The 124,262-nt window shown below is 49.9% G+C and overlaps 3 protein-coding genes across 3 annotated transcripts; all 3 read right to left on the reverse strand.

Annotated features, from left to right (window-relative positions):
* Window positions 1-27,334: 27,334 nt before the first annotated feature.
* Window positions 27,335-34,211, reverse strand: LOC144950933 (protein POF1B-like). The gene is made up of 7 exons (XM_078881113.1): window positions 34,203-34,211; window positions 32,852-32,982; window positions 30,649-30,679; window positions 29,054-29,134; window positions 28,188-28,280; window positions 27,429-27,542; window positions 27,335-27,346 (listed from the first exon to the last, which is right to left on the reverse strand). Exons 1-7 carry the CDS (start codon window positions 34,209-34,211, stop codon window positions 27,335-27,337), a joined length of 471 nt encoding a protein of 156 aa, XP_078737239.1.
* Window positions 34,212-66,066: 31,855 nt separating this feature from the next.
* Window positions 66,067-91,915, reverse strand: NDC80 (NDC80 kinetochore complex component). The gene is made up of 18 exons (XM_078881262.1): window positions 91,712-91,915; window positions 89,122-89,235; window positions 88,672-88,746; window positions 86,362-86,476; window positions 85,342-85,514; window positions 84,655-84,757; window positions 82,438-82,527; window positions 80,516-80,609; window positions 78,592-78,698; window positions 76,822-76,966; window positions 75,183-75,276; window positions 73,066-73,177; window positions 72,601-72,756; window positions 71,843-71,932; window positions 70,668-70,760; window positions 69,779-69,909; window positions 69,227-69,329; window positions 66,067-67,091 (listed from the first exon to the last, which is right to left on the reverse strand). Exons 2-18 carry the CDS (start codon window positions 89,208-89,210, stop codon window positions 66,894-66,896), a joined length of 1,968 nt encoding a protein of 655 aa, XP_078737388.1. The 5' UTR covers window positions 89,211-89,235; window positions 91,712-91,915; the 3' UTR covers window positions 66,067-66,893.
* Window positions 91,916-100,565: 8,650 nt separating this feature from the next.
* Window positions 100,566-121,530, reverse strand: LOC144950992 (phosphoglycerate kinase-like). Its single transcript, XM_078881202.1, has 11 exons — window positions 121,227-121,530; window positions 113,878-113,928; window positions 112,587-112,742; window positions 111,155-111,299; window positions 109,229-109,332; window positions 108,089-108,208; window positions 107,294-107,408; window positions 105,668-105,847; window positions 104,313-104,490; window positions 103,719-103,817; window positions 100,566-101,262 (listed from the first exon to the last, which is right to left on the reverse strand). The coding sequence occupies exons 1-11, from the start codon at window positions 121,286-121,288 to the stop codon at window positions 101,222-101,224; spliced, it is 1,251 nt and encodes a 416-aa protein (XP_078737328.1). The 5' UTR covers window positions 121,289-121,530; the 3' UTR covers window positions 100,566-101,221.
* Between the last annotated feature and the right edge of the window lie 2,732 nt (window positions 121,531-124,262).

The following is a 124,262-nucleotide window of genomic DNA, read 5'->3' on the forward strand; positions in this document are numbered from 1 at the left end:
AATGTGTTCGTTGAAAGTGCGGCCAAAGACGATAACGTCGTCAAGATAGATGAGACATGAGTCCCACTGAAGCCCAGCGAGGTCCAGCTCCATGAGCCTCTGAAACGTCGCTGGGGCCGAGTGGAGACCCATGGGCAATCTATTAAACTCGAAAAGGCTCTGTGGTGTCCGAAAAGCAGTCTTTTGTTTTGACGCTTCGTCGAGGGGAAGTTGCCAAAACCCCGACAGAAGGTCTAAAGTGGAAAAATAACGCGCCCCTGCCAGAGCATCCAATGACTCATCCATACGTGGAAGAGGATAGGCGTCAGCCACGGAAATTTTATTTAGGCGCCGAAAATCAACACAGAATCGAAGACTGCCATCATGCTTATTGACCAGCACTATCGGAGCACCCCAGCGGCTGGTTGAAGGAGAAATGATATCAGCCGCCAGCATGTCGTCAACTGCCTATTTGACATGCTGTTTCTCTGCCGTGCTGAGCCGAAACGGGTTTTGGCAGATAGGGGCAGCGTCACCAGTATCAATGTGGTGACGCAGCAGCTTGGTGCAGCCAATATCAAATTGTGATTTGCTGAACACATCCGAGAATTCCCGCAAAAGAGCCTGCAATTTAATCTGCTGTGACCTGGATAAATCGCCGGCATCTGCGCAGAGAGCGTCAATCCATCCCTCGTCTAACTTAGGAGGAGGGCGAGGCTGCTGACTGTTAGATACATGTCCAACAACCTCGGTCCCTAGGGGCGCCACTGTCGCATGAGCGACCACTGTCCCCTGTGGAATGACGGTTTCGGACAGACCAACATTTAAAACTTGTAAAAATGGCTCCCTGTCGCCCGCTACGAGAGTCTGTGCGGCCACCAATGATAGGCTCTTAACTGCTGTGTTGGAGGGCCCCAACAGCATGCCATTTACTGAGGCGGTGGGAGCGAGCGGTTTCTTTAACCGCAAGGGTACAAGCATTTGTGCTCCTGCCGGAATGCGTACAGCGCAAGCCGTAAAAGCCTGCACGGAGGCATTTGCCGTCCGTGAGTGCGTGGCTGCGGGTAAAAATGCCATTCGGCGGCACGAAGGGAGTTCAATACATCCGTGGTCGATGAGGATTTTAATGGGCATTCTGGCAAGAAAATCAGTACCCAGGAGACACGGCATGGCAAGGGAGGAAGAGACAAAAACAGGGCTGGCCAATTTAATATCACCAATCGCAATTTGCGCCCGAATTTGCCCGAGAATCCCCATCGAACTTCCCTTTGCGGTAAAAAACGGAACAGAGACCTTTTCCAATGATCGACATCGTACCGGCAGTATGTTATAAATTAAATCGGAATTGATAGTGGCCGATGCACCCGTATCGAAAAGCACGCGCAACTCTACCCCCTCGATCAAACCAACAACCACCGAGGAACCCGCCGTCGCTGCGACCATCCTATGGGCCAGCTCTGACCACTGCCCAGGTAGGAGTGGCCGTGAAGAGTCGCCCGAACACCGCGCGTCATACGCCGAATCCCGAGTGAAGTCAACGGTGCGTTGTGGTGTGTAAGGTGTGAATGAGGGCCATGCGTGAGGGGTGCCACGACTCGCCTGTTTATGCCGTGCTGTGCTGGGAGCCCTGTGGTCCCGGTCTCGGGATCCAGAGGAACGCTGACGAGGCGCACGGCAGTCGGAAGAGACATGGCCTCGGCGGCCACAGTTGAAGCAAGTCACGTCGCTGCGGGGGAAGGCCCATCCCCGCTCCTGGTCGTCGCGGCGTCTGGTGCGATCAGGTGATCGCCGGCCTGTCGCCCTGGACGTTGAGAAGACCCGATTTGGAGAGCGACCGTTGTCCCTGCTGGCAGGCCCCGATGTGGTAGCCGATGCGGTGATGGGCTCGTCCTGGTCGAGCATCAAGTGAGCATGGATGCTCCGGGCAGCTCGCAATGAGCACGTCTTCATCATCCACGGCTTGGATGACAAGGCGCAGTCTCCGCGCCATCTCCACCAGCTTGTGTTGGACGAGATCGTCTATGGCTTCATCGTCCATGCGGGGGTAAGCCGCTCTTGCCATGGCGAGTAGCGCGGTGCGGAACGCCAATGGCGATTCTCTTGTCTTGCATCGTCTCTCGTAAAACTGGTGGCGTGTGGCGGAGGGAGGTCCGTAGACATCGGACAGCCGCCGAAGTGCTGCTTGTAGTGTCGCTCTTTGTCGCTTGGGAATGGAGATAAGCGCAGCGAGAGAGTCATCGTCCAAAGTGGCTGGTAGTGCACGAAGAGCCTGTGCATCTGACCAGCCCACCATCTCCTGGTGGCTGAGGAAGCGACGCTCAAATGCTGCCCAGTCGCCCCCTGTTGACGAGAATTCACGGAGGACGGGCAGGCGTTGCTGTAGAGCAGCTGTGTCGTCGTCTTCGTCCAGGTCGGACTCGGTCCCGAACGCGGCAATCGCCTGGTCCACGACATTTACTGTACGGCGTCGCAGCCGTGATGACGTGGCATTGCTGGAGGGTCCTGCAGAGGCAGCGTCTCGCTCTGATGACGCGGTGTGCCGTGATTGGCCGCTGAAGTTCCCAGCATGCACGTGGCTTCCGCTTCCGGCGGAACCACGTGACCCATCGGCGGGAAAGTTGACTTCTTCCGGGTTTGTGATGGCGGCAATGTCCGCCATCGGCCGCTCCGCTCCGCCCACAGCCCCCAAGGTAATCTCTTGGAGGATGGCTGCTGCAGCATGCAGTAGCTGGGCGAGACGGGCGTGAGCAGCCGGGATGCTGCCGCTCGTGGCGATCTGCTGCACCGCTGGTGGTGGGACAGCTGTCGGCACGCCGGCGTCTTCAGCGCCACCCTCAGCACCCACGGGTGAGTCGGAGCTTGCGTCGTCGGGACTTCGCGTGCGGTTCGTTCGTCTTGTTTCCATCTTCTGACACCAATGTAGTGTTGTAAGGATGGACTTCTGGACTTCTTTATGGCACACACTGTTTATTATCTTAATACACAGTCCCTATCACACTAAGGGGTATATGGTCCCCTCACCCGTTACCCTCAGAAGGGACCCTGCAGGTTATCTAATCTCCCTGCTCTCCCAGCGTCCTCTGGCTGGACCTAGGGGATCTCTCCCCAACCACTGGTTACTCTGAGCCCGAGCCCTTATAAGGGCTGGAGGGCTTTGTCCAGGGTCCTAGACGTCTTCGGCCGACTTGGGTCTTCGTGTAGCAGAACTCCTCCAGAGCTCTCAGCGCTCTGGCTTTTATACCTGTTCGTGGCCGGGTTGTCCAATCCCCGGCCAACTTGTGGGACCCTCTGATTTGTCCTTCCCAATCTGGGTTTGGATCCTACCTCATCCCATTTGACCCTGACCATTTGATTTAGCGGGAAAACCTTGTTTACGATCTGCTCTCACAGATCGTAAACAAGGTTAACACCACTACATCACTCCCCCCTTCGGAAGCCTCAGCCGTCCCGGCTGTTACAAATAGAAAAACCTTCCATCAATGAACCGATGTGTGTGCCAAAAAAAACAACAAGAACCACAAGAACAACAAGAACAACAAGAACCCCAATATAAATACCCCCCCAATAACGCAACATATGTACACGGTGAGAGACAATCACCAATCATGACATTCGCGACGCAACAACCCATGCAGCGTTCTGCTGCAGAAAAAAAACGATGGCCAATCATGAAAAGCGATGCAATTTAGCCTGCGTATATTTCGCGGGCCCATCGTAGGGGATGGGTGTACTCATCCGGGTTGCAGGCTGGTCCAGCAGCCTGGCAAAAATGTCGATAGGGACAGGGGGCCTCTCTGCGGAGACTCTTGGTGCAGACGGGTCAGGCAGCCTGGCAAACATGTTGGGTGGGTCAGGAGTACTCTCTGCGGAGCCTCTTGGTGAAGACGGGTCAGGCAGCCTGGCAAACATTTTGGGTGGGTCAAGAGGCCTCTCTGTGGAGACTCTAGGCGCAGGTGGGTGAGGCAGTCTGGCAAAAATGTCGGGCGGGTCAGGAAGCCTGACAAAAATGTTGGGTGGGTCCTGAGGCCTCTCTGCAGAGACTCGTGGTGCCCCCCGGTTCCCAGTGGCAGAACGCGACTCGCACGACTCCATCACTCCTGCATCATCTGTGGGAGGAATGACACGTCTGCACCGTGGAGTAGGTACAAACGGGGCAACATCCGGTTCGTCAGACACATCACACGCTCGGCCCTCGTGTTGTGAGTTTGACGCAGTGCCGCGCGGTGCAACAAATGGCTTCAAGCGAGAAGGGTGCACAAACCAACGACGCCGTCCGCAACGGATTTTAATACAATGTGGTCGCACAATCTCGACCACCTCAACCGGACCTCGCCATGGTTTAAGGAGCTTTGCCGATGTCGACACCGGCACCTGGGGGCAATGAAGCCATGCCTTATCACCTGAAGCCCACTGATGCATGGACGTGCGAGGGGCTTGCAACCTCGAATTGGCCCGCTGGTGGGAGGCGGAATTTTCAATCGCCGCATCACGTGCCTCAGACAGCTTCCGGAGATTGAAGTGTAAATGATCAGCGAGCTTCGATGACCGTGGAAGCTGCTCGATCTCAAGCCGAACGTCAACGGGGGGAATGGCCTCCCTGCCATACATTAGGAAAAACGGGGAGAACCCTGTCGCTGCATGTGGTGCCATGCGGTAAGCAGCGAGGACCCCCGAAATCTGCAAGTCCCAGTCTTGGTGGGATTCATCAACCTGATGGCATAACATAGAGGTGAGCGTCCTGTGCAGGCGCTCCACCATGCCGTCAGTTTGAGGGTGATAGGGCGAAGTGCGCACCTTTTTAGTACCCAACAAGCGGCATACCTCGCTCAACAGGGTACCTGAAAAATGTAATCCCCGATTGGTCAGCAGCCGTTCTGGAGTGACCTTGTCCAACACATAGCCTTGAACAAAGGCGTCCACAACGGCCGCCGCCGACTGGTTGGGGAGGGCCCAGGCCATAGGCCACCGTGGAAAATACTCAACCCCAACCAGAAGGTACTTATTACCACGAGGCGTAGTAGGGAAAGGCCCCAAAATGTCAAGAGCAACCAGCTCGTTCACACGGGATACCGAGATGGGCTGCAGTGGTGGGCATGCCGGCTTCGCTGGTGGTTTCCATTGCGCACATTAGGTGCAGCCCATTAAAATATCAGTCACGTCGCGAAGCATGCCCAGTCAGTAAAATTGCAATCTTAGCAACCCCATGGTTTTGTGCACACCCAGGTGCGACAATTGCATCAAACTCACAACACGAGGGCCGAGCATGTGATGTGTCCAACGAGCCCCATTGGTGCCTAATCTACAGCGCAGACGTGTCATTTCTTCTGCAGATGACGCAGGAATGATGGAGCCGTGCAGGCCACGATCAGCCACTGGGGACCATGGGTCGTCAGGGGTCTCCACGGAGAGGCCTCCTGACCCACCCGACATTCCCGTCATGCCGCCCGATCTGCCTGCACCATTGAAGGGGCTACTTGTCCCCTACAATGGCCTCGCGAAACACACACGTGCCAAATCCCGCCGGTTTTCATAAATAGCTACGTTACATTTGTAGTGTTGTAATGACGGACTTCTGGACTTCTTTATGGCAAACACTGTTTATTATCTTAATACACAGTCCCTATCACACTAATGGGTATATGGTCCCCTCACCCATTACCCTCAGAAGGTACAAGCCTCTGGACCCTGCAGGTTATCTAATTTCCCTGCTCTCCCAGCGTCCTCTGGCTGGACCTAGGGGATCTCTCCCCGACCACTGGTTACTCTGAGCCCGAGCCCTTATAAGGGCTGGAGGGCTTGGTTCAGGGTCCTAGACGTCTTCGGCCGACTTGGGTCTTCGTGTAGCAGAACTCCTCCAGAGCTCTCAGCGCTCTGGCTTTTATACCTGTTCGTGGCCGGGTTGTTGTCTGATTTGTCCTTCCCAATCTGGGTTTAGATTCTACCTCACCACCCAATTTGACCCTCACCGTTTGATTGAGCGGGAAAACCTTGTTTACGATCTGCTCTCACAGTTTGCGAACAGTGAGTAGTTAACACCACTACACAATGTACAACACGGTCCCGGTTGTCCATCGTTTTTTTGTGCAGCAAATTGCTGCCTGGGTCGTTGCATCGCGCATGTCGTTTAATTGATCATTGTTACTCATCTTGTACATATGTTGTGTTATTGAGGGGGGTATTTATATTGGGTATTTATTCTTGTTCTTCGATCTTGTTCTTGTTCACAAGGCACACACACTTCGTTTTTGCATTGTTGGGGTTTCCCATTGTTGCAGCCGGGACGGCTGAGGCTTCCGAAGGGGGGGGGGGGGGGTGATGTAGAGGTTCCAGACACACTCTATTCAGTAACCTGCGGGGCACTATGTAATCAGAGGGAAAATGCAGCGTTACCGCTCTGGGACCAACGGCCGGGGTCAGGGAAAGGTGGGAGCGGATCGTAAACACACTTTCCCGCCAGACCAACGGCCAAGGGTCAGTTAGGATAAAAAAGGATCGAAAACACAGATTCTAGAGAACCAATTAGAGGGTCCCACGAGGGAGCATGGGATTGGATAAGGACTGTTACAAACGGGTATAAAAGGGCGAGCGCGGGGAGCACCCGCCAGTTCTCCTCAGACGAAGACTCAATCCAGCTCAAGATGGCTAGGACCCTGGACCAAGCCGTCCAGCTCTTCTAAGAGCTAAGGCTCAGTGTTACCAGTGGTCAAGGGGTGAATAGGTCCTGGCAGGCAGGAACCTGGCTCCCCAGCCTTCCAGCTCTTGTAAGAACTAAGGCTCGGCGTGACCTGTGGTCAGGGGACCCACCGAGCCAGCGGTGGGTCAAGCTAGCCTCCCCGAGGTCCCAGCCGGAGGACGCTAGGGTAGCGGCTAGACGGAGAATAGTCCCCACCAGTTAGGAGGCTGTACCTCCCTAGGTTAGCAGCCAGACCCGTGTGTAGGTCCCACCAGGTACGGAGGCTGTACCTCCTTACGCTACGGGTGAGAGAACCGCATATCCCTCTGTGTGTGTATAGGGACCATGTTGGAAGAAAGACAATAAACCAGTGTGTGCTTTAATAAGTTTATTCATCTGTTATTTACAACACTACACACACATAACATTGAACGCAAAACATCGAAAGTGGAATGACTACACGTAATGCAAGAATCTCAAAGTCCAACAATTGTATTTTGAAACGGGTATTGACTATGCAGACGCTGGGGTGGCGACGGTGCATCGGCCTGCAGACGCCGGGGTGTCGGCGGTGGATCAGCCTGCAGACGCTGGGGTGTTGGCGGTGAATCAGCCTGCAGACCCAGCGGTGTCAGAGGTGGATTGGACTACAGTCGCTGGGGTGGTGGTGGTGGATCGGCTTGTAGACCCAGCGATGTCGTTTGTGGATCGGCCTGTAGACGCTGGGGTGGTGATGGTGGATCGGCCTGCAGACGCTGGGGTGGCGGAGATGGATCGGCCTGCAGATGCTGGGGTGGTGGTGGTGGATCGGCTGCAGACCTGGCGGTGTCGGTGGTGGATCGGCCTGCAAACGCTGGGGTGGCAGCGGTGGATCGGCCTGAAGACGCTGGGGTGGCGGCGGTGGATCGGCCTGCAGACGCTGGGGTGGTGGTGGTGGATCGGCCTGCAGGCCCAAGGATGGTGGTGGTGGATCGGCCTGCAGACGCTGGTGTGGCGGCCGTGGATCGGCCTGCAGGCCCAGGGATGGCGGTGGTGGATCGGCCTCCAGACGCTGGGGTGGTGGTGGTGGATCGGCCTGCAGGCCCAGGGATGGCAGTGGTGGATCGGCCTGCAGACGCTGGTGGGGCGGCCGTGGATCGGCCTGCAGGCCCAGGGATGGCAGTGGTGGATCGGCCTCCAGACGCTGGGGTGGTGGTGGTGGATCGGCCTGCATACGCTGGGGTGGCGGTGGTGGATCGGCCTGCAGACGTTGGGGTAGCGGTTCTGGATCGGCCTGCAGACGCACGGGTCGCGGCGGTGGATCGGCCTGCAGATGCTGGGGTGGCGGCGGTGGATCGGCCTGCAGACGCTGGGGTGGCGGCAGTGGATCGGCCTGCAGACGTTGGGGTGGCGGCAGTGGATCGGCCTGCAGACCCAGGGGTGGCAGCGGTGGATCTTCCAGTAGTAGCCGACCAGTGGAGTTCGTGAACGAAATTACGCAATTTGGTGATCCTGCTGGCTTTGGCACAGGCGGTGGTGTTGGCACCAATGTTGATGGTGGTGGTGGATATCCCGGCAGAAGCTGGTGAGGCAGTGGTGCATCTACCAGCATGAGCTGGGTTGGTGGTGGTGGTGAGGGAGCTGCCAGCAGTACCCGGGGTGGCAGCATTGGATGTCCCAGCAGTAGCTGGGGTAGTGGTGGCGGCGTTGGAGATGCCAGCAGCATCCGGGGTGGCAGCGCTATATCTGCCAACATCAGCCACCATGGCGGTGGGGGTGAATGATATGCCAGAAGCAGTCGGGGTTGGGGTGTCGATGCATCTCCCAGCAGCATCCCCGATGGTGGCGGCAGAACTGCATGTAGCTATCAGGGTGACGTTGGAGGCAGTGGTGGTGTTGGTGGAGACCATGGCCGTGGCTTTCCTTAGCTCCTTGAGTTGTCGACGCATCATCTCCGATTGCAGATTGAGCTCCGAATTTTCCCGTTTGTATCCTTGGGTGAAGGAAATCATAGACAGTTTGGTCAACATTAGCCCCTACACTAGCCTTCGAATAATCGCAACTCTTCAAACTATATCGCTTATATAATGTACATCCTTTCAGTCTCACCAAAAAAGACATATAACACATCAGGGCTGTGACAATTACGGCTTCGCAATAGCAATATCTTGCCTGTCCACAAGCCCATGAACTATATCTACGTACATAATTCACAAGTATAAAAAAAATAAGAATACGTTTTACTCTTTCTGGCAATAAAACAGGTGTTACGATGTTCGAACAACAAATAGAAACCTTTGTAAGGAATCAAATCTGCATTAACCACATACTTGTGGAGAACATGCAAACGAACATCCTCTGATAATATATTGTCTTTGACATTGATTGGCCTACACCAGAGACAGTCTTCTTTATGGCCTAGCCTCACCAGTATTAGCCCAGAGAACGCAAAAAGGCGAATAGTACAAAGACAATTCCCTATCAGAGCATTTATAGCACGGAGTGAGCAGCTATATCATGGGAACTTTTGCCAGTATCAAAGTATGAGAAATAGGAATAGGTTTACTATTTCTGGCAATAAAACAGGTGTTAAAATGCAAGAGTCGGTCATCTTATGGATCTCGCAAATGGAACGAGGGAGAAAAACGTACGGACAATTGTGTAAAATGCCTGGGAATATGTTATTGTATTAAATGAAGGTGCAGCTGAAACAGGCAAAATATGATCATGTCTGAGTCAATGCCTGCGCCCCCCTTCCCGCCTTGTGCTCAGTCTCAGTACGGTCCAGGTCCAGTTGGCTGGGCTCCACGACCCAGTCAGCGCAGCCTGGCTTGCTGGAGGAGCTCAATGATGGGACTGTGTCCAGATTTTTCAAAGGATCTGTGAGCTCGCACAATCCAGTCTCTCTCTACAACCGGCCAGCCTGAATGTATCAAACCAGGCCCAGATGTTCCTTTCGAGGGCTCCACGTTTCTCAAGAATAGAGGATGGAGGCTATAACTGTGGCCTAGAAGACCCGAAGCTTTGTATGGAGTCACAGGCTAGGTATCTTTCACACAGTGTTACACAGCTCATGGAAATATAATGCCGCTCAAATAATTCAGATTGAGACCTTGGCTGCCAAACTGAAGTTGGTTATTAGCACATTGCCCAAGTATAGAAACTTCAAACTCTCTCCACAACTGCCCCATCACACGTGCATACATACATACAGATAAACAGGCATGCACATAGACCCTTAGACTCACGAGACAAATAGATGTGCACCGAGACACTTAGACTTGCAGAGATCCATTGACTTAGAATGAGACCCATGTATGTGCATACAGTCCAATAAACACACTGAAATGAATATTCTCACCTACACGGAGAACCGCAAAAGCACATAGACACATAAACACGCTCTGATCACGCTGACACGCACAGAGACACATTGACACGGAAACAAAAAGACAAACATCCTCCATATAGCCTTAACAGCCTGTTGGGGCAAGTGCAGTTATCGAAAACCTATGCAGGCCGGCACGTGCATGAGGGGGTGGGTGGTGAACACCACGTCCGACCGCCTTTGTCTCCCCAGTGGCGATGTTTTTACACGCTGTACCAGGTACTCATTTGAGGTTAAGTCGACCTCAGGGAGGGCCAGGACTGGTTTAGATAATCATTACTGGTGTTAGCCATGAGCAAGAATCGAACTCGGGTCATCGCGTTTGTAACGCAGTGCGCTAACCGCTACCCCACCGTTCCCCACATAAACAGGCACACGGTCCCATGGACACACACATAGACCGATAGAATCTCTTGCACAGAGATTCACATGTGCACATAGACACACACTGAGACCTATAGATATGCACAGAGACACATAGAAGCGCACATATATACTTAGACACATAGAGCCACTGAGGTGCACAGAAACACACTCACACATAGCCCTTGAGACTCATGACTCACGTAGAGACCGATATACGCACTTACTGTAGCTATTGCGGACATAAAAGTAGAGCATGGCCCAGAACATCACGGACGATGCCATTAACGCCAAGATTGCAGCCATCACTGCGTCGATGCCCATGGAGTGGTTAGCTTTTGGGGGCAGCTCGCAAGGGCAGCTGTCGCAGGGATTCCCGAAGACATCTCCTTCTCCTCCTACAGTGCTGATCCAGTTGTACAACATTCGCCATAAGAGGTCAAGCAGCACCTCGGGATACTCCATCCTCGCTTGGGAGCTGCTGTGCGTGTCTGGCCGTTGTGACTGAGTGGCGTCGCAAGAGTGACGTCACGTCCACTATAGTGACGTCACCGCGACGTTCCAGTGGGGGCGTTCCCCTAGAGCACGGTCACGTGGGCTACTGCAGCCACGCTGCTTGTGACGTAACAGACCGGCGTTATGAACCTCACTCTCCACGTCTACTGGGGAACTCGATTGTTCAGGGTGCTGTGTGGACTTCTCTCTCGCGTGGTCGTTGCTGCTGCCGCTGCTTCTGCTGTTCACGCATGAATAAACTGACAGTGTGTGTTATTCACGACATGACAACTTTCATTCATTGGCTATGTCGGATGGAGGGGTGTACGAAACGAGGAGTGTGCGTGCCTAGACGAATCTGTGTTGGGCAGACACTTGTCTGCCCGTCTTTGTTGTTGTTTATATTTTCCTCAGGGACGCTTCTCTGTTTTGTATTATTATTTATGGGTTTTTTTTGTCGAAATTTAACTCATGTCTTTAACACAAGCGGCTCGCTTTCTTTGCAAATTAGTTGTAACATTTAATTGCGTTATATACTATGCAAATTTCAATAATAATAAAACGTGTATAACCGGCTCGCGCTCGCCTCTGAGGTAATTTTAAAAAACGCCACGCACGTGACCGCAGAGACACCGCCCCCACCACCCCTCCCCCGGTGGGGGGTCTCGCACCACTGCTCCCTGCCCATAAAAGGGCTTGAGCCGTCTCGACCCAAGCCCCTCCCGACTCTACGCACCTTGTTAGCGTCTCTGATTAGTGTGGTTGGCTATATACGGTGCAAAATAAATTCAACATACATACAAACGAGAGATGGTGGCTTACCATACGCCCTATCAAATCACAGCAGTACCTGCCTGGATAGTTTATGTCTTCCGGTACTCCCACCCCCTTCAACTCCGCATGATAGGGCAGTTAAGGAAAGAGTGTAAGCGTTCCCATACCTGGGCAGTTTCGTTATGACCAGCTCCGATTTGAGAGCGGAGGTCTTACTCTGAATCAGTCGAGTGGCATAACCTTTTTTTCTGCTGCATAATGCTGTAAAAAGGCTACAAGGCCTATCACTCCAAACAAAGCTCCGGTTTTTTTCTTCCACAGTTGTCCTCCCTCTCCCAGCAATGCTCTATAGAAAGCAAAATGTGGCAATTATTTCGGCGTTACAAACACAACATTGAAAGCAAAACATCGAAAGTGTAATGACGACACTTAACGGTCCAACAATTTATTTCTCGACGGGTTTAGAACATAACAAAATTAACATTTTGAACATCAGTTTAGATATCCTTGTGTGGGTTGTGCCTGCCGATTTTCAGTTAGTGGCTATTAAAATTAACAGCCAGGTCTAAGGAGTGAGGATTCCTGATCAGGAGGCAGTGGGCCTAAGGAATAAGGATTCCTGATCAGGAAGGACTGGGTCTATTGGAAGTAATTTACATATACGTTTATTGGGTCTTTTTGGGCTATTTTGTCACCAGTGGTGATCGAGGTCGATCGGATGGCGGTGGTGGCTGGCGCTTAGGTGGCGGGTGCTTAAGTGGCGTTGCCGGTGGTGGATCGGCCTGCAGACACGGGGGTGGTGGTGGATCATCCAGTGGTGGCTGACCAGTGAAGTTCCCAAACAAATTTATAGAGTTTGCCTTACTAAGTGGTTTTGGCACCAGCAGTGGTGGCGGTGGCACCGGTGTTGATGGTGGTGATGGATCTCCTGGCAGTGGTCCGCGATATTGTTTGAGTGTTCGAGGGGAAGATTAAGGACCCCTTTAGATTTGTGCGTAGGTTTTTGTGTAAATACCTCATTCTATGAAAGCCACGCATGTGCAATTGTAGGTATTCCTGAAGTTTAGCATGTATCTCTCAAGCTCAGAAGCTGTGACACAGAACCAATTAAAGCGATTCCTGACAAGGGTCACCTACCCTAGCCAGGGCACTGTCATGGTGCAATCATTAGCACTAGCGCAGTTCCTAATATGGAGGTCGACGGTTTGAATCGACCTCCCAGCATGGCAGTTGCAATCATGGTGCAAGTTTCTTAAATCCTACCTGCCTGTAGTTTATCCAGGGTGGGGGAAAGCTAAGTATTGTTGCGATTTAAAGCTTTCGTGACTGCAGGGATTCATCTTCTTGGTTCTTTCGGTAAAGTCACGTAGAAGGGAAGTAATAAAATAATAAAAATAAAACATAATAAAACAATTCTCACGACGTTTCGGCCACAATGCAAGCAGCCGTCCTCAGGCGAAGAATGAGACATTATCAAGCTAGGAGCTTATATAGGTGTAGCGAGGAGGAGCGCCTTAACAAAAGAATGTGCATATGAAGAGGAATTTTAGCATACCTGAAGAGATGCCGCGACTCTAAGGTAATACCAAACGCATTTACACTAACATCTGCTGCTGTAACTTCTTCTAATGCGAAACGAATTCTGTCTAGAACTAGCTTAGCTCTTATCTCAGAGAAAATTAGACTTACGCGCACCGAACTAGATCAGTTAGACAAGACACTCTACAAATCACACTTATCTTTGAGTGCAACAATGTCCACATCGGATTGGGAACACGTGGAAAAAATGACTGCCTCTTCAGCTGCCGCTATGTCGACTAAATGTAAGGACAACTTGATTTCCAAATTCAACCGCCTCTCAAACAAGAAACCGGACCCACACATTGAAAAGCTAGATGTTAACAAAGTCGTAATTAATCGCAGTAACAGTCCTATTTCTGAAGGTTTGAAATCCGTTTTAGCTAAAGGACTAAACTTTGCAGTCACACCTAGACACATACCAGTTAATGATATAATTGCTCGAGTAGATGTAGCTCTCAAGGGCTTGAGTCACATCGCTGCAGACGTAGCAAGATCTGAAATCTCTGTAACCCTCAAAAACGCTAAGATGCCAGCTAGCAACATCAGCAAAGATGAGCGTTTTGAATTAGCTCAATTAAAAAAGAGGGATGACATTGTCATCCTCTCAGCCGACAAAGGCAATGCCACTGTCATCATGGACAAAATAGAATACAACAACAAAATTCAAGAACTACTCAACGATGGCAGCTATACAAAAATAAAAAGAGACTCCACCAACAGCCTCGTCTCCAAAACCAACAACATCATTTCTGCTTCAACCGCATTAATTGATCAGACCAAACAGTTCTCGTTGAAACCTTCTGCAGCCAGGCCACCAAGATTGTACGGCTTGCCAAAGATACATAAAGAAGATACACCTCTTCGTCCCATTGTCTCTACTATCAACTCCCCCACTTACAAACTGGCTCGTTTTTTGTCCGAAATCCTACGGCCTTTCACTGGAAAAACCACCTCTGCAGTACTAAACTCTACTGACCTGGTATCGACAATCAAGGGGATTGCCCTGTCCCCAGACGACCTGCTTGTCAGTTTTGATGTGGTTTCCTTGTTCACCAAGGTGCCTGTGCCCGACACCATCGCAATCATTGAAGACTTGGTTCATCAAGGACTAAATGCTGGGGTACCCCCCCTGGTGAGACACTGCTTAACCAATACATACTTCACCTGGAATGGAACCTTCTACAAGCAAATTGAGGGCACCCCAATGGGCTCCCTCCTATCTCCGGTTGTAGCCAACATCTTCATGGAGAAATTTGAGACGGACGCCATCCAGACTGCCACTCTACGCCCGACTTTATGGAAGAGGTACGTAGACGACACTTTTGTCATCTGGCCACATGGCCGGCCTGCTCTAGACCAATTTCTCGACCACATCAATTCCATACACCCAGCCATCAGATTCACCATGGAAGTCGAAAATGATGGCAAGCTACCCTTTTTGGATGTCCTAATCAAAAGGAGACCTGATGGTTCAATGAGCCACTCTGTCTACAGGAAAGCCACCCACACGAATGCTTATCTAAAACCGGATTCCCACCACCATCCATCCCAGAAGAATTCCCTCATCAAGACTCTATATCATAGAGCCCAATGCATCTCCGACCATGAACACATTTCCAGTGAACTCAAACACGTACGCCAAGCTCTTAAGGCTAATGGTTACTCCGACTACACAATCCGCAAAGCCATCACTCCAACCATTAAGAAGGATCCTGTTGAGGAGCCTTTCAAGACCATCACCTTACCCTACATTGCTGGGGTCACAAAAAAGATCTCCAAAATCCTGATTAAACACAAGATCCAGGTCCGATTCAACACAGTACATAAAATCCGTGATCTGGTACCGTCTGTAAAAGATGTGATTCCAGACATACAGTACCCTGGCGTCTACAAACTAAGTTGCCTCTGTGGTAGCAGTTACATTGGGGAAACCAAACGACACGTCTCAGACCGCATTCGTGAACATAAAGCTGATCTAAAACACGGTAGGACAAACACCTCAGCCGTGGCAGACCACTGTTACAACTCAGTGGGCTCACATGACATTGACTTCTCCAAGACGGAGGTTCTCTGCAAGCCATCTGACTATCATGAGAGATTCGTTCATGAGGCGATCCACATATACAAACACAGAGACAATTTTAACCGAGAAGATGGATTCAGGCTTAGCAATCATTGGAAGGACGTAATAAACCATTTCGATACACATTAGGGTGAGTTGAATAATACATAGTGTTATATTAAAATGTATAAAGTATAGGGTTGTTTACAGCAATACAGTATATAATTTAATGTTGGGTTTATCTATGGCAGTATATAGTACTGTATATGCTAAGAGAATAAAGTTTAGATGGAAGTATATTATATACTTCTTACGACGTAGAATTGTAATTTATTATTTGTTGTTAGTAACTCAGCTTATTGTAGAGTATAGTAAGTATCAGTTTATATTTTAGTTTTTTTTTATGTAGTTTTTACTTTGGTTTTCTACGTGGTTGTTTGGTAAATGCAGCTACATATCATTAACATTCCTTTCCTTTATTAACGTTGTTCCTTGCGCCCCCCCGTGGTGCTGTTGATCCTGCATAATGCATGGGCATAATGGGACTTTGAAACCCCTCCGCCCCCCCTCCTACGCATTGCCCATTGGTATGCTGAAATTCCTCTTCATATGCACATTCTTTTGTTAAGGCGCTCCTCCTCGCTACACCTATATAAGCTCCTAGCTTGATAATGTCTCATTCTTCGCCTGAGGACGGCTGCTTGCGTTGTGGCCGAAACGTCGTGAGAATTGTTTTATTATGTTTTATTTTTATTATTTTATTACTTCCCTTCTACGTGACTTTACCGAAAGAACCAAGAAGATAAGTATTGTTGTTTAAGCTCATGGAGCCACATGGTGCATTAAGTTGGGACACAGACCTGGGCCTAGGTGCTGTGCTGGGCCAGTACTTTACTGGGCCGGCAGAGCCGGCTTTCCAATGGCAGTGGAAACCAGGCATAAGTAGACTGGCCACATCTTACTTAATCAGAATAACAAATAGCGACACTGCAACCTACTGGCAGACCAATTAATGCCCACTTGCAGGCCGGTGCTCTGTTCACTTTGTCTTGCAAAGGGACAGCTGCCATTAGATGGTCCCTTAGGCTAATAAATTCGCGTGATCAGACATGGGTACAATATGAATGCAAGTACTGTATTAAAATGATCTTGAGTTTCAGTCCATCATCCCTACAGGGTCCATAAAATAAGTACCACATTGTGGAAACGTCAACAACGGTTGTCCGACGATGGAGATACTCGCGTCTAGCATAGGAATGTGAAATTTCCATAAAAGGCTCATTGCTGTAAAACAGGAGATGATCGCTGTCTTGTCTCATTTGAGCAGGCAATGTCTTCACTTTTAGGTTGCCTCTAACCAAGTGGCAGCAGAAGCATAACTATCGTGGGGGGCAGGGGGTGCCTTGCCCCCCCCCTCGGTAGCCAAAGCTATGATTTGGGGGGGTGCCTTTGATAACAACCATGAGATTAATTTTCAACAGCATCAAAAAATAAAAACTTATTTAAAACATGGTTTAAATTAATTTTTATAAAAATGTATTTCATTTTTTTAGTTGAATATAATTCGAGCGGTAACATAATACTGCAAAGATGTTACTATGGAGCTGTAGTCGTGGTTTCATTTTGCGAAAGCTGAGCGCCCCTACAGCAATAAATGTTCGAGACCGTGAGTGTAACGACGACGTTATTAGTAGGCAAGAGGAGTCTGCGATATATAATAGCCTGGGTGCGACCGTGCGAGACAAATCAGATATTGGGGCCCCACCAGACTGATTACCGCACCCCCTGAGCTGATAATGTCGTTACTCCACCACTGATAATGTAGTCACTTCGCCACTTGGTGGCGACCCGAGTGAGTTGTATTCGTGCCATACCCGAGCACGCCTGGGAGGTCCGCTTGCCACGACGTGCTGCCACAGTGAAAGTGGAGCCAACTCCAGCACCTGCCGTGAGGCCACATAGTTCGGTGTGCCAAAGAGACGTCTTGGGAGCTGCAGCACATGGTATGAGCCCCCTGAGCCCACTTTAGTCGACTTGGATTCATGCTGAAGTTTCAATGGAACATCTTCCGCAGTCCTAACAGTTCCCAGTTCTCACTGTGCATACACAGGCCGCTGGTATTGGGAACTGTCGTGGTCAAGTAAATGAAGAGCAGGCTAATTAAAGATGCATGCAGACTTCTGTTTATTTTGGCCAAGTTACATGAACAGCGTGTTGACAATCGCTGCCAAATGGACGGAAAACACCCCGACACCTCCCTTACAAACTCGTCGAACCTCCACCTCGCCAGGCATGCAGCGTGCAAGTACTAAAGCGGAGCGTAACGAGCGCGCGCGTGTCCACATACTTAAACCATTTTCCTCACCACCCGTGTACAAAACCCAGTGTTAATTACCATACCCCTCTTTCCACTGGCGATATTAGTTGGCCGCCGTATTTGGATGGTTTTTCCACTAGCCATTTGCCGAGCAGAGCCAGAACTGAGCAGCGGTACGCGAGCCTCACGATACGTTCCTGGAGAACTTGATGCGATGGACGTGGCCCCTTCCAGTAGCTTGTTCGCCGCTTGTTGCAGAGGTTCGAGGTTCGAATCAACCAGCCGCCCCGATTGTTATAATGCCGGTGTAACAAACACAATAATACCATGCTCTCTGCTTAAATGGACATTGAGTATCCCCTGATGCGAGTAACAAGAGTGGCCCAACGTGTGTGGGCATTAGGGTCCAAATCTGCGAAATGCCAAAAAGTACCCGCAAATTACTCATTTAGGACGATGCAAAGGGATCATTGCTCCCTTTTGGCGGAATGATTCCCCCAGGTCACGGTTGCAAATGAGACTCATTCTGGCCTCTTGCTCTCACCGAGTTAAATACATGGCCAAACAGGGCCAGGGCAAATGATTTGTTCATCGTGTGTGACGTCAGTTAGTACGCCGTGAGGACAGTGTCACCGCGTCATCTACATGCGACTCAACATAGTCAATTCCGTGTGACGTCAACAGCACGGCTCGGATTCTGTCATGGAAAAAACAACAGCCTGGCTGGCTCTGCTCTGTCGAAGCTCAAGTCTACAGTGGAAAAGAGGTACAAGTAAGCAAATGCTGAATCGTGTTAAGACTTTATAGCTCGTCGTAGTGCGCTACTGCACAGAGGTGGGCAAACCACTTTGCTAAAAAGTAGCATGTACTAATTCTACAAATCGATTAAAATAATATTTTCTATCCTTGATTCTCTACCCATCAAACTCATATCTCAACGTGTCACCCCTTTCATTAACGGGGCTTCAATTCAGGCCACCGTCAATGCCTCCAGCATTTCTAATGCCCTCAAGACTGCTGCCGGTAGCTCCGATTCCTCAGTCTTTAAGGCTAGGCCCTGCCATTTTTGAAAATGTCAATTGCATCTCAAATCTATCTTGAAAAGTCCTCGAAAGGGTTACGAAGTCACAGCTCAAACACTGTCCTCGAAAGTAGTCTCCACAGCCACGTAAGCCTGGTTTTTGCCAAGGACAATCTGTATACAGACACCCCTCCTACGTGTGGTCAGTTATTGTCTCTCCCCTGATCATGGGTCTTTCGTCTAGTTTTCCCAGACTAGGTTATAGGCATTGTATAACCACCACCGCCTGGGATAATCTTGTGGGTGACTGAATGCCAGGTGTTGTAAGACTTGGGCTGTGAGGTGACCAGCAATGGCAGTACAAATTCTGGATTCTATCTGCGTGGGCCTTTGATTGCTACTCCCGTCTTGTGCGTTTTTTATTATGGGTAATCCTGTTTTCCATTCGACACGACCAACACTCCTTAATGTAATTGGCCAAATATTCCATTGCAGGGTCCTCCATGCCTTCTGCGATAAATGATTGACTGCATCATTACAATCGCATTCATTCAGTAAAGCGCTAAAACGCATGGATTTCATTACACTATTAAGAACGTAGACAATGTGGGTTTTAAAAATAACCTTTGAAAATTAACGAATGGGCCCGCGTTATTTATTAACGTATTTCTCAACACACGTTGGTCACGCCACACGCATCTCCACACCGCAGCCTGTGACACCTGTTTCATGCACGGCGGTCGCCCATCCTAGCGCTTGCCAGGCTTAACCTGCTTAGCTCCTGAGATCGCGCACCCATTCCGGGCCATTTGTCACGAGCTACGCTGAGTGTGTGCAGCCAGAGGTGTGGCGGCACAGCAGCATCAATCGCACCGCTACTATGCCCTCACGTCTATGCCTCCCCTGCCTTTAGACAACCCGCACGAACCAGCGTGGTAAAGTATGGTCAAATAGCCCCCCCCCCCCAACAATGAGTGCAGTGTAGGCATTGGCGTAATGCACGGGGAGCAGGACTCGTGGTTCGTGCCACTGGGTACTGTGCAGGCCGTGGGGGTGCGGAGTTCTCTCCGCGTCCGAATCCAGTGCCAACCCTCCACCCCCGAGGTTGGGATGAACGAGACGGTGTAGCTGGCGGGAGTGTAGAAGTGTATACCCACGTTGAGCTTCCATCGCGCCGTACGTAGCTAACTGAGATAATCCAAGTGCCATTGAATGCGTCGCCACTCACCTGACATTCAGTTTCCCCAAAATGATGTTATTCTTTGACTAATCTACTAATCAGTAACAAATAAAAAAAGGAATTATTTTTTTGTTAACACATTAAAGTGTACAAAAAGCTAAATAAAAAGAATAATTAAGAAAATTCAGAAACCCAAACCCAATTAACCTGCACCAAAAGCATTGCGGTGCTTCTGTTCACGTTGAAGAGTGACATTGGCCAGCAACCTGTGCATCCGTGCGTGTGTGCGCGAGGACGTGTGTATGCATTTGAGTGCATAACTGCGTGTGCTAATTTGTAGAATTAACCCATTAACACCTGGGAGCCAGACCCAGGTGTTATGGGTCTGCCACAGCAAGCCTTGACACTTCACGCGATGGCTTCAAAGTGCACTAAGCCTCGCACAAACGCCGTGGTGACATCCCCATCACTTAGCGGGCAATTGGCAACCGTTGTTGTTGTTGTGTGTAGAGGGTTACCCATACATGCCCAGTTGATGTACTGGTTGCTGACCATTGGGGCAAGTTATTTCCTGGTGAGTCTGCGCTCCCGCGTGTGGACGTGGCACCATGCGTTTCCCCCTTAGAAGATTCTCTCGGATTACGCAAATCGGACGGTCTTGGTCGCCTTCTCGCTCGCGACTCTGCTGTCTCCGTGGTGTCCAGCGTTCTGCGGAAGGGGTCGGGGGAATGGCCAAAGATCGAGACGTCATCGTGGCCAAAGCCGCAGACGCCACCGCTGCACCTCGCGGCCAACGTTCTCTACGCTTGGCCAGATCTCGCAGCTTCTGCGCAGGAGAGGCACTCAGCGACCTCCAAAATATGCCCCTGTTGTCAACCATCTGTTTTCAGACAGAAGCTTGAAAACGATGCTGATGTGTAGCCTAAACAGACTGTTGGGGCAAGTGCTGTTTGTGGGAAAATATGAAGGCCGGCATAGCACACGAGGGGGTGGGTGGCCAGCACCACACCCGACCTGCTTTGTCTCCCGAGTGGAAATGTTTACACATACAGACACACACAGAGGAAGGAGCTCCAACAAGAAGACCCCCAGCCCCCACATTGAACCATCGTGGGGGAGTAGGGGAGAGTGGGGGTGGGGGGGGACTCTCACCTGCACGGAGTAGTTGCTGTACACGCACTCTCCGTACGTGGGCACCAGGCGCAGATACGGGTACTCCGTCTCCCGCCTGCAAGAAAGAGCGGCGGTCACGGAGAGGAGGACGGCGCTCGTGGAGTTCGGTCCGAGCGGCCGAGGTCACATTAAACTAAAAACTAAACTATTTATTATTTTATCCGGCAAGGCCTCAACTGAGCTACATCGCTCTTTTTACACACTTTTATTTAACTCACGCTGTCTGTTGTTGTCGTCATATCCTCAAATCTTGTAACTCAATTTTAACCCACTTCCCAATGTGGTATCGACTGCAAACTTGGTATACTTATGTCATACTGATGACAATACTATATTCTATCATAAAAAAAAACATTTACATTATTTTTGAACGTTATGTTTCGGTTTGGGTCTAATTGTCCACGCTCAACTGATGTTGGCTGTAAATCACCACGGCCCCTTACGTTATGGCAAGCTTTGCGGCCACTTCCTGGAGTCGTGGATTTCTGCCATTACGAGTAGGGTCCATTTAATTAAAGTGTGTTTTTAAAAAAGTATTTTTTTATATTACTTATTCACAAGTGACGTGGACACAAAGGAGAGCTCAATGAAGTGGCTTATCATGTGGAAATGCACAGCCACCAAATCATTTAAATGCACGATTCTAAATGTAGAGGGACAAACCAGAGGACCCGCGGAAAAATTAACACGACCACGGCGAGAGAGAGACACTCAAACACCAACTACACAGCAGGCGTCAGGGTCAGGATCAAACCCACGACCGCCTGCATACCAGGCGAGGGAGACAACATCTCGACGCTGTGGCACCCATTATATTTAATTGGCACTCGCTGCAGGAGCCTTGGGGTCCTTACTTGACGGTGGTGTTCACCACGGTGGACGACTGCGTGGACGACCTTTGGCTCATGGACATCCTTAACCTCTCCATCTCCTGTGCACAGACAAAGATCCCCCGTTTAGGTTTAACAGACTGTTGAGGCAAGTGTTGTTAGCGAGCACCTCCTCTGCACACACAGACACACAAGTTCACACATGTCGGGCGGCAGGGTAGCAACGTCATGGTAACACTTGTGCCACGCGAGCAAGAAGCACCCGGGTTCGTTTCTTGACTCGGACGCCCCTCTGTGTTTGTATGTTTTCCCCCTGTTCTGCATGGATTTCCGAAAGTTTCTCCTTGTTTCCTCTCATAACTAAAATAATCGCACAGTGTAACCGGTATTGGCCAAAATATCTGAATGGTGAAAAATTCCTGAAAAATTACTTAATCAAGATCGCAGAGAGCAGTAGCAACATCGCTCCCCTCCAGTGAAAAAAACTTCGCAGGACCCTTCCGGAAAGAGAATCTTGAGTCTCTGTAAACATCCACCTCTCCGGCAATTCAACAAGAGTAATTAGTAGCATGATTTGGAGCCATGATTCAGCTGAAGAATTACGTTTTCTTTGTCTCTTTAAGTTCTGTTTTGTTTATTATTATATTATTTTTGGTCATCCCATTGTCTTAATAGAGCAATGTCCAATAATTAAATCACCTGCAATGCACCGAATCTCATCACATCTCAGACGTCAAGCGAAGTTGAGCCTGGAAAGTGGGCGATCACCATGCATGGTAGATTGTCATAGGCAGCTGCGGGGCTACTTTGTGATTGGTGGAGGTAGCTTTGTGATATCCGCTTCTATAGGGCATTGATATGGCCTCACAAGCAGTGCATTCGCCACTTGTTGTGGAGCTTCGTGGTTCGAATCCAGCGGCCCGCTCTAATTATTATTAGGGCGGGCAGTAATACTTACTAATAATTACCGCAGTAATAGTTACCAGTAATAATTATTACTGCGGTGTGTATTTCTCATTTTATCTAGGTTTTTGCGTTGCATTTGTGTCAAAGCACTTGACAAGAATGATACATTTTACATTAATATTGGCTGATGGGGAAAAGGGTTGGAGTTTGAGTATTGGGGAGGGGAAGGGATGGCAAGGAAGGGTAATGATAGGAAAAGAGAAGGGCGAGGTTAGGAAGGGGAAGGGGGAGGATAGTTAAGGGTTTAAGGATGCGGACAGGAAGTAGTAATTGCCGGAATTATTCCAGCCACCGCCAGCATCGCTCAAAGTGGACGTTCACGACACCCCTACGTCATTCGCAAGAGCAGGCCATTGTGTGCCACCAGCTTCAGAGTCCACATTTACCAAATTCAAAAATTTACACCGCAAATGACTCAACTGGGATTGTAGGAAGTGGTAATCGTCGCCACCAACTGGCGGACTAACGCCCCGGGTCACTCGCAAATGAGACTTCCCCCTTGGGTCTCTTGCATTTCCACCGGGTTAAACAAAGTCAACGTTAATTTTTTTTCTCTTCCAACACAGCATGGTCACATCCTGCTCCACTACTGCTCCGTGACGCGATGGCCACCCAGTACGATCGGGTGGAAAATAGAAAATAAACGGTGGAGAAGACAACAACGGAGACATCTATGGCACATATCTTTGCTTGTATCAAAGTAATAAATATGAGAATAGGTTTTAACCTTTCTGGCAATTAAATAGGTGTTAAGATGTTCAAATACCAAATAGATGCCTTTTTCAGAAGCAACCAAACAAACATGCTCTAATGATATATGGAGTGTCAATGTATATAATTGTCAGAGCATGTTTGTTTGCATGTTCACCACAAGTACCTGTGGTTATAATGCAGACTTGATTCCTTGCAAAAGGTTTCTATTTGCTGTTTGAACATCTTAACACAACTCCTTTTTTTTCTAGAAAGGACAAACACCTGTTCTTATTTTGACAACGGACATGTAGTGTGAAAGAAATGGACCATGTGTCACCTCGCGGAGCGTGGCGATGATCTGCTCCTGCTGGGAGATTGTGCGCTGCAGCTCCGCCAGGCGCTGGTCACTGCCCTGGCTCGAGCTCTGGCTCTGCTGCTGGAAGCTCTCGATCCTCATCTGCACAAGACAAAGATCCCCCCCACCTTTCAACAGACTGTCAGAGCAAGTGCTGTTAAGCGAGCATCTCTCAGAATCTTTATTTCTCCTGGGAGAAATCCGATGAGCTATGAAGCTCTTTTTCACAGACGTCCGGGAAATGTCCTTATGAAAGTCGGCACGGCACACGAGGGGGTGGCTGGGCAACACCACGCCCGGCCGCCTTTGCCTCCGCAGTGGCGATGTTTACATATCACATCAAGTACTCATTTGAATCTGAGTCGACCTAGGGGAGGACCAGGACAGGTTCAAATGATCGTCACTGGTGGCGGCCGTGAGCGGGAATTGAACTGGGGTTGCCGGGTTCATTGCGCAATGCGATAACCGCTACACTTCCGCTGTCCACTCAGCAACACAAAGACAAAGATCCCCGGTTTAGCATTAACAGACTGTAGGGGCAAGTGCTATTAGCAAGCACCTATGAAGGCCGACACGGCACACGAAGGGGTTGGTGGCCAGCACCACGCCTATCAGCCTTTGTCTCCCCAGTGGCGATGTTTTACGCACCGCACTAGGTACTAATTTGAGGCCGAGTCGACCTAGGGAAGGCACAGGATCGGTTCAGATAATCGTCATTGGTGTTAACTGTGAGCAGGAATCTAAATAAAACTCGGGTCGCCGGGTTTGTGGTGCACACTATAGTTGCACATAACCGATCTCCACCCATCGACACAAACACGCACGCACACACACACACGCACACACAAACGTGCACGCAACCAAGCATCATCCACATCTTTGCTCCCATCACGATAGTCCCCCAGGCTGGCCGAGTGCGACAGCAAAGCACTCTGGGCTCGTAATCCAGAGGCTGTCGGTTGGAACTCTCGGCAAGGGAGTTAAAACAACGGGACGGGTCTCTTAAATCCCTCCACCTCTGTCCAGCCACAGTGAGGGAGCACTGAGACACAAGTAGTGGAGGCTGAGCTCGCAGAACCACATGGCTCAATTCCTTCAATCGTCATTATTAAATCTCTCCCCCTCTAGTCTTGATTTGAAACTTTCGTGATTGCAGGAATCCATACTCTTTAGTTCTTTCGGTTGCGAGGAACAAGGTATACCCTCCATCCACAATAACCCTTTATTATTGGACCCTATATTTCCATGATCCTATGAACAGCTTCCTAAAAAATGTGGATAAAATAAGGTGAGATGTGATGTGGCGTATAATTTAAATAATTCCCAAAGTGGTAAATCCAAAGCACTGACAATGACAGAGAAGCCGTCTCTTCTCTCACCAGGTCAAGATTGGGCGCACAGTCGGTACCGTTTTAATCAAGGCCTTCGTGAGAAAGGAGAATCGCGTTTAGCCGATGGCGTCTACACGCGCGGACTCACCACTCCTACGCTCGTTGCAAACGACTCCGACTAAGCGGAATGCGACATCGTGACTGCAATTATTTTATACGGGGATAATCTTTTCAATGTAGAACTATTTTGCTGGATTAAGCCTTTATTGTTCCAATTCCATCTCATTCAAACATATCATGTATCACGTTTCACGTTCATTTTGTTAAAGCAGGCAGGTGAGACTTCAAGAGAGCAGGATTAGAGACTCGCTCGCCGTGTGCGACCCCCTGCGTCACCAAAGTGGCCAAAGCGATGTAATGAAAGGGAATCGGGATCGGAGCAAAAACACGCAAGTTGTCTCGGACAGATTACTCTGAATACTTTACTCGTTCAAAATAAGTAACGTCGTGAGAAGCCAAAGAGCTGAATAGGATTGACGGGGTAACGGGCAAGAGGCCGTTGCAGTGACGGAAGTGAACGAAGCGCGACAAAATCAGCGGCGCAGTTTTGGCAGCTCAAAAAATACTGCCCACTTCTGATGTCCACCCGCTGCAGCTAAGATGCTCGCAGTGGTGGAAATATGGCCTGTGGGCCCTTTTCAAGTGGTAGGCCTCACGTGACCACGCACAGAACGCGTGATGTGAAGCTGTTGGCCGTGTGTTACCCATGGGCCCTGGGTTCCCCCCCACCCCACACCCCGCTGCAGGAGGAATTCCAGTTCATAGAAACGTTTGCGTCGTTTGAGCGGTGTTTTTGCCGGGTCCTTGTCTCAATACCCCTGACCCCGTGACCTCTGCATCACCTTCATGCTGGACACCTCCCTGTCCCTCTCGGCGGCCTGGTCAGCGAGCTGCGACTCGTAGCGGCGTCGTATTTCCTCCATCGACGCCTGGTTCGAAGACTCCCTCTCCGACTTCAGGGACATGAGCTGAAACGATCGTAAACGGAATGCCAAGACGAGATTGAGAATCGAAATCAACGGATCGCTCGATTGTCCACGCTGCTGCCATCCGTAACGTCGCCACACCGCCAATGTGGTGCGCATCATTCCACTGCTGGATGGGAACGTTCCCATGTCACATTGGGGGTTTATATGACCATACTTCACCATGCCAGTTAGTGTAAGTTCCAGTTAAAGTTTATGTTGTTTAACCAGGTAAGAACTCAAGAGACCAGGGGAAGTCTCATTTGCAAGAGTGGCCTCTCATGTGACCTGAGGCTTTGATATGCCAGCAGGGAGCTATGAGTTATACGTGCAATCCCAATTGAGTGTTTTGCAGGTAATCTTTAAGTATTCAGTTTAACCGATTCTGTTTTTACATTGTACTTTTTTTAGCTATGGGATGAAACTGGGAAATCCGGAGGAAACCCATGCAGAACATGGGGAGAGAACATACAAACTCCACACAGGAAGGCACCCGAGTCGGGAATCCAACACAGGCCCTTTGCTGTAAAGTAACACAAGTGTTACGTATGTATGTAGAACTTTTTTGGCACCGTACATAGCCAACCGCGCTAATCGGAGGTGTGTCGTCACAACCGCCCGGCTAAAAAGCCTCCCTTCATTCGCCTGACACTGCATCCGTTGCATTTTCCCGTTTAAATCTAATTGAACAAAAATATAATATTCAAAAATTAGCAATTGTGCTCGTCTCTCCCGATTTGCATGACAGCTGGTCACCGTCTCGGTTTCACGGAGGAGCAAAATGTCAACAACAACGTCTCTCCATCTGCTGCGTTAAAGGGCATCGGCTGCCATAGTTGTCGCTATACCTGTGCCTGGTGCTGCTCCTGCTGCTGCCTCTGCTGCTGTAGCACCGACTCGTTCTTACGCTGCAGAGACTCGCACTCGCTCCGCGCCGCATCCAACGCTCGCTTCATTTCCTGCAGGCTCAGCGAGTCAGCTGTGCCGGATGCCAGGGACTGCTGCTCACGTACACGCACAGAACACAAAGATCCGGTTGCCGAACGAATACATAAGGACGTGCTCGTTACACACAAAGTGCTTACCACAAATGAACCACAATACTTTGCTGATCTTGTCAAGGAACGTAAACCGTCACGCAAACTCCGGTCATCCTCCAGTCTGCCCGGCACGCCCTGACGCACTTCACAGCCGATTATTGAAACTGGTGCTCGCGAAGAAAGCTTCTCCTCCTCGTCTGTACCTGCAGCTCCAGGTTGTTTTTCTGGAGGTTGCTCGCCAGCTGGGAGTACTGCTCGGCGAGTTGCCCCTTTTTCACGGCTTCCTCGGACAGGTGAAAGCGAGCGTTCTCCGAGCTCTGGTGACACACGAGGGGTCGTGCGTGGAGGTGATAACATTGAAAAGCACAGCCACTGGCACCTCAATAAGTCTCTAATCCCACATTTCCACGACCAATTCTAAAGCTGTCCAGAGTTGTCACGACGCTGCTGCTGTAATAGTGGTCTGGAATTGTAATCCAGAGGTTGCCGGTCCAATCTCCCTGCAGGGCAGTTGAAACGATGTTGCTAATTTCTTTAATCCCTCCACTTATGTCGACGCAGTCGTGTAAATGGCTCCGCAACAGTGAGTCGATCGGCAGATCGTGTTTGGCGGTGCTATATGAGCAGTGGACAGGGCTAACCTATGTCGTGGGTGGGGCCACCTGAGTAGTGGGTGGGGCTACTAGAATAGTGGGTGGGGCCACCTGAGTAGTGGGTGGGGCCATCTGAGTAGTAGGGGGAGGGGTGCTACCTGAGTAGTGGGGGGAGGGGTACTACCTGAGTAGTGGCCTATGAACAGCAGGCGGAGCCAATGTCAGACAGAACAGGGGTGGGCGTGGTTATGTAAACGTAGGCGGGGTTGATGGAGGGAGGTGTGGCCAGCACCCCCCCACGCGTGCCGATTGAGCCTCCCACAGACATTGCGGTATAACTTTAAACCGGCCCCTTGTGTGGCCTCTTACCCGGACGTCATCCTGCAGACGGGCGAGCTCGTTGGTGAGCGCCCCGAAGGTCCCCATCACCAGCTTCATGGCCCTCTCCATGGACGACTTCACCTGCAACCCAAATCCCCGTGGAACTTAGTGGATGAGTTAACTCGTCCACGGATTCCTCAGTAACTGAGGGTTCGTGACTCAGTGCCCTTAACACTCAATAAACTTGAAGCTTGTGTATAAGCAGCTATAACTTCTAAGGATATATGCATGCACATGCACACGTGCACGCGCAAGGTAAATGTAAAGATCGTTTTAGCTTTGCAGACTGTCAGGAAAAGTGCTGATAGCGAGCACCAAATAAAACCGGCGTGGCACACGGAAAGGGCGGAGAGGGTGGTGTGGCCTCTTTTGAGGCCGAGTTGACCTAGAAGAGGGGCCCAAGGCCGTTAGCAATGGCCAGGAATCAAACTCAGTTGGGCGGGTTCTTAGCACCGTGTGCTAACCACTGTACGGGCTGGACAGAAGAAACGAGAAACAATGCAAAGGAGGGCAGTGAAAACGAGACAACACGAATCGATTGTTGATTTGAATCACAATCCCCGAATCGTGACATTTCATTCAAACGACAGAGAGACGGTGGGCGTAGCATGGTTGGCATAGGCCCTGATGTAAGGGTCTAAATGGGGTAACGCCGCTATTCCATTTTTCCCCACCCATCCGACTTTTAGCCCAAACACCTGGGCCCCTCCTCTGCCTGGGCCCCTCCGCTGCCTGGGCCCGGTGCAGTTGCACCGCCTGCACACGACTCGATAGCTGCTCCACTTGGGGCGGTGGGCGAGTGGTGATGCGTTTTGGTGCTGTGCGTGCGAGTGGACGCACGGGATGCTCCTCACCTCCAGCAGTCCCCGCAGGTGCAAGCGCACCGTGTCGGACGTCCCTCCCGGGATCTTCAGGTCGAGGTTGTCGACGTCGTTCTGCGGGCGGGGCGATGCGGACACGTCAACTCCCGCTCTAGAGGCGGTTATTCCCGATTCCACGACGCGATCATCTCTGTATCTCAAATCACGTGACTTATGTATGGCCACTCCCACTCTGAATCCCATACCTGTCAACCACCTAATCAGTACCTACCTCATTACAGACCAATTCAGACCTTATTGGTCACCCCGTGCCCCTTATAAATCTCAACGTTCATTCTACAAAGTCCCATCACGAGGGAGAAACACAAACAAATAGACAAAAAAATGTTTGCCCGTATTGAAACGGCTGTACAAGAATACGGGTAAACCATATGGGTTGATAACTACGGAATCCCTCCCCACTCTGCCCCACCGCCGCCCGCTGAGAAACAGACTCTGCTCCTCCACGCAGCTCGCTTCTGCTCGCTCCTTCTCTACTCTTGATGTGGTGGAAATTTCCGGGGATATAACTAACAGGGCGAGCTTGCATGGTGTGTCTGCGAGCGCATATTACTCGCAGTGCGGAGGTCACCCCGGCGCGGCAGTGGAAACGACTGTGCCAGTTTTTCAAATCCACCCCCACCCTACCCCGACCCCACCCAGCAGTAAAAATAGGTTCACCGCAGTTAGTTGACTGGCAGGTCACGCGGGGTGGTGGGGGTAAAGTGTGGGCGCGTCCACCTCTTCGCGGACGTTTGGTCAGTGTGGAAGAGTAGACCAAATTCCGCCTGGAGAAGCTCTCTGCCGCTCCCACTATTGGGCTCTCTTGATCCCCCCTTTAGCGGAAGCCATTCGGGCCAGCAGCGACCCTTCCGCCAGAGGTGACACGAGTAAGAAATCCCAGGGCTGCCCCTTTACCCTTTGAAAATAGCTATCAGATCGAGCTATGAACCCGTGCTGTGACCAGCACGGTGAAGCATGGTCACACAGCAGCCGTGGCACCGTCGTCATGTTATCACGAGCGTTCGTAAATATCCAGCTGCTCTCTACGTTATTCAAAAGAGCAAATGCCGGTTGTGTTGAATGCGCCGCCCGTGTGTCGTGCATACAGGGTGACCCAAAAACCAGGACACATAGGGTTATTATATATATATCACATCGGGTTATTTAATGTATTTTAACAAATGTTCAAACTGACTTCCATTAACATGAATGCATCCACGAATTATTATTTGAAATAAATTTAGAGGTGTTTAAACAAATATTATAGCCGTGTAAATCTTTGAACATTCATCAATTAAGTTTTGTTGTCTCAGTTCGCTCGAGGTTCTTGGTCGAGTTTTGTCAACGACAGATTTGAGGTGACTCGAACGGGAAGAAGAAAATAAATACGAATAATGACAATTGAAAAAATATAACCTGAAAAAATAAAACATATTTTAACACCAGTGTTCAACTAAATTAAATAGTCCTGTGTGTCCTGCCTTTTGGGCCACCTTGTAGATCAAGAGTGTGGTGAATGTGTTTCGTTATGGGCCCGCATCCTGATTCCTTGTGAGCGCTCATGCACAGACATCGGACTCAATTACCTTTATCGCTGGGCTGTCCAGGGATTTCAGCCTAGAAAGCAGAAATGTTGCTGCAGTTAGTGATCTCAGTTGAGTGTTAACTCGGGACACCAAGTTGATATTGTTGAACTGCGTGAGAACTCGAGAGACGAGGAAAGAGTCTCTTTTGCAAGAGCGACTTGGATCAGGGTAATAACACCTCCACAGTTGGCTACATACAGTGCGAAAGAAGTTCAACATACATAGCAATGATAATTTTTTTGTAAAACTTGCCAGTAGGGGGCGATGATTGCTACACACAACCTCAATTGAGTAATCGGCGATGGAGTTTTAAAATTTGGCAAATACAGATCCTGACGCTGGCACACGATGGCTTACTCTTGCGAATGACGTCACGGGGTCATAACGTCAAATGTGAGTGAAGCAGATGACGCGTAGTATTATTACGGTTCATACCACACATAGTAGCAATAATCAGGGTGGTCGCTGGATTCCAACCACGAACCTCTGCAAAGAGCGACGAACTCGCTAACACTGGGACACGTCACCGGTAATGACCAACATCACAATCAGCTCAGCCTCACGCCAGCATACACAACGCAACATACTAATAAACATGCTTCCACAAACAGGGTGGTGAATAGGAGGGAGAGGCCTTTGGGCTTCTTAGCTTATGGATAGAAGGCCAAATTAGAGGGGTTTTTATTTTACTTATGTAGTGTCATAGATGATGTCACTATAGTGTAGCGACAGTACCGAGTGAGTGGTCCTCTATGTGCGGAGCCTCTCCCTGGCACCTGAGTGAGTATACCAGGGAAAAGGTCTGGTGAGGTCATGACAGTCTGGGTGAACCCAAGGGGGCACGTGACCGGATGAGGTGGTAACGAGGACCAGGGAGGAGGCGAGAGGAACACGTGGTGTGGATCCTGAGTTGTCGAGAAGGATCTGGAAAAGTGGAGTGGCCAAGGGGGGGGCCTGGCCACGCCGCAGCGGATAAAAGCCGAGTCCCGACGGGGATTGTGGTTGTTCATTTCTGGGAAGAAATCCTCCGTCTTCGTGGGTCCTCGGTCTCTGGTCACCCCTCCAAGTGTATATAGTTACTCGTGGTGGTCACCACCCTTAGTCGTTATCCAGTTAAGTAAAGAGTTACCTGTTGGAGATAGTGAATAAACGTGTTGTCTCCAAGATCAAATGTGCGCCTCAATTGAACCCACTACACTTACAAATTTGCAATGTGTTCAAATAATTCTGTAAGGTCGGTGCCAGTAGACTGCCCTTAGCCTCGAGGCTGAATGTAGGAATCACGCTGCCGCCTTGCCGAGCCAGCGGCGTGCCACGTCACGGCGGTAAGGGCTGCCATGGGGGACCTGGCCAGTGCCAGCGAGCCGCCACCCTTCCCAATGGTAGTGGAAACGCGGCATCGATGAGTTCTCATCGAACCCCAGTGCGCTTGCCAGTGAGCGTATGGCTATTGGGGGGCGGCATCTCGTGTGTAAGCCCTGCTATACAGCGAGAGCGTGTGGGTCTTTGTCTTTTGGAGGAGGCTCATGAAGGACGCTACTCGTCGAATGGAGGCAGTTGCCCATCCAGCAACAATGGAGGTCAGAGGAGCGACGCTCACAAAGAGCGGAGTGCCGGGCGGTTAACATACAGCAAGTTGGCAGAGTCGGGAGCAAAGGCGATGCATCTGCCGGTTGTCTCAATCAGTCAACCCGTTCCACCTGGGTTTATCCAATCATCTCCTGCCAAACAGCGATCCTTGGACACTTCACACGACCTCAAAGTGCACCTAGCCTGGCAAATGATTTGAGGCGACGTCATCGTCACTTTGTGGTGAATGACGGCTGTTGTTGTTGTTTGTGTGTGTCTGTTTGGTGATGGCGGAGTGGGGAGTGGTAATGTAGCGGTTAGCGCGCTGTGCTATGAACCCGGCGACCTGGGTTCGATTCCCGCTCACAGCCAACACCAGTGGCGATTATCTGAACCGGTCCTGGGCCTCCCCTAGGTCGACTCAGCCTCAAATGAGTGCCTGGTGCAGTGTGTAAACATCGTCACTGGAGAGACAAAGGCGGTCGGGCGTGGTGCTGGCCACCCACCCCCTCGTGTACCGTCCCGGCCTTCATAGGTGCTCACTAATAGCACTTGCCCCTACAGTCTGTTAAGGCTATATGGGGGATCTTTGTCTTTGGTGATGGCAGAGAGGGGGTGGTGGGGGGGGCAGCACCTGGTACGCAGGCCCTGCACGTTGGTCTCCAGGCAGGTGTAGAGTTCGCTCGACGTCCCGCGCAGCTCTCCCAGCAGATCGCTCACCGGCTGCAGCTCCTGGCTGAGAAGCGCGTCGTGCTGCCGCGACAGCTGCACACAGCGTGAAACACCGAGGTAAAGATCCTCCGCGTGGCTCTTTTAGGCCCTGATGGGGCAAGTGCCGTGAGCGGGCACCTAGGGAGGCCGGCACGGCGCACGGGGCGAATGCTGCGAGCGGAATGGGCCGGCGTGGCAAACGAAACTCCACATACGAGAATATGGCCAAGATGATGAAAACTAAACCAAAACGAATTTGCCGCGCAATGTTTTTCATTCACCCCAATAGTTTTGCAGACTTTGCTTTTGCCGAATAAATGGGCTGTTGGGAGTGATTTTCAAAAACTGAATTCACTCATCAAAAGCAACGCAACAACGTGCCTCAAGAAGCAGGAGATGGAGCAGTGAAATCATCTCGTGCGCAGAGGCTGGATGGATCGTTACATCGCGATACTGGGAGATGGTGATGGCTTCGCTGACAATGATGATAATAATACAACGCTTACTTTTTACAAATCGTGGTTGCTGAGTGCGGGCCCAAAGCAACAAGCGAAAAGCGGCAAACAGCGCTGTTAACGTTGTTATAGATACGAGTCGATACGTTGCGTGAATCGAGCAAGGTTATCACCTGAAGACTGTCGCTTGTGTTGCGATCGAAACGTCGTGATCTATTAATTTTCTATCTACGTGACTTTACCGAAAGAATCAAAGAGTATGATATCATAAGGGCTCGGGGTAAATAGACAGTGATGGGAGGAGGGAATTCCAGTGGAGCGGTGCGAGGAGAAAAGCAGAAAGGGAAGCGATGTGACCTGCAGTGTGGTGAGTGGGTGGTGAGTGCGTGAGTGAGTGCATGGGTGGGCGAGTGGTTTGGTGAGTAGTTGGGTGGATCGATTAGTGAGCGAGTGAGTGGGTGGGTATGTTGTCGTGAGCTGAAGTGTGGTAGTGGTGGTGACTGAAGTGTGGATGAGATGAAACGGTAGACTGAATTCCTGTGGAAGTTCACAGGAACAGCAATCACAGGAACAGCAAGTAGCGATGTAACTGTGATGAGGAGGCAAACATATTACAAGAATTAACTAAATAATTGCTTAGTATTTTACCAGGTAAGCCCCACTAAAGCTGTAGAGCTCTTTTTAAGGAGCGACCTGGCCATCATAAATGAGAGAAACTCAATGAAGTGGCTTATCACGTGGATAATTATAGCAGCCAAATACTCTGAATGGGGGGGATAATAGGTGGGGGGGGGTGGTCATACAATGTGAACTCGTCGCCATGGTCATGGTGCACCCACCGTTTTCGGGCTGGGGGGCGCGGGGGACACGAGGAACTGGTGCTGGGGTGGTGGAGCGACCGGAGGAGGCGACACGAGGGGGGACACGGGGTGCTGCTCGTGGGGCGTGGGGGCGGCCGGGGAGGGCAGGCGCATGGCGGGTCGCGGCGGCTCCGTGTGCGTCACCTCCACCTTGCTCGCCCGGCCTCTCATCTGCACACAAAGATCCAAGGCCGTAGCCATGGAGTCAACATTGGGGGGGACCACATCTTCCAGGGTGTCTGGGGGTCCCAACCCAGAAAAATAGAAAAATTTGAAAACTCATTTCCTGCATAAAATATTTTTAAAAATTCCTAACGCGTGGGATGGACTTTTTATTTATTTTGTACAATAATGTATAATAGTGTATTGTATTACATTCCTCTGTTTTTACTTTTTTACTATTTCTTGTTTCATTGTATGTAATGGCAGAGATTAGGGATTAATAAAGTACAACCATAACCAAAATCATATAAAAATAAATCTATGCATTGATTTATATGAAGACAAGTCCAGATATTGTGGCCAAGGTTTAGCAAATTGTTGTTTTATTATTTTTATAGCAATATATTGGGGGGGCATTTTGAGCATTTTTTAATATTGGGGGGGATGTGCACCCCCCAATATTTATTATAATTACGGCCTTGCAAAGATCACGCCGATAGCCTTAACGGATTGTCAGGGCGAGCACTGTTAGAGTAACGCCCATGGAGGCTGGCACGGCACGCGAGGAGGTGGGTGGACAGCTAGACGCCCGGCCGCCTTTGTCTCCCTCGTGGCGATGTTTACGACACCGCACCAGGTACTGTACTCATTTGAGGCTGAGTCAACATAGGGGAGGCCCAGGACCGGTTCAGATCATCCTCAGTGGTGTGGGTGACCGCAAGTGGGAATCGAACTCGGCTCGCCAGGTTCCGTGCGCAGTGGACTAGCCGTTACACTACCACATTTGCGTGCGCACACACACACATGGGTACACATGGCACGTGTGTTTAAATAAAGATCTCCAATGTTAGCCTACACAATCTGTTGTGTGTCCAGCACCGTGCCCTGCCCGGGAGGGGCACAGGTGGTGCATCGGCTAGTCATCTCAGTCAGTCGACCCTTGACACCTGGGTCTGTCCCGTGACCTCCTGCCAGCGGGCGTTCGACACTTCACGTGGCCTCAACATGTACATAGCCTGGCACAAGCGCAGTGGTGACATCACCGCCACTTAGTGGTGAAAGGCGGTTATTGTTGTTGTTGTTCTTGTGCCCTGCCACATTTGTCTCCCCAGGGCTGCTGTTTGCAGACTGCACCAGACACTAATTTACATGCCCATGAATGGCTGAGATAGCCACCACTGACATTAGCTGTGGCCCGGAATCGAACTCTGGGAACCGGAGTTCGTAGCACATTGCACGATTCACACAAATAAATTGTCAAAAAAAAGAGCCAAAAAAACTGCGCTATTAAAACAGTTTAAAATGTTGGAACCGGAAAGTTTAAACGAGTATTTATACAGGAAACTCGTCGATAAATTAACCGAGAGATTACCGTAGAATGTCTTCAAGACAATTAAAAAACTAATTTGATGCAGTTGCGGTCAGGGATATAAACGTTGAATGCTTCCTAAGTGTAACGCAGGCCCGCTATCGTTGCATGTTCGATGGATATAAATTTATAATGAATGTTTCATATATTAAAACCACTTGACCCATGAGCAAAATAATTTATGAGCCCATTAAGAATTGCAAGAATTAATTTGTATGCGTGGCAGAAGGCGTTCCGACAATTTTATGGGTCGGGTTTACCACAAGAAGTACGAGATACAACTTGACTCATACTCTTTGGTTCTTTCGGTAAAGTCACGTCGGCATAAAATAAAATGAATCACGACGTTTCGATCGCAACACAAGCGGTCGTCCTCAGGCGGAAAAAATATATCAAATCCAGCAGTTCCACTGCTGGATTATTTATTTTATTTTCAACCTAAGTGACTTTACTGAAAGAACCAAAGAGTATGGATTACTGCAGTCACGAAAGCTTCGAATCAAAACTTGACTCATCTAAATCAACTCAAACCTCCCGTAAGTCACGTTACTTCTAACCCCGTTCAGGTGGAACAGATGGAGCCCACATGTTGCTGTGCCACCTTCTCTTGGCCAGCCACGGTACGGAGACCTCCTCGACGCCCCCAGGAAGGGGCGTTCCACGACTATTTGTTATCCACGAAATGCTTGTTCGACAGAGGCAGGCTTCAGGCCAAACGAAGACTCGGCTCAAAACTCTTCGAAGCTGTGATCCGTGCCAATTTGTACGCCCACATCGCCATTAAAGCTAATTGGCAAGGCAGCAGAAGCCACACATTTCGTGAGAAGTTGACAATGAAAGATGTATGGTTTTAGTTTCATTTAAAAGAAAGCCATGAATCGGGCCAGACCTGAAGCGTGTTGAGTCAGCAGACCCTGCAGCGTCATAGACGAGGGGACAATTTGATATACTGGTAGGAACCTCCTGGTTACACCAGCCCACTGGGGATTATTGTGTTCGTCCGTCGTGCAGGGAGGGGCTGGGTGGGGAGGGAGGGGCTGGGTGGGGAGGGTGGGGAGGGGCTGGGTGGGGAGGGTGGATGGGGAGGGGCTGGGTGGGGATGGTGGGGAGGCGCTAGGTGGGGAGGGTGGGGAGGGGCTGGGTGGGGAGGGTGGGGAGGGGCTGGGTGGGGAGGGTGGGGCTGGGTGGGGAGGGGCTGTTCACCCCGTGGTGCCCATATAAAACTCAACGTTTAAACTACTCACGACGGCTTGTGCCCGCCCACAGTCGGCCATATTTGCGGAATACACCACGCCGCCGTTGACCCTGGCCATTGACCGAGCAACCCAACTTTCCTACCAGCTCTCTCCGCAGGAATGTGTTTATTTTCACGTATATCCCATCACGACCTTCTGGGAGTGTACACTTTCACAGCGGCATTCACCGCAAGACGAGCAAAACTCTGGACCCATTTTGACGCACGGTGTCTCATTAGCAGCCAGGCTTGCTTGTGAACGAGTGAGTGCAAGTGAACTGCTCGTCTTGCAACATTCTACAGCAATACACAACTCGAATTGATCGTGAGCGGTGGGCGGATGTGACACAGTCAATTATTTTAAACTAACTTTCAACATCGTTAAACGCTGAGCAGAAAAGCGTAACGATGCAGGCCTGCTCTCGTGTGTCGTGCATGCCCCCCCGCTCTGCCCCCCCCGCTCTGTACGAGGGAGGGACGCTCTGACGCTCGTTCATTTGTCAGCCCCCCGCCCAAAACGACCGCAGGCGGATCGTCTGTCGCCTGCTCGGAGCAGGCGGTTTGCACCTCGCCAGATCGGGCGGTGCAGCACAAAGGTCGGGCAAGGCAAAGCGACTGGCACGGCATAATCGAGGGAAGTCACGCGAGGAGGGCACCGTCATGAACGTGGCCCGGGACGTCAGAACCTTCCAGTCGCGTGCGTGTGGCCGGAGGCCAAATCCCACATCTCCACCCACTAACCCCATTTACCATCTCCACCCACAAACCCCACCCTGTCAACATCTCCACCCACTAATCCCATCCACCATCTCCACCCACAAACCCCACCCTGTCAACATCTCCGCCCACTAATCCCACCCTGTCACCATCTCCACCCACTAATCCCATCCACCATCTGCACCCACTAACCCCACCCTGTCACCATCTCCACCCACTAATCCCATCCACCATCTGCACACACTAATCCCATTCACCATCTCCACCCACTAATCCCACCCTGTCACCATCTCCACCCACTAATCCCATTCACAATCTCCGCCCACTAATTCCATTCACCATCTCTACCCACTAACCCCACCCTGCCATCATCTCAACAGTCACAACCCACGAACCTCACCCACCATTTCCACCCACTAACACTCACCCACCCTCCACCGTCCTGACCCACTAACACTCAGCCGCCCTCCACACACTAGCCTCACCATGCCACCATCTCAACCATCACCACTCACTTAACCTTGCCCATCACCTCCGCCATTGCCTACCATCCCCAATCACTAACCTCATCCACCACCTCTACCATCTCCACCCACTAACCCAACCTCATCTACTCCACCATCCCCACCCACTCACCCAACCTCACCTCACCGCCATCTCCACCCACTAACCTCACCACCCCACCACCAACTCAGACCTCGCCGCCTTCCCACGATAAGCCAGTGGGGGCCCCTCGACCACACAGCCACAACAACAACCCCGCCCCCTCATATGCTAGCCACAACCCTCTCCTCCTCCTCCTGCCAGAGCCACCAGGTTGAGCTCGTCACACCCGTTGGACCGGGCTGGGCTGCTCGCCCTGCTGCTGGTGCTGTGAGGTCACCGGTGCGTCAACCCCCGGGGCTAGGGCGCGCCTTCGCACACGCCGATTCACACCAGTGGAGATTCGTCTTGGTGGGGGGGGGTAGGGATGCTGTGTCGAAAACTTCTTTTGCAAGCGAGCAATCGCCTCGACATTTGACCGATAAAAACGGCAGCTTTTAAAACCCTCCTAAGGAGTTTGAGGTCCTCATGCCGTGACGTCCGTGCTCCCTATCTGTCTGTCATCCGCGCTTTGTCAAAGACGTTTCGGAGCGCGGGCTTTGTCGGCCCTTGGCACAAAAGATTTGGAACGCTCTGAAGAGCCGCGCCTGGCCACCGAGTTTTTCCCAATCACGAACTAAAAACTCACCGATTTTCTCAGCTATGTTGGGTGCACTGGAGATGGGTTTTCCCCATCCTCTGTATACATTTTACTGTACGGCACGCTTTGAAGCCCCTGCTGCGACTTCTAAAAATGTAAAATAAAATAAAAAGTAAAAATGTTGCGCGCTCGTTACGTGGAAGTTTAATATACATTTACACCGTCGTCATCATAAGCCATAGCCAATCTACTGCTGGATGGAAGGCCACCTCAGCCCCTCTCTCGACCCTGCGCTGTGATAAAGCACCCGATACCTGCTCACGAACAGATTTCATTGCTCCATCTCCCCGGCGGGCATTCTTCCGGACGAGCTTCTGGCCAGGACGCATCCTGCCCGAGCTTCGCTCACTCCTCTCGACAGTTTGAATCGTCAACCGCCATATGAATTTTATGGCGGTACCCCGGGGAACCGCACAATTTCCGCGATGCAGTCATTTTTAGTCTGTTGATGGTCGGCGATGCGGCAATCGACTCATCTCGACGAGCTGTACACGATGCACCACCACGGTGCGTGCGAGCGTTCAGGGTTTCGGCGCGATCGTCTTCGCTGCGTTTTGACATTGCGGAGTAGCACTGAGTTCGTATTGATTGGTACCCCAATCGCGGACTTAAGTACACCCTTGGACAAAAATATTGTCCCAGAAATAAAATATTTCATTGCCTCGGCCATTTTTTATTATTTGGTACCCCGGGTACCGCCATAAGGATCATTTATTCTCGTACGTGCATGAGCCTATTTCTGTACCTCAGTGAAATTCGAAGAATGCGTCTCAAACATGCTTCCTTGTGCACTATTCGGTAACAAAAAAAACAGTACCGAGTTTATTTATTTATTGCGTCGAAGGTGTGCTGGAGTCAAGGTCAGCCCGTGAAAGTGGCGCTAAGACTCTCAAATAAAAGATAATAAAAAACTCTTCAATAGCAACCACAACAGCAGCCATTCGCCATCAAGTGGCAGCAATTCCACCATAGCGCGTGTGCCAGGCGAGGTGCACTTTGAGGCGGTGGAGCGAATGGCACGCCATCGGAAAGTTGCGAATTAAAATCCTTATTGAGGGGTTGACTCATTACCCCTCCGCTGTCGATACAATTATTACCAATTTGTGGGGAAGTCAACAGTGGTTGCCTTGTGGATCGGCTCGCACCGGCCACGGGAACGTGAAATATCCATCACCGGCTCAGGGCTGTAAACACGAGATGAGCGCCGCATCGATGCTCATTCGGACACGAAACGACTTTGACTTTCTTTATTAAGTATCGAGGGCTCGCTGCTGGTCAGTCACAACACAATCCCAGGTGTTACAGATAAGGTAAGGCTCACTGAGCTACTGTATATAGTTCTTATTCAGAAGCAACCTGGCCACAAATTAGAGCTCAGCGAAGTGGCTTATCACATGGAAATTTATTGCAGCCAAATACTCCAATCGCTTGTTTCTAAATGTGGGGGGAAAAAACCGGAGAACCCCGACAAAAATCCACGCGACCACAGAAAGAAAAAGAGACACGCAAACTCCAAATATACAGCACGCGTCAGGGTCGGGATCGAACCCACGACCTCCTCTACACCATGTGAGGTAGTTAACATCTCACCACCGTGGCGTCTTCGCAGGGAAATCTCTACGGCTGTACACAAGTGCACACGAGGTCACCCATTCATGAACTGGTGAGCTCGGAGACTTCTCTGTTACCAATCCGCTGCAAGGAAATACTTGACGAGAACAAGATGACAAAGCATAAGAAATAAAAAAAAATCCTCAACACAGACGTGTTTGTGATGGCATTCAACGTACTGTTCAACTGTGAATCACCGGGCCCGACCACCTCAATGTCAGCCGTATGTGGATGTTCAAAGGCAGCATACCGTGTGGTTGTTGGCGGTGTACGAAGTGGTCGGCGGTCTCTCCACGCGACGTTTCCAGCTCTCGCTCGTCCTCTGCTCCACGACTCCTCCACCTCCTCCACCTCCGCCTCCGCTCCCTTTCGACGTCGATTCCTCAAACACCCAGTCCTGCTCGTCGCTGCTCCTAGACAATCGCATCCGCACCCATGGGCACCACGACAATGAGCGGCCAGCAAACCCGTCCACATCACCCGTGTATCGGCACGGTGGCTAGGAGATGTTAACTACCTCTCCTGGTATGCAGAAGGTCGTGGGTTCGATCCCGACCCTGACGCCTGTTGCATATTTTGAGTTTGCGTGTCTCTCTCTCCACATGGCTGCGTGGGTTTTTCTCCGGGTCCTCCGGTTTTACCCCCCACATTTAGAAATATGCTTTCGAGTAGTTGGCTGCTATCAATTTTCCCATGATGAGCCACTTCGTTGGGCTATCATTTATGCCCAGGTCGCTGCTAAACAGTGGGCCTTACCTAGTAATATAAAACGTTTAGTTTTTAATCTTGATTTGAAGCTTTCGTGACTGCAGGAATCCATACTCTTTGGTTCTTTTGGTAAAATCACGTAGGTAGAAAATAAAATAAATCACGACGTTTTGGGCACAACACAAGCATGGGAAAGCAGTTGCTTTCCCACCTCATCCCTATTGAGTAGTTTGGAGGTAACTGTTCAGCATTGGGATGTTCTCACAGCTAAAACCTATTACATTGTATGTTTTTTTTAGCTATGGGAGGAAACTGGAGAACCCGGAGGAAACCTATGCAGAATAGGGGGAGAACATACAAACTACACACAGAAAGGTGCCCGAGTCGGGAATCGAATCCAGGGCCTTCTCGCCGTGAGGCACAAGTGCTAAAACTGCGTCACCCTGCCGTCCAATGCACTTAACACTTGGTCAGTTCTGCTCGTGAGGGCGAGTGTGTTTGTGAGTCAGCGGGGAGCGGTAAGTGTAATGGTGAGCGCACTGCGCTATGAACCCGAGTTTGATGTGTGCTCATGGCCAACATCGGTGACAAATATCTGAGTCAGTCCTGGACCTCCCTTATGTCGACTCAGCCTTAAACGAGTACCCAATGCGGTGTGTAAACGTCGCCACTGGGGAGGCAGTCGGCGTTGGCGTTGGCCACCCACCCCGTCGTGTGCCGTTTCGGCCTCTATAGGTGCTACTCGCTAACAGCGCTTGCGCCAACATTCATCACGACTATACGGGGCGGACTTTGTCAGACTGAGTCACGTCCACGCGAGCGGCTCTGTGTGTGTGTGTGGCCTGAACGCACTGGCTGTAGCGCTGCCCCTGCACGCGGGCCTTGTATCCCAGGAGGTCGTTCTGGATGAGGATGAGGTTCACCAAAAGCATCTCCTTCCGGGCGAGCAGATGCTGCTGACGCTGTGGAAACACAACACAACACAAACACACGGCACACCGCCAACGGTACTGCGTTTGCGTTGAGTTCGATTAACCGGGTGAGAACTCGGAGAGGGCAATCCGAGTCTCATTTGGAGTCTTATTCGAGACTCGGATTGGCCTGGGTCACTGAAATGTCAAAAAGCCATCCGGTGAAGTGCGGCAACAAAGTGAATAGAAGTGAGAGCGGAACAACAGCTTCACACGAGAAATATAAAGCATTAACATTTCACGAGCATGAGTCGACGTTGAACAATAACACTCCCGGCAGCGCAAGTCGGCTCGGGCAGAACGATTACAAAATTAAGCTACAGGAACTTTAAAGAGGTACAAGGTGACTTTTGTGCTCATAAGTAAACAAACACACGGATATACGAGTGAAATGCATTGTCAATTTTATCGCAGAAAATTTACAGTTATATCCGATATGAAGCGCTTCATGCACTGTGTCCATCGTGGTGGACTGCGAAAGATGTGATGGCGTTTCCGCCCCCAGTGCAGTCTTCTCCATTCAGCGTGGCCACCTGGTCATGGACAACTCAGCGTGGCCTACCTGGTGGTGGAGAATGTGACAGACGTCCTCTGCAATGGACGTTGCGATAATATTGTGGACAATTAACTAAAAAAATGTTCTCCGCATGTTTGGAAGGGGGCGTTCCGTTGACCAAAATCACACGCAGCCAATGCGTTTGCTTGTAAGGGCTCGTGCATGAGAGGATGAACCCTTTGCCATTCCGATTCCATTCCGATGACATACATCTACGTCATCAGAACGGAACAATGTCTTTAAAAGCAACGGTGCTACTACGCCTCTCAAGATTCAGCGGTGAACGGGGACACCCACTCTGCAACTTGCAGAAGTCTCCGAAGGGGAAAGGGTTGAAAAATCACGCAGCTCAGCACAATTATTGAGTTGACTTACACTTGCTTCCGATCGATCGCACGCACGCACATACACACGTACACACGCACGCTCACCTTGCTGTCGACGTTTCCGCGCTCCTCGGCCTCGATCTCTCGCACCTGGTTCGCCAGGTCCTGGATGCTCGCCTCGAACTCCCGCTCCTCATAATCGGAGAGCCCCACGCCCCGCAAGAGACGCAGCGTCTGCACGGAGTCCACAGGTAACGGGGGCTGAGCGGCGGCGGCGATGGAGGCGGTGTTCGCCGCTCGTTGCAGAGGCGTCCACGCGGTTCGAGCACGGTGGCTGCCCCGGTTAATACTGCCGCGTGCATTAACTGTTAACGCACCGCGCATCATCTGCGTCGCGGTGGACTTTTAAATATCCCATGATGTAATTTGTCAAACAGTCGTAGGCCGTGCGCGCCAGTGTCACAGTCCACAATTGCCAAAGAAAATAATTGTACTACCGCTGTCTTCCTGACGCAAGTCTTTAAATCTCTTCATTGCTTTGCCCCACTTTATCTCGCCTCTCTCATCCAACGTCTGCCACGAGCACATTCTCTACATTTGCTGTCATTCCACGAACCAGTCTTGGTCCATCTGCCATCTCCTCTTCGAGAGATGCGGTCTGCTCAAACCCACCGACTTTCAGGCAAGAGCGCCTTCGTTGTCTGCCCAGCGCCAATCTTTACAAACCACACCAGGCGCTCCGTATGAGGCTCAGTCAAGCTAGGGGAGGCCTGGCCACCAGATCAAATATTCGCCGCTGATACGCTCCCCAAGACGCTCCCAGCACGCGGAGCGAAACATCGTGCCGAACAACTCGCGGTACGGCGAGAAAACACGGCGTCAAAAAAACACCCGTGACAGCTACGACTATTGCGCTTGCCTGGCAAAGGGCAGCGGTAAGCGCCCTTCTACCACAGCCAGTTCTCTCAGAGCAGCAGCAGCAGCAGCACTCCGTGTCTCTGGAGTCGAGTGGGCCCCGTGTCGATCGCGCATGGGAACGGCCACGTGTGGGGTAACAAGGCCGGCCAGACGGTAGCTCAAAACCATGGGAATTGACGCGGCGGCCGGCATCGGCTATCGCCACGGCTACCGCGGCGGTGGCCGACGTCGACGACGATCGGCTGTCGGTGGCTTACGGCAAGGCCATAGCCATGGAGTCAACATTGGGGGGATCAAATCTTCCAGGGGATCTGGGGGTCCCCCCCCCCAGAAAAAAAATCTAAATTTGAAAACGAATTTCCTGCCTAAAATATTTACAAATTCACTAACACATAGGATGGACTTTTTATTTATTTTTTACAATAATGTCTATTAGTGTATTGTATTACATTGCTCTGGTTTTTTTTCCTACCTTTTCTTGTTTCATTGTATGTAATGGCAGAGATTAGGGATTAATAAAGTACAACCATAACCACAATCATATGAACAGAAATCAATTTTACAGCAACATATTGGGGGGGGGGACATTTTGAGCATATTTGAATACTGGGGGGGGGATGTGTGTCCCCCCCCAATATATATTATAATGACGGCCTTGGCTTACGGTGTCGAGGGTGCTGCGCAGAGTGTCGCGTGAGGAGGACGGCGCGGGTGCCCGCGAGCGCGAGCTGGAGCGGTGGAAGCTCACGTTCCTCTGCAGGGCCGCGGGGCCTCGCGCACGCACCTGCTGGGGAACACGCGTGCCGACATGCCCGGGGTCAGCTAAAAACCACGCGCGCATGGATTGTCAGTCATGAAACGCTTTCCACCACGCGCGCACCTGGGCGTGTGTGTGCGTGAGTGTATGTGCGTGTGGATGCGTGGGGAGCGGTAGTGTAGCGGTTAGTGGGCTGCGCTACGAACCCGGCGACCCGAGTTCGATTCCCGCTCTACGAACAACACCGGTGACGATTATCTGAACCGGTCCTGGGCCTCCCCTAGGTGGACTCAGCCTCAAATGAGTAGCTGGTGAGGTGTGTAAACATCGCCACTGGAGAGACAAAGGCGGCTGGACGTGGTGTTGGCCACCCACCCCTTACGTGTAGCGTTCCGGCCTTCATACAGTGTAGGTGCTCGCTAACAGCACTTGCCCCAGCAGTCTGTTAAGGCTACACGGGGGATCTTTGTCTTTTTTTGCTTTGTCATTGGCCGCTGGTGGCTATGCACACAGCCTGTAACCCAACATTGTGGAGGTGAAAGTTGGTGGATCACGCAAATGTGGTGAAAATCCCTTCCCCGTGGGTAGGCGTCGAGGATGAGCCCTGCCTTAAGCTCGCCAGAAGGCGGTACAGCAAAAAAATGTGGACTCCACCAGTTTCCTCTGTATGGAAATCGAGTGTTTCCCCCTCGTACGCGTGGCTCTGGATTTTTCTCCCACATTTAAGCACTCATTCATTAGCCGAGAACACTTTCATGTATATAGAGAACTGCAGAGCTTGGGTAATTGTTGGTGCCGGCTCAGTGGGACTGCTTTCCAGCTCGTTTATGGTCACGTGTGGTGGCGCGGGGCAAGCTGAAATTATTTCTATACACATCGGAGATATTCAGCGAGCGGTATGAAAGACAATGATGGGGGGCCGTCAGGGCGAAATGGGTTTTCCATATTTGCAAAGTCCTTTTTCCACTCTGGATTTTATGTCTCCAGCTTTTGGGCAACCCCTTTATGAATTTGGTCAGTTTCCATTTCAAGGAAGTCCCAAATGGCAACGTAACTTTATCCTTACAGTTCGGATCACAACGGATCAATCATCGTGCCGTCCTATATTTCACTCTTCCTTGACGCTTTACGAATCATGTCGAAGATTGCACTCGGCACGGTCTCCTGACAATAAACAAAATAAACGCCGTTCATCTATTAAACTCTCTATTTAGTACACTTCGAAAGTAATAACAGACACAACGTTTCAGCAACCAGAGCAAACCGTCTTTCTCACCTGCATCGACTTTCAAAAGATTGCATCACCAGCAGTTGGCGTTAATGTCACACACACAGTGCATGTTTTCTCCACACTATCAAAGCGTTTTCTTGCCCCTCTCCCCTACCACCTCTGTGAGGGACGGATGGTTCAAATCGAGAAGGCCGGCCGGCATAGCACCACACCCGGCCGCCTTTGTCTCTCAAGTACCGATTTTTATTTTACGCGCTGCGCCAGGTACTCATTCAATAAGGCCGAGTTGACCTAAGAGAGGCCCAGAAGTGGGTTCAGATATTTGCCACCCTGTGTTGGCTGTGAGCGGGAGGGATCGAACTCGGTCCGTCGGGTCTCACAGCGCGGTCGGTGCGCTGAACCACTACGCCGCCGCTCCCCCCCAAAGCCCAACACGACGGCACGTGCCGGATTATCGTATTAGCAAAAGTAGCTACATAATTATGCTACGGGCCCCGCGCTTTCTAGGGCCCCGCGGTATATGCTTTGAAGCTATCAATTTTGGTTCAGTGATTCTGTACTTGCTCTATTACCATAGTACTATACCGCCTTCAGCATTTATGAACGACTGGGTGTTTAAGGTTAGCGATTTGTCGTATTATTCGGCCGTATTAAAAATAAAAAAATACAATTACTTTACTATGCAAGTAAAAAATGTGTGCTTTCATATTTACCTTTGTTTTTATTTAGGGCCCCTTTATAACATACGCTAGAGGCCCCGCACTAGCTTAATCCGGCACTGATTGCAGGGCGAGGTGGCTTCGGCATGCCCCACCAAGACCGGCCGTGACATGCTGGGAATCTTAATTCACCCGTTTATAAAAATGTAAAGCGTACGGCGCCTTTTGTCACTATTGGGATAAGTCGTGAGACGTCTAAGTTGGTTTGCGCTCTGGGTTGCCTGGGTGAAAAATGCGCACTGTGAAATGCCCGTTCAGTCCTGGCCCAGGCTGGCTCAAAGACTCAAGACAACAACGACATAACGTCCGCCAGTCCACCGTTCAGGGATCAGGGCTTTTCCCCCATGCCTCGTGTGTGTCGGGTGGTTGCCCTTTGACCCAATACTCGACCAACGCTGGTCAATGCGGGTCGGTGAAGAGCGCAGGAACAGTGGACACGCCGCGGCTGAAACACGACACACATTATTAATACACACACACGGCGCGGTGGTGTTTTTTGTAAGAGGATTTCTCCCCGGGGCAGAGAAAAAAAAACTGCACTGTAACGTGAATAGCTCTCTACGTGGGCCGTGCCGCCATTTTACGAGTGAGGCGTTCTTCCAGTGGAACGAGTGGATGGCCTCAGCATCGCCTCCCGTTACCAATAATTGCACACACACCCACAAAAAAGTTATGATCGCACTTAAGTTGGCTAAATTAGTTTGTTTGACCGTCACGTGACGAAAGTTTGCTCTTAGTGGCAGGGCGTGTGGCAAAGCACCGCCCTCTACTGTCTGAACCGAAGTGTCGCTTGAAGAAGGGATTTAAAATGTAGCCCTGTGGTAGCCACTTCCGTGGACTGCTCTCGAAATCGAACGTAGAGGGGTGCGGGCGGCTGCTCTGCGCGAGATCTGAAAGGGATTCTTTGTCCCGTGACACGACAACCGATATCGTGATCAGGACAAAACTGTGGAACAATAAAAACGCTCACCAATTATTATTAATCCAGTCTGCCGAGTGGGGATGTGATCCGATAGCCCCCCCACCCCCGCCACTACCCACAACTGCGGTGCCACCTATGCTGCGGCAGTTCATTCGCTCATTATGAATTCATCACTGGAAGGAGGCTGCACGTGGTTGACATTGTCCCTTGGTGCAATGAGACAACAGAGTGACATGCCCCCACCACCCACCTCGAGTTCCATCGCTGCCTCCGCGTGCCGATGACGTCTTGCCAGAACTTGACAACAACCGCCCCCCTTTTCCCGAGTCTCAACGATTTGACACCGCCCTGGGACAAAACTCTTGAAGGTGGCCCGCACCCTGCCTACAAGCCAGTACCGCAGGGCCGCTTCCCGCTCTTTTGCGGCTCTCGCCCGGGGGCCACCGACCTCGTGACCGGCCTCGTGACCCCGGGCGGCTGGTCACGCCGCCCGCACGTGAACTTTACCGCCACCACCGCCACCGCCACCACGACCACCTCACCTCTCCACCGGCGTTGCCCACGTTCCTGAAGGCGAACAGGCTCCAGATGTTGGGCAGCTCGAAGGTCTCGGTGCGCACGTCGTACGCCGTGGGCGACAAGGGGCCCCCGCCGCCTCCCGGGGACATCTCCATCGCGCCCCCCTCCATCATCGCCGGGCCGTTCCCTGGGCTCCCCATCGCGCCCCCCTCCATCGTCGCCCCCCACGGGCGCCCCAAGGTGCCCGAGCCACCCCCGCCGGGCCCTCCGTTGAGCCGCCCGCCGCCAGGGAGTGAGGGGAGCGTTGAGAAGCGCGCAGGGAGGCGCCTCATGGAGCCGATGCCCTCGCCGCTGCCCGTGTGACGGTTCATGGACGCCATGTGGCCAGCAGTGGCGATGGTGGCAGCGGTGGCAGCGTCTGCATTATTCGCGGAACAGACAGCATCCGACGAGGACAAAGTCAACATCGTCGCCATCGTTAGGCAACGCTTCGGTGTCGCAGGTCGTCGATACGAGGGTCAAACGAAATTATTTTGGCGAGGCTGCTGCTGCGTTGGCAGTGGTGTACGAGCGCAAACAACAAGAAAAACTCAGCACGTTTGTTGATAAACACTGCGTATGGCCTTCTTCAGTGTACATAGAGACGGTTGGGAAGTGGAGTCAGTGCCGGATTAAGCTAGTGTGAGGCCTGAAGCGTATGTTTTAAAGAGGCCTGACATTTTTAAAAATATAAAAAAAAATACTTGTATAGTAAAGTAATTCGATTTTTTCATTTGCTTTACAGCCAGATAATATGACAAATCGCTAACCTTAAACACCCAGTCGTTCGTTAAAGTTGAAGGCGGTATAGTACTATAGTAATAGAGCAAGTGCAAATTGATAGCTTGAAAGCATTTAGCGCGGGGCCCTTGAAAGTGTGGGGCCCATAGCATATGTCGCTACTTTTGCTACTCGGATAATCTGGCATTGGATGGAGTGGATAGCTTTCTTAACTTTCATTTTTATTTTACCTTGTAAGGCGATGTGCCTCTTTTTCAGAAGCGACCTGGCTAGCACAAATGATAGCTCAACGAAGTGGCTTATCGTTGCGTGGAAATGTATCACAGACAAATACTCTGAATGTACGTTGTTGATTCTAAATGTCCAGGGGAAAAAACCGGAGGACCTAGAGTTGGGAGAGCAGCGCTAAATATAACATATGGCGTAATAAGAATCACATTATAAAAAAAATATTTTTTATCTTTTTACGTGCTTCACTTCGCGACGCATTCCCGGGCCAACTTGGAATTGTTTGAACGTTTTTGATGCACTGTGACACCTCTGAGCGGCTTGCCGCGGGATCACGCGAGCTAATTATCTTTACACGCTACATATTTGGTGCACAAACACAGGTTACAAAGAAAACTCAATACATCCGCCAATAGCGCTGCCCTTGCCCAGAGCGTCGCCTATTATGGATTTTTGTTTTCTCTTTTAAGGCCACACATGTGGTGGTATCGACGAACTCGTTTCGTTTTTTTAAAGTTATTATCTCAATAGTTCACATAATACCGCCTCTCCCCACACGGAACCCTTTGTCAATCCACTGCTGAAAGAAGGCCTCAATCTCCATCCCATGTCAGTCGTGGGAGAGGACCACAGATCGGTGATGGAGGCAGGCCAGGACCGGTTCGGATATCGTTCATTATCCGTGGATAGCAATGGAACTCGGGCTGCTTGATTCACATGGAATTGCGTCATCCGCTGTTCCACCGCTGCCCTCACAACACACACACGAATAAAAAATCGAATCGAATTCGTAAGATTTGATCCGTGTCAAATTATGGATTGCAGTCAAAGAATGGATCCATCGTTACGCCCCGTAATGTAATACAGCCAAGGACCTTTCTTGACCACAAAATATGCGTGAAACCGGTCTTACAGTTGTTTCACACTTGCCTAAAGGGACGGCCACAGTTTCAAAAGCTATTGAGTTCGTGCCCAGCAATACGTGCAGTGTTGCACATTTCGCTGAGTGCTCGGAACAAACATTATTACACTATCACGTTTCAGTGCCTTTTGGAAGCGGTGGTCTCGCCAAGGCTGAGGACGCTGTGAATGCAAGTGCGGAGGTGGTCACGTAGCACGAACGCACGCCCGGCGTGTATACGGACGGGAGGCGCGTCGCCTTCGTCCTGTTTGCGAGCGGCACCGCATCTTTGCGAGATGCGGTTTCTGTCCACTTCCTGCCGACACGCGTGTCCCCCGTTTTTGCTGGGGTTTTTTTTCTTTCTTTTACATGAATTTAAACACAATGTGCTCGGTTCGAATGATCGAAAGCAAACACCGCTCAACAGCAGCCAATGCGAAATTGCCCTATGTCAATCAATGCGAAGGTGTTCGTGGGTGAATTTTCCAAAAAGACGTCTCAGTTTTCTCAGGGCTCCGACAATAATCTCTCTGGCCTCCCTTCGCAATGGCCCTGCTCGAAACATAAACCTATTATATATTTCTTCAGTTATAAAAATATATATTTATCCCCGCACCTCCGATTAGCACTGTTGGCTTCAAAGAAGTTCAACATACATACAACATAGTAGGTAGTGCGACTGATCAGTGTGACGAATGTTGTTTTACACTATTTGCGCCAAAGCTAATATTTACGGTACAGTAAGAGCATATTTGCGAATGTGATCATAATGGCAGCTGAGCCATCAATACAGGATGTCATTGGAACATGCGGCATTCGATTGCTTCTGCTCTAGTAATCTCCACGATTGTATTTCCCACGTTCTATTCCGATCCCAAGTACGGATTGCAGGTACTGGTGCATGATAATGGTCAATCGAAGGGGCGGTGGTAGCTATGCACCCCTGTATTCGAGCACTGGTGGCTCACACACAGAGATGTTGTGAAACTCCCTTTCCATGGGTGTTGGGGAGAAGCCATACCCTCGATTGCCAGGAGAAGGCGGTACAGCAAAATTCGGACTCCACCTGTTCAATCTCTATGGGATATGGCGTTGCCCCCTCGCCCGCGTGGGCTTTCTCGGGGCACTCCTGCTTCCTGTCACATGTATAAATGCTCATTTTATTGGCCGATAAAACCTTCATATTTAGAGGACCACAGAGTTTGGGCAATTGTTGACAGCGCCAGCTCACCCCATGGTTGCTGGTGCCTTCCCGCTTGTCAGATGCGCTTCTGCAGCCGTCTGGAACGCTCTTGCTTCCGATATTAGGAAGCCTATGCCCTTTTAAATCACCTACATCGAGGACCAATTTCTTTGGAACTGGTTCTTGTTTACAGTTTGTTGTCCTTCACCCGCACCTCTGATTAGCAGGGCTGGCTATGTACGGTGCGAAAGAAGTACAACGTTCATAGTCTGTGCTTTCTCATTGTATCTCCGAGTCGTCCTCTCTAAGTCTCCGAGGGCGAGTGGATACTTTGCGGCAGTATGTAACCATTTGAACTTACTCCATGGGACCTCCCTTGCCGGTATATCAAAATATTAGAAGAGGTTTGACACTTTCTGGCAATGAAACAAGGTGTGTTAAGATATTGAAAAAAGTGGCGGTTTTTCAAATTTTCTTGCTGTGGTTTTCACACCCGATGATGATTGCTTGTGTTGCAATCGAAACGTCATGATAATTTAATTGGTTTATTTTTTGCCAGAAAGTGTAAGACATATTCTTATATTTTTATCCTGGCAAGGGAGGTCCCATGATGTAGCTGCTCACGCCGGACGCTCAATGCCCTGAGAGTGGCATGGTCCTTGTGCTGTTCGCCTTTTGGCGTCCTCTGGTCTAACACCGTTTGAGACGAGGCTCGAGAGAAAGATGTCTCTGGTGTGGACCAATCAGTTTCATAGACAATGCATCATATACTATCAGAGTGTGTTTTTGTTTGCTTGTTCACCACGAGTATATGTGGTGAATGCAGACAGGATTCCTTGCAAAAGGTTTCGGTTTTATGCTTTAACATTTTTACGCAGCGCCCCCCCTCCTCTCTCTATCTCTCCCCCCTTGCTCCTCCCCCCCTCTCTCACCTATATAGCCTCTTGTCACGGCAGCTCTCTCGCCCACTTCAGCAATTGTTTCTTGCTATGGTTGTCCCACCTGATGACGGACGCTTGTGTTGCGCCCGAAACGTCGTGATTTATTTTATTTTATACCTACGTGACTTTACCGATAGAACCAAAGAGTATGGATACCCTGCAGTCACGAAAACTTCAAATCTAAATTGAATTAGACGTCTGTTTCGCGTAAGACGCCGATGTGAGTCACTTGTCGATCCTGCTGGCAGCAGTTCACAAGCACCATGACCAAAAAAAAACCACTCCAAAAAGCACGCACGAGAGATGCGCGAGATGGTGCCAGGAAAACGGGTGTGTGCCAGCGTGTCCAGGCCGAACCAAAGAGTATGGATACCCTGCAGTCACGAAAACTTCAAATCTAGATTTTTTTACGGCTGTTTTATTTCCAGAAAGGGTCACACCTATCCTTATCAGTTGAACTTCTTATTACAGGTAGTAGTTCTGCGATGCGATAACCACTTCCGCGGGTCGTTGTCTGACACACAAAGGGGGTTGCATTGTTCCACGAGAACTCATCTCCGTGCAACGATTGCGGCGGTGTGTTGGGGGTCGGGGAAGCAGGCCGCGAACATTACATTTTCTTGAGTCGATGGTTATCGGAAGATCAGATGCATCGCCCGGTAGCTCGGTGGCTTTGTCGGCTGTCAAACAAATCACGAATGATTTAATAAAGCTCGAGCCACGGCCATGCGGGCCGCGAACACGCCCTCGGCTCACGCGGGTGACGCGCATCGCACGCGGCAGGCAGCCTGGGGGGACGGAGGGAGCGAGAGAGCCCCAAGTATGATCTGTGTTTTGATTTAGTGTGCTGATCTTAAAGGTGCATTGAAAAACTTTGATACTCCGACTGATGCTCCTGCTGTTGTGGAGTGACGCGTGCAGCCAGCTATGGCTGCAGGGTTTGGTGGTACGTGTTGTTTATGTCGTTTATTGTGAAAATTCGGTCACAGTTCCCTATGATCACTGCTACATTGCTTTTATGGCTTTATTTTGGTGATTTAGAAAACTTTTTTGGTTTGGCCATGTTTGTTTGTTGTAGTACGGAGTTAGACTGATACCCTTAATCTAAGTTGTCTTGTGGTTGGTGTTGTTGTTTGACTTGCATCCCACTGGGATTTTTGCACACAGTGTTGGTGTACGGTGCTTTTCTGCAATATTTTTCTGTCTTTTCTTGGATTTTCTCTTTGCACTCAGTCACATAGTCACTTTAAGATGTTTTCTTGTTCATGTTTTTGTTTTTTGTTTGTTGCGGTTGCACACGATTCAAGAGCCGAATGGCTCACAGGGCTGCGAGAGGCACGGTTCCAAAGCCCCGGACTAAACTGGTGTCACCATTCTGGTGAGATTTGGGGGCGCCGTGGTGGTTGAGATGTCATCTCCCTCGCCTGCTATGGGGCCGTTTATAAATGACATCACGCGATTTTTGACCCCCCCCCCCCCCCCCATTGTCACACGGCGTCACAAAAAGTCAGACCCCCGCTCAAATATGACGTCACAAAGCACTGCCCCCCAAAAATAAAAAATGCTTCAAATCGCTTTAAACTATTGTCATTGTAGTGCGTATTTAATGCACTCTGATGTTGTAGGAGAAAACATTTATTAAAAAGTCTATTTAAACGTACTCTTTGGTTCTTTCGGTAAAGTCACGTAGGTGAAAAAATAAAAATAAGAATAGAATTTAAAATAAAAATAGAAATAATTAAATTACATCACGACGTTTCGATTGCAACACAAGCAATCATCATTATTTAAAGTTGCGCATTTTACGTGACGTCACATTTCTCAAACCTCCCTCCCCTCGTCACACATCGTCACAAATTTCTGACCCCCCCCCCCCATAGGTGCGTGACGTCATTTATGGACGGTCCCTATTCCGCCACGGACATTCTTGCATCTGTGCCTGGTCTTGTGCCAATCCTTTGCGTGTCTGTCAGCTGTTGTTTCGTGTCGATTGTTTTGCTCGGTTTTGTGTTCCTGTGCGTTGGGGCTTAACTTTGTCTTGCTCCAGTTTAGCCGAGATATGTGGACTCAATTGTCCTGCGGTGGCGAGATTTTAACTCCCTCGGCTGGTATGGAGGAAGTCGTTGGGTTCGATCCCGACCCTGACGCCTGTATATCTGGAGTGTGTGTCTTCTCCTCATGGTCGCGTAGACTTTTCTCCGGGTCCTCCGGTTTTTCCCTCCACATTTAGAATCAGCATCACGCGTTTAGAGTATTTGACCGCTCAAAATTTTGTTGATGAGCCACTTCGTCGAGCTATCGTTTGTGGGCAGGTCGTTCCTGAAAATAAGCTAATAGTTCAGTGGGGCTTTACCTGGTAAATACAATAATTTAGTTTGGTTTTAACTCCAGCCCACAAACACACGGCCAATTGCACATGTACACGCAGAATCTAAATGATCATCGTAATTATAATGAACAAAATAAATAAGAAGGCACTATGGGAACCTCATTTGCCAGTAAAAATATGATAATTGGTTCTTTACCCTTCTACCTGGCAACAAAACTGACAAAAAAAGGTGTCAGTTTTGTTGCCAGATAGAAGGGTAAAGAACCAATTATCAAATAAGAAGGCATTAAGTCTCATTCACGTATCCGCTTCTCTCCACCTAATAAAAAAATCACAATTATTACACTGGTCAACACACTTTTTCTGGCATAAGGTATTCCAACAGTTTTAAGGTAATTTTGGGGTGCTGATTCCAAATCTGGCATCAGTTTTTGTCTATCACATCAGGTTTTTGAGATATTAAATATTGCATTTTCAATAAAAACTGCAGAAGAAAAATATTAAATAAATGTGGATATCTACATAAAATGATATTATAAACACACTATCCTAAAAATACAGCACCATATTTTAACACTAAAGCAGTCACTGACTCGCAACAACTTGCAATCATAAGTGACAGAGTTAATTTCGGGTAAAATCAATGAAAATGGGGTATGCCGATAGCATAAAAATGAAATGTGATAGAGCAAATCTGAGATCAGATTTGGAATCAGCACCCTGAAATTAGTCTAAAACAGCTGCAAAAGTCCAGGCCAGAAAAAATGTTTTTTTTTGTTGACCAGTGTTATGATATAGCGCATGAGCAAAACACGGACTTCGTTGATTTCAAGACAAGAAAAACTCCGGACTGGTTTCGACAAACAGTGTCTCATCGGCAGATTTTCGTATATCCTCCACAATGATGCTAATGATTTGAGTTATTATTATGATGCTTGTTTACTCAGGACACTGAGGTGCAAGATTCTTGTTCATGCCACAAGGTGGGTCCTGCCAAGTTTTTCTCAGTGCGGGGCTTCAATATCCACGTGTAGAGTGGAATCCCAATTGAATAATTTGCGGGTAAATTTTTCAACATTGAGATGTTGTTTGGCCATCACCAGATACAGTGAGCGGATTTTTTTTTTACGAGCCGACAAAACTGAAAATCCCCCCACAGGCACGGACTCGAAATCGCCGCGAAAAAATACGACGCGAAAAGAGTATAAAAATTTACATGTCTGTACTCTTTGATTATTTCGGTAAAGTCACGTAGGTATAAAATAAAATAAATCACGACGTTTCGATTGCAACACAAGCAATCATCATCAGGTTGATGAGCATCACCAGGTTGATGATTGCTTGTGTTGCAATCGAAACGTCGTGATTTAATTTATTTTATTTTATACCTACGTGACTTTACCAGAAGAACCAAAGAGTATGGATCCCTGCAGTCACGAAAACTTCAAATCTAGATTGAATTACACGTCTGTTTCGCGTAAGACGCCGATGTGAGTCACTTGGCGATCCTGCTGGCAGCAGTTCACAAGCAGCATGACCAAAAAAAAACACTCCAAAAAGCACGCACGAGAGATGTGCGAGATGGTGCCAGGGAATCCGGTGTGTGCCAGCGTGTCCAGGCCGAAGCATGACCTGGGTTGTCCGTGCGCTGGTGTGTCAACGAGTCAGCGTGTCGGCGTGTCGGCGCATCAATGAAACGTGCACCGTTGTGGTAGTTCACTATGGCCTGCAGGCTGTGTGTGCGTGCGTGACGCATGCCTAAACAGCTTTTGTTCGGCTGGATCGAGGGGGCTAAACGAGCGTGGCACGGACTAGAGAAGAGATGGAGTGATGTGGTACAGGAGGACGTGGAGCTGAGTGGACTTGCCGATGACTGGTACCAGCGGTGTCAAGATCGGCCTCTGTGGAGGAGGCTCGTGAAGGACGCTACCGGGCAGTTGGAGGCAGTCGCCCTCCAACAACAACGGAGGGCAGAGGAGCGACGCTCACAACAACGAGCGGAGCGCCGGGTGACTAAAGCACAGCAAGTTGGCACAGTAGTGGGCACAGGTGGTGCATCAGCCACTCATCTCGGTCATCTCAGTCAGTCGACCCGTGGCACCTGGGTCTGCCCCGTAACCTCCTGCCAGCGGGCGTTCGACACTTCACGTGTCCTCAAGGTGCACATGGCCTGGCACAAGCGTCGTGGTGACGTCACCGCCACTTAGTGGCGAATGGCGGTCGTTGTTGCGTGACGGCTGACGTGCACCCCCCGAGTGCGAGTGGGGAGCGCTGGGGCCCTCCGCTGACAGAGAGACGCGGAGTGGGAAGTGAGGGCGCGACGCACGAGTTCTACCGAACTCGTGAGGATCACGGCCGGGAGAACTCTGGTGACTTTGGTCAACAGCACCGGCAGTGTTGTTCAGGCAGCAATTTTTCTGTGTATCCTTTTTTGGCACCGTACGGAGCCAACCGTGGGGATCGGGGGTACGAGGGAAGGACAACAAACTGAAAGCAAAAAAAGCAGTTCTCAAGAAATGAGTTTTCATTTTGATTTGAAAGCGCAAAGCTCCGGTTCGTCCTAATATAGGAAGAAAGAGCGTTCCAGACGGCCACAGAAGCGCATCAGAAAGCGCCACGCGATGCGGTGACCGCCGTCTGCTGCTGCGAGGGTGACCAAAGTTTGCGCGATGATGGTTCATGCTCCTGGACAAGATCAGCGAGGTATTGTGCTTCATTTGTGGCAAGCAGATTGTGGGTAACGAGTGCTTCCTTATTAACGCATTCGCTCGGCAATCGGAAGCCAATGCAGCTCGGCGAGCACCGGACGGAGGACACGGTCAGATCTTGCAGTACCCGTCACGACCACGCGCCAAAGATTTGGGATTCCCATAGAGTCGCGGGCTTCGTGCTCGTCCAGAGGACGGATGAATGAATAGCTGAGTGCCGTCGATCAGCAAGAGCGCACACGCACACACACACGTGCTTTCAGGCCAATGTACCAACAGCCCCTGTGTATCTATCCACCGCTGGATGAGTTTCATCCCGCACGGCATGCGGGTTGCTTACAGGTGGCAGGCGTAGACGTGGGAGCACGGAAGTACAGTACAGCACCACAATGCGTCGCCACAGCCGCCTCTGGCAAGCCGGCTTGCGTGGCGGTGGGTGGGGAGGGAGTCGGTCGCCCATTCCAACTCTGCTCATCTCCAGAGGGCTGAGGAGACCAGGTGCTTTCCGGGTCACTTGGCCGCAAGCGTGGCATTAGCCGTGAACCCTGCCCATTGTGAGCGAGCCGGCGAGCCCCTGGCATTAGCCCTCCGAATCATAATAATCCTCGGAATAAAGTCTGGCTACCCGAGCGTCTTGCTCCGTCGACTCGAAATGAATGAGCCTCACATCTCAGTGAGCATGCCTACGTTGGCATGCGGTTTTACAACGTTGGACCCATTTGGACGAATATTCCATGTCTACTGGGGTAGCGGTGGAAGGGCACAACCCCGTATTAAGGGGTCCCGAGGCACACTGTGAAGCGGTGAGCGTGGGTGACTTTACTTGCGCCGCTGAACATGCCAACCTTGGGCCAACGTTGGCATGCGGTTTTACACGTTTGACCAAGTTTGCCGAATATTCCATGTCTACTGGGGTAGCGGTGGAAGGGCACACTCCCCGTATGAAGGTGTCCCGAGGCACGCTGTGAAGCGGTGAGCGTGGGTGACTTCACTTGCGCCGATGAGTCCTGGCTCGGACGAAATCGGTCCACAGACTTCCGTTTTGGCATCATCCTTGCTGCTGCTGCTGCTGTCAATTTGGTGGCATTTGCTCAAATACATTTCGAAGGCGACCTGAGGCAATCCGGGTCAAAATGCCGTTGTTCAGGAGAGGCCGATGGTTTTTGCATAACGCAACCCTGGGTTGCACTTTTTGCACGTGGTTGTTTCCGCATGTCATTTGAGACTCATTAGCCCAACACTAAACACAAATAATCATAAAAGTTGCGTTTGACTAATCATAACATTTGGGTTTGAACTTGGGGCAATTACAGACTTTGATAGCCATGAGAGTCTGTAATTGTCCCAAGCTCCCGCTCCTAGAAAACTTCGAGCGTGCCCTGCCAAGTCGAGTTACTCAGCAACAGAACCCTGAGTTGCTAAGCAACACAACCCTGGGTTGCTAAGCAACACAACCCTGAGTTGCTAAGCAACAGCACCCTGAGTTGCTCAGCAACACAACCCTGAGTTTTTAAGGAACAGCACCCCGAGTTGCTAAGCAACAGCATCCAGAGTTGCTAAGCAACAGCACCCTGAGTTGCTCAGCAACACAACCCTGAGTTTTTAAGGAACAGCACCCCGAGTTGCTAAGCAACAGCATCCAGAGTTGCTAAGCAACAGCACCCCGAGTTGCTCAGCAACACAACCCTGAGTTGCTCAGCAACACAACCCTGAGTTTTTAAGGAACAGCACCCCGAGTTGCTAAGCAACAGCACCCTGGGTTGCTAAGCAACACAACCCTGAGTTGCTCAGCAACACAACCCTGAGTTGTTAAGCAACAGCACACTGAGCGAGACATTCACCAAGACAAACTGAAGTACAACGAATCTGTGCCGAGGCCTTAAATCAGGGGTGGGGAACGTTCGAAATCATATGGGTCTTGCCCTGCCAAGGCAACCGCAGGCGGGACTCGAAATGCAATAAATCTAGGAGCAAACCTGGAAAAGCAGTTGCGAGTAGCAACATCATAAACACCAGCTAACATCACACGCCTCACCAAAGAGAAGCAGTTCCAGCCATCACATTAGGGGTGAGTTAATTAAATGTTTGACCAAATATAGCAGGCTAATTTTTCAGGTGATAATTTAGTATGGCCCGCGAATGATGTTATAAATATTCAAATGGCCCTTGGCAGAAAAAAGGTTCCCCACCCCTGGTTTAGAGCAAGAAAATCGAAAGTTTGGCTTTACCGAAAGAACCAAAGAGTAATTCCTGCAGTCACGAACGCTTCGAATCTAGTTCAGAGTTCGTGTCGTTTTGCTCTTCCTCCTCCTCCTTTGAAAAAGTGCAGACCACAGTGGGTTTACTGCCATGATTCTAGATTTGAAGCTTTCGTGACTGCAATGATTCATACTCTTTGGTTTTATCGGTAAAGTCACGTAGGTATAAAATAAAATAAATGAAAACAACTATATTCAATCACGACGTTTCGGAGGCACCACAAGCGTCCATCATCAGGTGGGAAAGCACGGCCTAAAACAGTTTGAAAACAGTTTGCATCAGCAGTAGGCCATGCTTTCTCACCTGATGACGGACGCTTGTGTTGCGCCCGAAACGTCGTGATTTAATTTAATTGTTTTCCTTTATTTTCTTTTTTACCTACGTGACTTTACCGAAAAAACCAAAGAGTATGTTTACTGCCATGATCCATAGTTTGCATTGCATGGCCACCGTTTGCTCTGCTGTGGCCAGTCTTTAATGCATCTCTGTGAATCTCTATGGACCTCTGTGGCTCTTAATGTATCTCCATGAATCTCTATGGGTCTCGATGCATCTCAATGAGTATGCATCTCGGAGTTTCTTATGTGTCGCTCTGGGTCTCTGAAGCTCTCCGAATCTGTCTCTATATCTGCACTGTACCCCTCTGCGGGTTTACACTACGGTCCAATAGTTCGGATTGCATGGTCACAATCGCGCTACGGACTGCGCCCTTGATTCCCCCGTTCACGAAGAAGATGTGGAGCAGCACTCGGGCCTGTTTGATGATGTTCCGATGCGATCGATGGCTCCGGCGGTGCCTTCGATGAGGAGTGTCAGAGCCATGAGGGTGCGGTTGCGACGATTTCGATGAAACGTGCGGAGATTTTTTAACGATCCCAACGGATGGCAGCTCGGGACTGAACTTTGGGCCACGAGGCGCCACACCTCAACAACATCACGGAAGGGTCTTTATAACCCTCCTGTACGCAAGCTGGCTCTACAAATAAAGCGAACGTATTTTGTTTCACCACGTGAAGGCTCTAAGACACCAGGTGGTGGCGAGTCTCATCGGCGAGAGTGGTCTGGGGCCACCGAAAATGCCGAGCGCAAATGAAATGTTGCAATCGGTGCAGAAACAACGTCACTCGAACGCCACGAATGACCACATCTCATTGCAGAACGACACACACGACACATTATACGTGTAATCGTGTGTTATCATTGGTTATCACGGGACCCCTGCGTTATCATGGATACATGCGTTAGGGGCCGTCCATAAATGACGTCACGCACCTAGGGGGAGGGGGGTCAGATATTTGTGAGGTGTGACGAGGGGGGGGGGAGAAATGTGACGTCACATCAAAATGCGCAACTTTAAATAAATATAGAATTCATATTCTTGGTTCTTTCGGTAAAGTCACGTAGAATGGAAATAATAAAATAATAAACGTAAAAAAACCGCCACTTTTTTCAAATTTTCTTGCTGTGGATTTCACACCTGATGATGATTGTTTGTGTTGCAGTCGAAACGTCGTGCGAATTTTATTGTTTTATATTTTTATTATTTTATTATTTCCCTTCTACATGACTTTACCGAAAGAACCAAGAATATGAATCCCTGCAGTCACGAAAGCTTTAAATCTAAATATAGAATTGTTATAACAACACTAATTGTTATAACAACACTCCTACAACATCAGAGTGCAGCGCCACATTAAATACGCACTACAATGACAATAGTTGAAAGCGATTTGAAGCCTGTTTTATTTTCAAAATGGAAATATGGTTTTGGGGGAGGGGGGGGGGCAGAACTTTGTGACGTCATATGTGAAGGGGGGTCTGACTTTTTGTGACGCCGTGTGGCGAGGGGGGGTAAAAAATCGTCCAAAATCGCGTGACGTCATTTATGGACGGCTCCTTACCACGGATCTCTGTGCATTATCATAGGTCCATACGTTACCATGCGTTGCCATGGGGAACGTGTGTTACCATGGGTCCATACGTTATCATGCGTTGCCATGGGGCACGTGTGTTACCATGGGTCCATACGTTACCATGCGTTGCCATGGGGAACGTGTGTTACCATGGGTCCATACGTTACCATGCGTTGCCATGGGGCACGTGTGTTACCATGGGTCCATACGTTATCATGCGTTGCCATGGGGAACGTGTGTTACCATGGGTACGTACGTTATCATGCGTTGCCATGGGGAACGTGTGTTACCATGGGTCCATACGTTATCATGCGTTGCCATGGGGAACGTGTGTTACCATGGGTCCATACATTATCATGCGTTGCCATGGGGAACGTGTGTTACCATGGGTCCATACGTTTTCATGCGTTAGCAAGGCTGCATTGTACATTGCAAGTACACCCCGCATCTCAGATTAGTGCGGTTTGCTACGTACCATGCGAAAGGAGTTCACAACATACACACATTGCTAGAGTTCCATAAGTTATAACTAATCCATCAGGCATTATAGTGAACCCCATTTGGTTACCATTGGCCCCTATATATATAGAGGTTAATTCTAGATTTGAAGCGTTCGTGACTGCAAGAATGCATACTCTTAGGTTTTTTCGGTAAAGGCACGTAGGTAAAAAGAAAATAAATTATAAAAATAATAGAAATAATAATAGAAGTAAAATAATAAATCGAATGTGATTTATTATAATACAAATAATAGAAATAATATTAGAAATAAAATAATAAATAAAAAGTGATTTCTTGTTATAAAAATAATAGAAATAATAGAAATAAAATAATAAATCAAATGTGATTTATTATCTTATTTCTATTTTTATTTCTATGATTTTTATTATTGATTTTATTTTTACCTACGTGACTTTACCGAAAAAAACCTAAGAGCATATATAGAGGTTTTATCGTGGTTTCCACGTATTATAGTCGTGTGCTAGATGTTGTCGCGAACCCGATGCGTCATCGCCGAGATCTGGAGTCGCGGCGCGCTCTCTTAAGAGTCAACAAATCCCCGTGACCGATGCACTGAAGGGCATTCGCCTCTCATCACACAGACGCTGGCAGCAAATCGCGACTCTGTTCTCGTCCACGATTTTAGCAGCAGCAGCAACAGCAGCAGCAACAGGAGCGTCGTGGTTCATGGAGCTCGACGCAAATGTCGAGGTCCCGCTGCTGCTGATGCTGCTGCTGCTGATGCTGCTGCTACTGATGCATTTACTGCTGATGCTGCTGCTGCTACTGATGCTGCTGCATTTGCTGCTGATGCTGCTGCTGCTGATGCTACTGCTGATGCTGCTGATGCTGCTGCTGGCCACGACATTAACAAGGCTGCGGTGGTCAGCGTTTACACAGCACTCTGGGGGGGTTTGGAGGGCTACTGCGAGATCCGAGACCGTGTCCGTCCGGTGAGCTGCATTGGCTTCTGGTTGCCGGACGAACACGTTGATAAGGTCGCGCTCATTATATAAACACACACACACGCAAAGTGCTTGCAAACAAATGAAACCACGGCACCTTGACCGATCTCGCCAAGGAGCGAAAACTACCACAACCACCACCATCATCATCATCACGCGAAATCCGATCGGTCATCCTCGCAGCGACGACGAACAGACGGCGCTCAGCGCTTCTGGCGGCCGTCTGGAACGCTCTTCCCTTCCGATATTGGGAAATTTACTGGGAGCTGTGATGCCACTTTAAAATCATCATCGAGATTGACAAACTCGTTTCTTTCGAACGACCTTCCCCCGGCACCTCCGATTTGCACGGTTGGCTACGTACGGTGCGAAAGAGATTCGAGGTGCAAACGTGCACGCGTGCATACGACGAGGTTCGCTCGCGAGAGAGTTGGTGTCGTTTTTTTTGGCCGTTTTCGCAGCTCCTTTGAATGAGCTCAGGGCCACGGTGGCTTTACGATGCGCGCGCCGTAGTTTGATTCGCATGGCCACGACATAACTAAATCTCCAGTCCCCCCCCCCCACACAGGCAGACAGACGAGAGCCTTACCTGTCGGATGAGCCTCTTCCCGGAGTCAAACCCAGCCGTGTGGATGTGCGTCGGACACCTGGATCAGCGCAAGAATGTGCTCCTAGGCGCGCCCCACAGGTGACGTTCATTGACGTCAACGACCCTACCCACCACGCCCTCCACCCCCCACCACCTCCACTACCTCACCACCCCCTCCACCTTCATCCCCCACCACCCCCTCCACTCCCTCACCACCCCCTCCATCCTCCACCACGCCCTCCACCTCCCACCACCCGCTCCATCCCCCACCACGTCCTCCACCTCCCACCACCCCCTCACCACCCCCTCCATCCCCCACCACCCGCTCCATCCCCCACCACGCCCTCCACCTCCCACCACCCGCTCCATCCCCCACCACGTCCTCCACCTCCCACCACCCCCTCCATCCTCCACCCCCCACTCCACCTCCCACTCCACCTCCCACCACCCCCTCCATCCCCCCCCCACTCCACCTCCCACCACCCCCTCCACTCCATCCACCACCCTCATCCTCTCCACCCTCCATCCCCCTCCCCCCACCCCAACGTCATTCTACACCGCCCTCCCATCCATCTACCACCCCCCGCCCACCCTACAATCCCACCGCTCCATCCAGCATCCTGCAACCCTCAACCCTCACACTCCATCCTCCCAACCCTCTCCATCCTCCACCCACCCACATCCCTCCATTCACCATCCTCCACCCCGACCCTCACCACACCCCTCCTCGTCTGCTCTCCTCAAACATTGGAATTCAGTGCCAGTGCCCCGGGGTTTGCTCCCTTTGATGAGGGCAGGGACGACAACCCGAACCATCCGTTCGGGGGGGTGGCCCTGAGGATAGCCGACACGCCCTCAAATTCGCCTTGACCACAAAGTCAGTCATAGCAACAACAGTCACAGCAATGTTCTTTATTTATCCAGGACCACTTCTTCGCTCACGACCGAAGCACTTGGCATGCCCCCCCCGCATCGCGTGACATCTCGTGAAGCTAAACAGGTGCGAGCCTGGGTAGTTCTGGGATGAGCGGCCACCAGCCACCATGCATCACCAGGTGTTGTCGTGTGACATCTATCTCTGTCGGCTGTCTGTTGTGGGGCAGGAGAAAGCCGCGTGCAGCCAAATTTATTGTTGTGCTGAATATCCCGTATCTTAAGTTCCACACCTTTGACCCTTGGTAAAAAAAAAAACACATCACCAACATTGTATTGGGGGGGGGGGGTCCTTTGAGCCGGTGCCTGTCTCTCCGTGTGCCAATGTCCCTTATCTGTAGTCTGTGTACACGGAAGAACTTCTTTCGCACCGTACGTAGCCAACCGTGTTTAATCGGAGGTGTGACGCCACGCAGCCAGTATCCTCCCCTGTTTAAAGCTCCGGTTGCCGCGATATACATTTCCACGATACGATATTACGAAGTTTCCCAAACTTTATTTCGCATTTTAATGTATTGTTTTTTTCTTCCGTGCGTGTGGCTATGCTGCAACTTCCAATACAAATGAACATTGATAGTTGAAACGTTCAACTGCAGTTCACTTCATTCTAGATTTGAAGCTTTCGTGACTGCAAGGATTTATATTCTTCGGGGTTTTCAGTAAAGTCACGTAGGTAAAATTTTTTTAAAATTAATACAAGTAAAATAAAAATCACGTTTCGGAGGCAACACAAGCTTCCGTCTTCAGGTGGAACCGTCACAGCACGACTCAGGTTGCATCAAGTACTTTTATCAATTTTTTTACCTACGTGACTTTACCGAAAAAACCTAAGAATATGCAGTTCACTTAACATACGCGTACCTCCCCTAAACACAGTAAAACGCCGATTTACATCTCCACCTTCTTACGGCGCTTCGCAAGACGTCAATTCATTAACAGCACGGACCGATGCGCGTCGCCTCAACCCACCCTTCACGTCACTGACAGCCTCACCTCGACTTTCACCTCCAACGACCCTGTAAATTCCTGAGATTTTACTCCGTTTCAATCAACATCTGACTTGACCGGAGGGAGCTCCCAGCAGATAATTTCCTTATTGATGCCAGAGAGGCAAGTCTCTGGTCTCTGCTCATGCCATGCGGAAACATGAGAATTGCAGCCAACACGAACATTCCCACTTCCAATAAACATAAACTTGATTTGGGAGCTTTCGTGACTGCAGGAATTACACATCTTGGTGAATTGGAATTACACCAAAGAGTAATTTGTTTAACACATCGGCGCTGCTGTTACATTGGCAGTGGTGCAAATGCACAATTGAACTACTGTGGCCTGTCTTTAGTTTTCCATTCACGAAGGTGTGCGCATCAGCCTGCTGTTGATGTTCTGATGGTTTTACCAGTCTTTGAGGAATGTCAATGATATTGACGAACATGTTGAGTTTTCTTCTATCTACCCATATCTGCTGTTATTGAAACGTTAACTTTACAACGCATTTGCTGATTCGGGTAAAACCGTGTCCGCTCACTCTCGAATCCCCTGAAGCTTCCACACCGTCTTGGACAAACACATATCCCCTGAAGCAGCACACTTTACAGCTCACCTTTTTCAACTTTATTAACGTTCAATACTTTAAAACGATACACCAGTTAAGAGCACTCCACTCCATTATCATCCGTAACAAGATTAGAGAGGCGATGTAAGCGCATGTGCTATTCTGCAGAAGCACAGTGAGGGGGTTGAAAGATTTCGAGGTGTTAGAAAACCATAAAAACTATCATCGCCGAGAAAACGCACACACGCGCGAGTTGACGAGTGGCACCCTCGGGCGCGTCTGTGTCAAGATCGCCCAACTCATCATTACGGCCCGGTGTGAAATATCAGAAGCAGAGAGAGAGAGAGAGGAAAAAAAAACAACGCAATTTTATAATTGGGCTCTGCTTAACTCTTATACGTATTAAAAGGCTACAAAAAGCCATCATTGCAAAGTTTCAAAAAAGTTTTCCACAACCGGAACGGGCTACTTTCTAAGCATGTACATTTAAACAAGATATGCAGCCATCATGTGGCACCGTGGTATTGGCAAACAGGTCGAAGTGTGAATTTCAGTCCCCGTGCATTCAGAACCAGAATTAAAAAAAACTGGAGGAATGCGATAAGCTATCAAACTCATTTTCACACATGTCCATTAGGATCATGCAGGACTTAAGAAAAAAATAATTTGGTTTCAATTGCCACATTACCACGTTTTAAACAAAACAATCTGCACTCGCATTTTGGTAAACTGTTAGGAGAGGCTTAAAATACACTTGTAACAGACGAGGCAGAGATTGCAAGGCACATTGAGAACAACAGCGGGAACAACAATGAAAGAGAATGAAACAAAAGTCAAAGCAGACACACACACATCTGCATTTCCGCCATGCCAATGTTTGTTTTACCACTCCCATCCCACCCTCACTCTCTGTTCCCATCGTAGGCAGTGCCCTCCTCCTGCTGCCCCTCACCATCCTGCAGCCCGCCATCCTGTATGCTAATAATGGCCATCATATCCTGCTCCGCCGGGGAGAGTTGAAGGAGCTTGGCGAGCGGGTTGGCGGCGCATTCCGTTTCATATTCCTTCTGCACGCGCTGCTTGAAGTCTTCCATCAAGTTCTGCAACCACGTGGAGAGTGAGGACAGGGTGACACAGTGACCTGGGTTTTAATGGATATGCAGCGGACCCCTCAAGACTGATGATGGAGTCAGTGTGTTATGTGTGATTTGAGACCACGGTCGGAAAGGGTCAGGGAGTGGGACATAAGTGGGAGGTGGGCATAATTGTGCAATTTGTACACAATTCAAGTGCATTCCACCACAATTGTGTTCCCGCCTGCCTGCCCCGTTCCTGGAAGGGCTCCGTCACGCCAGATTAACTCAATTGCAACATTCTCCGAAGCTTTATGACAACCGACGGAACCGTTCTGTGTATGTGTAATGAGTGTGTAGCACGGCGTAGAGTACGGGAAGTGTTAGTGTAGCGGTTAGCATGCTGTGCTATGAACCCCGCTACCCAAGTCCTATTCTCGTTCATGGCCAACGTCAGTGACGATTACCTAAACCAGTCCCCGAGGTCGACAGCCTCAAATGAGTACCCGGTACGATGTGTAAACGTCACCATTCCTGGGATCTCAGAATAGCACGGTTGGCTACGTACGAAGCGAAAGAAGTTCAACAAACGTACACCACTAGGGAGACAAAGGCAGCCGGGCTTGGTGCTGGCCACCAACCCTTCGTGTGCCATGCCAGCCCTTCCTTAGTGCTCACTCGGAGCGCGGGCCCCAAGATTCTGTTCGGGCTATGCGGGGATATTTGTCTGTTAAATTGTGACTCCAGACCGGAAATATTTCAAGTTCAAAACTGCAGTTAGGTGTCGATTCACCACACTGTCATCATCATTCCCTTGCTTCAAAAGAGAATGGCACATAACCATCATCATTATCATACCTCCTGAGTTGAATAAAAAATAGTTTCTGTAATTGTATAGCCACCGACCGTAATTGTCCTGTGGTGGGTGGGGGGGCACGTGTGTGCACGATGGAAGACAACAGGTTGTCACGAGGGAGCAAATGGCGCAACACTCGGATGCGACAAGCTAGCGCAGTGGAAGGCTGCCGGGGATAACCTTTGAGGGCGCATCAGTGTGACCACGCATTGCAGGTGGGGTGCCAGGTGTGCAAGAGTCGTGGGGGAAGACGCTTGGTGGCATTAATAGCGGTGGCTATGATAGGCTCTTGACTGACACTTTGACTTCGCGAATAAAGGAAGGTCATTAAAGGTTAACTTGCACAATCAAACAGATAGTTTTAAAACAATGTGACCTATTTTTCAAGATATACATCGTTTACGCGTACATGTCCCATCAAACTAAACTATAAACTCTTTTTATTTTACCAGGTAAGGCCCACTGAGCTCTGTAGCTATTTCTCAGAAGCGACCTGGCCACAAATGATAGCTTCAACGAAATGGCATTGTCGGGATCGAACCCATAACCTCCTCCATTACGAGGCGAGGGAGTTAACATATACAGATAGTCCCCGAGTTACGATGGTCCGATATTTCGATCTTACGATGGCGATACGACAAAATTGTAAAATAAATTTCGCGCGGCAGGCAAATGCAGCAGCGTACGAGGTACGATACTGTACGTTGGGACACTGCCGGGATGTACTGAACGCATCTCCCGCCTTTCTATTAAATTGCAGCTCATATAGGTAGGCTAAGAATTCACCTTTTTTTACTTTACATTTTACTGTGCAATACAGTATTGTAATTAATAAATACATACGGTATATAGTTTATACAGTACGGTACTGTAAATTGCTCTGTTTTGCTAAAGCATCACCATTCTTTAAGACTCCTGGGTAGGCTAGGCCATTTTTGACTTACGATGATGGGGTCGTCGTAACGCATCTCCATCGTAAGTAGAGGACTACCTGCATGCATGTACGTTGAAATTTTTTCGTAGCCAACCGTGCCGATCGGGGGGTGTGGGGGAAGGACAACAAACTAAACACAAAAAGCAGTTTCATAGAAATGAGTTTTCAATCGAAAACATCATCTCGCCACCGTGAAAAATGTGGTCTACAGATCTCAGCTAAACCGGAGGGAGCCAAATTAAAGCTCAACGCAACAGGGAGCACAAAAACGACAAAACAAATCGGCAAAAAACCCCAAAAAAAGATTACAAACACCAGGGACTGACGACAAGACCAGGCCGGAGGGCGCACGAGGGGCTGTGGTGGCCGCACCTCGAAGAAGGTGAAGTGCTTGTAGATGGCGAGCGTCACGTCTCCCAGGAGCACGTGGCTCGCATGCCGCTGCATCTCCATCTGCTTCATATTCTCCTTTACACTGCGCACGCACACAACGACATGAGGATCCTCCGCATAGCCTTCAAAAATTACTCTTAGCGAGCACGGTACACGAGGGGGTGGGTGGCCAGCACCCATGGCCAGCCGTCTTCGTCTCCCCAGTAGTGATGTTAACCCATTGCACCAGGTACTCATTCAAATGTGAGAAAACCTTGGGGGGTGCCCAGGACCGGTTCAATTTGTTGCGAGCGGGAATCGAATTGTTGGTCATCGGGTTCGAAGCGTAGTGCGCTAACCACTGCTGTACCGCTCCACACACACACGGAGTATGCATAATCACACGCACTATACACACACACACACAAGGAGCGTGCACAATCACACGCACTACACACATACACACACGTGTCCCTGTTCAAGCCCAGTGCTGTGCCCCCTCAGTGAGGGCTAGAACTGGTGCTGCCCTCGGCTCTGTGCGCATGTCCTCACTTAGCCTCCAGCTTCTTGCATTCGTCCATCGCCTCCTGGATCCCGTCGTCCACGTGTTTCTGGATATCCGAGTGGGAGTGGGCGAGATCCTCAATCTCCTGCCGGTGGCGTCGCTCCTCACGTTCAAACGCCTGCAGGCGCACACAAAGACAACGATCGCCGCCCCCCCCCCCCCACGCATAGCCTTGAACGGATTTTTAGGGCAAGTGCTGTTCGCGGGCATCTTTGAAGGCCGGCGTGGTACACGAGGGGGTGGGTGGCCGCCAACACCACGCCTGGCCACCTTTGTCTCCCCAGTGCCGGGTAGACCCATGGAAGGCCCAAGACCGGTTCAGATAATAGTAACTGGTGTTTGCGGTGAGCGGGAATTGAACTCGGGTGGCCAGGTTTGTAGTACAGTGCGCTAACCGCTACACTTTCACTCCACGCACGCACACACATATGCAAAGACAACAACCGCCATTCGACACGGAAGTGGTGGTGATGTCACCTGTTTGTGTCTGAGACACACACAAAGCTACAAACACAGGCTCAATCATGCCGCTTGCTACGAGTGCGTTCATGTGCGTGCACGCACACAGGCGCGCGTGCACACACCGACTTGCGCGCGAATGGACACTGGCTCATCCGCCACAGATGAACAGCGCAGTGCAGACACGCTCGGGACATCGGTGACATTTGTAAAATCATTGCTCAACAAAAGTGAAAATAAGAAAAGAACTACAAGTTTTAGCAAACTAATAAAAAATACATCGGAAAGCTGGAAAGCAAAGCAAATTCAACTAAATGCATATTGGTGGGAAAAAATACGAACGAGTAAAATATTCGAAAACACTTGGCGTCAAAGCCCGGAGCGCCGACTCGTGAGCCCACGGCACCGCCGTCGCACCTCAGTCTCCAGCGAGAGGCTGTCTTCCAGGATGCGCAGCTGAAACTCCAACTTCTTGATGTCTTTCTCCCGGTCGGAGATCAGCGACAGCACCTGTGGGCGACAGCTCCTTCAGCTTCTCTCTCGCACGCACCACGAGCCTCTTTCTTCACTTCCCTTACTGCACAAGAGACCCACGGGGAAGATTGCTAGTTTCGCAAATGAGTTGTTATTTTTTTTATAAAAGCTGTAAGTTACAGAAAAAATAAAATATGAATTCTGCAGTATGATGGATTTCTGTAGGCTTTGTGGCAGTATCCACAATCAGTACTGATTAGGTACATTCTCTGTATGACCAAGAATCTGTGCACAAAGTCTTGTGGTAGGGCGCCCCCGTGAGAGAGTAGGAAACTCTGCCTCCTCACTTCCCAGAAAGTCTGCCGATCAGCTGCACACAATCGAGGGTGAGTGCTATACCGCACGGAGTGTCCAACCCTTCGCCTGAAGCAGTGCAACTACCCAAGCCTGAATTCAACCCTCTCCTCGCTCCATCCTGTCGGCCTCTGTCATCATCGCCGCCCTCACCGGCCGCTGGGCCATGCCCCCAACTCCCTCCACCGGTCAGTTGGGGCCGTCAGCTGCGGAAACTCGTGGGGTGACCATTCCCGCCCGCACGCTCACTCTGTCACCCTCCTGCCGGGACTCCACCCGGCCCGTGCCAAGGGGGAGGCCGCTACAGAGGCCGGGTGGACTGAGGTCGAGGCACAGGCCACAAATTTGGGCCTGCGGATCCACAGCCTCGTCTTTCTACCGATCCCGCAGCAGTGCCAGACACGCTGGACAGGAAGACACGCGGTGGTCCGCAACCCAAACCCACTGGGACAGACCGCGCGCCTACATGCCAGGCGAAACACCCTGCCGCCTTAAGGGCAAACGCTCTCCCTCATCCTCCTCAAATAGGATAATAAGAAATAATAGGATCAAGATATCCGAGGTTCGATGCCTATTATTGCAGAAAAGCCGATTGGTCAACGTTTTCAGTGGCAGAAAAGGCCCCCTTTGCCAAATATCAATCAACTTTCTGCAAACACGTGATTTTTGCCCAAGGGTCCTGAGAACGGGTTTTGTTTCACCACGCGAGTTCCGAGACACGGCTCCGCCGAGGGTTTTATCCGCCACTTTCGTGCCCCTCTTACCTGCTCAAGAGCCGTATTCTTCATCACGATTTGGCTTTGCGCGGTTTGGATTTGATTCTTAATTTTCCCGATGAACGATGTAATCATGGGCTAAGGGAGAGATCGAGGGAAGGTATAACGGACAAAGGGAGATGACATCAAACACCACAGGCATGTTACCAACAGCAACCAATACTTGGATAAAATCACGTAAAACCACCTCACGAATGACGTGCCCTCCGTGGCACAAAGCTGCGGTCTATAAAGCACAATGACACCGATTCCCCGTGCAGCCTTCAACACTTTTGGCCCAAGTGCTGTTCGCAGTCAGGCCTGCACGGCGCACCAGGAGGCGGTGGTGTTATCAGCATCACGCCTGGCCACCTTAATATTTCCAGAGCTGATGTTGACACACCGCACCAGGGACTTATTTAAGGCCGAGTCGACCTAGGGGAGGTTCAGATAGCACTCGCCACTGTGGCCATGGTTTGAAATCAAACTCACATTGTCAAATTTTGAGAGCAGAGTGCTAACGATTTTGCACCTGTGCGCAGACATGCACAAACGCACGCAGACGCGTGTACACACACACGCACAAAGACAAATATCCCCCGTATAGACTTAACAGACTGTTGGGGCAAACGCTGTTAGCAAACACACACACAATCTCTTTCTATCCCTCCACTTGCTTGATCTTCACAGCATCCACTCTCTCTCCTCTCGTACCGTCTCTCCTCCTGCCTCTATCTCAACTCCATCCACTCTCTCTCCCCTCTCACCTTCACGACTTGGAGGAAATGCTGCTGGGCCTGCCCAGGCTGCTCGTGGAAGTGAAGACTGAGGTCCAAGTCCTTCCCGCCCGTGTTGTCTGCTGTGGCCGGCATGAGCTGCAGTTTGCGAGCAACATCCTGATAGATGAGGTGCTGCTGGCCAACCTGTATGGGCACAAAGATACACCCTAGAGCATTAACAGACTGTTGGGGCAAGTGCCGTTAGCGAGTAGTCACCTATGAAGGCCTATGGGAGGCCAAAGACCAGTTCAGATACTCGTTGCTGGTGTTGGCCGTGAGCGGGAATCGAACTCTTAGCACAGCGCTGTACTATCACTCCCCACACAAGAGTGCACACGCAACAAACCCAACTCCTACACTCTCGATGCATGTCAAATCGCTCGATATCGCTTCTCAAAATCCGTAGATATCTCAAGATGTCGTCGCTGAAACAGGGGTCTCCTAGCCTCGTACCCGTTCCCGCATCCGGTGGAGGCTCATCTCCATGTCCCAGCACTGCTTGTCCGAGTGTTCACATTCCTTCGCCATCGTCCGCTGCATGGCCTGCAGTTCTTTTTCCTCGCACCTGCAGACGCACAGACCTGCGCCTTAGCAGCGGGAAGGACGGAGGACGTTGAGGTCGCCAGACACACGATTCCGGCTACCGCCGTTGCCACGCCTGCCGTCAGCGTAAACCCCCTCTCTTGGGTGGCGAGCAAACCTCGACATTGGCATTCAGCTCCGGAACAAATTGCCATCATTTCGTGCACGAGTAGAATTAGTGGCTCTCAACTCTAGCAAGTCAACGATGTGGCATGGTTTGATTTTAGACTGACGAAAAATAAACCCGTAAAAACAAAGTTTGTCACTATAAATCCTTTATATGCGTGGCATCGGGGTGGCTAGAGTCATCTCGTCCTCTGGCTTGAGATGGCTGCCACCTATGGGTCAGATGATTGTCTGGCAGCATTAAACAATTGATAATTAAATATTGTCACGCACAACGAGTATGTGTGCAAAATGTCAGCTCGATTGGATCACAGGAAGTGGGTTAAAAAACGACCGAAAGATTTGCACGGTCCTAAGCAAGCAAGCAAACTTAATATAAAGGATTTAAAAAGCACGCCGTCCGTGCTCTCGTCGCCTTCCATTATAGCCTCTACGTAGCATAACACGACGCGCGCGTGTGTGTGTGTGTGTGTGTGGGGAAGGTGAAGGGAAACGCAACAACATTAGGCGAAATGTAAAAATGAGATTTGGCATGGAGGTAAAAGCCTTCTCTTTAATAAACACGAACGTCCATCGTAAATAAAACGGAAAAGGACAGAGGGGTTGGGGGGTCATTGCCGTGAATGCAGATCCACATCAGCAGAGGTTAGCGGACTGATGTCAGATTGAGCTGAGTGGACATCAGTCTCACCAAGGCCTAACTAGTCCTGTATGTATGTGGAACTTCTTTCGTACTGTAAGGGGCCATCCATTGAGCACGTACGCAAAAATCTGTCAAAACTTGACCCCCCCCCCCCCTCCCTGTAAGCACGCGTACTTTTTAAATCCTTTATATTAAGTTCGCTTGCTTGCTTGCGTGCTTGCTTGCTTACGACCGTGCAAATCTTTCGGTCGTTTTTGAACCCACTTCCCGTGATCCAATCGAGCTGACATTTTCCACAGACTCGTTGTGCGAGACAATTAATGTTCGTGAAAAAAAATTCCCAAAATTTTACACTGTTTAGGGAAAACAAATTAAATATTTAATTACCAATTGCTTAATACTGGCAGACAATCATCTGACCCATAGGTGGCAGCCATCTCAAGCCAGAGGACGAGAAGACTCTAGCCGCCACGCATATAAAGGATTTATAGTGAAAAACTTTGTTTTTACGGGTTTACTTGTTACACCCCTCCTTCCCCACCTGCGTACGTACGCTTGACGCCAGCCCCCCCCCCCCCTCGAATCCTATCGAACGGCCGATATTTAATCCACACAAAAACGATCAAGGATTCATAATCTTAACGTGTTTAAGCAAACGGATAGTCCACACCGCCGGACTATATCTCAATTCAAGGCCAATGTAGACAAATTATTATCGAGGCTTCACCCCCCCCCCCCCCCCCCCCGTTTCCTATGCGTACATTATCAGTAGACCTCCCGCATACGCAAGCGTACGCATTTGGGTTAACCCCCCCTCCATGCGTACGTACTAAATGGATGGCCCCTAAGTAGCCAAGCGTGCAAATTGGAGGTCCTGCCCCAGTCACCCAGACGTGGCTGCGGGAGTGCCGGAAACTGCCTGGTTCTAGTTGTAGTCAATATGGGGGAGGGCTGTGGTTGTGGATGTCTTGATTTGAAGTTGTCGTGACTGCAGGAATCCACACTCTTTGGTTCTTTCGGTAAAGTCACGTAGGTAGAAAATAAAATAAAAAAATCACGTTTCGGGCGCAACACAAGCGTCCGTCATCACCTGATCACCTGATGACGGACGCTTGTGTTGCACCCGAAATGTCGCGATTCATTTTATTTTATACACCTACGTGGCTTTACCGAAAGAACCAAAGAGTATGATGGTTGTGGATGCGTTTGTGGTGGATACCGCAGTCTCTGCACGTCTGCGGGAGTGATCTCCTGTCGGGCGTAGATTTCCTCCAGTCTCTCGGTCTCCTTCCTCATGGACAGAAGCTCCGACGCTGCCAAACAAACGCACCGCGCACGATGACGTCACCGACGGCACAGGTCTATCAACGTTAGCATTGCAACAACCCACCACCATTGCCTTCGTCACCGTCAGCAACATCGCCACCTTTAGTAGCATCACAACGCCCTGGAAATACCGAGCCACAAACACAGAGCCGCTGTAATGATATTCAACCACTTAAAGTGATTCTAGATTTGAAGCTAAGGTCCAACTAGTCCTGTACAGCAAATCTAGCTGGGACGGTCCCACCTGATGACGGAGACTTGTGTTGCCTCCGAAACGTCGTGATTTTTATTATTTTATTTCTATTATTACTTTTATTAATTTTAATTTCATTTTTTACCTACGTGACTTTACCGAAAAACTAAGAGTACACTTAAAGTGAGCGTGAGACACAGCCCCAGTGCTCAAACCAAGGACTTGAGGGGCTGACTTGGCTCAGCAGAGAGCCATTATGAGAACTCGTAGAACAGTGATCCCCAACATGTTAGCATGGCCGTGGGAAGTGGCCCACGGAACTTTTGCAGATGCCACAATTCGTTTTGCCAAAAAAAACCGAGCAGCATCAGCAACGTCACGAACGCGAGTCAACACAAAAGCAAACTATTTACTTTTGTAGCTTTTTAATACGTATATTACACTGCTTTGAGCGTTGTTTTAATTTAGGAAGATATGATCCTTATGGCGGTACCCCGGAATACACAATAATACAAAATGGCCAAGGCAATTAAATATTTTATTTCTATTTTTTCCAGGGGTGTACTTAACTCCGCAACTGGGGTACCAATCAATCCGAAATCAGTGCTACGCGGCGATGTCAAAACGCAATGAGGACGATCGCGCCAAAACCCTGAACGCTCGTATGTACTGCAGCCGTGCATCGTGTACAGCTCGTCAAGAGGAGTCGATTGCCGCGTCGCCGACAATCAACAGACTAAAAACTACTGTGTCACGGATCATTATGCGAGAGCCTGGGTACTATGGCCCGGGGTACCGCCATGAGGCTCGTGTGTTAGTGGTGCATTGTGGGCAGTGGTCCGCAGGTCCAGAGAGCTTGGGAAAAAAAACCATAAGCACCATCGTGGCTCAAACCTAGATCCCGAGAGGTATGGCTCAATAGCCTGACATGGCCACTCTATTCTTGCGTATTGTCAATATTTTGAGGAGGTAAATGTCGATGTTGAGGTCTGATAGCCAGAAGAGGGCTTCAGCAGACAGTTCATGTAGGTGTGCTGTTCCTCCATTGAATGAGCGCAGACTACAGTGCTTTATTATATGGTCCTTAGTTTGGGTTGCATAGCCACAATCGCACTACTTTCGCTTGTGTCTTTGATTTTCTTATCATGAAGATGTGCGCATCAGCCTGTTGCTGTGCTGTTGGGGTTGGTGGCCATTACGAGCCCGAAACGTGGAACGCCCAAGGCCGCAAGTCTCATCGGTGCTTCGGGGTTATCGCGCAAGTGCCGACCTGGCCCTGACAAGAGTACGATCGCCGAGGGGTGTGAACCCAGGTGCTCGCAGGTGTGGGGCTATTTACCGGCGTCTTCCATCTCCTGGGTGCTCCGAGCGACTTTCTGGTCTAGCACCTGGCAGTGAGCCTGCATGTCCGACACGTAGCTTTGCGTCTGCAGCATCACACGCAGCAGCCTCGGCTTCTCCAGCTTGAGAGCTTGAAGGCGATCCTGGGAGATGACACGTACGTACGTTGAACTTCTTTCACACCGTACGTAGCCAACCGTGCTAATCGGAGGTGCTGGGGAAGGACAAAAAGACTAAACACTAAAGTAGAAATTAGTTTTAAATCTAGATTTAAAAGCGCATAGCTACAGTGGCTTCCTAATATCGGAAGGAAGAGCATTCCAGACGGCCACAGAAGCCTGGGGATTCTTTGTGGTGGAACAGACTGGTGGGGCAAGTGCTATTAGCGAGCACCTATGAAGGCCGGCATGACATACGAGGGGGTGAGTGGCCAACAACACGCCCGGCCGCCTTTGCCTCCCTAGTAGCAATGTTTACTCACCGTACTTGGTACTCATTTGAGGTCGAGTCGACCTAGGGGATTCCCAGGACCGGTTCAGATAAATGTCACTGGTGTCAGCTGTGAGCAGGAATCGAACTCGGGTCGCTAGGTTTATAGCGCAGCGCGCTAACCGCTACACTAACGCTCCCCACTACTACGAGCATCATCATCCACCACTACCACGTCATCATCATCGTTCCCATCAACACCAGAACATCACAGTCCAGACACGCTCGGAGACTCGCAGCCCACAAGGAAATCTGTGCTCCACCATCCCGGATTACCAGCACCAGTTATTTTTTTCAAGGCTCTTTATCAAGAAGGCCTTGTCGAAGTAGGGTGCTGATACTGCTATTTGTAATCCCAATTGAGTAAATAATAGCTGGAATCTTTTTTCAAATACAGGTAGTCTCCGACTTACGATATTTAGATCTTACGATGGCGATAGCGATATGACAAAATTGTAAAATATTTTTTATTTCGCGCGGCAGGCAAACGCAGCAGCGTACGAGGTACGATACTGTACTTTATCATCGGCATCCTCCTCTTCCGACAACTAAGTTAATGTAGCCTTCAACAACCTAACATCGTTAAAGTATGCAGACGATGGACAGAATCTTGGTGAGTACAGGAGAATATGATACGTTACGATACGTTCAATGCAGGTATGATACATAGCTTTAGCGATTTCATTTTAGGGTTACCACGATACGATACATACGTTCAATGCATGTTAAAAGTTTTTTATAGCAGATAGGATTGTTTCCTGAAAAAACTTTCCATGAAATTGCAGTTCATGTAGGTAGGCTAAGAATTTACCTTGTTATTTACTTAAAATTTTACTGTGCAATACAGTATTGTAATTAATAAATACATACAGTATATAGTTTATACAGTACGGTAAATTGCTCTGTTTTGCAAAATTATCACCATTCTGTAAGACTCCTGGGTAGGCTAGGCCATTTTCGACTTACGATATTTCGACTTACGATGGGGTCGTCGTAACGCATCTCCATCATAAGTCGGGGACTACCTGTATTCTTTTGATATACATCCCCTACCACCACCCCCCCCCCCAACCCCAGGACATTATCAGTGTTAGGGATATTTGTCCCGACACCAGTTACATTGCGCCTTTGTTTTTTTGCCGAAAATGTGTACGATAAATAAAGGCGTTGTCCTGGCGGCACACCTCCCCCCCCACCCTGTCAGTGGACTCATCCTGGACGGGCCGTGGAATCGGACGGGTGCGCAAAAGGATCAAGGGATGGCTCGCGAGGCACAAACCGGGGCTTTCTCTTTCTCCATGAGGAGGTACTGGAGCTCCGCTTCCAGACGCTCATTTTCAGCGTTCAAGGCTTTCTGCTGATCCTCGTCGACCATGTACAGCTCCTCTGCATTCCGTCCACGAGACAATTCACGGGAAAGACTTTTTGTGGCAAAAGCGGCGCACCTCATCGTCAACCACCAGTCGGCAACAGAAATCAGTCGATCACAGCTATTAAGAAAACGTTCAGGGGGCGCAGAGCTCTTATCAATGACCAGGCGAAGAGAAATCATGTATACACACACACACATACATCCTGCGCTGTGGACCACTATGGGCTTGAATATAAATTAGAAAAACGCCATCCTTCTCTTCACATTAATATTGCTCGCTTACACAAATACTGCTGGATAACACTGGTCCAGAAGGCTGATGGACCAATTGACTACATAACATTTTACTTATTGTGCAGAGAAGGGAGTTTGTTTGTTTCTTAGCTAAAATAGGAATAATATTGGCAGGCATTGTGAAAATAGACCAATTCGAAAAGGAAAAAAAACCCACATTGGCAGCAACGAGAAACTTTTCCATCAGAATCCAAGAGCGGACATTGTACAGAGGACAGACTAAAAACAACGTCCATAGAAGGCACCACACAGACATTTCAGAAGCGAAAGAGAGGCAGTCCGTGGAGATGCCAGGCCTCCAACCAGGACCTAAGAAGCTTAAGACTCATCTTTCTAATGCAGCTCAGATGTGAAGCGTCACTCAGTCCCATTGACATGGCCACGTTGAGGAGTCTGCGCATCACCCCAAACCGTCGCCGTGATCCCCCTGAGCTCAGAGCCTCCCCGCCCGCACTCGCCACTGCCTCTCCACCTCTTCTAGCTTTACAGTCGACAAAGTTTAATCGTAGGTATGGGCTGGAATAAAGATTTTTTAATTAAAATCCAGATCAACCCCCTCAACTTTAGTTCTTCCTCGCTGATATTCCCCTCCCCATTTCAAAGTACTTGCTCCGACTCGCGGTCCACACCTAGGCGAGGCGCCACAATGGTGAGATGTTAACTACCTCGCCTGAATACAGGAGGTCGTCGGTTCGATCGGGATCCTGACGCCTGGAAACGTCTCTTTCCCCGTGATCGCGTGAATTTTTCTCCGGCTCCTCCGGTTTTTCCCCTCTATAAATCTCCACGTGATAAGCCACTTCGTTGGGCTATCATTTGTGGCCAGGTCGCTTCTAAAAACAACTTCATAGCTCAGTGGGCCTTACCTGGTTAAATAAAAACAGTTAAGTTCAGTCTCAATTTTGGAGCTTTCGTGACTGCAGGAATTATTCTTTGGTTCTTTCGGTTAAGTCACGTATAAAGATAAAATAATAAATTAAATAATAGCATACTACGACGTTTCGATTGCAACACAAGCAATCATCATCAGGTATAAAAGAAATAGCAACAAAAATCTTACCAGAAAACTATAGACAGACCCACAAGCAGACAGACATCGCAAAGAAAGACAGAGAGAGACGACGTATCTTTCTGCCGATATGTGTTCTCTCTCTGTGTGTCTTTGTGATGTCTGTCTGCTTGTGGGTCTGTCTATAGTTTTCTGGTTAGATTTTTGTTGCTATTTCTTTTATACCTGATGATGATTGCTTGTGTTGCAATCGAAACGTCGTAGTATGCTATTATTTAATTTATTATTTTATCTTTATATGTGACTTAACCGAAAGAACCAAAGAATAAGTTTAGTTCAGTTTTAGTTAAATTTTTCCCCTCCTCTAAACAATGCAGCATAGAGTTTGGGACTTCTGTCCGTGGAGTTCCTGTGCCCCCATCCTCACGTCGCGGTTCGTGCTCTTGTGCCGAGCTCACGTTTGAAATACAATAAAAATTATGAAATAAAAAAAATCAATCCAGATCAAAATCGAGTGCCAGCACTCACTGAGGTCGTTCTTGACCTTGCTCTCCTCGTAAGTGAAGTCGTCGTTTCCCTCCATGAACTTGTTGTAGGCGCTGCACGTGTTATCGTCGTCGATCTGGCAGAGGCGGGACACGCAAGGCGACATTTTTCATTTTTATTATTGAATGACCACAGATGTTTTTTTTGGGTTCGAGCGCGTGAATAAAAACGTGTCGTTAAACTCGTCACCACCCGGCACAGTCAATTCGTAAGGTTTGTAAATGTAAACAAAACATGCCAATCCGTTACTAGTACAGCACACCGGTGCGTTTCGAAGAGTAAATCTACGACATTTACAATTCGAGCACGTCGTTTTGCCGGTAGGTACAACCAGTCTCATCAGGCGGCAGGCAGAGTTGTGGAGAAATCCTCCTGTGCTGAACTAGTAACGAATTGGCATTTTTGCTTTACGTGACCAACCTGACTAATTAGCTTTGTCGGGTGGTGGAGGGTTGACGACATTTAAATTCACGCGATCTAACACAAAAAAAACCTCAATTATTGATAACATTGGTCGCGAAAGCCTACGAGTTAAACAGAGTTAGTGACGTTTAGGGCAAATACATTTTTCAGTATTTCTGACATCACCACAAATTCAAACGTTATGTCTTATCGCCAGAAAGGTTCACTGAATCAAGACTTTCGGGAAGATCCTGCATTGAACCGTTGGGTGAATATATGTTACCAGGGGCAGGGGTTTATCCGATTTAACAGTTGCTTTTACGATGGAACTCCTCTGAACTGGGATGACAATGGCAATCTCCGTCATGGATGAAGAAGCTGCTCATCGAACCAACTCTTAACGCCCCCCGTGTTGGGTTGATAAATCGCCCCGGGTCCTCACGAGTCTGGGATGTCCTCAGTCACGGACTAGGCTCCCTTTTCATTACGACAGATAATCAAATATCATTTCTGTCCAAAGACGGCATGCACACAATGAGTTTGAACAATGCTGCCGTACAAGATGACCCTCGCCTCTAACAACACCAGGATATACAGCAGGGACCTGCTACTAAGACTCAAGCCTGTCTAGGGCTCTCCCACTTGAATATGTATGATAGGAAACCACTGGTTTAGGAAGACACATTTGCCCGATTGACCTATACGTTACAGGTTTTGTTCCATTAACCACAATCTTCGATGACCGGGTATACTCATTATTGATTAATTTAATACTATGGCTTCCATATATTTCCACGTGATAAGCCACTTCGTTGAGCCATAATTTGTGGCCAGATCACATCTGATAAAGTAGCTAATAGTTCAGCGGTCTTCACCTGGTAAAATAAACAGATATATATTCATGATTTCACGCTCCTATCGTGTTTTCATCTTGTTTGTCGTTGGAACTATCTGACCCGCCCCAACTGGACATCTGTGGAAAAAGAGCTTTCTAGTTCATTGGATTCCTCCATTATAAAGATTCTGATTCTTTTAAAGCCCAGCCGTGCTGTAAAAAAACATCTATAATCTCTCCCCACAAACCTGGGCAGGAAGAGAGCCCCGAATTATTACCATGTTTCAAGGCACTAAATTGCACCACTTCACATACTCTTTGGTTCTTTCGGTAAAGTCACGTAGGTATAAAATAGATCACGACGTTTCGGGCGCAACACAAGCGTCCGTCATCACCTGATGACCTACGTGACTTTACCGAAAGAACCAAAGAGTATGGATTCCTGCAGTCACGAAAGCTTCAAATCAAGATTGCACCACTTCACTGTGAAACGGAGCAATCAATGCTCCACCGCTTCTCTCGATGGAGACACGAGAAGAGGGTAATACGACCGGCGTTTATTTTTCGTTGTCCGTGGGGAGATTGCCTCCGTGTTTTTTGTCAACAGCGAGACGTACGGATGCAGTCCTCGTGTGCCGTGCCGTCGACAGCGACAGTGCCCGCTTACCTTCCTCTCCATGTAAGCGATCCTCTCTTCTTCATTCGCAAATAACATGGGCGGAAACAGAGCTATCGACTCCGACACTCCGATCGTCATCTGCAGGTCAAAGGAAAAATTAAGCGTGCACACACCCCTACATACAGCCACACAAAGACAAAGATTCCCCCCCCCCCGTATAGCCTCAACGGACTGTTGGGGCAAGTGCCGCTAGCGACCATCTATGACGGCCAACACGGCACACATGGTGGCTACGTGGCCAGCACCACGCCTGGCCGCCTTTGTCTCCCTTCTGATGACGTTTACACATTGCACCAAGAATCGTGCAAGCTCTACGGTCCACTACATATTAAGATGGTATTGGCCAATTACACGTGGGAAGAAAATGGAGTACACGGAGAAAACCCACAAGTGCGGGGGGGGGGAAAGAGTGTCCCTTATAAAAGAAACAGGTGGGAGCCCACATTGTTGCTTCATTGCCTTCCGCCTGGCAATCCAGGGTATTACACCTCGACGGCTGCGGGATGCACCAATCCTCACTGCCTCCACAGTGCTGGATTCCAGGCGTGCGCCGCCTGGCAAATATGTCACGTGACATTTGAAAGTTCGTTTCTACAGTGCTTTATATATATATGTGTGTTTTATGAACTTCTTTCACACTGCACGCAGGAAACTGTGCTCATCGGAGGTGCGGGGGAAGGACAACAAACTTAACACAAAGTACTAAACTATGTGAAATACAACTTAAAAGTACGGTTTTCTTGTGCAGTTATCGGTCACCAGATTGAAACCATCCAAATTGCAACACGTGACACCCTGGTTTAAGCAGTGAACGGCCGAAACGTGGATTTGATCCCCCAGGGTTACACGCGCACACGTGTGTGTGTGTGTATAGCGTGTGTGTGTGTGTATAGCGCGTGTGTGTGTGTGTATATAGCGTGTGTGTGTATATAGCGTGTGTGTGTATATAGCGTGTATGTAAGGTCGTGTCTCTTACAGCTCCCTCCACTTGATACAGTAATTTTGCTGTGACGGTTCCACCTGAAGATGGAGGCTTGTGTTGCCTCCGAAACGTCGTGATTTAATTTAGTTGTTTTCTTTTTAGCCTACGTGACTTTACCGAAAAAACCAAAGAGTATGGATCTTTGCAGTCACGAAAGCTTCAAATCTAGAATGTATAGCGTGTGTGTGGGTGTATAGCGTGTGTGTGTGTATATAGTGTATGTGTGTGGGTGTATAGTGTGGGTGTACAGGGTGTATAGTGTGGGTGTACAGCGTGTGTGTGGGTGTATAGCGTGTGTGTGTGTGTATAGCGTGTGTGTGTGTGTATAGCGTGTGTGGGGGTGTATAGCGTGTGTGGGGGTGTATAGCGTGTGTGGGGGTGTATAGCGTGTGTGTGTGTGTGTATAGCGTGTGTGTGTGTATAGCGTGTGTGTGTGTAGCGTGTGTGTATAGCGTGTGTGTATAGCGTGTGTGTATAGCGTGTGTGTGTGTAGCGTGTGTGTGTGTAGCGTGTGTGTGTGTAGTGTGTGTGTGTAGTGTGTGTGTATAGCGCGTGTGGGGGTGTATAGCGTGTGTCGGGGTGTATAGCGTGTGTGTGTGTATAGCGTGTGTGTGTGTATAGCGTGTGTGTGTGTAGCGTGTGTGTGTAGCGTGTGTATAGCGTGTGTGGGTGTGTGTATAGCGTGTGTGTGGGTGTGTGTATAGCGTGTGTGTGGGTGTGTGTATAGCGTGTGGGTGTGTGTATAGCGTGTGTGTGTGTGTATAGCGTGTGTGTGTATAGCGTGTGTGTGTGTGTGTGTACAGCGTGTGTGTGTGTGTATAGCGTGTGTGTGTGTATATAGCGTGTGTGTATATAGCGTGTGTGTGTGTAGCGTGTGTGCGTGTGTAACGTGTGTGCGTGTGTGTAGCGTGCGTGGGTGTGTGTAGCGTGCGTGGGTGTGTATAGCGTGCGTGGGTGTGTATAGCGTGCGTGTGTGTATAGCGTGCGTGTGTGTATAGCGTGCGTGTGTGTAGAGCGTGCGTGTGTGTAGAGCGTGCGTGTGTGTGTGGCATGCGTGTGTGTGTATAGCGTGTGTATGTGTGGGTGTATAGCGTGTGTATGTGTGTGTGTATAGCGTGTATAGCGTGTGTATAGCGTGTGGGTGTATAGCGTGCGTGTGTGTGGGTGTATAGCGTGTGTGGGTGTATAGCGTGTGTGTGTGTGTATATAGCGTGCGTGCGCACCTTGATGTGCTCCATGAGCCACAGGGTGGCACCGAGGATGTGAGGCCAGGTGTGCGGTGCCCCCACTGTGTACATGGCGCTTTTCGACAGTGTGAATGGGTACCTGCAGACAGAACAAAGACAACGGTTTTGTTCCAATTAATATTTGTTTTTCTTTTGTAATTTAGCTTTTGCAATTGCAAATGAGACTCGTGCCGATCTGAGTTTTCGCCTAATCAAGCAAAATTTACTTCAAACGAGTCACTCCTGTCAATCCCTGAGGCAGAGGTCCCTGTTTTCACACAACACAGCACTAAAGATAAAGATCCCCTGGATATCCTTAACAGACTTTTAGGGCAAGTGCTGTTAGGGAGCATCTATGAAGACAGGCACGGCACATGAGGGGGTGGGTGGCCAGCACCACGCCGATCCGCCTTTGTCTCCCCAGTGGCGATATTTACACATCGCACCAGGTATTCATTTGAGGCCGAATCGACCTAGGGGAGGCCCAGAACCGATTCAGATAATCGTCACTGGCGTTGGCCGTGAGCGAGAATCGAACTCGGGTCGCCGAGTTCGCAGCGCAGTGCGCTAACTGTTGCATACGGTGGGACAAAGACACACGCACGCACACATGGCATGCAGAGACACGTGCGTTGGCAGACAGGCACACACGTGCACGCGCACACGTGTGTGCCTTCCCCTCACCCGAACTCTTTGAAGAGACGAGGCACCTCCTCGTCAACCTTACTGCTGGGGAGGCTGTAGTCGGGGTCCAGGAATCTGCACATGAACTCAAAGATGCGCAGGAAGAGCTTCGTGGACGGAGCCTGCAGCTCACGGGGGCTCACGACCAAAGGGCAATCATGCTCGCTCAAGAACTAAGCACAAACACGTGCGCGGGCACACGTACACACACGCGGGCACATGCAGGCACACGTACACACGCAGACACACGTACACACGCAGACATACATACACTTATATTTCATGTGGCAAGGATTTTTTATTTTTTTTACAATCCCAGTAGATACATACCTACTCTGACATTCATGCATTATTGATGAGAAAAATAAGCCCGAATTCGAAGAATCTGAATTTAGAAGCAGCATTATAGTGCCCTCAAGTGACAATACTACCGTACGACTGGCACACGCGGATTACCTTGTCAGAGCTAATACCGTGGTTGAGATAAGGGTCTCTGATTGGACATGGGGGACCAACAGCCCTCCACGTGCTGTGACTGCACTGCAGCTGGTCACATAGGCATCCGTGTGGCCCTACCACGGACCCACAGCTGGGCCGCAGCCCTCTCTGCCCTCCGCACTGTGGCCAATGCCATCGCTCTGGTACTACAGCTACATCACGTTGTGCAGTGCCTTGTGGGAGTTTGGTCATGTTGCAAAACGGGCTCAGTACATGCAGGGGAGCTCAAAGGCGGTGATGTGGCACATCGAGCAGGAGGCTGCCAGATAGGAATCGAAGGAGATTCACACAGCCCCACGGTTGATGTCTGTTTCCGTTCAAAAAATAAAATAGTACCTGAATGTGTTTGTTGTATTACATATCCTCCCTTGCCCTCTCCCCACCTCAATCTCTCTCCCCTTTCTCATTCTCCTCCACGTTTCCCTTCCCCAGTCTCTCCGTCTTTAACAGTCTTGCCTCTCCGCCACATCTCCTCCTCCTCCTCAATATCTCCGTTCCCTCCCCCACTCCCCCAACCCTCACCTCGCACAGACTCTTCACCGTCCTCTGCTGGAAGCCCTTGTCATGGAGCGGGCGTGTGTCCTTGACCTTCTCAGATCCCCCAACTGCTCCATATTGACTCGAGTGGCGTGTCACACTGAGATGTGTGGGAAGGCAAGGGGAGGAGAAACGCACACGGAGTGGGGGGGGCGTGGGGAGAGATGCATAGACGCGCATCGGGGATTGCGGCGAAACAAGTGGAGACGCTAGACATGAAGGTCGCACGGAGGAACAGACGGAAAACTCGGAGACGCAGGGACGGACAGCGACAGAGGGAGACACGTGGAGACACAAGAACACGTGGGAATTGAAGGAACACGTACGGAGAGAGGCAAGATAAATGCAGGAACAAGGGGAAAGAGAGACAAATAGAGAAAAAAAGACAGGCATGCAAACACACGCCGCCTTGTGCTATGGTGGAATGTTGTAACAGCTCATGCTATCTTGAGGCGTCATATAATGTTATTATCGTAGGTGACGTTACGATACTCGTCATGTACTTCATGTACACATCATCTTGCGTGTCGGTCAATGTTGAAATCATGTGACGCTTTCATATCATTAAATACATAGACCCAATATCAGAATTTCATCAAACAGGAAATGAAGGGACGATGCACAGAGAGAGAAAAGAGAAGTGCAGCAACAACAGGAGAGAGAGCGACAAATGGGGAAAAAAGAAACAGACATGGGCAAGCAAACTAACGCGGACACAAGAGCAGACTAGCCTAAACCATTACGCAAACTCCGGTTATCCTAACAGCGGCTTTTGGCTAACCATCGAAGAAAGATGGTCATTGTATCGCGCGCTTTCATATGCACTTCTGCGGCTGTCTGGAACGTCCTTCCTTCCGATATTAGGAAGCCACTGGAGCTATATATTCTAGATTTGAAGCTTTCGTGACTGCAAGGATTCATACTCTTAGGTTTTTTCTGGTAAAGTCACGTAGGAAAATAAAAATAATAAATAAATATAATAGAAATAATAAAAATAAAATAATCACGACGTTTCGGAGGCAACACAAGTCTCCGTCATCAGGTGGGACCGTCACAGCTAAATTTACTGTATCAAACCTAAGAGTATGGAGCTATATACTTTGAAATCTAGATTGAAAACTAATTTCTTTAGAACTGCTTATTGTGTTCAGCTTGTTGTCCTTCCCCAGCACCTCCGATTAGCACGGTTGGCTACATATGGTGCGAAATAAGTTGAACATATATACAGATAACAATGATAATCGAATTACGGCCTGCAACGGCACGCCCACCTTCACCATTATTTCTTTGGGAAAATTACTCCCTCTTAGTTTTGGAGCTTTCGTGACTGCAGGAATTATTCTTTGGTTCTTTCGGTAAAGTCACGTATAAAGATCTTTAAAGTCACGTATAAAGATCTTTATACGTGACTTTACCGTGACTTTACCGAAAGAACTAAAGAACCAAAGAATAAAAAGAATAAAATTACTCCCGCTTAATGATACTTCGCTTTATGCAGAAATTTTCAGGAATGCAACCCCCGCGTTAAGTAAGGTGAAACGTCAATCGAGAAATGACACCGCAAGTAAGCCACCGGCTGCCCGCATCAGCTAACAACGTGGCGTTTGAGACAAGTGGTGTGTGTGCAATAATGAGTGAACGCGAGTCGGGTAGCTCTACATCTTACGTCCAAATTAAACCGTTGTGTACTCGTGCAGTTCACTCCGCATACTGCTCTTGGAAAACTCAGTTCATCCAGGGCAGAGATCACAATTGAGGAAAAATCTGCTCATAATATAATCTCATGCCACATGCCATCACGTGTCACATCATGTAACAGCGTCACAGAATTGAAGGCGTAATCTAATACTCTTTGGTTCTTTCGTTAAAGTCACGTAGGAAACAACCTGTGGTTGTTTCCTGATGACGGGCACTTGTGTTGCGCCCGAAACGTCGTGATTTATTTTTTTTGTACCTACGTGACTTTACCGAAAGAACTAAAGAGTATTGATTCCTGCAGTCACGAAAACTTCAAATCTACGTCATCTAATGTCACTTTGGGGCAATGTCATCTCATGTCAGATGAGATTACATCGCACCTCCGATTAACACGATTGGCTACGTACGGTGCAAAAGAAGTTCAACGTGCATACGTGCACCATGTCAAGGTGTAATCACATGCCATGTTGTGTCATCGTTTCATCTCTTGTAATGTCGTGTGATTGTGTCATGTCTTGTCAGGCCACGTTGTCTTCTCGTGCCATGTCGTGTCACAGTGTCATCTTATTGTCGTGGTGTCATATCGTGTCACATTACCTGTTTCCAAAGAAGCTGATTTTGCGGTTCGAAGCGGACGAGTTCCCAAGAGGCATTTGGCGATTCTTGCGCACACTGCCAACACAAACACCAGACCCACAGAGACAATCGCATGTAGCATCGTGCACATCATCATACACATCTGCTAAACCAGCAGCACTAAGGAAGACTTCCACAGGTCGACAACACAAGAAAACATAACACGGTAAAATACATTTCACACGATGAGCCTCTCACAACACAGGTATTGGAGGTGGAGAAAGGAGAAAATCTGCGAGCCAAGCATTTGGGGTGGAGAAAGGAGAAAATCTGTGAGTGAGGCATTGGAGATGGAGAAATGAGAAAATCTGCGAGCCAGGAATTGGAGGTGGAGAAGGGAGAAAATCTGCGAGCCAGGAATTGGCGGTGGCGGGGGCATCCCGGCTGGAGTCATGGCGGCGGGTGCCTCACCTCTGCGGAGTGGCCAGGCTCTTGATGCTGCCGTCCGCCTTCACCCGCTGCGGCAGCGTGGAGGTGCGACGTCCCAGAGACTTGGACATTGTGACGGTGACTCGAGGCGTCCTCCTGGCACAGGGCACACGCGTGTAGTGGCGGTGTTTCCTTATGGAATACTGTGTGTGTAGTGTGTGTGTAGTCTGTGTGTGTAGTCTGTGAATACTGTGTGTGGCGTGTGTGTGTAGCGTGTGTGTGTGTAGCGTGTGTGTGTGTGTAGTGTGTGAATACTGTGTGCGTAGTGTGTGAATACTGTGTGCGTAGTGTGTGTGAATACTGTGTGCGTAGTGTGCGAGTACTGTGTGCTAGTACTGTGTGTGAGTACTGTGTGCGAGTACTGTGCGTGCAGTGTGTGCGTGCGTGCAGTGTGTGTATAGTGTGTGTGCAGTGTGTGTGTGTAGGGTAGTGTGTGGAGGGTGGCGTTAGTGCACAGACTGCCCTATATGACATCATAACAACAGTTTGGACCACTGGACGGGTTCCGCAGGATTAGAAGAATGCCCTGGTGGTCCCCCTCTTTAAGAAGGGGGACCGCACAGACTGTAACAACTACAGGGGCATCTCACACCTCAGTGTGCCGGGAAAGGTCCTGGCAAGGTCACTTGATGTAGCTAATCTGGCTGTGACGGTCCCACCTGATGACGGAGACTTGTGTTGCCTCCGAAACGTCGTGATTTTTGTTTTATTTTATTTTCATTAATTTTGATGTTTTACCTACGTGACTTTACCGAAAAAACCTAAGAATATGGTTCCTTGCAGTCACGAAAGCTTCAAATCTAGAATTAAGTCCTGGCAAGGATTATTCAACATCGCCTTGCTAGGCACGCTGAGGAGAGGTTCGCGGAACCCCAATGCGGTTTCAGGAAAGGGCGGTCCTGCACAGATGCCATATTTTCTGTCCGTCTGCTACAGCAGAGGTGTAGGGAATTCCAACAAGACCTACATCTCTGCTTTATTGACCTGGTCAAGGCCTATGATACCATCAGTAGGCCTGGGCTCTGGGTTGTTCTTCGTGCTTTCGGAGTCCCTGACCCTCTGCTCACGATCATTAAGGACCTTCATGATGGTGAGCAGGCCCGGGTAAAACTACGTGGCCCGGAGTCGGAGCCTTTTCCTGTACACCTTGGGGTGCGACAGGGATGTCCTCTGGCTCCCACATTATTTAACATCTATTTCGACTGCGTAGTTCGTGAAGCCTTCAATAGCTGTACCGGGGGAATTTCCATTTGGTACAGATACAATGGGAGGCTGATCGACGCCCGGGTGCGATCAAGGAATGGCTCCCTATTGGTCAACCACGTTATGTATGCCGATGATTTGGTAATAGCTGCTCATTCAGAAGCGTAGTTGGAGACGCTGCTGCTGAGACTGGAGCGTGCCACTAAGAGGTGGGGCCTTACCATTAGCCCCACCAAAACTAAGCACCTGCCTGGGTATTTTGTACCATCGGACACTCCACCCCCACAACTCCCAATCAGTGATGGGGCAGTTGTGGAGAGAGTGGAGAGTTTCCCATACCTGGGCAGTGTGCTCATGACCGGCTCCAGTTTAACAGCAGAGGTCTCACTCCGAATCAGTCGAGCGGCAATATCTTTTAATCGGTTGCTTAACACTGTGTGGAAGCTACCTGGTCTGTCGCTCCGCACAAAGCTTCAGGTCTTCTCGGCCACGGTCATTCCCTCCCTTCTCTACGCTTGCGAAACGTGGACCCCCCTAATGGAGCATCTTCGCCGGTTGGAAACATTTAGGCTGGCCTGCCTACGATCCATCCTGGGTATAACCTGCAGGCTGGATTGTGTGAGGAGCTCACAAATCCTTGAAAGATCTGGGCAAAGTCCCATCGGTGAGCTCCTCCGGCAGGCAAGGCTGCGTTGGCTGGGTCATGTAGCCCGCATGCCCAGCCACCGCATGACTAAACAGCTTTTGTTCGGCCGGATTGAGGGGGCTAAACGGGCGCGGCACGGGCTAGAGAAGAGATGGAGTGATGTGGTACAGGAGGACGTGGAGCTGAGTGGACTTGCCGATGACTCGTACCAGCGGTGTCAAGATCGGCCTCTGTGGAGGAGGCTCGTGAAGGACGCTGCTACTGGGCAGTTGGAGGCAGTCGCCCTCCAACAACAACGGAGGGCGGAGGAGCGACGCTCACAACGAGCGGAGCGCCGGGTGGCTAAAGCACAGCAAGTTGGCACAGTAGGGGGCACAGGTGGTGCATCAGCCAGTCATCTCAGTCAGTCGACCCGTGGCACCTGGGTCTGCCTCGTGACCTCCTGCCAGGGGGCGTTCTACACTTCACGTGGCCTCAAGGTGCACATGGCCTGGCACAAGCGTCGTGGTGACGTCACCGCCACTTAGTGGCGAATGGCGGTTGTTGTTGTTGTAGTGTGTGTAGTGTAGGGTGTGAGTAATGTGTGTAGTGTGTGTAGTGTAGTAATGTGTGTAGTGTGTGTAGTGTAGTGTGCGAGTAATGTGTGTAATGTGTGTGTAGTGTGTATGTTGTGTGTGCAAGTGGCGGGCAGTCGTGGGCCAAGTCAGCGACGCGGACACGAACCTTCACTTGGCTGCTCGCGTTCCCGCTCGGAAGGTTGACGGCCAAGGAAGAAGTTGTAACTCTGCTGCTGTTGTTGTTGTTGTTGTAATAAGAACGTTGTTGTTGTGATGTTAACGCCGCTGCTGCTGCGATGTTCGCGGGGTAACGAACTCGGCGATTTTTTAAACGAGGGGCGCGCGCGGAGGCTGTCGGGAAATCGCGTAACGTTGCAACGTCTCTTTAGTTCCCTCTGTCTGTTACACCCCCCCCCCCCCCCGGGATACAGAGGTCGCTGTTTTCACAACTCACACAGCCACCAAAGACAAAGATACCCGGTGTTGTTGTAGCCTGTGGCGGACTTTTGGGGCAAGTGCTGTTCAGCGAGCAGAGCCTCTTGAATGCCGGAACGGCACACGCCCGGCTGTCTTTGTCTCCCCGAGTAAAACGTATTTATTTCAAACCTATCACAACATTGTACCACTAAAATAAAATGCAAAGACAATTTAACAAAAAATGTTTAAGTAGCGGCGATGATTTGACGCTGAGTCGACCTAGGGGAGGCCCAGGACCAGTTCGGATAATCGTCACTCGTGTGTGTTGACCGTGTGCGGGAATCGAACTCGACGTGGCTAACCGCTGCGCCACCGCTCCCCTCGTCTCCGAAACAGAAGTCGCTGTTTTCGGGTCACTTGAGCATCATGGCACCGAGACAGAGGTTACCGCCACGAGTTGCTTCTGTCTAATATGAAGACAGAGGTCGCTGTTTTCACACAGCCTCGGGTCTTTGCGAAGTCCCCTTCCTGTCACCGAGACAGAGGCTACCGCCACGAGTTGCTTCTGTCAGTTACGAAGACAGAGGTCTCTGTCACGTAGATAGAAAAATAAGTATAACCCGTAATAAGTATAACCCGTAAAAACTAAGTTTTTCACTATAAATCCTTTATATGCGTGGCAGCGAACTTAATATAGAGGATTTAAAAATATATTCGCCTGTGGAGGACGCGGGGATCGATCCCGCTACCTTTGGCATGGGAAGCGAGGGCGCTACCAACTGCGCTACTCCGCCACGGCCTGTGGTGGGGTTACGCTCTGGGCTCTTACACTGTGCGTTCTATTAGAATATATGTAAAATAAAATGTTTTTGCCTAAATGTGTAAAATGTTGGGAATTTTTTTTCACGAACATTAATTGTCTCGCACAACGAGTCTGTGTGGAAAATGTCAGCTCGATTGGATCACGGGAAGTGGGTTAAAAAACGACCGAAAGATTTGCACGGTCGTAAGCAAGCAAGCACGCAAGCAAGCAAGCGAACTTAATATAAAGGATTTAAAAATATATTCGCCTGTGGAGGACGCGGGGATCGATCCCGCGACCTTTGGCATGGGAAGCGAGGGCACTACCAACTGCGCTACTCCGCCACGGCCTGTGGAGGGGTTACGCTCTGGGCTCTTACACTCTGACGTTCAGCCAAAGCCATGAATAAGTTCTATTTGAATATATGTAAAATACAATTTTTTTGCCTAAAAAGTGTAAAATTTTGGGAATTTTTTTTCACGAACAATAATTGTCTGGCACAACGAGTCTGTGTGGAAAATGTCAGCTCGATTGGATCACGGGAAGTGGGTTAAAAAACGACTGAAAGATTTGCACGGTCCTAAGCAAGCAAGCAAGCACGCAAGCAAGCACGCAAGCAAGCACGCAAGCAAGCAAGCACGCAAGCAAGCACGCAAGCAAGCACGCAAGCAAGCAAGCACGCAAGCACGCAAGCAAGCGAACTTAATATAAAGGATTTAAAAACTAAGTTTTTAAATCCTTTATATGCATGGCAGCCAACTTAATATAAAGGATTTAAAAATATATTCGCCTGTGGAGGACGCGGGGAACGATCCCGCGACCTTTGGCATGGGAAGCGAGGGCGCTACCAACTGCGCTACTCCGCCACGGCTTGTGGAGGGGTTACGCTCTGGACTCTTACACTGTGACGTTCAGCCAAAGCCATAAATGAGTTGTATTTGAATAAATGTAAAATAAAAAAATTTTGCCTAAAAAGTGTAAAAAAAATTTAAAAAATTTTCACGAACATTAAATGTCTCGCACAACGAGTCTGTGTGGAAAATGTCAGCTCGATTGGATCACGGGAAGTGGGTTAAAAAACGACCGAAAGATTTGCACGGTCGTAAGCAAGCAAGCACGCAAGCACGCAAGCAAGCAAGCGAACTTAATATAAAGGATTTAATAAACCTATCTGCCCTTTTGTTATTTTTTCTAACTACATGACTTTACCGAAATAAACAAATAGTATATACTATGTAATTTACGTACAATATTTTGGTGGGCGGTTTTATTTATTTGTGTACTGCATTTCATTGCACCCTGTATAATTCGTGTTAGAAGAGTACTGCTGTAGACTCGTGTTGAGTACAGTAAACATTGTTTTTAAATCCTTTATATGTGTAATGCGGGCGTAAACGACCTCCTGGAAGTGACGTCATGGGGGGAGGAGTTACGTCACGTGGGGGAGAGGGTAAGGGTCTATAAGGGGGGTAACCGGAAGCAGTCGGGAGGGATCGGGGACTGGGAAAAGTGAGAGGCCACGCAGGGCGAAGGGTGGGAGAGAGTGGCGAGGTCGCCACACACCCGAGCCACGAGGATCGGCACCGTCGGCCAACGGTGACCGACCCCGGGGCAGGAGGAGCAGCGAGGAGGCTGCAGAGAGTCTGCAAGGGAGGAGTCGGCAGCAGGGGTCTGCACGACGTGACAGCGGCGGGGCTGCTAGGAGGGAGTTTGGGCTACGTGAGCGACAGCAGCCTGGGGCTGCAGAGTGAGGTTGGGCTACGTGAGCGACAGCAGCCTGGGGCTGCAGAGTGGAGAGTATATAGGGGAGTACCGTGAGGGAAAAGAGATCGAACCCAAATAAAGGACACAGGACAGAGAGAAGCGTCCGAGTCTTTTATTACACTGGTGTCAAAGTGGAACGGTATGGCTAAACAACTGAGGAAAAAGAATATTCCGTCTCCGGCATCGGCTTCATCTTCCGACGACGATGACCTTCCTCCTGCGGTGGATCCGACTCTGGCAGAGGAGGAGATCCGTGCTGGGACGAGTGCGGGTCCGGGGGTCCAAGATGTCGCTGCGTAGGCGGACCAGTCTGCACCAAAGGACACGGATTTGAGATGGAGTCAGATGGCAGAGCAACTTGAAACTCTCAAGAACGTGCTTGCACAGTTGTGTGCGCTTGTTACGCCGAGGACGGCGTTTGAAGGCGATGTTGGTGGTCCGCAGGAGCCCGGGTTGTCTTCAATGTTGACGCCATCAGCCACGCGGCATGAAGACGCCATCTTGGGCGTGGCGCACGACGAAAGGCGGGAAGCCGCCATTTTGGGCCCTCCGCGACGGAAGGCCGCCATCTTGTCGACACCACGCTGCGACGCCATGTTGAACATGCCACCGGAAGAGTCAGCGGCTGGAGGGAACGCGCCAAGGCGTCGCAGTCGTCACCTAACGACTGTCAAGGAATTCTCCATCGGGGGCGATTGGAGTGCGTTCGCCTGCAGATTTTTGGCAGCGGTGCGCTCGGCGAGGTGGACTGACGCCGAGGCATTAGAAGTTCTTCCGACTCTCCTTGATGATGAGTCTGTTAGATTCTTTCGCTCTATAAAAGCCGCGAAGAAGAAAACATTGCGTGGTGTGTTCGACGAAATGGCTGACGCTTACAAGCCGCCGGATGACGCTCATCGCCGGTTTGTGCAACAACAACGCGCACCCGAGGAGTCTCCGGTGGCGTATAGGGGCGCGGTACTGGAGCTGGCAATGGCCGCATACCCGGAGATGGAGCCTGACCTGTTGGAACCTCTCATCCTGGGGAAGATGTTGGAGTTGTCCCGGGATCTCGGCATTCCCATGCCGGTGTGCGGTCACGAGAAGCTCACATCCCGGGCTGCGGCTAAGTGTCTGGACGCCCAGTTCAACCTGCGCCGGTGGAAGCAGGTTACGGCGTGGACGGGTGGGCCCATCGTCGAAGGGGGAGCCGTGGGTTGGGACCCCAAGAAAGCTGTTTATGTGCCGGACGACAGGAGCCCGCAGGAGCTGTCGGCTGCCGCTGCTCCGTGGCCGGAGCCGCGGGCTGCGCCGCCGACACGGCCGCGTCGGGACGGGGCGCCCGCAGCAAGGCGCAACAACATCGACTGCTTCCGCTGCGGGCGTAAGGGCCATTATGCCAGGGACTGCTGGGCCCGCGTCCCGGGTCCGCCCCAGCAGGAGGCCTCGACAGCGGCCGCTCCAAGGAAGGATTCGCCAGCACAGACGAGCCGGCCGTGACGCGGCAGGGGAAAGCGGACCCAGCTCGGGGTGCGTCTACCACGGCTGCGGAACCTTTGAGGCCCGTAGCCCTTCCTACCCTGCCGCGGACACGATCGCGGGACGCCTCTGATGCTGCGCCTTCAAAAATAGGGGACCGGGACGTTGCCAGGCCTCCAATAGCGACAGACGAACTTCAGCCTGTCGCTCTTAAAACCCTGCCACGTTCCCGCTCGGCGGGAGGGCCACCGACCGTCCGGGACGGCCCGGCGACCCGCACCCGCTCGAAATCCCTCACATTTTGTTAATTATTGTGTTGTGTTCTTGTTCTTTCCGTATATTATCGTGTGTTCTGTGTCCTTTTTCGTATTCGGTCGTGTTCGCTCGCATTGCTTATTAGAGTTGTGTTCAGCCGAGGTCGGCTGGATTTTCTCTACGGGGGAGGGTGGTGTAATGCGGGCGTAAACGACCTCCCGGAAGTGACGTCATGGGGGGAGGAGTTACGTCACGTGGGGGAGAGGCTAAGGGTCTATAAGGGGGGTAACCGGAAGCAGTCGGGAGGGATCGGGGACTGGGAAAAGTGAGAGGCCACGCACTGCGAAGGGTGGGAGAGAGTGGCGAGGTCGCCACACACCCAAGCCACGAGGATCGGCAACGTCGGCCAACGGTGACCGACCCCGGGGCAGGAGCAGCAGCGAGGAGGCTGCAGAGAGCAGCGAGTCTGCAAGGGAGGAGTCGGCAGCAGGGGTCTGCACGACGTGACAGCGGCGGAGCTGCTAGGAGGGAGTTTGGGCTACGTGAGCGACAGCAGCCTGGGGCTGCAGAGTGAGGTTGGGCTACGTGAGCGACAGCAGCCTGGGGCTGCAGAGTGGAGAGTATATAGGGGAGTACCGTGAGGGAAAAGAGATCGAACCCAAATAAAGGACACAGGACAGAGAGAAGCGTCCGAATATTTTATTACATATGTATTACGTTCACTTGCTTGCTTGCTTGCGCGCTTACGACCGTGCAAATCTTTCAGTCGTTTTTTAACCCACTTCCCGTGATCCAATCGAGCTGACATTTTGCACACCAACTCGTTGTGCGTGACAATTTATTTTCGTGAAAAAAATTTCCTAAATTTTACACTTTTTAGGAAAAAATAATTATATTTAATTACCAATTGCTTAATGGTGGCAGGCAATCATCTGACCCATAGGTGACAGCCATCTCAAGCCAGAGGACGAGAAGACTCTAGCCGCCACGCATATAAAGGATTTATAGTGAAAAACTTTGTTTTTACGGGTTAATTTTTTTGTAATTTAATGTATACAGATGTAGTAGCGGCATCGTTGAGCGCTGTGTGCAATTGTCACGACTTACATGCTTTAATAACGGCCTCGGGTCAACAGGGGGCAGAAGGGAGGCTGATGGAGATTAGTGAGGCCATTGGGGCACTGACCCCTGACCCCAATAGGGGGGGGGGTTCTGGGGGATGACGTCACACTCCAGGCACCTCTAGACGGTTCCAGAAGGGAGGAGTGGCTAGAGGCTGAGTGAGCCGGGAACGGGTATAAAAGCCGGACCCCTGAATGGGACGGGCAGTTGTCGACCGAGATCAGAGGGGGAATGGGATTCAGTTTCATTTCAGTTGCATTTATTAGGTGTAGCCCTGGGAGCCATTCGGCTCTTGAATCGGGTGCAACCGCAACAAACAAAAAACAAAAACATGAACAAGAAAACATCTTAAAGTGACTATGTAACTATGTGCAAACAGAAAATTCAAGAAAAGACAGCAAAATATTGCAGATAAAGCACCGTACACAAACGCTGTGTGCAAAAATCCCAGTGGGATGCAAGTCAAACAACAACAACCACAAGACAACTTAGATTAAGGCCATCAGTCTAACTCTGACATACAACAAACAAACATGGCCAATTTAACACGTAGGCTTTCGCGACCAATATTATTCATAATCAACGTTTTTGGGGTTTAGATCGCGTTTCACGCTTCAACACACCAGGTGGGCTAAAGCAGTGATCTATTTGTCTTTTGTCAACGTGACACATTTTTGCTAATTGGTGGTGGTTACGACACATTTATAAATAACGCGATCTAAACCCAAAAACGTTGATTATGAAAAACATGGCCAAACCAATAAACTTTTCGAAAATCACTCGAAGATGAAGAGGGTGCCCTGAAGACGGCCCTGAAGACCAGATGCAGAGCCGGACCCAATGACCTTGGCTGAGTCGGGTCAGATAGCCTCCCTAGACCCCGATAGCGGAGGACCCTACAGACATTAGTCCCGAATGTTTCGGGCACGCCAGTGAGGAGGATACGCCTTCCTAGTGTAGTGGGTGGAAGGGGCTGTACCCCTCTGTGTTCTGTATCGCTATTGGAAAATAAATGTGTTGCCTCCAAGCAAGGCCGTAGCCATGGAGTCAACATTGGGGGGGACCAAATCTTCCAGGGTGTCTGGGGGGGTCCCAACCCAGAAAAAATATCTCAATTTGAAAACTCATTTCCTGCATAAAATATTTGAAAAAATCACTAACACATGGGATGGACTTTTTATTTATTTTTTAGAATGTCTAATAGTGTATTGTATTACATTTCTCTGTTTTTACTTTTTTACCATTTCTTGTTTCATTGTATGTAATGGCAAAGATTAGGGATTAATAAAGTACAACCATAACCACAATCATATAAACAGAAATCCATGCATTGATTTATATGAAGACAAGTCCAGATATTGTGGCCAAGGTTTAGCAAATTGTTGTATTTATTTACATAGCATAGCAATCATTTTCTTTATAGCAATATATTGGTGGGACATTTTGAGCATATTTGAATATTGTAATTACAGCCTTGCCTCCAAGAGAGACGTCTCCCTCTGGTTTGTACCCACTACGCATACATGAAACGTTGTGGATACGTCTCGGACAGTGTTCTTCATTGAAAGGCCCCACGGCCTCTTGAGGCCACCATCATCGTGCTGCTGTCCAAACCCCCAAATTGTTTCAAGTGGTGTGGCAACCCTCTCACTGATGATGTCTTCTTATTGGTGAGTCTCCCCCGCCTCCCCACCCTCTGAAATTTAGTGAATAAACACGAGTCGAAGATGAAGTTGCGCACGTGAACACAGCACTCGCCTTCCACGTCCACCTCCTTTGAAGAAGCGATGCCCATGTCACGATCCTGCTCCTGCCTAGATATCCTCCTCCACATAACACATTCCTGCGGAGGGAGCTGGTAGGAACGTTGGGTTGCTCGGTCAATGGCCAGGGTCAACGGCGGCGTGGTGTATTCCGCAAATATGCCCGACTGTGAGGGCGGGCACAAGCCGGTGTGAGTAGGTTAAACGTTGAGTTTTATAAGGGCACCACGGGGTGACCAGCCCCTCCCCACCCACCCCCACCCTCCCCACCCAGCCCCTCCCTCCCTACCCAGCCCCTCCCTGCACGACGGACGGACACAATAATCCCATGTGGGCTGGTGTAACCAGGAGGTTCCTACTAGTATTATTTTCTTGATGTCGCTGCACCATTACTCAACATCCAGCCTGGTGACAGATATCGCCTGAAGGCCCTGGAGCTATCTTACCAAGTAAGGCCCACCGAACTCTGTAGCTCTTCTCAGAAGTGACCTGGGCCACAAATAATAACTCAACGAAGTGGCTTACCAGGTGGAAATTTATAGCAGCCAAATACTCTTAAACGCACGTTGGTAAATGGAGAAAAATCCACGTGATCACGGGGAGAACATGCAAACTCCAAATACACAGGCGTCAGGCATGGGATGGAACCCACGACCTCCTGTACACCAGGCAAGGCAGTTAACAGACATCGAGCCCCCCCCCCCCGTATGTCTGTTACAACTTTGACAATAAGTCACCGTCAATTTAACACGTAGGCTTTCGCGACCAATATTATTCATATAGTTTTTTGGGTCAGATCGCGTTATTTATAAGTGTGTCGTAACCCTCCACCACCCGACACAGCCTAATAGTAAAAAATGTGTCACATTTTTCAAAGGACAAAATAATTCACTTCTTTAGCCCAACGGTGCTGTTGATTCTCTCTTCAGCACACCGGTGGGCTAAAGAAGTGAATTATTTTGTCCTTTGAAAAACGTGACAGATGTTTTACTATTTGGCCGTGTCAGGTGGTGGAGGGTTACGACACATTTATAAATAACGCGATCTGACCCAAAAACCTATATTATGAAAAAGTCACCGTTTCAGTCGTCTTCCCCGATTAAAGATGTTTGACAATGCCAGGGCTGAGCCTGCTTTGTATTTGAATGCGAGACTGCATGGCGAGCGCGAGAATGTGGACGGTTGGGGCTGTCTGCGGGATGGCAAAGAGTTGGCAGTACAAGCATTGGATTTCGGATTTTGTCCCTCCATAATGCTAAGAATTATGTTACCAGATTGACAATTCTCTGAAGGGGAACAATAAAAAACGATTTTGGAAACATATTAAGCCCCCTAATGTATTATAACCTGGCCTTTCTATTTGTGTTGTAAATGTGGAGTTGAACTTTCTAGACAAAGTATTCGATCAACAAACCTATAAAAAGATTACGTAGGTATACTGCACTGCACATCACACTTTATTCGTACAACATGACAACACAACAAACAAACGTTCCCAATTCAAGCAAGGGTGATTATGTGATTGAAATGGGCAGAGCGATATCACACAGCACGTACAACTCTGATTGGTGAAACCAAACCACGTGGACATTACTGCAGCTCAAGCAAGGTACATCCCATCTTTTGCACAAGGGTCAGTCAATGCGCACCACAGCAGAGGACATTAGGTCAAAGTATTGAATGCATCCGAGCGGAATATTTTTTTTTAATACACGGTCGGTGTTTGCACAGGATGCGGCGTGAATTGACCACTTTCTAATTGGCGACGTGCTCGCACGAACTATGATACGACAATGTCAGACCACGAAATATACTGAAATGCTAGGAAACGTTGCACAAGATTACCGGTGGCATCGACAGCGGGATAAAGTTGGCTCCGAGGGCTCCGCATTGCACGCAACTAAAAGCACACCAAGCAAACCTCACGTCAAAATGACACAGGCGTCGTGTTGTTAATGGAATAAACGCCTCGACACCATTTGCACCGCTGAAGAGAAAACACGTGTGGTCAAGGCAGGCGAGTGACAAGACGACATCGTTGCTCGGCATGTTGGATGGGACGAAGCGCATCGCAGGCATCTTTTGAGATCCCTTTTCAAGCAGCACTTAGGGCAGCTACACCAGGAAGGACTTTACCTGTAGAAATACAGACAAAAGAGAAACAATGACATTTCGTATTAGCCTTCGGCAGACCGCTTGGGCAAGTGCTGTAAGCGAGCATCTATGAAGGGCAGTACGGCACACGAAGGGGTGGGTAGCCAGCACCATGCCCGGCCGCCTTTGTCTCCCACAGTGCTGATGTTAAAAGATCACTGGGAACTCATTAAAGGCTCAGTAGACCTAGGGGAGGCCCAGGACTGGTTCAAATATTCGCCACTGTCATTGGTTGTGAGCAGGAATTGAACTCGGGTTACTGGGTGCATAGCGCAGCGCGCTAACCACTAACACTGCCACTCCCCTGTTGAAAAATAACCACACAGAAATGCAAGCTATAAAGCTTCATAGTTTCACGGTTAACATTGTTTAAACACATTCCTGCGGAGGGAGCTGGTAGGAACGTTGGGTTGCTCGGTCAATGGCCAGGGTCAACGGCGGCGTGGTGTATTCCGCAAATATGGCCGACTGTGAGGGCGAGCACAAGCCGGCGTGAGTAGGTTAAACGTTGAGTTTTATAAGGGCACCACGGGGAGACCAACCCCTCCCCACCCAGCCCCACCCCTCCCACCCCCCACCCAGCCCCACCCAGCCCCTCCCCACCCAGCCCCTCCCTACCCAACCCCTCCCCACCCTCCCCTCTCCACCCCTCCCATTTTTGGATGCACGACGGACACAATAATCCCCTGTGGGCTGGTGTAACCAGGAGGTTCCTACCAGTATATCTTCGATCAAATGTCAAAGTTAACGACTTGGAATCATTCAAATGATCATAAAAGGACTCGTCTGAAGAACAGCCACTGCCCAAAAGAAGAAATTGTATCGGACTGATTTTTTTCTCTCCGAATTACTATCTTTAGCCATGTAATCCAGACAATTGGGATCCATGCCAGAGCTAAAATCGGTGGAGGTGGAGATGGTCGAGTTACCACGAACAGGGCACTGCCAAAGGCAGCGTTTGCTGAAACAAGCATGTCTCAAGGCATCTTGTTGGCCTGGTCCCACCAAAAATGGAATTAGTAATATAAAAAAAAACACGCTTTAATGAAATGTACCGTACTAGTAATGGAACTCCACGACTCCAGGAAGTGACCCCGAAGCTTGCCATAACGCAAGGGACCGTGGTGATTTACAGCCAACGTGAGTTTAGCGTGGACAATTAGACCAAAGCTGAAACATAACATATAATAAATAATGTTTTAAAATGTTTTTTTTTTATGATAGAATATAGTATTGTCATCAGTATGACATAAGTATACCAAGTTTGCAGTCGATACCACATTGAGAAGTGGGATGAAATTGAGTTACAAGATTTGAGGATACAACAACGACAGACAGAGCGAGTTAAATAAAAGCGTGTAAAAAAAACCTGCATGCTCAAACTTGGGTATTTCCACAACTGTCTACCAGGATTCAATGAACAAACGAAGCCAACCAAACCCCCCCACACATCCTCCATCACCTCCACATCCAATGCTGCCTCACATCAACTAACACAACCCCATGTCTTCTTCCCCTGCCCACTCTTCAATGACGACGACTCAAAGGCAATCTCCACCACGCCCCCTATGCCACAACCGCTCCATCTCACTTCAACAACCTCCACCGCTGTACGGTATCCTCCTCGAGCAGCATAAGTCAACTCCTGTTCACTTCACCCAGCTAAATGTCCACTCAGTCAATGCTGAGCCACTTCTCGCCCACTACAATCTGCAAGAAGGGCACCTTTTGGCCATCGTCTGCCTGAGAGACCCAATGAGCTCCCATGCAGCCATTCCTCCCGGCTACCACCCAGAGCGTGCTTGTGCCTATTCAGGGGTGGTGGAATTTCATCACCTTCATTCAAGGCTTAAAATTCTCCATCGCAAATGTGCCAACTCACGCACCTCTTTTGAGCAGCTCTCCCTTCACTGAACCCCATCCAATTCCAAACTGGCTACAGTTTAATTCTAGATTTGAAGCTTTCGTGATTGCAATGATTCATACTCTTAGTTCTTTCGGTAAAGTCACGTAGGTAAAAAATTGAATTAAAATAAAAACATATTTTTTATTTTTTATTAATTTTAATTTCATTTTTTACCTACGTGACTTTACCGAAAGAACTAAAAGTATGGCTACAGTCTATCGTCTGTCGCCGCTTCTAGCCTTCCTCGATCCCGAGGGCTGGTTGCGGCATGGACTCTCCTACGCCACAGGGCTCCGTTTTCTGGCAGTTCCTGCGAGGAGCCGTCCCACACCCGAGCCCTGCCCAGGCAACAACAGCGACATCGAGTCCGAGTTCTTCTGGGTTCTGTCTTGCCATCGCTTTCTTGGGACCGAGCCTCGAATGACCATCTTTGTCCACTGTCCACTCAAGCCAAAGCCAAACCCAAACTTTGTCCGACTTTCCTCATCTCGCATTGACCTTGGGTCCTCTCCTCTCCACTTGTCAAGCTCACCTTCCAGCAGCTCCAAGCTTGCACCTCCACCGGTGCTGACATGGCTGACCTTATCCTCCGTGTCCCACTTGGCACAGCACGTGGCCGTGTCACCTCCACCTGCCCATCAACACGGGTAACGGCAGAGCAGGTGAGCGCGAGGGGACAGGCGGGGGGCACGGGGGGCAGCAAACAATGTGAACACGGGGTGTTCTGTAAGGCCGTGAGGCTACATTGGAAATGTCTTATCGATGACACCACAATTAGTTTATTTTAATATGTTGTATTAAACAGGTGAGAAACAAAATCAACTTGAAACTTGCGTCACTTGAGGAAGCATGAGAAAACATTCACTTGACTTGATGTATGAAACTATTTTATTTTACCAAGTAAGGCCTACTGAGCTGTATAGCTCTTTCAGAAGCGACCTGGCCAACTAATGATGTCTCAACTCAGTGGCTTATTATTCTAAATATAGAGGGAAAAAAAACAGAGGACCCGGAGAAAAAGCCACACTCTGTGACGAGGCATTATATAGAGAGAGAGGGGGGGGGCAGAGAAATTAGCATGTCAATGAGAGCGGCAGGGGGAGAGAAATGTTTATTTCTAACGCACCGATGATGGTGATGCAGCCAGACTTGGTGACCTCCACGACCTTGTCCATGACGGCTTTGGTGCCGCCCTCAAACTTGGCGAACTCGAACACGCCCACGGGCCCGTTCCACACGATTAGACGTGCTCGCCCAATCGCATCCGTGAACTTGGCCACGCTCTCTGGTCCGCAGTCCAGGCCCTGAATACAAAACCCACACCGATTGGTGACGCCGCCAACTTTCACGGCTGTCAAGTACACCTTGGCAATGTTCAACACACACGGCAGGATTGTTGAATTTGTCCAAAGGGGCTCCTCCCACCCCACCCCCCCCCCCCCCCCCCCCCGAGCTTCGTAGCCTAAAGCTTAGCAGAGTTTCAAGCGACTTTATGGACACTTGACGGCAAGCGCGACACATACGTACGGAACGCATGCTTCTGTGGTGAATGAATTATCCATTGAACACGTTTTTTTATACGGGGTTGCTCAGGGCGGCTCAGAGGTCAGAGCACTGAGCCCAGCACCGCTGAGATCGTGCGTTCAAAATGGTTTCGGCCACTGCCTGCGATTGAAACCGGGAATCCTCAAGTGTCGAGAGTTTTAGCCCCCGCTCACCAATAATTGTTTTTTGGCAAAATCCCTGCTCTGGGAATTCCGCAACAACCGTTTTGACAAGCGACGATCCGACATCACATCATAATCAGATTATTTTATTCATACTGGAGGAATTCGATGAGCTATGGACGCTCCCTTTCACGTGTAGGGGTGTTACGGAGGGGCTGTTATAGAATGGGATCAGAAAGAAACACAGTGGGCGTGGCTATGTCGGTGCACGGGGAGGTGCTCCCAGTGACGTCCGCATCGGGCAGCCTGGGGGGCTGACTCGGAGCTGGGATCCCCCGGGGCCCCACCCCTCAGCGGGGGTTTTGGTATAAAAGGGGATGAGCCGGAGGGCTCAGGGAGAGATGTTGAAGATAACCAGTGAAGGCTGAAGATCGTCGTAGATAGAGCCCTGGACTCCCCTGGATCGCCGCCCTTATCAGGGCCGAACAGGATCGAGCCAGCGGCGTGGTCCCGAGAGCCAGAGCCGGTGCTCTTCTAAGAGCTGGTCTGGGACTCCGGGTACCGTGAGCCCGACTTACCAGTGTCGGCTAGCTAGGCCTCCCCTAGCCCGTTAGTGGAGGACCCAGGGGTAGGCTAGGCGTAGCTAGAGAGTGTATCCCCAGTGAGACGGGTGAGGGGGCCGATACCCCCTCCAGGGTTGTATGTCAGTGTTGTGCTGTACCGACACGGAATAAATACGTGTGCCTCCAAACCCTGGCGTCCAGTCTCCTGGAACATCATTACACACGGATTGTGGTGCAGGCTCGCGACGTACCATCCACCCCGCGGGGATGCCGGTCTTCAGCGTGGCGGTGCCCGTGGTGGCGTTCTCGTCAAACTTGTCCGCCGTGATGAAGTCGGTGGGCAGGGTGATGGTCACCTTGTTCTTCTCCGCCTTGGCCATGAGGTCGCGCACTATGCCCGCCCCCTCCTCGTCGAACAGCGACCCGCCAATCTGGCGCAAGCACGCGGGGGCGACGAGTCACACGGGCAACGAGACCTGGAGCTCTCCCGCTCGGAGGACGGATCTCGTCCCGTCCCAAGTCTCAACGCGGAGAGGCCTGGTAAGCGCCTTTGATGAGCGCGGTCGGCTACGTACGGTGCGAAAGAAGTTCCAACGAGAGCTCATTCACAACGTTTCAACTGCAGATGGTGCCCCGCCGTTTAAGAATACGTGCCAACCCTCGATCAAGTGAAAATAAAAAAAGAAAGGATTTTACAATCCGCAATCAATCGTTGAGAATTGTACAATTATAGGAAAACAAATCAAACCGTATGTCAAGCTGATTAAACAAATAAATGAATGCATCGGTCATTCATACGTTCTGTGCGTACTATAAAAACTTACGCCACGGGGCGTCACAGCTTGAGACTCGATACATGAACATAGCCCCTCCTTCCTCACCATTCCTTCCTCACCACTCCTTCCTCACCACTCCTTCCTCACCACTCCTTCCTCACCACTCCTTCCTCACCACTCCTTCCTCACCACTCCTTCCTCACCACTCCTTCCTCACCACTCCTTCCTCACCACTCCTTCCTCACCACTCCTTCCTCACCACTCCTTCCTCACCACTCCTTCCTCACCACTCCTTCCTCACCACTCCTTCCTCACCACTCCTTCCTCACCACTCCTTCCTCACCACTCTTTCCTCACCACTCCTTCCTCACCACTCCTTCCTCACCACTCTTTCCTCACCACTCCTTCCTCACCACTCCGTTGCTACACCGCGGGTAACGTCAACCAAGGTGACCTGGCGATTTCCAGCTGGACCCCTCAATCTCGTTTTCTCCGGGTACTCCGGTTTCCTCCCACGCATATAAACGCTCACACTATTCGGCCGAAAACATCTTCGTATACGGAGGACCGCAGAGCTTGGGTGCAAATGCTGGTGCCGTCTCGCTGCCTGGCCGCTGCCTTCCCCGCTCGAGCGCGGTGGGGCTCCTCGTGCCTCCGAGTCGTTCGTTCCCATTTTTTTTTACAACTCCTTTTTGTGCTTAGTTATCCTTCCCCGCACCTGCGATGAGCACGGTTGGCTACGTACGGCGTGAAAGAAGTTAAACATGAGTACACACACGTACTCTCTTCAAGGGCGAGCACAAATGTGCGCACGTAACAAGTCAAAATGATTATCATTAATCCTTTCATCTTCTTGGTTCTTATTATGTTTTATTTTTATTATTTTACGACGTCGTGAGAATTATTTTATTATGTTTTATTTTTATTATTTTACGACGTCGTGAGAATTATTTTATTATGTTTTATTTTTATTATTTTATTACTTCCCTTCTACGTGACCTTACCGAAAGAACCAAGAAGATGAATCCCTGCAGTCACGAAAGCTTTAAATCGAAATTCATTCATCCTTTGTTAGAGAAAGACGCCTGAGTGCACACACACCTCCATGTTGTGCAGGACTTTGAGGAAGGTGTAGGCCATGCCCCCACCCACAATCATCTCGTCCACCTTGTCCAGCAAGTTGTTGATCAGCTGAATCTTGTCCTTCACCTTGGCCCTGCTCAGGTCATGCAACAGATGCATTGCAAGCGTTACTCTCCCCATCAAAACGCTTCACATTTGCCGGTTTAAACACGAGGGGGACGCAATAAATAGATGAGCGAATAGGCGAGCGTGTGCACCGCTCTGATCTACGGTTTCACAACTGCACGCAAAGTACACTATGGGAACCTCATTTGCCAGTAAAAATATGATAATTGGTTTTTTACCCTTCTATCTGGCAAATGAGGTTCCCATAGTGAAGATGCTTGCCCCGAGCTCTCATACTCTGGTGGTGCATTGTCTTTGAGTAGTGCGCCTTTTGGCGTCATCTGGTCCAACCCATGTGAGACTCGGCTCTAAGGAAAGCTGTCTCGGGTGTGGACCAATCAACTTCAAGGACAGTGCACATTATCAGAGTTATGTTCTTTTGTTTGTATTATGACTGCAGGTATTGCGGTCTATGTAAACATGACTCCTTGTAAAAAGGTGTCAGTTTTGTTGCCAGATAGAAGGGTAAAAAACCAATTATCATGCACGCAAAGTGTTCAGAGGCGCGAAGATGGTGCACCAATTAAGCCACGGAGCGCGTTAATCGATCGTTCGCATCAGCGCGCCGCTCCTCGAAAGGTTATCGTTCGCCGTCACCAACCACACAATTCACATCGCTCAAATCGATGGCCGGGTCTGGCTCATTACCCTCCGAGAATGGCCAAGAACGGTCTCTCGGGCTTCTCCAGAGCCTTGGCAAAGTAGTCAAGCTCCTTCTTCATCAGGAATCCGGCCGCCTTGATGGGCAAGTCGCAGCCGACCATGGAGCTGGGGGAGAGAAAACACGAGCAGACCGCGATTCGCAAAACTCGCCCGAGAGGCTTTCACCCGCGTTTTGTCCGCGACCGCGCGGGAACGAGAAAAGGGGGAAAAAAAAAATCACTTTCGGTTGTCGTCCTTCTTGTTTTGAACTACGCACAATATCGATGCTGAGACGTCTAGCAGAAGTCGAGGCAAAAGATTACAGCGGAAGGGCAATTTGGTGGCGAGATGTTAACTACCTCGCCTGGTGCTTCAAATAAGAGTGAAAATTATGTTTATAACGCACATGCTGTCAGAAAATTGTGATGTAATATAATAATTGGGGCAGTTTGTTACTCCTAAAAATAATTCTCCATGCACTAAGTTGATGGGTGAAAGTAATATTTTTACTTTATTATTGCGATCCAATGTGTTAAACTATTATTTCGATCTTTGTTGCTATTTTCTAGTCTGTCAGAAAATGAAATAGACAAATTAAATGACCAACTATAAATCACAATATGATATTTTGCATAACTGATGACACGATTATCGTGGATCTTGAATCGTACGTTGTACCGCAGCAAGGCAGCATCCCTGGTGTCAGTCAATCAAGCGGTAATTTAATTTTACACGGCGCCTATTGCAACAAGATTGCCATCACCGTTTCCCAAAGAGGTGCATCGTGGTCCTGCGTCTTAGATCACCGTCAAAATAAAATTTGAGCATCAGCAGCAGTGATGCACAACTGCGGGCTGGTTTCGTCCTCAGGTCGGACTCATCAGCACGGTACAGTGTCACAATTGGTCTTGCTGCTGCAAAGTCGGATGCAACGTTTACAACACTTCGAGGAAAATCAACGGTGAAATTAACTCCCGGATATAATCTTGACTTGCGCGCGCGACATGTTAACACGACACGGACGCTGGCTCGCTCACTGCCAGCGATCGAGGCCCCCCCCCCCCCGCGTGACTCATGCCACGCCGCCTTTACCCGGGTGTGCGTTCACCCGGGCACACGTTCACCAGGGCGCACGTGCGGACGTACCTGTGCGCGCGATGGGCGGTGCCGAACGCGTCGTTCACGTAGATGTCTCCAAGCTTGGAGAGCGACGCTCGGAACGTCGCAACGGCGGCCGCGTCCGCTTTGATCTGCGAGCGCGGGAGGGGAAACAAGGTGCTGCTAACGTGGTGGTCTTCACTCAATTTGAGGGGGGGGGGGCCCACTTTGGCCGAGAAGACATCTCAGTGCGAGGGCCGCCACACATTTGAATTCAAACCTTTGGGTTAGACAGCACGATGATGATGGTGGGGTGTTTTCACATTTGTGTATTGTCAGGGGCCGCACTAAGAGGCCACCAGGGACCCCGGGCCTTGCAATGAAGAACACCGTTCTAACACAACACCCACCACAGATCCTCCACCCACACACTCACATCTAAGGGGCTCACCCGTCCGCCATCAGCCATCACATCGCACCCCTTGGACCAGGTGTAGGGGTGGCTTCCATGCTGCATTATGAACGCGGAAAACTGAGTTTGATTCCCGGCCATGGCGAACATGAGTCACGAGTGATATGTACAACTTATAATCATAATCACATTTTACGTAGCATCGTTCATGCAAAACTGCATCTCACAACCCTGTATAAGACAACAGCGAAAACATTTGACCACTGCACACCCAAACCAAGGTCCTTCCCCTGCACCTCTGATTAGCACGGTTGGCTACGTACTGTGCGAAAGAAGTTCAACATACATACGTACACACAAGCTGAACCACAATTACAGGGATGACTGCCGTATTGGGTGGGGGGCCGTCTCTTCCTCTGTACGCAACAGCCGGTAGCTTCTTCACAACCCTTGCACGAAGGCTTAACGGTGATGGAGCGTACCAGGTTCAGTTCAAGTGATGTGTTCAGTCGATCAATCGTTCTTTATTTTACGAGCCAATATCACCCTCCATACAGTGGGCATCGGTGCACACTACAGCGGAACGGAAACGGTCACAGGGGGCACACGGAGCAACAGGGGTGAAGACAGAAACCCGTCCACGACCTCAGCGGCTAATAACCAACTGAGCAAAGTAGATTGCGGCCGCACGCAAAATGAAGTGCTACCGGGTCTAACGAATAGCACGAGAAAAATAAGCGGTAAATAAAATAGTAATATTTTACGGGAATGCGAGTCTGAACAGATGCGTCTTGCACCGACCACGGAACTGAGAGACACTCGGCTCCTTTGTGACGTCCGGTGGCAGGGCGCCTCAGGTCATTTTTTTCCCCGCACGCGACTGAAATTATGTAAGTATGCAAATTATGCGAAAATAATAAAATAATTAAACGTGTGCGTGTGTGTTTCATGTTAATTAATTGTAAGTGTAATATGATCAATCGTACGTGTGATTAAATGTGTGATTAAAAGTATTACGTGAAAGTGTATGTCTATGATCTATGTGTGTATGTGTGTGTGTGTAGGAGTTCAGTGTCGTAGGTCTCTTCTTCCTTCTGCTCGAGACTTGCGTGAGTGTGTGTGCGGGCGGCGTGCGTCGCCCGCACACACACTCAGTCGAGGGCCTATTAACCTTTATTCCCCGTCTGTGTCGCCAAGGGTCCGCGCTTCTTATGCTCAAGTTATGTTTTGATATCCTGAGGTTGAAAATATAGCTAAGCTTGGAACTCTACTGCTGAACCTTTAAACCCCAGCCAGCTTGTAATGATTCACCGCCCTTGGCAGGTGCCACCCCCCCCCCCGTGTCGGTGCCACAGCGCTAAATGCAGATCTAAAAAAAAAACGATTCCATTAAAAATCGTCACAATCCCTCTTAATATAAGTTTTTAGAAAAGGCATATTTCCAACACTGCAAACCCAGAGCTACCCCGACACGCACGACTCACTGAGCAAGGCCAGAGAGGTGCCAATGGGCTAGTGGCGTAGACTGCAGGGGAGGAGAGGGGGGGGGGGAGCCCACGCACCTTGTTCCCTGCGGCGTCTTTGCCTTTTCCCTCCTCCTCCACGTGGAAGCGCAGGTTCTCCAGCAGCAGGACGGAGCCGGTGGCCGGGTTGGCGCACGCCGCCTCCACCTCGGGCCCCACGCAGTCCGACAGGAACTGCACGTCCCTGCGTTCCGTCGCAAACAGGTACGGCACCGGCCGCGTAACTCTCACTCGATCGCAAACGGACAAAGAGTCGCGGCCGCAGCCTTAGCTACGGTCCGCTGCCCGGCGTTGCACTGCCGCCCTGTCTCATCGCAGCGATTGAACATTCCCTCCGTGATCACTCTTTAATTCAACGTGAACTCTCCCCCTGAATTTTCTCCGCTCCCTGGTTCACCGAAACCGTCGCATGATAAAAAAAAAAATATCCACTGGTGACGAATTCGAAAGACAACTTCAGTAATTCAGCCGAGGAACTTCAAGGGAGGCCCAGAACCCATTCAGATAATCGTCACTGGCTGGTGTTGGCCGTGAGCGGGAAACGAACTCGGGTCGCCGGGCTCGTAGGGAAACGCCCTAACCATTGCACTACTGCTCCCCACAAATAAAGAAACAAAGATAGAGATCCCCTGTATAGCCTTAACAGGCTGTTGGGGCAAGTGCTGTTAGCGAGCACCTATGAAGGCCGGCACGGCACACGAGCGGATGGGTGGCCAACACCACGCCCGACCATCTTTTTCTTCCCAGTGGTGATGTTTACACAATGCACCAGGTACTCATTTGAGGCTGAGTTGACCTCGGGGAGGCTCAGGACCGGTTCAGACAATCGTCATTGGTGTTGGCCGTGAGCGGGAATCGAATTCGAGTCGCTAGGTTTGCACTAACTGGGCCACCACCGCTCCCCAAAAAACAAACAACAACAACAACCGCCATGCGCCACTAAGTGGCGGTGACGTCACCACGACGCTTGTGCCAGGCCATGTGCACCTTGAGGCCACGTGAAGTGTCGAACGCCCGCTGGCAGGAGGTCACGGGGCAGACCCAGGTGCCACGGGTCGACTGACTGAGATGACCGAGGTGACTGGCTGATGCACCACCTGTGCCCCCTACTGTGCCAACTTGCTGTGCTTTAGACCCGGCGCTCCGCTCGTTGTTGTGAGCGTCGCTCCTCCGCCCTCCGTTGTTGTTGGAGGGCGACTGCCTCCAACTGCCCAGTAGCGTCCTTCACGAGCCTCCTCCACAGAGGCCGATCTTGACACTGCTGGTACCAGTAATCGGCAAGTCCACTCAGCTCCACGTCCTCCTGTACCACATCACTCCATCTCTTCTCTAGCCCGTGCCGCGCCCGTTTAGCCCCCTCGATCCGGGCCGAACAAAAGTTGTTTAGGCATGTGGTGACTGGGCATGCGGGCTACATGACCCAGCCAACGCAGCCACACAAAGACACACGCACACACACACAGAACCCCACCTTCCCAGCAGCTTCTTCAGCTCGGGCTGAACAGGTCCCAGCGAGTACTTGTCGGGCATGGGGACCCCGTCGGGACGGCCAAGGTGGCTCATGAGGACCACCGACTTGGCCCCATGATCCAAGCAGTACTGGATGCTCGGCACTGCCGCCTTAATCCTGGACGAGAGAGATCCCAGTCAAAACACGCGGCGACTTCACGGACGTGACTACGGTGTTAGTTTCTCGGTGTGTGCCCAAACACGAGCGAACCGAAACCTCCGGTACGGATACACGGAGGCCACTGGAGCTATGCACTTTTAAAATCTCGATTGGAAACGAAATTCTTTCGAACTGCTTTTAGTGTTTAGCTTGTTGTCCTTCCCTCGCACCCCCGATTAGCACGGTTGGCTACGTACGGTGCGAAAGAAGTTTGACATGCACAACTGGGAATAGGAACGCATTTTATTTCAGTTTGAAAATACCTATGGGGGTGGGGGGGTGGGGATCATTCGAACAATTGGCCAATTTTCAAAAAACAATTACACCGAAAAGTACTAAATTTTAATTTATAAACTGTTGCCACCCCCGCTACTGCGAAACCCTGCCAGGACCCTCCTGGAAAGCAGTCATGAGACTCGGTGAGGGTTTTCTGGGCAAACAAGCCGAGCAATGACAAGAATATTGACAGCGGAATGGTCTGGGGCTTTTCTTTCGCGTTCAGGGTTTCTTTCCCGTCGCGCGGCGTTAAATCGCACTCACGCGCTAAGCGCCGCGGCAAAAGTGCGGCAGGTGTTTGACGCCGGGATAAACTGTGCAACGACGGGTGATCGAAGGCGCGTGGGCACATTGCCGGACGGCGGTACGAGCGCGACTTGGTGGTGAACAAGCACAAGTAACGTAGACGACAAACTCAATCGTGCGACGAAGAAAGGCCATTGTACGAAACATTGCCCACTTTGCGTATTTTGTTTCCTTTTCAGGCCGCGCACGCACAGCGTTATTATTGACGAACGTGTCGAGTTTCTTTTCTGTCTTTTGCCATCTCACTCGTAGGTGCCGACGTCCGTACCTCGTTCACGCCACTCACGACCCATTCAAAAGCCTCGATGCCATGCTCATCGCAAAGGCATCGCAGTTTACTGTTACCGTGTCATATCGTAAGGAGTAGGTGGGAATTCCAAGGAACGGCAGCAGGGAGCGTGTGTGCTGCGTGCGAGCGAGTGACGCACAGCCATCCGGAGAGGGGAAATGAGCCAAGGGGTAGCGGTAGCTCCGATAGGACGACAGCGCAGCTCTTCGTGGCAATAGTTACCTTTGGTTGTTGGTGATCTCCTTCCCCTTCATAGGAACATTGAAGTCCACCCTGCAAAACAGGCAAACGCCGTCAAATCACAACACAGCCGATCCGGCGTGGCGGTCCGTACCAGGCTAGGTTTTCAACATCCACACATTGTCCCCCACCCTTGGCCGGCAGTCCAGTACTTAATGCAGGGTTTTTTAGGAGGTAAATAATCGAAAATAGAAATTAAGCACAGGTGGAAAGTTCCACATTCCCAGGCTGGTCTCCATGAACGACAACTACTGCACTGCCACCTTCCCACAAACCGAAAAGCAATGCTCCAGTCCACACACACGGTGGACATCCCAGCCAAGCCCAGAAGAGATATCGATGATAATCACCATGGTTTCATGAATTCTGTTTGCCGCAGAAAGACTCAACTCAAGACCCCCGCTCCGTGTGCCGAATTATAGCGAGCAGCATTTCCTGTAAAATAAAAAAACGCTTCTTGTGCTGCCAGAAGTGAATCATTCGACTGATTCTGCTAATTCTATGCGTTGGAGCAAATGAATCATGAAATGTTGAGTCATAGAGAGGTGATACTTTCCAATGTCAGCCACACTTTCTAAGCAAATAAGTTTGCGGGTTCGATCGCAACCTTGACGCCTGTACATTTGGAGTTTGCGTGTCTCTCTCCCCGTGGTCGCGTGGATTTTTCTCCGCGTCCTCTGGCGGTTTTTCCCTCCACATTTAGAATCAATGTGCGTTCAAGAGTATTTGGCTGCTATCAAATTCCACACTTCGTTGAGTCATCAATTGTGGCCAGGTCGCTTCTGAAAAAGAGCCACGTAGCTCAGTGGGCCTTACCTGGTAAGACACAAAATATTTCATCGTTTTTAGTTTTCATTATATAGGTGTAATTTAGCAAATGGGCAGGCTGACATTTAACACTGTTCCACCCTTTCATGATACAGTAATGGTTTTGAGCCCTTTGCCAATCCCCTGCTGGATTCAGGCCATGCAGGTGCTGCAGGTTATTTGACAATACTTCACCACGCAGGTAAGTACGGCTGTATAGGTGGGCAGCATTGTACAGCACGACAATGAATAGTTGCGGCACTGCCTTCTGCTGACACCGCAACCCCCTACGGCAGCCTGTAACACCATCCAGCCCTCCAGCCTGCCTAGTTGCCGCTGTCTGGCGCATTCTGGGCGATTTGGCCATCGGGGATGCCTCGCAGAATCAGAAATGTATTATCCAAGGAGATTACCCATTGAGCTTTCTGTACACAGTTATTTTTCAATGGTGACTCGGCCAGCAGACAGTCACAGTTACAAGAGTTATACAACAATTATTAGGCACGATATAAATAAAAATAAAGTAAATAAAACCAATTGATCTTACAAAACAATTATATGGATTCGCATTTGTGCTATTTCGACCTCAATAATGTATGTTTAAAAGAGTAGAGAGATGGCAGTGGTGATCGCCAGAGACGCGATCACCAGTTGGTTCCACAACTTTGTCGCAGCTACGACATCTAAGAATCTGATAAAAGTGCAGACCTTTGTGTAAATTGCCTTATAAAAAATGAATATCGCCCAATGACAACTTCTTCGTGCTTCCAGAGACATTAGCCCAGTCATGGAAAAGAGGTCACAGTGATGCGTCCTATCCGGGAGCATCCACTGCAAACAGGACCGTACTTTGCACCCACGTCCCCACGCGTGCTATTGCCAAAACGGCTCCACGCCAAAGCAACGCGGGCAAATTCCTGCGCGGGCTCGAGTTACTCGAGATGCAAGGCAGGGCTAGTAGGGAGGGCTGGACAGGGCTTGGCAGGGTAGGGCAGGGCAGAACTAGTTGGGCTGGGCAGGGCTCGGCAGGGCAGGGATGGGCGGCTCCCTGAAATCCCCTGCGGTTTGAGGACGTGCACCGCTACACGCAGCTCCGGTGACCTTACTTATTTATTCCAGTCATGCGAGCGCAGCACAACGCAAGGGCAAGCGGTTCATACAAGGGGAACGAACCACCTGCCACCTTGCTAACGTTGTGAAGTGATATTACGGAGAACTATGAAGTAGGTTCATTGAATTCAGCAATAAGGCCAAGCCTACGTTGGTCTGGACATATACGCATATGGTGCAGTGGCAGCGCCCGGGTTTCTCACACCGCACTCTGAATCTGGCCATCTGAGTTTTGATTCCCAGCCAGCGGCGGAGTGGACATCCGAATCAGTTCTGCAACCCCTCCACCTCCCCCCCAACCTTCAATGCTGACTGACTGGCGTGGTGCAGTAGTCAAGCGACCACGATGACTGAAATGATGTGGCAGAGGCCTTCTTTCCAGCAGTCGATTGACAGAGGTTGAATACTGTTTGTTATCCAAGGTCACTTGTTACAGTATCGTTTAAGGTCAGTCTACCCATCGGCAAAGTGATGCATGTTTATATGTGGTTGGACTGCTCGAGGAGCCGTGCACAGCCGATAATTTACGCCCGTGGACTGACCGCGCGTGGACCAGTGCACACGAACGGTCGTCAACGATCAGACCAAGTCGATAACGACGGACACAAAATGAACGAGCGGGTGTGGCGACGCCTATGGTCGCGAAACTCCCGCGACCAAAACGACGTGGGGAGGACGGCCTCCATCTTGCAGCAGATTGGCACCGCGCTCGCTAAAGACCCGTGGTTTTTCGGCGGTGGCCGCGGATGACACAGTACCGTCATGTGCAATTTTATTGACGGACTGCGTGTCGTTGTCTTGGTTTGGTCTGGGACTGTTCTTGTTGCTGTTGTTTTGCTGCGACGTCGGAACGAGTCCACTCCCAGAACCGGCAGGCCGGAGCTCTCGCTCTCCGCTGCTTTTATTCTACTCGGCGCAGCCTGGCTCCGCCCTAGCCGCGCCTCCCTTCTCGAACATACTAGATGGTTCCAGGGGCCTCCCCTTGCCCCAATTCCTCCGCCCTGCCGGCACACACAGCCGTGTATGTGCTCGACGGCGTGTGCACTGTCCACCGCAGCAGTCGGCGCTGTGTCACTACACATGTACAGCCTTCCCTACTAGATGAGGGAGTTATTTCTCGCCATGCTTCACGACGTTGGTGAGTGTAAGTTGAAGGTGGGGACCGCTGATATGATGAGCATCGAAGTACAGTACAGAACAATTCCATTTGCTACACTGTCCACTCTGTATCAACCAGCCATGCATGGTGATTGCCCATCCAAACATGAAATCCAAGTTTAAAATCTGCCAAGCTTCCAAATTCTGTCGCATTCCTGGCGGTGGCCGGGGGGTCAGCAGCCTGCGGCAGCTTAGCCAAGTGGCGTGCGGTGACTCTTTAAGGGACTGCAGTGGCGGCTCTGGAAATTCGAAAATAAAAAATGTCTCTTCTTGTTATTTTGGTTGCCAATCCATGACCGTGGAGTCCAGTTCACCATGGGAGTCCAGTTCACCATGGGAATCGAGTTTACCATGGGAGTCCAGTTCACTATGGGAGTCCAGTTCACCATGGGATCGAGTTTACCATGGGAGTCCAGTTCACCATGGGAGTCCAGTTCACCATAGGAGTCCAGTTTACCATAAAAGACCAGTTTCACCATGGGAATCCGGTTTACTATGGATCAGGGTTCGGCAACCTGCGAATCAGTAGCCGCACACGCGGCTAATTAAGGACCACCCTCTCATATTCACCACCATGCATTGCGGCTCTTGAGATGTTGCGGATTTTCTTCTCATTTTTACCCAATCCGAAAACAAAAATACCCCTCCTTGTCATTTTTGGTAGCCGACCCCCACTGGGGCTACACGCCGATTCCATGCCGGTGCTGCAGACTGTACAACATGCTCGTGGGATGAATGTGGTTTTTCACAAGTGGGGTAACGGGTATCCAGAGGGTGTCCTGTCGAAGCCACCCACTGTAGGAATATTTTCAGGTTGATTCATGACCGAATCACTTTGAAACGTGCCCAATCTCGTCAGATCTCGGACCCTAGGCAGAGTTGATGATCATGGACAGTGATTGATGGGCGCCCAACACCCCAGTGAAGCCATACTATATAAGGGGCCGTCCATAAAAGACATCACGCGATTTTGGACGATTTTTGACCCCCCCCCCCTCGTCACACGGCGTCACAAAAAGTCAGACCCCCCCCCTCAAATATGACGTCACAAAGCTCTGCCCCCCCCCCCCCCCAAAATAAAACATGCTTCAAATCGCTTTAAACTATTGTCATTGTAGTGCGCATTTAATGTGGCGCTGTACCCTGATGTTGTAGGAGAAAACCTTTATTGAAAAGTCTATTCAATTAAGTAGAACGTGTTGTCTATATTTATTTAAAGTTGCGCATTTTGATGTGACGTCACATTTCTCAAACCACCCCCCCCCCATCGTCACACATCGTCACAAATGTCTGACCCCCCCCCCCCCCAAGGTGCGTGACGTCATTTATGGACGGTCCATAACTAATGTAGCTCATGGGTGGAAAAAACCCGATTTTTCCAGCGGTAGGCATCGGGTTTTTTCTTTACTACAATTAAACCCGATTTCGGGGAATTAAAACCTGGTTTAATGAATACGAAACTCTGATAGGCTTAGGCTGCTTCCTCGTCGGTGCTGCTATCGTACTCGGGGCCACGAAAATAAATTGTCACGCACAACGAGTCTGTGTGCAAAATGTCAGCTCGATTGGATCACGGGAAGTGGGTTAAAAAACGACCGAAAGATTTGCACGGTCGTAAGCGCGCAAGCAAGCAAGTGAACTTAATATAAAGGATTTAAAAACCAGACTGTGCCACCCTTGACGTTGCACCAGGGTATGGCAATACGCGTTAAATCGGCTGCCGTGGTCGCAGCAAAAATCCATCGTTGTGCTGCACTTCTATGCTCGCGCCCACGTCTCATGCTCGGGCGGCCTTGTCGGAGAGGTTGAGGCGCGGTTCGTGCGGGCTTTGGTCTTGGGAGGTCCTCAAGCAGCAGTGGATTGACGAGGTCGCTACTTGCTGTGTGCGTGTGTATGTTTGTTTAATAAATAGGCGCACGCGTGCGCAATGGGTGCAGAGGGGGGCGGGGGGGGGAAGTGAATCAACTGGCGCAGTGGTGCCGAGCAGCCATGCAAAGTCATTCACTTGTCCATACATCCAACGTTGGGCCCCCCTCCACGTGTTCATTCATCCAACGTTGCCCCCCCCCCTTGTTAATTAATCCAACGTTGGTGGGCTCCCCACTTGTTCAATCATCCAACGTTGGTGCCCCCCCCCCCCCAACGTTTCATGCTCATTTGGGATGCGCCTTCCACGTAGCGAGCGCGCCGTCCACCAAATATGCAACGTTGACCCAACGTCCTGCCCAACGTTGGGCCCCAACGTTCGGGCAACGTTGCCGCAACGTTCGTCCCGACGTTTCATGTTTTTTTTGCAGAGGTGCCGCGCCAACACCACGCCCCGCCTCCCTTCTGAATTGAAGACAAGTCTGCACCCCGCCCCCACCACCCATTCTTATTCTTCCTCCTCTTTAAAGCCGCGTTAATACTAAAGCCTCAAACGCTTTCAAAAATAAAAAAAAATCATCGCCATCGATGCGGAAATGGGCGGACGGACCGAAGGGAAACAATCCCCTCGAGGAATGGCAACGCCGCTCGACGCATTATTCACAAACCAGCCACGGGTCGTGGGCTGTGAACCGGTAACCGGTCGAGAGAACCGATAACCGAGAGGAGGATTTTCTGGGGGAGGGGGGGGGGGTCCGTCAACTTCCAGAGGCGGCCACCTCGTTGCTGACCGTCGCATTCCACGGCTCTCCGCTTTTAAAATGTCAACGTTTATTAATAGGCGCCTCCGTTTATATTTGTGCGAATCGATCTATTTTTACATAGAATGTTGGGACAGCGCCGTTAACGGGGGTAATGTAAGAATTGTTACTGTAAACCCCATCACTCAAGATTTGACACTTGAAGCTTATGGCGGTCACTCCGGGGCAAACCATCAAAAGACTTAAAACATTGGACAGCATCACGGACATTGTGTGTGCTATGCGGTGTCCCAACGTTGGGCCAAACGTTCGGGCAACGTTGACGCAACGTTCGTGCAACGTTCTATGGTGACCCTCAGTGGTCCCTGAAATAAAATAAAACAATTCAATTGCCACTTTGTATTATTTGGTTACCGCATAATAAGCATCAGGTCAACCTGGAGGGCGAGATCGGTTGACGATCGCCCATCAAGTCCCATGGGTTTGGCTGGCACCACGCCCCACCCCGTCCGCCTTTGTCTTCCCCAATGACGTCACAAAGACAAAGCTCCCCCAGCTGCCAGCGACTCGCCCAGACTGTGCAGCAGCAAGGCCATTGAAGTGTCGGCACACGTGGGGTGGCCAACACCCACCACGCCAGGACCGCCTTTGTCTCTCCCCTCCCACCCCCCCGTGGCGACGTTTTACACCGCACCCGTAACCGGGGTAGCTCGTTTGAGGCCGAGTCGACCTAGGGGGGGGGGGAGACCCGTGAACCGGTTCGGGTGATCGTTGTGGGTGGTTGTTGGGTGGCCGTGGAGCGAGAAATGGAAGCAGCGGGGGGTGGGGGGCACGGGGTTCGTAGCGCTCCGCCACAGAGACAGACGCAGACACACACAGACAGACACAGAGACAGACACAGACAGACAGAGACAGACGCAGACACACAGAAACACACAGACATACAAAGAGACAGACACAGACAGACGCAGACACACAGACAGACAAAGAGACACACACAGACAGACACAGACACACAGACAGACAAAGAGACACACACAGAGACAGACACACACAGACAGAGACAGACAGAGACACACACAGACAGAGACAGACAGAGACACACACAGACAGAGACAGACGCAGACACACAGAGACACACAGACACACACAGACAGAGACAGACAGAGACACAGAGACAGACAGAGACAGACAGACACACACAGATACACAGACACACACAGAGACACACACAGAGACACACAGACAGAGACAGACACACACAGAGACAGACAGACACAGACAGACAGACATAGAGACACACAGACAGACACAGAGACAGACACAGACGCACACAGACAGACACAGACACACACAGACAGACACAGACACACAGAGACACAGACACACAGAGACACAGACACACAGAGACACAGACACACAGAGACACAGACACACAGAGACACAGACAGAGACACAGAGACACACACAGAGACACACACAGAGACACAGAGACACACAGACAGAGACAGACACACACAGACAGACACACACAGACAGACACACACAGAGACACACACAGACAGACACACACAGACAGACACACAGAGACAGACACACAGAGACAGACACACACAGCGAGACACTCACCGCATGAGGATGCGCTTCCCCTTCACGTCCACCTTGTCGATGGTCACCTTGTTGAGAGACATCTCGCGTCGCGAAACCTCCTTCGCTTCGTGAAGCCGCTCTGTGTCTCTCTCTCTGTGTCTCTGTCTCTCTGTCTGTGTCTCTCGCTCCCACTGCCTTGCGCGCTGTAGCCAGAGACGACGACGATGGTGATGGAGGAGGATGGAAGAGGGTGGTGACGATGGCGAGGAAGCGACGACAGAGAGAGGAGGAGGAGGATGGAGTTGGCCGAGTCACCTTGAAGCTGGTGGCCCCTCCCCCGTGACGTCGGACTCCGCCCACCGAGAAAAACACTAAAGACAAAGGCCCCCCGTGTAGCCTGTGACGGACTGTCGGGGCAAGTGCTGTCAGCGTGTAGCAACTGGGGGCTGAACGATTGATCGATTTCAAATCGAAATTGCAATTTGAAGCAATGCGGTTAGCAAATCGCAAAGGCTGCGATTTTTTTGCTATTTGAAAAGTCCTATTACTTACTGGATTTATTTTATTTTGTATTCTAATTTTACTTTTTTACCTTAACAATTGTTCTATGTTTGATTGTTGTACAGTATTTCAATACTTTTTTTAAAATAAATACATGCCGGAAGCAATTAATATATTGTAAGTTCTCATCGCATTAGAATATATAGAGCAGTTCATATTGTGATGGTATCATGTGGTAATGCTCCATCGCGTGTTTTAAATCTATTACACAGTGAATATTGAACTGAAGCTTGACTGTAACAAATTTAATCGCAAATCAAATCGCAATATCTGTCAGAAAAATCTCAATTACTGTAGATATTTTTCGATTTCAAAGCCCTGTTCTTCACCTGAGGACGGCTGCTTGCGTTGTGGCCGAAACGTCGTGAGAATTGTATTTTATTATGTTTTATTTTTATTATTGTATTACTTCCCTTCTACGTGACTTTACCGAAAGAACCAAGATGATATTGTAGATATTTCCCCCGAATCGTTCAGCTGCCCTATTTAGCAACCCTATGAAGGCCGGCACGGCGCACGAGGGGGTGGGTGGCCAACGCCACTCCCGGCCGCGTTTGTCTCCCCCAGTACTCATTTTGAGGCTGAGTCGACCTAGTGGGGAGGCCCAGGACCGGTTCAGAGAGAATCGTCGCCGGCGGTGGTGACCGTGAGCTGGAATCGAACCCGGGTCGCCGGGTTCGCAGGGCAACGCACGAACCATTGCACTACCGCTTAACCACAAACAACAACAAAATAAAGACACAGATCCCCCGTGTAGCCTTAACAGACTGTCGGTGGCAAGTGCTGTCAGCTAGCAGCGCCTATTAACTCGTGCCGCCAGCTGGGTTGCGCACCACCACCACCACGAGATGCAGTACGCACAGTGGCCACGAGGCGATGTCGAGGCCGGTTGTGTAGGTTACATTTTGACATGACACTTTCGTGACTGCAGGGCAAGGCCGTAGCCATGGAGTCAACATTGGGGGGGACCAAATCTTCCAGGGGGTCTAGGGTCCCCCCCCCCCAGAAAACTAATTTCCTGCCATTTCCTGCCTAAAATATAAAAAAAATTCACTTACACATGAGATGGACTTTTTATTAATTTTTTACAATAATGTCTAATAGTGTATTATATTACATTGTTCTGTTTTTTTTTCTCTTTTACCTTTTCTTATTCTTAGTTCTTTCGGTAAAGTCACGTAGAAGGGAAATAATAAAATAATAAAACTAAAACATAATACAATAAAATTCCCACGACGTTTCTGCCACAACGCAAGCAGCCGTCCTCAGGTGAAGAAACAGCTGTCGGAAAGACAGATTCTTAATGAGAAAAAAAAATCTAAATTTGAAAATGGCGTCATTAAGACGCTGTCTTTCCGACGGCTCTGTTTCTTCACCTGAAGACGGCTGCTTGCGTTGTGGCCGAAACGTCGTGAGAATTGTATTTTATTATGTTAAATTTTTATTATTTTATTATTTCCCTTCTACGTGACTTTACCGAAATAACCAAGAATATGCATTCCTGCAGTCATGAAAGCTTTAACTCGAATTTTTACCTTTTCTTGTTTCATTGTATGTAATGGCAGAGATTAGGGATTAATAAAGTGCAACCATAACCACAATCATATAAACAGAAATCTATTTTATAGCAATATGTTGGGGGGACATTTTGAGCATATTTGAATGTTGGGGGAGATGTGTGTCACCCCCAAACATATTATAATTACGGCTTAGTTTCAAACATAGGAAATATCTGATGAGGGATATTTTAGGGGTTACAAAGTTACGTGGTTACGGGACCAAACCGGTGTCTGAGAATTCAAACTAATTATCTGGTGATGCCGTTGCAGCATTTTCAGCGGTGCTCGAGTTACAATCCACAAACAAAAACTCAACACATCCGTCAATAACACCATGGCCTTACAAGGAAACGTATATCATAGGCGACGTTTCGGCCAATGAGCCTTATTCATAGCATATGTGCACAACGTCACCCATTATATACATATTTTCCTTAAAGTCCACAATGTTTGTGACTAAAGCGTCGAGTTTTTTGTTTTTGTTTGGATGTCTTGAGAAGCTGCGTTCAGTCCTCTAAGTCCGTGCTTTTGGGCTGACGAAGTATTCCCCGTGCAGGCTGAGGTCGAACATTGACCCCAGTTAATCACACTGGAATCACACGCATGGTGTCAGAATCAGAAGTTCGTTTCCCCGAGCAAAGCAGCATTAAGGTAAGAAGCAAGGGCGACGCGACCCGTGTCTTTTTCCAGGGCCTGGTGATGCGGCCGAAACAATTTGCTCCATTGTGAGCACGTGTTTTTGATGATGATGATGAACTAAACACGCCATGTAACCAACACCAACAGAGACAGGGGTAGGGAACAAACATGTTTACAAGCATCTTCTTGGTTCTTTCGGTAAAGTCACGTAGAAGGGAATATAATAAAATAATAAAAATCAAACATAATAGCATACAATTCTCTGTACCTCATTAAACAGTCATACAAATAATAGTTGAAGCAACTTAAAAAAAAA

This window comes from Lampetra fluviatilis, chromosome 60 (genome assembly GCF_964198595.1).
Source record: "Lampetra fluviatilis chromosome 60, kcLamFluv1.1, whole genome shotgun sequence".
In the NCBI taxonomy this organism is placed as follows: domain Eukaryota; kingdom Metazoa; phylum Chordata; class Hyperoartia; order Petromyzontiformes; family Petromyzontidae; genus Lampetra; species Lampetra fluviatilis.

Coding starts and splice junctions, on each gene's coding strand:
- LOC144950933 (XM_078881113.1), bottom strand. Junction 29,135..30,648: donor TGGACAGCCCAGCGATAAAG/GTAATTGAGTCC, acceptor CCCCGCCCGCAG/AACGACGTCGACAACCTCGA. Junction 28,281..29,053: donor ACCTGCGGGGACTGCTGGAG/GTGAGGAGCATC, acceptor TTTGGGTTGCAG/GTGAAGTCGTCCATGGAGAG.
- NDC80 (XM_078881262.1), bottom strand. CDS start 89,210: ATGTCCAAGTCTCTGGGACGTCGCACCTCCACGCTGCCGCAGCGGGTG. Junction 70,761..71,842: donor AGAATACGGCTCTTGAGCAG/GTAAGAGGGGCA, acceptor TGTCGCCCACAG/GTGCTGTCGCTGATCTCCGA. Junction 69,910..70,667: donor GCCTCTCGCTGGAGACTGAG/GTGCGACGGCGG, acceptor GTGCGCCTGCAG/GCGTTTGAACGTGAGGAGCG.
- LOC144950992 (XM_078881202.1), bottom strand. CDS start 121,288: ATGTCTCTCAACAAGGTGACCATCGACAAGGTGGACGTGAAGGGGAAG. Junction 112,743..113,877: donor GAGATCACCAACAACCAAAG/GTAACTATTGCC, acceptor TCTCTCGTCCAG/GATTAAGGCGGCAGTGCCGA. Junction 111,300..112,586: donor CTGAAGAAGCTGCTGGGAAG/GTGGGGTTCTGT, acceptor GACGGAACGCAG/GGACGTGCAGTTCCTGTCGG.